This window comes from Herpailurus yagouaroundi, unplaced genomic scaffold, assembly GCF_014898765.1.
Source record: "Herpailurus yagouaroundi ecotype Mexico unplaced genomic scaffold, PumYag 187, whole genome shotgun sequence".
NCBI classification, from domain to species: Eukaryota; Metazoa; Chordata; class Mammalia; order Carnivora; family Felidae; genus Herpailurus; species Herpailurus yagouaroundi.
In genome coordinates this window covers 2,655,829-2,800,007 of record NW_024412418.1, presented here as the reverse complement: position 1 = coordinate 2,800,007, position 144,179 = coordinate 2,655,829, and the positions used below count along the sequence as shown (strand labels likewise).

General features: G+C 40.9%; 4 protein-coding genes and 1 pseudogene across 6 annotated transcripts; 3 read left to right on the top strand and 2 right to left on the bottom strand.

The window, feature by feature from the left end:
• Positions 1–20,813: 20,813 nt before the first annotated feature.
• Positions 20,814–21,767, bottom strand: OR5B21 (olfactory receptor family 5 subfamily B member 21). The gene has a single exon (XM_040495766.1). It carries the CDS (start codon positions 21,762–21,764, stop codon positions 20,814–20,816), a length of 951 nt encoding a protein of 316 aa, XP_040351700.1. The 5' UTR covers positions 21,765–21,767.
• Positions 21,768–25,029: 3,262 nt separating this feature from the next.
• On the top strand, positions 25,030–33,823 carry LOC121043915 (mitochondrial calcium uniporter regulator 1-like; annotated as a pseudogene).
• A 7,477-nt stretch (positions 33,824–41,300) lies between these two features.
• On the bottom strand, positions 41,301–82,314 carry LPXN (leupaxin). 2 transcript variants are annotated; one of them, XM_040495073.1, is made up of 9 exons: positions 81,514–82,314; positions 72,868–73,025; positions 67,287–67,333; positions 60,332–60,431; positions 56,727–56,894; positions 55,635–55,808; positions 55,471–55,552; positions 42,442–42,590; positions 41,301–42,130 (listed from the first exon to the last, which is right to left on the bottom strand). In XM_040495073.1, the coding sequence occupies exons 1-9, from the start codon at positions 81,527–81,529 to the stop codon at positions 41,861–41,863; spliced, it is 1,164 nt and encodes a 387-aa protein (XP_040351007.1). In that variant the 5' UTR covers positions 81,530–82,314; the 3' UTR covers positions 41,301–41,860. The 2 variants fall into 2 exon arrangements, with proteins under 2 accessions (XP_040351007.1, XP_040351006.1); XM_040495072.1 differs by lacking the exon at positions 81,514–82,314 and adding an exon at positions 78,831–79,588.
• Positions 82,315–82,406: 92 nt separating this feature from the next.
• Positions 82,407–129,311, top strand: ZFP91 (ZFP91 zinc finger protein, atypical E3 ubiquitin ligase). 2 transcript variants are annotated; one of them, XM_040495071.1, is made up of 11 exons: positions 82,407–82,858; positions 88,426–88,454; positions 116,797–117,009; positions 117,239–117,275; positions 117,901–118,002; positions 118,785–118,919; positions 119,688–119,738; positions 120,163–120,241; positions 121,839–121,953; positions 124,971–125,070; positions 125,421–129,311. In XM_040495071.1, the coding sequence occupies exons 1-11, from the start codon at positions 82,509–82,511 to the stop codon at positions 125,929–125,931; spliced, it is 1,722 nt and encodes a 573-aa protein (XP_040351005.1). In that variant the 5' UTR covers positions 82,407–82,508; the 3' UTR covers positions 125,932–129,311. The 2 variants fall into 2 exon arrangements, with proteins under 2 accessions (XP_040351005.1, XP_040351004.1); XM_040495070.1 differs by having other exon boundaries at positions 82,408–82,858; positions 117,898–118,002.
• Positions 129,312–129,499: 188 nt separating this feature from the next.
• CNTF (ciliary neurotrophic factor) lies at positions 129,500–133,325 on the top strand. Its single transcript, XM_040495074.1, has 2 exons — positions 129,500–131,170; positions 132,387–133,325. The coding sequence occupies exons 1-2, from the start codon at positions 131,057–131,059 to the stop codon at positions 132,873–132,875; spliced, it is 603 nt and encodes a 200-aa protein (XP_040351008.1). The 5' UTR covers positions 129,500–131,056; the 3' UTR covers positions 132,876–133,325.
• Positions 133,326–144,179: the final 10,854 nt, after the last annotated feature.

Below are 144,179 nucleotides of genomic sequence, written 5' to 3'. Positions count from 1 at the left end.
GCCCAACACCAGAGAAGTCTTTAGTGGCAGAATTAGAATTTGAGATTAAATCTATTTATGTCCATAATATGTCTTGCGTGATTTTACACATCTCCGTTTTGGTGGATTTTGTGGCTGGTTATTAACCCTGATTTTTCCTTCATTATTATCCTACATTCATTCTCTTTCTCTTCTTAGATATCATATGAGGTCCCAGAAGACAATAACATTTTATATTGATACCCATTTGATCCTCTTAACAACTCTGAAATTAGTCAAAGTAACTAATATTATATTTCCTGAAAGAGAAAACTAAGATTAAAATACTTTAAATAATGTGTTCAAAGTTGAACAAGCTTATGATTAGTCTTCTTGTCACATGATAAATATATGTGTTCAATAGGACCTCTGTAGTGTTTAGACATATAATCCCTGATTGTGCGAAGCAGATACAAGAAGTATTCGAAACATTCAAGCCCAAGCTCTGAATAAATCAAAGGAGAAATCACTTCCTTGATGCATTTTCCTGTTTACTTCTATGCATGCAAATTTGTGCAGACAGATTTGATCTAGTAGATTTATAGGTTCACCTTATTCCCTGAACATGCGAGTCCGGCGCCTTCGTATGTGAGTGGATCTCAAGTCAGAAACTCAGGCTGAGTGAACACCTTCTTACAATATTTTTCTTTAATGTTTGGCCAAAATGTTTAAATTTGTCTACGGGCAGGGAGAACCAGTGAAGACAAAAATGCTATTGGCCTTGGAATAAGCTGACAAGCATTCTAGTTCTGGATCTGATGCTCACACTTCTTAGATAAATAAATCACTTAACCTCTTTGAGCTTTGATATCTTCACTTATTACATGGTGGTAGCCCCAATGCCATTCTCCCTGAAGACTTCTGCTATGATAAGAAAATAAGACAATCTCCAAAATGCCTTATACTTTTAAGGGGTGATCATCACAATCACAGCGAACATCATTATTATCTGGGTTTGTTTTCCCTGGACGTTGCCACACGCTGTTAGTAAGACCAGTCCGGGGCAAGGTCATTGTTGCTGCTAGACAACTATCAAGAAATCAGATGAAGAAATGAAGGGCCAAAGTAAGTCTGGATCTGGGGCTGCTCCCTCTGAAACGAAGCCAGATGGAGTCATGTGGGAACTTGAAAGTTTAAATAATGAGAACCAGGAAGGAGTTATATAATCATGGAACTCTCAGGGAACAAATACCCTCTAAGGCTCCAAAACTCTTTATCTCACCTAACTAGGGAACAAGTGATTAAAGCGTCTACGGAGACCCAGCTCTGCTTGCTCAGGGAGATCATCAGTGTATTCACATTATTTTCAGTAATTCTCTTTGATAATGCAGAAATCAAGTCATACCATGACCTCCAAGGCTGCAATTTACATAAATGTTGGAGGATAGAGACAATGTCCTAAACAAGAAAAGTGGACCCCAGGAATCCATTCACCATAAATGTTTGTACCATTGAGAAGAAATATCAATGGATTCAACTGTTTATTGATCCCAAATGTGTTTCTGCCATAATGATGAGCCATGGGAATAGAGACCTATGCAAAATAAGCATCATTCCTACACTCATGGTGCTTAAGTCTAATGAAGAAGACAGACACTAAATGAGTGAACACTCTAAGAAGCATAGAACTGCATGTAGAATGAAATGCCACATATATGTAATTATGTATAGACTAGGCAGGTAATTATAAGTAGTATTTACTTCATGGTGAAGAAGCATGATGGAATCAGGGAAAGTTTTGATATTAATGCACTATTATCATTCTATTTCTGATGGTTCTCTACATACACACACACATAAATATATATATATATAGAGAGAGAGAGAGAGAGACTATATATATATATATATATATATATATACACACACATTTATAGAGACTATATATACACATATAGGCTATATACATACTTATGAATTTATAGACAAGGTTTTTCATACATACACAAATGTATACATATATACATACACAGAGATAGTATACATAACTTACAAATTAATATGTATATTGTTATATATATAACCTTATGTGTGTATATAGATAAAATTCATGGAACATATATGTTACATGAACATTTTATGTATCTCTGACTTGAATTTTTTAATAGATTTTCTTTTTTAGAGCAGTTTTAGGTTCATAGTAATATTAAGAGGAAGGTACAGAGTTTCCCTTACCCCCAGCCTCACACATGCATAGCTTCCCCCACCATCAAGTCCCTCGCCAGAGTAGTACATTGGTTACTAATGATCAGCTTACACTGACACATCATGATCACCCAAAGTGCATAGTTTACATTAGGATTCACATTGGGGTACCTGGGTGGCTCAGTTGGTTAAGCGTCTGACTCTGGTTTCAGCTCAGGTCATGATCTTGCAGTTTGGTGAATTCACGCCCCACATCAGTCTCTGAACTGGCAGCATGGAGCCTGCTTGGGATTCTCTCTCTCTCTCTCTCTCTCTCTCTCTCTCTCTCTCTCTGCTCTTCCCCTACTCGCACTGTCTCTGTCTCTTTCAAAAATAAATTTAAATAAAGAACTCACTCTTGATGTTATGCATTCTGTGGATTTGGATAAAAGTATGTTATACATCCATCATTATAATCCATCATTGTAATATCATATGGCCCATTTTTATTGCCCTAAAATTCTCTGTGCTCCATATACTCATCCTTCCCTCCAGCCAACTCCTGGAAAACATAGTAGTAGCCATAGCTGTGCCTTTTCCAGAAGATAGTACAGCCGGAATCAGACAGTATGTAGCTTTTTCCAAATGCATTCCTCCGTCTGTTTTCATGGCTTGCTGGATTTAAGGCTGGGAACCAGGAAGGAGTTCTACACTCATGGAAACCCCAGGGGACAACACCCCCAGAAGAGCAGATTGGGACTTCCAAAGCCAGATTGGGACTGAAGGATCTAGTGACTGATGTGTTGAAGGGGATTATACCGACGTGGAGCCCCTAGTGATCAAGTTCTCCCGTGAGTATACCCACGCGTCCATGCCTCAGGTACTGAACATTTTAATTAAAATCTTGCCTGTAGGGACCAAGATATGAGGGAACTTGCTAAGGAAATTCATGGGTGTGTGAGCTGTTATTTCTTCTCTAATATACCCATCTGTTCTTGGAAATAAAGAAAAAGGGGCCATCAACGTTCTTGGCAGAAGATGATGTGGACATCAGAGCAGGAAAAGACACAGAGGCTGGGGGCACTCAACCAGTCACGACTTCTGATAACCATGCTTCCATAAATCATGTGGAGATTTTTCTTCCGCTCTTTCCCTTTGGCAGTAATTATCCCTGTGTCTATTACGCTCCTCGACTTCTGAAGCCACATCACATACTGGGACAAAAATCTAGCAAATGGCTGGTATCCCAACTTTATTGTCCACGAATACTAATCTTTATTTCCTTTTATGCATGTTGCACAACTTCAAGTGAAATTTTATTTCTTGGCCTTCTTACAATTACATGTAGGCTGTGTGGCTTTCCAAGCTGTTCATTCCTAAGTAGTAAAGAGAGACCAGGACTTCTTACACCTGGTAATACTGGCCTCTTCCACAAGTGACTCTAAAGGTTTCTGTATGTTAGAAAAGAGATGTGGATATAAAAGCATGGGATGTGCATACCAGTTGCAACCAATCCATACATCCTAGCATATTTGCAAGGGAATTTCTCTGTGCCTGGAAAGAACAATTATATAGCAAGCATGCACTTGGTCTCTGCCACAATCCAAAAGTAAGCATCAGTTAGAACATTTATCAGTCTGATTGTAAGGGAGGCTGAAATATCATACGGGTTACCAAACAGGTGGAGAGAAGTACTCCAATCCAATCCCAATCAACTCCTCCTCCTCCTCCTTCTTCTTCTTCTTCTTCTTCTTCTTCTTCTTCTTCTTCTTCTTCTTCTTCTTCATACTATATTATAAACATCAAAGTTGCTAAGAGACAAAGTCTAAATTGTTTTAATCGCAAAAAAGGAAATAACTATGTGCTGTGATAGAGGTATTGGCTAACACTACAATTGTAATAATATTGCAATAAATACATATGTCAAATCAGCACTTTGTACACCTTGAACTTACACAATGTTGTATGCCAATGATATATCAATTTTTTTAACTATGAAAAAATGAGATCTCTAGCATACCCCTTTTGTATAGTTAAAGCGTACAGGTACAATAACATTACACCATTTTCAAGAAAAGGCGTATATCTAAATACATTAGTGTTAGTGCCTTGCTGTAAAGATAATGGGGGGAAAGAGTGGAAATTAAGGAGGAAGGAAGTAAAATAATAGGCTAGAGGGACTTGCAAAGACCAATTAAGACAGATTGCGATGAACTGGGGAGGAGGATTAACTCAAATTTATGAACCTACTTCCCCCATTCCCACAAAAAAAGGAGCCCATGTAGAAGACCACTTCAATTGCACCATCTCCTAGATTAGCTTCATCTCTGAATTGTCATTACACTGCTGAACGTGAAAAAGACAAGCAATCAATGGTGATATTTACCATCAAAAGTTGTTCAGTGCGTACTTTTGTACCACAATGTTTGACACTTAATACACGAGCACCCACACAATATAATTCTTTGAGTAAAAAGCATTTCTGCCTCTCTCAGAAAAAAAAAAAGATGGAATGATTTGCAGAGTGTAACTCAGATGACAGAAAAGGCAGAAGCAGCAACTTTTTTCCCCCTACAATGAACTAAGTCAGTCCAACATAAGTCAGAGAGTGGACCTGAAACGAAATATCTTAACACAAGATCCACTCAGCCGGGCAGTTATGATAGTCCCATGAAGTTTATCCATGACGTCCAGAGGAAGAAAAAGCCAACAGCTAACAAATACTGGTGGAGTTTTCTTCATCTCCCAGGTATTTTCTAAATTGAGGTTTATTTCTACTATAAAGATATGCCAGCAGACACAGTCACACATACATGTCTTGGAAGAAATTTACAGATCAGGACAACAGGCAAAGGGAACGCTCTGTAGCATTTCAACAGAAAATGGATACTTTCCAGACTGGCATGTGACTGCACTATTCATTACGGCACTTCCCGACCATCTCCTTCAACGGGGCTAGATGCTAGAGCTGCAGAGATAGATTGAACAGCTCCCCAATGCCAAGGAACATACACCTTCATCTGGCAGGGGCCATTCAGAAGAAACGAAGAATACGCTTTTCAAGGAACACAAGCTTTGGGGTCAGACAGCTAGTGTGAATGCTGGCTCTGCCTCTACCAGCTGCTTAGCAAGTCATTTAGTGCCTTTAAATCTTATTTTGCCCGTTCATATAATAGGAATTATAGCGTACGTTTGATAGAGATTTTCTGAAAATCAAATGAAACAAAAAATGTAAAGCACCAAGAGTGATGCCTAGTAGGAGGCAATACTTGACAAATGTGAGGTTCCTTCCCTGATCTTTTTTAAGATCAGATGGAATTGAGATACGAATGCTGTACGCATTGAATGTGTACCTCTTGAGGGGTTTGAACATTGCAAACACCCATGCTAACTTCACTACAGCTAAGGTACTAAATACATTCATCACTTACAAACATGTTCTTGTGTTCTTTTGTAGTTTGTTTTGTTTTGTTTCATTTGAAGAATACTGAAAATGAGATCTCTTCTCTTAGATTTTAAGGTGCACAATAGCATCCTGCTAACTACAGGTACTATGTTGTACAGCAGATCTTTAGAACTTATTCATCTTGCATAAAAGAAAATCTGTACCTATTGCAAAGCGATTTGTGGGGCTCCTGGGTGGCTCAGTCAGTTGAGCACATGACTCTTGATTTCAGCTCAGGTCAAGATCTCACCATTTGTGAGTGTGAACCTCACATAAGGCTCCGAGCTGACAGTGTGAAGCCTGCTTGGGATTCTCTCCCTCTCTCTGCCTCTCCCCTGATCACATACTCTCTCTCTCTCTCTCTCTCTCTCATCTCTCAAAATAAATAAACAAGAAAGAAAGAAAGAAAAAAAGAAAGAAAGAAAGAGCAATTTCCCATTAGCCACCTGCCCTTCTCCCAGTCACTGGTAATCACTATTCTATTCCCAGTTTCCAAATTCCTTGCAGAAAACATAAAGGGAAAACTTCTTGATATTAGTCTGGGAAATAATTTCTTGGATTTGTCACCAAAAGCATAGGCAACAAAACAAAAAAAAATAGAAACATGGGACTGTATCAAACTAAAAAGCTCCTGCACAGCAAAGGAGACAATAAAAAAAAATTGAAAAGGCATCCAATGGAATGGGAGAAAATATTTGCAAACATCTAAAAAGAGGTTAATAGCCAAAATATATAAAAACCTACAACACCATAGCGAAAACACACACAAATAACCAGATTTATAAATGGGCAAAGATATGAATAGACATTCCTCCAAAGAAAACATACAAGTGGCCACCAGCTTTATGCAACATCACCAATCAGCAAGGAAATGCAGATCAAAACCATATATGTTAGAATGATTAAAAAAGAAAACACACACACACACACACACACACACACACACACACACACAAGATACGAAGTATTGGTAAGGTTGTGGAGAAATTGGAATCCTAATACACTGTTGGTGGGAATATAGAATGGTGCAGCCACTATGGAAAACTATATGGAATTTATTTTTAAAAAATTAAAATTAAAACTACCATATGATCAAGCAATCCATTTTTCTGGGTATATAACTAGAGGAATTGAAACTAGGATCTCAAGATATCTGCACTCCCATGTTCATTGCCTCGTTGTTCACAGTAGCCAAGATACTGAAAAAACTTAAGTGCCCACCAACAGATGAATGATAAAGAAAATGCTGGTGGGAATGCAAACTGGTGCAGCTACTCTGGAAAAGAATATGGAGTTTCCCCAAAAAGTTAAAAACAGAACTGCCCTACAACCTAGTAATTGTGTTACTGGGTATTTATCCAAAGGATACAAAAGTACTGATTTGAGGGGGCACGTGTACCCTGATGTTTATAGCAACATTATCTATGATAGCCAAATTATGGAGACAGCCCAAATGTCTATCAGCTGATGAATGGACAAAGAAGAAAAAGTGGTGTGTGTATACATATATATACATATATATACATATATGTATATATACATATATATATACATATATACATATATATATACATATATACATATATATACATATATGTATATATATGTATACACACACACATATATATACATACATACATATATATACACATATATATATATAATGAAATATTACTCAGCCATCAAAAAAGAATGAAATCTTGCCACTTATAATGACTGGATGGAGCTAGAGTATATTATGCTAAGCAAAATAAGTCAGTCAGAGAAAGACAAACACCATATGATTTCACTTATATGTAGAATTTAAGAAACAAATCAATGAACACAGGGTAAGGGGGAAAAAGAGAGGGAAGCCAACCATAAGAGAGTCTTAGCTATAGAGAACAATCTGAGGGTTGATGGAGGGAGGTGGGTGAGGGATGGGTATTAAGGAGGGCACTTGTTTCGATGGGCACTGGATGTTATATTTAGGTGACGAATCATTCAATTCTACTCCTGAAACCAACATTACACTATACGTTAACTAACTAGAATTTAGTTTAAAAAAAAAGAAAATGTGGTATATACATACAAGGGGGTATTATTGAGCCTCAAAAAAGAATGAAATTCCTACCATGTGTAACAACATGAAAGAACTTGGAGGACATTATGTTAAGTGAAATAAGCCAGTCACAAGACAAATACTGCGTAATTCCACTTACATACAGTATCTAAAATAGTAAAACTCATAGAAATTGAGTAGAATGGTGGTTGCCAGGGGCTGGAGGGAAGGGTTGAAATGGGGAGTTGCCACTTAATGAGTATGAAATTTTAGTCATACAACATGAGTAAGTTCTAGAGATGTGCTGTACAACACAGTGCCTATAGGTAACAATACAGTATTGTGCACTAAAAAGTTAAGAGGATAGATCTCGTGTTAGTGTTCCTACCACCACAGAAAAAAAAAAGGAAGGAAGGAAGGAAGGAAGGAAGGAAGGAAGGAAGGAAGGAAGGAAAGAAGGAAGGAAGAGAGGGAAGAGAGAGAGGGAAGGAAGGAAGGAAGGAAGGGAGAGAGGGAAGAAGGAAGGAAGGAAGGAAGGAATGAAGGGAGGGAGGGAGGGAGGGAGGAAAGAAGGAAAGAAAGTAGGTAGATAAAGACATACTTCCAACTGGCTCCCTGCCCCTCTCTCTCCCTCCCTCCCTTGGTCTCTGTCTCTGTCTCTCTCTCTCTCTCTTCCATATAGCTGAACAGAGGAGAGACTGGAGGACATTGAAGCAGAATGATATCAGCATCAGATCCTAGACATATGAGAATGTTTCTTAAATCAGAAAAGAGTAACTTAGGGGCATCCGGGTGGCTGTGGTGGCTAAGTGTCTGACTCTTGACTTTGGTTCAGGTCATGATCTCACAGTTCGTGAGTTCGAGCTCTGGATCGGGCTCTATGCTTGGGGTTCTCTCTCTTCCTCTCTCTTTCTCTCTCTGCCCCTCCCCTGCTCGTTCACTCTCTCTCTCTGTCTCTCAAAATAAATAAACATTAAAAAAGAAAAAAGAAAAGAGTAACTTGAGTTTATATAATTCTTGTTAAGAACAATTCTGGGTGTCCCCAAAATGTAGAGACACCCTCAGGGAGCTTCTGACCCACAGAGAGAACCCACAGAAGTCTGGATAGGATTCATATAGATAAATATGTGATTCACAAAGATATAAATATGATTCACATAAGTAAGTGGTGATTAGGATAAATATAATTTAGAAAAGGTCCAAGTGCATTATTTTGTTTTATTTAAATATGTCTTCTGCAAAGATGAGGCACTGCTTAAAATATGCTTTAAAAATATGATATTGCTTTTCAGTTCCTCATCATCAATGAATGATGGTTATCTCGGAGGTGAATGTGGTTGATAGGGTTAATCTGTTACAGGCCACTCTTGTCCTCAGTTGCTTCCTCTGTGAAATAAAGATAATTAATATTATCCAACTAATAATATTGATAATAATACCTAGTGTTTCCTGAGCTTTACGACAAGTAGTCACAAGGCTGCAAAAATTATGTCATGTGACCTCCACCAAGCCTTACAAACAAGATACTGTTATGATCACCACTTTATCGATGGGAATTCTAGGCCTAAGAGAGATGTTAATAATTTCCCCAGGGTTGCATTGCCAGCAAACAGCAAAAACAATCTTCCGAACTGGGACTCTGATATCAGAAGCCACGGCATAAACTACCATGAGAAATTACCTCCTGATTAAAGTAATGCACATAATAGCCAGCACTTGATGTATCAACAGGATTAGTATTATTTTGTGCATGTACTGCTTTTGTGCATCCCCACGATTCTTTATGCTACTCTACAATTGAGAATTTCTTGGGTCAGAATTCATCTCAGACTTTGCAGGCTTTTTTTTCCCCCATCCCTGCTGATATGACAGCTCAGAATTCTCTTGGAGAACCAGATTTTTCAGTTCCTAAGGAGACACAGCATCTCTCCGGTATGTTCTTGCAAAGTTCAAGCCTCTGAATTGAGGCCTTTTATCCTCTGTGCATTATGTGTTCATCAAACTGGAGACTCGTGAACTAAAAAAAGGTTAAGAACCACAGCTCAGGCTGTCACAACTAAGCAGGACTGCACCATTTATGAGGAGCTGAGGTTTGCAGCCTTTCTCCTACCCTGAGATTTCTTTTTAAAAATTTGTTTAGGGGCGCCTGGGTGGCGCAGTCGGTTAAGCGTCCGACTTCAGCCAGGTCACGATCTCGCGGTCCGTGAGTTCGAGCCCCGCGTCGGGCTCTGGGCTGATGGCTCAGAGCCTGGAGCCTGCTTCCGATTCTGTGTCTCCCTCTCTCTCTGCCCCTCCCCCGTTCATGCTCTGTCTCTCTCTGTCCCAAAAATAAATAAAAAAACGTTGAAAAAAAAATTAAAAAAAAAATTTTGTTTAAATATTTATTTATTTTTGAGAGAGAGAAACAGACAGACAGAGCATGAGCAGGGCAGGGGCAGAGAGGCAGACACAGAATCTGAAGCAGGCTATAGGCTCCTAGCTGTCAGCACAGATTCCGACGCGGGGCTTGAACCCATGAACCGTGAGATCATGACCTGAGCTGAACACTTAACCCACTGAGCCACTCAGGTGCCCCTTTATTCTGAGATTTCTATATTCAATTCCAGACCTCATCTAGATTTTCTTTCTGTCAAGCTCTATGCAACACTGGTATCATTCCACAAGTCCCCCACAAAAATTCTGTGCTATCAAGCAATTTTAAAAGTTGGAAAGAAAACTTAAATACCCCCATCCTACAGAGTCCAACACCCATTAGCCTATTAAAGTCACTGCTGAGAAGTATTGTAGCTAAGAAAGCTGTTGAACTTAGTTCTTATAGAAATGCATTTTGCTAGGTAAACCTGTTAACTCCTCATAGTGTTAGTTAGCATTCAGGGGAAAAAATTCCCTCTTAGAAGCGTGTCACCCATGAAATCCCTACAAACTGTCCCCTGGGAACAAGGTAGTTCAGAGTTCTACTCCGAACATTTCATGCCAGCCTTCAGGACAGCCACATATAATATGCCTCTTTCATGACTCTGTCTCATTAGCTTGAGCATCCTGGGAGGATTCGTTTTGTCATGTTTACCTTTCAAACACCATCAACACATCTGGAATGTATTAGTTATCAATATATATTTGGGGAATTAATGAGTAGTTCAGAAACTTTTGTTTGCTTCCAGGACGGAGGGGTTCCCTGGCGCTTGGGACTTTCAGTGCTAAATCCAGAAAGTCCCAGGCAAACGGGGACAAACTGGTCATATGCCAGGTGGCGGTGACTTCTTGTTGTGTTGATTTTTATTTTTCGTTATCTTATTTGTGCACTCCCTGCGTGTGCTGGGAATTGAGTTAAACACTGGCCATGAATTCATTTGTTTAACCCTCAAAACAATCCTAGGAAATAGGTATTGTTTCGTCTTCATTTCACTGACGAGGAAATGAAGACAAAGGTTTCATGCTTTGCCCAAGAATAGACAGCCTTAGCCCCCATCTGGCTCTAGGGCCCGTGTCCTTAACCGTTTTTCTATTCTGCCTTCAAAAATGAATTGTGCAGGTACAGAAAAGAGAATAAGGCCGTGAAATTCATCTTTGAAAATAAACGCTTAGTAATTCATGTGGAAAATAATGTGGACAAGCCTAATCCACTCCCTGTTGGATGAGATAGAGACAGGGAGAGAAAAGAATCTGGAAAAGCCATAATCTTGACATTAATCCAGAAGGCGAGTGAATTTAAATATGAGCTTTTAATATCTTATAAACAGGCCAAGCAAGCCCAGAGCTATTTTTAGCTCTGAGTTATGAAACACAATCACATGGGCAGGCGGCCTACATTTTCCGTTTTACATTTGGTGAGGAGTTTTGCGATCTAAGTGAGAATGACATCCTACCGACCATGTTTCGAAAAGGCAGCCACAGCCCTACGGATTCCGAGCGCACGTAGCAAGACAACTAGTTGGTGTTGTGGAGGAAGAGACGGAAAATCTAGGTCTAGTCTTGCCATTGCCACTTTAGCAACACGACTTAGGTAGAGCCGCTTAAGGCTTCTGTGCTCTTTCCTTATCTGAGAAATGGGAGAGTGTGGGGGGGTCTAGGTACAGAGGAAGGCATGTACAGCCCCCCAAAAACAGAGTGGATTAGAATCCTGGTTCTAGCACTTAGCGCCTGTGTATCTGAGCCTCGGTTTTGCCATCTGTGAAATGGGAAATTTAATTCATCCCTCACCCATTTGTTGTGAAATTTAAGGAGATAACGTACATTGAAATACAGAAAAACAAATCTGGCAGGGTACAGGTGCTCAGTAAATTTATAATTCCTTTTCCTTGAAGATCCAATCATCCATCCATTCAGTAAGACGAATCCTTGAACGCCTGCTAGGTGCCAGGTAGTAAGCCAGGTGCTAAGGACCCAAAGGAGAAGATGACCAACCCCTTATCGTTTAGTAGGATACGTTTCTCCAGCTGGGTGACCTTCGGTGAGGTCACCTCACTTCTCTGGGCTTCTATAGAGCATCATATTAGGATAATGAATTCAATGCTAACAGAATAAGTGTGAGAAACAAAAGTGACAGTGCCCAGCCGAGCCTCCTGGCACACAGGAAACCCTCAGGAAATCCTTGGGGAAGGGAGGTGATGGCCCCTAAGGCTCTTTACCTCTCCAGGGAACGTGAAAGTCGTGTGCTTGAAACTCAGGGCTATTATTTTCTGTTTACTTCAGAAAACAAGTCTGGAGATGTAGGATTTTATCTCTGAGACCACAAAGCTCACCTTCCTGAAAAAGTAAAACAATATTATTTGACGGTGAGAAGCTCTCAGAATTGAGAGAGGGTGACGATATTTCTTAGATCATATTTTCTGGGAAACAGGCTCTGAGACTGAGATTTGCATGCAGGTGGCTCACTGGGGGATGCTCTTGGGAATGGCACCTGTCAGGGACAGATGGCGACAGGCCCCAGACACAGGGCCTCAGCCTATCCTTTGGCGCTCTCTGGAGCTAGGATGGCCCTCAGAAGCCATCTCAAAGGAACAAGACAAGGGGGGCAGGCCTTTGTGTCCTTCACTGCGCAGTCTTGGTTGCAGGTTACCTTGGGACAGGTAGCTCCCTGAAGGCAGTTCCTGGAGGGAGTGCGACTCTGAGCCCAGGCAGCTCCCCGTGGCATCACCACGGGAGACACTATTATTGGCATAAGAGTTGCCTGGGATTGAAGAGAGGAAACGTGAAGGGAAGGTAAATGGGGTCCTAAAGAGAATGTGCTGCTAGAAAGACAACATGTTGCCTCTTAGATGGCACATTCTTTCCAGCTGTAGCCAGGCCCAAGTGTCACTTAGGTATAAAGTGGCCATTATCAGAAGAGAGAACCAATTACGTGTTCATAAGGACAAAGAGTGATTCTATCAGAAATATCCAAGGAGAAGTAAAAGTGGGTGTTTGCAAGCATGGTATGGGACTGGCCACCGGCCAGCGCAGCTGTGACTTGCGTGAGGGTCTGCAGGGGTGGATCATGGCACGAGAGCGGGTTCGGCCGCTTCCTGGACACCAGACCACTTCCCCGGGCCTCAGCTTCCTCATCTGAAACATGATGGTGGGACAGAAGTAGCCCGAGGCCTCTTTCATCTCCATAGCAATAACTCTGGATCTTAATCAGCATTGTTAGCAAGAAAACGCGATGACAAAATGGATGGCTTGGTAATTACTTTGCTTTCTGCTGCTAAGATAAATTTTGTGGCAACGCTTTCTCTGCATTATTCATTTTCCCACTGACTCACTAGTTAGAATGCTGACAGATTCCTCTTGTATTATTGCGGCTTTTATTTCTCCCTCTTTTTAAAATGGTACATTTCCACTCTATTTCTCAATTTCTTGAGGCTGGGATCTGGTCTCTTGTTCGCTATATAATCCCTGGCAGAGTGTCTCTCACATGCTAGATGTATCAGTTATGTTTTATTACGGGCCGACTCAGGCTAACATGCAGAAAAAAAAAAGGAAGTAATTTTGAAAGGATATCATGAAGTTCACAGAACCTGTGGGCAACTGGGCAAAAGGCAGGAACCAAGGGCATTTTGGAAGACGAAGGGACAGAAGTCAGCAATAAAGAAACTATGTCCTGTCTGGAATGGCCCCACCTGAATCCCACCACTGGGGCAAATGAACCCCAAGCCTTCCTGCTGTGCATTATCTCTTGCCACAGGTTCAAATTTGGAAGAGTGAGAACTTCTAATTGGCTGAGCTTAGAACTCATACCTGCCCTCTGTACACCTCCATGCACTTCTCTGTAAGAATCTCTCTCTAGGGGCCAGGGAAGGAAAGGCCTCCTTGCTTTGCCTCCCCATAGACTCGGGCAGACACAGGGGATTCTCCCAACAACCCAGTGATGGTGAGATCATTCTCCAAGGAAGTCACAATGTTTTTAAGAAGGAAAATGGATTCCAGATACTTCAAAACATGACCAATGTCTGCTCCAACAAAAGCTGAAATAACTTTTTGGGTGGATATGTGTTCACACAAAAAATGCTGAACAATTTACCTGAAGTACATAAAATGCTTTGACTCAACACAGATGCATGTGCAAAACTGTTCTAAATGGTCTACAGGAGTTAGGATTCCACCTTTAGTCCTGATACGTGCATGATATCTAGACTTTCCATAGTTGAGTTTGAATCTGTAGTTTAAATTGGAACATCTTAACTTAAAAGAGAATATTCTTCACAGTTGGGCACCAGCTTACATCATTCCAAACTTATTTTCCATTACTTCTCTTCATGAATATTACGTTCCAGACAAACACAACACTTTGCTGAATACATCTGCATAGTTTCATTCTCATTTTGCTGTGTCTTTTCCAGAGCAAATGTTTTCATTTTTTAGTGCCCCCCCCCCCACATCCAGCCCTCCCCACCTGGGCCAGGGATCTTTTCTTTCTTCATTCTACCATAGCAATTTATGTGTACCTCTTGTTGTTTTTTATCATTTGCTACATAGAATTAAAGTTACCTATATGTAGGTGCTGTCTCCACTTTAGTTTATGCTATAAAGTTTCTAAATATAGGAACTCTGTCAGATGTATCTTTTTTAATGTTGTTTATTAGTATTATGAAATACATCTTATACAGAAAAGTACATAACATGACACATAACAGAAAAGTACATAAATTTCTGTTTTGAAATATAGGAATGAATATGAACTATGTTTCATTTTCCTTTTTTAACATTTTTACTCTGATTACATGCATATATGTGTATTCACACACACACCCCCCCACACACACACACACACATACACAAAAAAGTGCATAAAACATGTAGGTTGAGTTTAGTAATAGTTACAAACACCAATATAGACATCATCCAAGTCAGGAATAGAGCAGAAGCCTATATGTATCCATTCCATGCATTCTGTTTGTATCTGTTTGTAGTTTATTTTTACACAACAATTGAAAATGGCAGAAAGAATTGAAAAATATCCCACAAAAGTATGTTTAACATCATCAGCAATCAAAAAATACAAATTGAACAACAATAAAAACCATTAACCTCTCATCAAATTGGCATAATTTAAGAACCCAGTAATCCCAAGTGTTGGCAGTGGGAATTCTCACACTGTGGATGGGAGTAGAAATTGATACAACTACTTTAGAAAATAGTGTCCCCTTGTTTACCTCTGATTCAGCAATTCCACGTTCAGAAGTATATACCCTACAGAACTGAATGCACATGTGCACTGAGACACATGACAAAAAGTTCGTATCAGCGCTGTTCATCATTACCCCAGACTGGAGGTAAGACATGAACAATAGACTGAATAACTCAATCTTGTGTTTTTCTATTGGGCTATCTATCTTTTTCCCGCTGATTTGTAGGGAGCTTTAATATATGGGTATATGCATGCACACACTGACTTTGTATGTACGTGTAGATGCTAACTTTTTGCTGGTTAAGCATGCTACAAAAACGTATACCCCCACACACACCCCACCCCCCCACACACACCCGTTATGAAATAATCACAGACCAACAACTGAGAAATCTCATGTCATGAATAGGAGGTGAGGTTCTTGGGCTTGGATCTGGGTATCTGAGTGGTGGAATCCTACAGAAGTTTTGCTATGAAACTGATTTCTCTGTAAGGACACAATGGCTCTCACAGGTCCAGGCTCTTCAACCGGTCAGATGGGAGCAAATCCTAATTGCCTGCAGAAGTAATGGACTGAGGAGCTGGTGGCCCATCTACTTGAAATCTGAGTGGTTTACTTTTCCTACAAGCCTCTGCCAACAGAAGCTCCTGCCATGTGCCATCCCATCTCTATTCCTGGGTTCAGGTGGGTCCCTGGTGGTCAAAAACTCCCCATTCAGCTCTGCTAATGATTTTGTTATCAGCAGCAATACTATTAGCAAGAGGGTAGCAACTCTAAAAATGCTCTCCTGTCCATTATCTGCTTTGACCCTACGACATCTTTGAGGAAGATGTAGCCTGCTACTATCTCCACTTTGACGTGGAAGGAATTGGCTCAGAGATAAGTGACTTTGCCAGTTTCACAGCTAGTAAGTGGTAGGGTTTTGACCAGAAGCTAAGTCTCCTATGTTGGAATTCTGGGCTCCTTCTACATTACCGCTTCAGAGCTTGGCTCAAGTTCCCCTTCCTCCAAGGAGTTTTCCTTGCTCACAGGATTGTCTCGTCTCTGAAGAGTTCTAATTACTCTTTTCCATACTACCCACTCGACAATGACCGCAAATGCCTTGAATTGCCATCTACCTTGTAGTACGTGTCTTGTTTTACCTGCATGATTTGCAAGCTGCAACCATTTCCAAAGCAAGAATGGTGTTGTCTGTGGCCAGGTTCCTTCAGAGACCTCACACCATGCCTTTCGTGCAGCAGGGCCCAGTAAACATTGGCTGAGGCTGGCTCGCTCTGTGGGCTGTAGCGTTCAAAGTGTCAACTCCAACTCTCAAAGCTGAAAACAAATGTGCTCTGATCCATTCGTGTTCCGTGGAGTATAGGAAAAATTCCTGCCAACAAAGTTATTGAATCCTGAGTCATTAATCTCAAAGCACATTGCACCAGTGCCCATGTATGCAGGAAGATTTGCTTTGTTGGAGTAGGAATTATATCTTACCGTCTTACATTTGTTTGTATTCTCCACAGTGCCTTTCCACACGGCAGGGACTTATCACGAAAGACTGTCTGTAAATGATTTATACATGAAATAAGTCCTTTGTTGAAACTTACTAAAATATAAGGTCACTTGTTCTTTCTCAGAGAATCGGGCAGGGAAGGCAAGACTCATGTTCAAATCTTGGCTCCTCTTATGAACAGTAGGCAGGTAAGCTAACTTCTCAGAGTTCGGGTGTCCTCAGCTGCAACACTGAAGCACAAAAATCTACCTGGTGGTGAACAATGAAAGTTAAAGTGTAAAAATGTCTTCTGAAACTTCAAAAACTTTATAGAATATAAAGGATGAATAAGTCTGGTAAGACTTGGTTCCCTATGAGTTGAAGCATGTTAAACTGTGGGAATCGGGGTTGTCAACTGTAAAATGAGAGGGTTGGTCTAGGTTATTTTTAAAGACTCTTTGAAGGCTAAAGAGTTATGACTTTGTAATATTAGCTTCAATGGTCAAAGACTCCTAATATTTTAATTTTCCTTTCCCCACACCTAAAACTAAACAAACCATCTAATATACAAAGGGAGCCTCATAGTTAGAATAACGCAATCATGAATCCTTTTCCAAAGGGGTAATGTATCCTGATATAAATAATCGTCTTGATTGATGTGTTTTCACTTTCTGTTTTTGGCCACTTCGAGAAGGGAAGTCTTCCCGTGCCTTTACTCTCCTGAGCTACAAGCCTTACTCAGTGCTTCCGCATTCATCAGACCATCCCCGCAGGGAGAGGGTGGGTGTTGTTAATAACCAAATGGGCATTTAGTCTCCGTTTGACGGATTTCCCATGTGGAAGTGAAAAGCTCCCCACAGGAATGTGGATTCTGTAAATTAATGTCTTGCTGGCGACAAGCTGTCTCCTTCTGAGTACCTTCTGGAAATGAATACTCATGTGATATCAGCTTGAAATGTGTGTGATGTGGAATTGGGAGCTTGGAACAAAGGAAATTAGGCAATGGATGGAAATAAAAGCTTGGACTTGGATGGGGCAGAGAGGGAGGGAGCTCAGAAGCCAAAAGCCGAGACTGGGGTTGGGGGGGGGGGGCACCTGGACGGCTCAGTTGGTTAAGTGTCCAACTTCAGCTCAGGTCATGATCTCACAGTTTGTGGATTTGAGCCCCGTCGGGCTCTGTGCTGAAAGCCTGGAGCCTGCTTCAGATTCTGTATCTCTCTTTCTCTCTGCCCCTCCCCTGCTTGTGCTCTCTGTCTCAAAAAGAAACATTAAAAAAAAAAAAAAAGAAGAAGCCAGAAGCGGGGAGCACAGGATAGCCGGGTGACAGCTTGCACAGGAATCTGCTGCATCAAATATGCATTCATCATGCTTGGCACATCCACAGACTTTATCTCATGTCATCTGAACAATTGACCCTGCATGTTGGGTTCAAAGAGATTAAATGACTTTCTTGAGGTCATACACCTGATAAGAAGAGTAAGGATTTTTATCTAGCTCTTGTCCCTAGAACTGGTATTCCCTTATACCCATCTGCAGTCAACTGTAACTCTAGTTTGGGAAGGCTTCCACAGGCAAGAGAAATATATAGGCATTAGACCTTTCACTCATACTTTTCTGCCTAAATTGAGGTGTGGAAGGACAAGAAACACACCCAGAAATACATCTTACTGGGTACTGTAACAGCTATGATATACAAACCCTAGAATTTGATTTTTCATAGAAGCCTAATGGCCCCTATGGTGAGGAGAGTTATCGGTTGGGTTGAGGATAGAAAGGGGTTGAGAAGAAAATAAAGGAGAAGAGAAAAAGAAGAAGGGGAAAAGGGAGGTAGAAGAGGAACAGAAAGAAGAGAGAGGCACCTGGGTGGCTCAGTCAGTTAAGTGTCTGACTCTTGGTTTCAGCTCAGTTCATGATCTCACAATTCACGAGTTCAAGCCCTGTGTTGGGCTCCTCGCTGATGGTGCAAAGCCTGCCTGGGATTCTGTCTCTCCTTTTCTCTCTGCCGCACCTCTGCTCTCTCTCTGTCTCTTTTAAAAATAAATAAACTTAAAAAAAAAAAAAAGAAAGAAGAGGAAAAGAACCCAATTATATTGATCGAATAGGAAAAGAAGCTGAGCTCAGACCAAAAGGCACTCAGATAACTCCTCCCAGACTCACTTCCCAATCTGGGCACCCTTGAGCTCCGTGACTTCTGTAAGTCACCGAGAAGTGACCACTCCTATGTGAAGTGGATGTTGGCTTCTAAAGACTGTTCTCCTAGGTGTATTGCTCAGTAGGCCACTCTTCTGGGGGTGGGGGGGGGGGGGGGTGGGTGGAGGATAGAGGAGGCAGGTCCAGGGAGTCAAGGTCTTGGATCCAGGAGAAGCTCCTGGTCTCTTCAGGTGGCGGTGGCCGTGTGCCAGGGGAAGTTTCTCCTAAAGGTCAACCTCATTTCCAAAACTCCCTCTTTGTTCTTCTCTCCACCAGACCCACGATCGCCTCTCCTCAGTTAGAGGTTGCCCTGCGCAGAATGAGTTTGGTAATTTCAAAACGAATTTGGCTTTCTAAGCTCCCTGCTTTAGCCCACCAAGATTTCTGGTTTTCACATTTAAAACAGAAATTATTTTTTCATTGTTTTTGAGATGTTGATATCATGAAATATGTAGTGACTTAGACTAATTGTGGCTATAAACACCACGAAGCCGTTGATATGTGAGAAGTAAAATTAATCACCGCCTCCCACACACACATTTGCTGATACCATCCCGCACACAAAATAAGACCCAAAGGTGGACTTGGGCTGTCCGTCACTGTGCCATTCACATTTAGGAGGTAGGTAAATTTCTACAGGCTTCTTTATTCTTGTAGCAGCTAATTAAAGAACATCGGAATGCAACAGGGATCCAGAGGTGAACTGAATTATTGAAAAAACAGAAGTCAAGAGGGCACAGAAAGCTATTATGTGTATTCATCATAGATTCACCGAACTTAAAGGTGCTAAAAATGCAAGCGTTTAATCCAGAAGACAAATCTCCTCTTTCATAGCCCTTGGGGGAAAAAAATGCTTTTTCCTCCAAACCTTCCACAAGCTTTGGTAATTATGTTAGACAAAGGCCAAGAGCATAGAACAGAGTGCAAACTCTCTCAAGAAAGATATGTTTATTTGGGTTAAAGTTTAAACAGCTTATCTGAAACTGTTACATACAAAGGTGGCTCACTGGGGTTTTTTTGGTTTTTTTGTTTTTTTACCAAAGCTGTCCCAACACATTGGCAGAAGGAGACTGAGAATACAATGTGCTCCACCAATGAGTGAACAGGAATGTGTGTGTAGAGTGGGGGGGAAGGGGAGGCGCTGGGTGCGGCTGGAAGGACTGACAGCTGGGGCATCTGACTCTGGGTCCAGTGCCCTGTCCTTTGAGCGAAAACTTTTTCCGAGGCATTATTAAAATTAATAAAAACATCCTTTGTCTGCAGTAGAAGCTTTAACTTTCAAACCCATGGACCAAAGATGAAAAGCATAATGCAGTGCATTTCAAATGATAAATATTCCAAAACGAAGATGTGATCCTGACACCAAATTTTAATAGTGAATGGAAATTTCTAATTAAAAATAAGGAAGGGGAAATCCAGTGCATTGAGTTTAGGCTTTGATCTTCTGCTTTGAAACATATCAAGAAACTAGTGCAAGAAGGGTTTAAATGTCCCATGTTGTTATTCACTAAATAGATTATCTCCCCAAGTGAGACATTTTAAAGTGCTGCTTTTGTGGGGCGCTTGGGTGGCTCAGTCGGTTAAGCATCTGACTTCGGCTCAGGTCATCATCTCACGGTTGGTGGGTTCGAGCCCCGAATCGGGCTCTGTGCTGACAGCTCAGAGCCTGGAGCCTGCTTCAGATTCCATGTCTCCCTCTCTCTCTGTTCCTCCCCCACTCGTGCTCTGTCTCCCTCTATTTCAAAAGTAAATAAACATTAAAAAAATTTTTTTTAAGTGCTGCTTTTGTGATTTCCCCAAGCAGCAGGAGTAACCACTGTTCTTGGAGAAAAAAAGAGCTGAAATTTGCCAAACCTCAGAGTTCAATGGCATCTAGGTCTGAGGGAAGGTGTATCCCCCCCAGTTACCTGTCTACTTCCTACTCACACTTAACGACGGAGGATAAAGTTGGTTGCGTATTTTCCAGAGAGCATTTTTTACCTCTTTGTTCCTAAGGCTGTAGATCAAGGGGTTCAGCATGGGAATCACCACCGAGTAAAACACAGAAGCAATTTTGTCTGTGTCCATTGACTCGCTGGAGCTGGGCTGTAAGTACATGAAGATGATGGTTCCATAGAAGATGGTGACAGCAGTGAGGTGGGAGGCACAGGTAGAGAAGGCTTTCTTCCGTCCTTCCACAGAACGCATCCTTTGAATGGCGATGTATATGAAGAAGTAAGAGATGACGATGACCAGGAGGGTGAAGAAGACGTTGAAGCCCACGACACAGAAGACAGCCAAGCTGCTGATGCGAGTGTCAGAACACGAGAGAGTTAAGAGTGGCGGAATGTCGCAGAAGAAATGATTTACTTCGTGAGAGCCACAGAATGAGAGTCTAAAGGTGTTTGCCGTGTGAATGGAGGCATTGAGGAAGCCACAGACATAGGAGCCAGCAGTCAGGAGGGCACACACACCTGCCGTCATGGTGGTGGAGTAATGGAGTGGCCTACACACAGCTGCATGGCGGTCGTAGGCCATGGAGGCCAGGAGGTAGCACTCGACAGTGGCAAAACCCACAAAGAAGAAGAACTGAGCAGCACATCCATTGTGGGTGATGACTTTGCTCCCTGAATGCAGTGCGGCCACCATCTTAGGAGCTACCGCTGACGAGTAGCCCAGGTCTACGAAGGAGAGGTTACTGAGGAAAAAATACATTGGAGTGTGGAGGTGGGGGTCTGCGCGGATGATTGCCATCATCCCCCCATTCCCAACCAGAGTGATGAGGTAGATGAATAAAAATACCAGGAGGAGGGGGACCTGAAGATGAGGGTCGTCTGTTAATCCCAAGAGGATGAAATCTGTTGCTTCTGTGCCATTCTCCATAAGGGCCAACTTGAATTTCATCCGGTGATTAAGGAAGAGGCAATGAAAATGAGAAGAAAGGATAGGAGAGAGGATGGGATGGTATAAAACTAGTAAACTGGGGCGCCTGGGTGGCTCAGTCGGTTGAGCGTCCGACTTCGGCTCAGGTCAGGATCTCACGGTCCGTGAGTTCGAGCCCCACGTCGGGCTCTGTGCTGACAGCTCAGAGCCTGGAGCCCGCTTCGGATTCTGTGTCTCCCTCTCTCTCTGCCCCTCCCCCGATCATGCTCTGTCTCTCCCTGTCTCAAAAATAAATAAAAACATTTAAAAAAATTTTAAAAAAATTAAAATAGTAAACTAATATGTGTTGAGAATGGATGAGGTGTCAGGCACATGCAGGACCCTTCCAACGTATGATAGCATTTAATCCTATGAGGTAGGTGCTACTATACCCATTTTACAGAAAGTTAAGGCTAGAAGAGTTTAATATCAACCCAAATAACCCAATTTCAGAATCAAAGGTCACACCTTTATATTTCTGAACCTGAAGTCCCATACACTCAGAGCTTGAATTGTTCTACCTGTTTATATCGTATAAAACAAATTCTGTAACACAGTAACACAGTTTTAAGATCTTATTTAAAATCTCTTTTTAAAAATAAAAAAGAGTCGGGGCGCCTGGGTGGCTCAGTCGGTTAGGCGGCCGACTTGGGCTCAGGTCACGACTCGCGGTCCGTGAGTTTGAGCCCCGCGTCGGGCTCTGTGCTGACAGCTCGGAGCCTGGAGCCTGTTTCAGATTCTGTGTCTCCCTCTCTCTGACCCTCCCCTGTTCATGCTGTCTCTCCCTGTCTCAAAAATAAATAAAACGTTAAAAAAAATTTTTAAATTAAAAAGAGAACAGTATGAAGTAAAAAGTCTAAATCCCTCATATCTTGACTTCTTATTCCACTCCCAAGAATACAGACGCCATGGAGATTTCTTAACATTGTCTGTGCACATATGATGGAAGTATGGAAGTAATGGAAGTAATCGCAGAAATCAGAATAATGGCTTACTCTATGCTAGGCATTACTCATAGTTAACTCATTTAGTCCTCACACCAACTCTTTGGGTTTGACCCTGTTATTTTCCTCCTTTTACACAAGGAGAAACTGCCGAATGACAACCCCAGTCCCTCATTTCCCATTTTTCAGCTTTATGAACAAGGCTCCACGATAGAGCATTTCGCCCTCTTTCTTAGATTAGCTCCAGCTGGCAGTATATCTCATGCTTGGTCTCCCTTTTCTGGCTACTATCTGCTCCTAAAATCCAGTAGCTTTTAGATGGGATTGGACAGCAATAATAATAATGATAGTAACTACGGTCCAAAGTCACAAAACTAGTGAGTGTTGGAAACAGAATGAAAAACCTGGCCTGTCTGATGTTAAAAGTCCAGAGGCCTTAACTACAACCCTTAGTGTCTTTATGAGTTTATTCTTCCACAGTAATTCAATTGACATTTACGCATTTCCATGGAAATGCAGATGTCTTCACCTCCCTTCAGAAACCTCTGTTATTGATCCGGGTTACAATCAAGTCCTCCAGGTCTCGGCTCTCAGGCTTGATTAGCACACAATTACTTGGGCAGCCACCCAGCTCCACCTGATAGCCGTAAGCCTCTTGAAACCCTTGTCCTCATCGCCTCTGGCCCACCCAGCCTACCAAGGCCCCTTGGCATACATAAATAAATATTTGATGAGAGGAAATCATCAGCAAAGTCTTCAAAGATTTTGCACGCTAGCTAACTCCGCAACACACAGCTTGCTGTTCTGTCTAGCTGGACCCATGTTTCCCGCCAGAATATTAGCTCAGACCTGTGCTGTGAACGATGTGCAGAAACAACAGGCAAATGGAGCCGGCAGACCTGGCGAAGGGCTTGTGTCTTGATTCCGGTGCACGGTCTCTTTCTCCTGTTGTTCCCCCTCAGCCTGAAGTGTTTCCGGGCTTTCCCTACCCCTGGAAGCCGAGCAGAGGAAGAGCTCAGACAAGGGAGAGAAAACCAAGTGTGGAAGGAGAGGAAGGGCGAAACGAGGGATGAGGAGGGGAAAACGCCTCAGCTCTGCTTGACCTTGGCTTACCTTGGGAAGTGGCTGCAGTCTTCAGCTTGAGGAGCCTTTATTTTATTTTATTTATTTTCATTTACTTTTTAGTAGAGTTAATACACAATGTTACATTCGTGTCAGGTGTGCCACACAGTGAGTCAACAATCCTATGCATCGTGCTGTGCTCACCACCAGGAGCCTTTTTTCCACCAACAAACAAGGAGACAGCCCAGCCTGTCCTGTTTGGGCGAGTGTTACACACGCCAGTGCTGGGCAGCAGGTGAAATGCTGTTGCACAGGATCCACTCCTTGCTCTGCCGTGTGTCCCCTTTATAAACAACGTTCCAGTGAATACCCCTGCACACGGCTCCTCATGACTTTCTTGTTCTTTAGGATAAATCCTAGAGTTGTATATTTTTCATCTGCTTTTGCTTATTGATGGATTCCCATCCAGTAATGTACCAGCTAACTTTCCAACCAGTAGCACTTTCCACTATATTCATCCAAAAAAATCTGTGATTGTTTTTTTCCTTTTGACTTTTGCCATGTGCTTCCTCTCTAGAATTCAGCGATCATAATATCCTATAATCTGGGATAGGCAATTTCTCGATCTTGTATGTTAAAAACTGAGGTATGTGGTGCCCCCTCGAGATCACACAGTAACTTAATTGCAATATCTATGCAATGCTCCAGAGCAGGATTTCTCAGCCTCAGCGCTATTGACATTATGGGCTGAACAGTTCTTTGGTTGCAGGTGGGAGGAGGGGGCAAGGAGCAGGCTGTCCTGTGAAGTGTAGGATGTTGAGCAGTATCTCTGGCCTCTACCCACTAGATGCCAGTAACACACCCCCTTCCCCGGTTGTGACAACCAACAATGCCTCCAGACACTCCCAAATGTCCCACATGTTCCCTGGGGGGTGGGGGGGCAACACTGTCCCCAGTTGAGAACCAGTCTTCTAGAGTTTATAAAACTCTATTTGTGTTCATGTCTTCATTTAATTACAATTCCATCAGCCATGTATATTATACATTTTATAATATATGTTATATAATAAATATATAATATATATAACATACCTATATAATGTTTAATATAACCATATTCATGTACAGGTATATACATGAAGAAACTAAGACTTAGAGACATGAAGTAACTAGTTCAAGGTTGGGAGATCCAGCCAAATATTGCTCTCGTTGGTGGGGGCATGGGGGAGAGCAGGAAGAGAAAACTGCTTACCAAGTACTGTGATCCTTTGACTAACAAGGTATTCCTCTCTCATAAACCAACTTCTGCCCCCAACCCACGAGAGGACAAACAACCTGGAAAAACTCCAAGAATGAAAGGCAGCTGACTCAGTGTGGATGCTGAATTCTGTTCCAAAGCACCTTCTGAAAACGTTTGCTTGATCAATGTCCTTGGTTAGAACCGACCACTCAATTATATCCACCCAAGCTATAGGTATAATTTCTACCAGTTATCACATGCTCCTTATACTGAACTGCCCCAGAATGCCATCTTCATATGTTAGCAATTAATATTCAAGGCATTTTCTATGTTCTCATGATGGACAACTCTTTCCGTTCTGCATTGCAGTCACTGTTGACAAATGTGTCTGAATCCGCAGCAGTAAAGAGAAATCTGGAAGCGTCTTTTGCCCAGAGCACTCCCTGAAGGGTTGCAAGGCCTGAATCCAAAGCCCATCGCTGCTCCTGCCATTGTATTTCTCTTACCCAAGCCCTGAAAGGTCTAAAATAAATATCAGAAGGGTCCTTGCAAGAATAAAGACATTTTTAAATATTTGAAGGTAATATAGAATAGACCACTTCATTTAATAAATAATGAATAAGGAAGTGTGCTGAAAACTGAAAAACATTCAAACTTAAAGAATTTTAGGAGCTTAAACCACCAAGATAGATAGCCTGGAAATCAAAGTTTCATCACAATTGTTTCTAAAGGGGTTTGAAGACTCACCCCTGGCCATCACACCCCATTTGGGGAGTTTCAAAGAAGATTCCCAATGGAAAATTACTAGACTGGATTTCATAAAGAAAGAGATAAAGTCTGTCACGGTTTTCTGTATCATTATTCACCGCCTAGACGGGTGCCAGGCACATGGTACAATATTACTTATTTATATTTGTTGAATGAATGAGCAGACTAGAAGCACAACAACTGAGTTAGCATAATAGTTTTTAATGCTTACTAGCTGTGCAACTGGAGGCACGTCAATTTCCCTCTATCAGTAGAGGATTAAGTAAGATAAGATATGGAAAAATCCAGCCACTCTGTGGTCTGTGGTGGGTGCTCAATACAACCTAATTTATTTCTTTTTCTATTAAGCTATTGGTCGATCATCTGAACATGGCTGCTGGGTTTTATTAACACCAGTTGGTATCAGTATCCTATCTGGCAATGACTATGTCAGTTTCTATTTAAGAAAGGTGAGCCAAAATTACCTATGGGAGGCTCACTGTGTTTCCATTTTTTATGAGATGTGGCAGAGGAGAATGAAGAAAATAGACTTCAGAGTCATGTGTTATACCATTTCTGAGCCCCTTTCTCCTAGACAGACCCATTATTTTCACCCACAGTGTGAAGAACGGTGTTTTGGAAAAGGTCAGGGAAAATATACCTGGTTCCTGGGGAATTATGAGATCTCAATTCAGAACTGCCTTCAACTACCAGACTTTTTGAGTCTGAAAAAGAAAAGAAAAGCTGTTTAGTCCAGGAGAACCTCAGACTTCAAACAGTAAAAGATTTCCTCAGGCTGTGTAGCAAAAGTGTAAAGCCAGTTCGGCTACTTTTATAGTTTGTTTCAGAGCCCAAGTGAGTCATACCAAAGTGGGAGGGGGCTGGGGCCAGCCAGGAACCGGTAGTCATACAGATTTGGGATCCTCTGGAGGGACATACCCTAAGGTCTCAATCGCAACTCAGGGCTCAGTGTCAAGCAAACAGGCAATCAAAACACCACTTTTTCCCGAGGGAATGAAACATTGAGGGGATACTGAAGAGGTTTTAGGCCCAGGGGGAGCCCCAGTTCTACAAGCACAGGTTAAAATGATCTCAAGTTCCATCAAAAATGTCTTCAAAGGAGATGGAAGGTCCAACTGTCCCTCCTCAGCCCACAGATTTCTTACGAGTACTGAGATTTGGCTCTTTCTCTACTAAATGGGGAGAACTTTTTAAATGCCAAATACAGATGATAAACATCAGAATCTCCATTTTCCCTAAACTCAGCTCAGACTGAAGAACCCCAAGTTCCAGGGAGTTTTGGGGATCAAAACACTTTCAGGAAAATTTTTCCCCCAATCGATCTGGTTTCAAATGAGCTTTAACATGGAGCTTATAGAAAGGAGAGAATTCTATTTCAGCCTCTACTGAATTGTCAGATAGTGGGTGCTTCCTATGGTTCAGGCCCTTGTTTGAGTACGTGTATGTTATTTCACTTAAAGTTCACACAACTCTACAAGAAATGTATTACCTTTCCAATTTTATAGATGTGAAAACTTCACTGTATACCTGGCACCTAGATCTCGGCTTCAATAGAAGGAACCAGGGCTCCTTGGAGAAATGATTGGTTTTAGAATGAGAACAGGGGATATAGCAGACAAACACTGAGCATCTTATAGTTCCAGAAAGTGGGGACATGCTTGTCCATCGGAGTCAAAGTCCATGTACTTTTACACAACGCTGTACTGCTCCTTTGGGAGTCAATGTGGAAGAGTGAGGATGTTCTCAGAATCTAGAAAAGCGTCCTATTTCTCATAAGGTTTCACAAACGCGTGTTCCAGTAAAGTTGGCTACATGGGTGAAGGCTACTTACTGAATTTTTTTTTCATGCAAATGTTTTCATGGAAAAATTTCCAGTTAGAACAAATTTAGAAATTTTTGATAGAAAAAGAAGTAAGAAGGGGCCAAGTAGGTGGCAAGGTTAGGTCAAATGAGGCCAAGGAGTTTTTGCACCACTCTTGGAATTTCATAGCATCAAATCTCCTGACCCACACACTCAACTCTGAAGACCAGGCGTCCTCCGCATTATTTTGTTTGATCAATACAGCAGCCAAGGGGAAAATGGAGAGAACAAGAGGGAGAGAATAAGAGAGAGAGATGAAAAAAGAAAGAGAAGAGAGAAGAGCAAGAAGAAGAAAGAGAAGGAGAGGAAGAATAAGGAGGCGAATGAGGAGAAGGAGAAGCAGGAGGCAGAAGAGGTGAAGAAGGCAGAGAAGGAGAAGAAGGAGGAGGAGACAGAGAAGTAGGAGGAGGTGAAGGAGGAGGAGGAGGAGGAAGGGGGAAAAGAAGGGGAAGAAGATAAAATAATTTAGTAGTCTCCTTTACCAGTGCTTAATAGTCTAAAAAATTACACAGCTGAAAACAAAGACTATTTACATGGTAAAACGGAATGGTCCCGGGTTGTGATGAGCGAGAATGTGCTGCTTACTGAATGAATAACTCAGATAAATTATGAATCTCTGAGTCTCATCAGTTTCTCACAGCACTGAATGTGCCTTCCTCCTTTTCCCTCAAGAAGGCTCTTAATTCCCCGGGGAACACTTCTGCTTTAACTTCTCTGGCTCCTTCAACAGTTGGTCTCCCCATAAGATTAAATAGTGGCTTCCCATTCAAATAGTTATCCCTGGGGGTTTCAGAAAAATGAGGGGCAAGACAGGGGCCAATTCTGACTTGGGGGCTAGTTCAAGCCCAGTGGTGTCTCTATCCATCTTTGAGTTAATGCTGCCACCTTGAGGCCATTTCAAGCTTTTCATATGATGAGCCATTCCCAGCGGTGCTGACTGGGAAGGAGAGCCAGTCTTCATTAAGTTCATGGAGGAAACATGCTTGGGACTTACAGGCAGAATCCAGAAGCTACTCATCTGTCTAAAAAGTTAATTTCACGGACACATTATATGTCAGCACCTTGTACGATCTAAGAGATCACTGAGTGTTATGGTACCACAAGACACCATAGCACAGAGCACGTGCATGGGTTCAAAGCCCAGCTCTCCTCACCAGTGCCTAGAAGACTCATAAAGCCAGCCTGTCCATTCCTCACTTTCTCATTACAGGATTGGTGTAAGAATTAATTAAGTTAATGGGTGTAAAGTACTTAGAATACTAAGCACCGTATAAATGTGTGCCATTTTGTAAATATCTAATTTCCTCAAGGAATAAACAGACTCATAGAGGTGAAGCGATCTGCCGAAATCCACACCGCTGATTAGCAGCATAATTGAAACCCATGGCTCTGAGATTCCATGCTTGTTTCTATGCATTGATTTCCCCAGAATTTCCTGAGCTTCTGTTGACTCCTCAGCACCCCCACGCAGGTACTTGCATTCTCTGAGGATGACATCTTCCTCTCCTTTGCTAAGAGCGAGGCCATCTAATGTTAACTCCTCCTCAGCCCATCCAGTCTGCTTCCTCCTTCCTATCTCAGAACTTCCCTCCTCTTTTCTCAGCTTGCCTTCAGTTCTGTTACTGTGGATCCTATCTCGACTTTTGTGAGATCTTACTGTAGGAATTACTGCCCATCCCTTACACTCTCCCTTACTCACTCCTACCCCCATTTGTCCACAAACACGCCTAAGTTACCCATCCCTTCTCCCAAAACTCTCAAAAGGTTTTCTTTCACAACCACCCCCCCACCCCCTGCACCTGACTCTTGATTTCAGCTCAGGTCATGATCTCAGGGTGGTGAGTTCAAGCCCCTCCTGGGGATCTGCTCTGGCAGAGTGGAGCCTGTTTGGGATTGTCTCTCTGCCCCTCCCCCTGCTTGCACTCTCTCAAAATAAATAAATAAACTTTTTTTTTTAAGGCTTTATCCCACCCCAACACCCTTGTGCTATCCCAGTGCCTCTACCATCAAAATTATCAAGGGCGGTCTACCTCATCTTCCACCCTATCCTCATTCCACTGCGCTGGAGCCTCATCTCTTTCCATCCTACCCCCAACCCCCTTCCACTGAAACAATATTCTTTTTTTTTCAAGTTTATTTATTTATTTTGAGAGAGAGCGTGCACACACACCAGCAGGGGAGGGGCAGAGAGGGAGAGAGAATCCCAAGCAGGCTCTGCACACTCAACACCAAGCTGGACTTGGGGCTTGAACTCATCAACCACCGTGGGATCATGACCTCAGCCCAAGAGATTTAACCGACTGAGCTACCCAGGTGCCTCTGAAACACTGTTCTTCTTCTGCTTCTATTTTTAATGTTTACTTATATTTGAGAGACAGAGAGAGAGACAGAGCATAAGGGAGGGGACGGGGCAGAGAGAGGGAAACACAGAATCCAAAGCAGGCCCCAGGCTCTGAGCTGTCAGCACAGAGCCCGATGTGGGCCTCCAACTCATGAACCGCAAGATCATGACCTGAGCCAAAGTTGGACACTTAACCAACTGAGCCACCCAGGTGCCCCTGAAACACTATTCTTAAAGGTTACTCAAGAGCCGGCCTCACAGACACACATCCAGCATAGTCACAGGGGGCCCTCTACTAACAAGGGCCCCATTTGGGAGTTTAATGCTCTGCAGTTTGCATCTTCAGATTATTAATAATTTCCTCTTTGAATCTGTGCTTTGTAGGTAAAATCCAGTGGGACGATGGAGCATGCATGGGAAGCTTGGAATCTCAGCCCACGCATGGTCATGCCTTCCCCACTGCCTCCCATTCTTCAATCCACCCTGTTCAAAACCCTGATGGCCACTTCCTGCCCACAGGATAATGTGCCTCCTGACGTTCAAAGCAAACTAGACCCAACCAACCTTTCCGGTTTTATTTCCCTTCATCACCACCATGCACTCCCCCTTTTATGCTCATGTACCACAGTGTGTGGCCTCACTAGAGGAGATCCTCGATAGACGAGCTCCTCCCTCCACCTATTTCCCATGCACGCTTTCCCATTTGCCTTACTTCATGCTTTACCCTCCAGCTGGAAGGTCTGGTTTTCTCTCTCTCACTTGTGGATTCCAAGTAAAGCCGTCTCCACCATGACATTTTTCTTGGAGGTTATGGAAAACGTGTGTGTCCTTCCATTGGTGACACTTTTCCAAAGTGCCTTCTCATGTTCAGTTCTGCACATTTTCTGGCTCCTTTTGTTTCTTTTCCCAGAAATTAGCGCAGACGGTCCCCAACTTATGACGGTTCAACTTAATGATTTTTTGACTTTATTATGGTGCCGAAGCAACGTGCGTTCAGTAGAAAGCTTTCCCCGAATTTTAAGTGTTGGTCTTCTCCCAGGCTAGTGACCTGCGGTACAAGCCTCTCTCGTGATGCTGGGAGGGGGCAGTGAGCCACAGCTCCCAGTCAGCCCCACGATCACGAACGCCAATCACTCACTCACCCGCAACCATTCTCTACCCACACGACCATCCGCCTTTCACTGTTAATGCAGAATCCAATAAATTACATGAGATAGGCACCACTTTATTATAAAGTTGGCTTTGTTTGAAAAGATGGGGCCAACTGGGAGCTAATGTCAGTGTCTGAGCACATTTAAGGTAGGTTAGGCTAAGCTGCGATCTTCTGTAGGTTAGGTATATTACATATGATTACTATATTTTCAATTTGGGGTTTATCCAGATGTAACCCCATTGTAAGTCAAGGAAGATCTCTACTTTTGCTTCTCCCACCAGATGTCCCTATGTCTTTCATTACCTTGTCCTCTGCTGCCAAGGAAGAAATCATCCTGTGTAGGTAAGCTCATATTAGGATGGAATGTGTGACCCTTCCTAGACTATAAACTCCTTGAGGACAGTGCATGTGTCTTACTCCTCTTAGGCTGCCTCCCAGAAGCTAGAACAGTGCCTGTAGATGGCAAGGGCCTACTGAATTATGTAAATCCTATCTGATTCTCTATTTAGTAAATTGGACGAGGCACAGAGGTCTAAGCACAAAGATGTCACTTGAGGAGCTCACTTAAGAGAAACATCCTTAACTCAGCAGTTGTGGTAGTATTAAAAAAAAAAAAAGGACCGTATGCTTCTAATTAGGAATAAATGGAAAATTATTGATTTGTAAGTTTATAAACCCTAGAGGCTTATTTTTTAATGAAAAATAAAAAGAAAGAGTTTAAGTTGAAATGTATCTCCCACCTCTGAAAAGAAAACCAACATCCATCTCCTGTATCACAGCATATTTGCATATATAAACACATAGAAGAGGGGCAATCCTCATTCCTAAGGGTAACACTCTCATCTGGGCTCTTGCCCCCACCTCATCTGTCTCTTACAGAACCTGGTTTATTTAATCAAGTTTTCATCTTAAATCTTCATATTCCTCTTAATCTTCACCTTAAGCTCCAGCATCCCCATTGCTGTGGTCCTCTTCCTCTCAGCACACAAACATCTAGAAAATACTTCTCTACTCAGGTCACTCTTAGAGCTACCTTTCACGCACCTTTCCTTTCCACAAAACATCTCAGAAGATCTCTGTATTTAAAAATCTCTTATGTATTGCCTCTCTCTCTGTTTTTATCTTACTGTTCCTTCCCTTCCCCTACGTTCATCTGTTTTGTTTCTTAAATCCCACATATAAGCGAGATCATAAGATACTTGTCTTTCTCTGACCGACTTATTTTCCTTAGCATAAGACACCCTAGTTCCATCCACGTTGCTGCAAATGGCAAGATTTCATTCTTTTTGATCACCAAGTAATATTCCATATTCCGTATATGCCACATCTTCTTTATCCATTTATCAGTTGATGGAAATTTGGGTTCTTTCCCAAATTTGGCTATTGTTGATAGTGCTGCTATAATCATTGGGGTGCATGTGCCCCCTTCAAATCAGCATTTTTGTATCCTTTGGATAAATACCGGAGGGGAGGGGAGTAGAGGGGATGGGCTAAATTGGTAATGGGCATTAAGGAGGGCACTTGTGGGGATGAGCACTGTGTGTTACATGTAAGTGATGAATTAATCACTGGGTTCCACTCCTGAAGTCAAGACTACACAGTACGTTAACAGACTCGAATTTAAATAAATAAATTATTTACTCTAAAAAAGAATCTCTGGGTGCCTGGGTGGCTCGGTCGGTTAAGCATCCGACTTCAGCTCAGGTCATGATCTGGCGGTCCATGAGTTCGAGCCCCGTGTCGGGCTCTGTGCTGACAGCTCAGAGCCTGGATCCTGTTTCATATTCTGTGTCTCCCTCTTTCTCTCTCCTCCCTCACTCATGCTCTGTCTCTCTCTTCTCAAAAATAAACGTTAAAAAAATTTTTTTAATAAATAAATAAATAAATAAGAATCTCAAAAGAGATGTTCATGTTGATGGAATGAATGAACAAATGATAAAAAATCAAGTGATGCTGCACGAGGTAACAGAACGAGCGAGCAGCTCTGGGATGGAAACCCACACCCGAAGTCAAGACCCACATCACAAAGCCTTCCCCCGCTCTTGCCTATAACTCAAATACATCAGTCCCAAGTGAAGCATGACTTAGTGTGTTAACTCAAAGAAAATGGGATTACCACACAACAAGCAGAAATCACTATATTCTATAAATGAGTTGGTCAAGACCATGGAGGTCGACATGAATATCATTTCAAAGGTTGGTCACCAGGATGCAGCCAAGATCTCTCTCCAGCAAATAACATCTCCGATTGCTAATGTGGAAAAGTGAATGGTTGTTTTGGAGAAGAATGAATTTTCATCCCTCAGAGCAGAAAGTGAGAAAATAAAACTGGAATTGCATGTGTTAAAAGAACGATGGCTGAAGCAACCAGAATCTGAATAGGATAGCAAATTTGACGTCAGTCTAGAAAGAAGCAGAGTAAAAGAATTATATTCGTTGAATGAAAGGAAGCTTCTAGAGTGAGGACAGAAATGGTGGCATTTCACGCCAAGCGAGATCAGGCCCCTCATCCAGATAGACAGGACGATAGACCCTGAGGTCACTGGCCTCAAAACCATGCTTGAATCACACAAGCTTGATAGTATTAAAAATTTAGGTCTGTATTTACATGTGTACCCGTGGCTCTGGAATTTTATCACCTGGGGATGTAATCAAGTGCCTATTGAAAAAAAGAAAAAGAAAAGAAGACCAAAATTTGCCCATCGGTGAGTTTGCAATTAGCTAACAGAGTTTGGCCATCAGAAAGCATGTAGAATTATATCTTTGCCACTGTGTTCTTTTAAGTAATGTTTTGGGCTGAGTTACGTCCCCATAAAATTCTTTTGTTAAAGCTCTAATCCCCACTGTGTCTGTGTTTGGAGATTCAGTCTTTAAAGAGGTAATTAAGGTTAAATAAGGTCAGAGGGTGGGGAATCCAATCCAGTAGGACTTATAAGAAGAGGAAGAAATAGTAGGGAGGCACGAAGAAAAAAGGCGATGTGAGGACACAGTGAGAAAGTGGCCATCTGAAAGCCAAAGAGAGAGGAGGCCTCGGGAGAAACCAAACCTACTGACCCCTTGATCTTGGAGTTCTAGCCCCCAGAACTGTGAGAAAATACATTTCTATTGTTTAAGTCACCCGGTCTGGTGTTTTGTTATGGTAGCCCTAGCAGACCGATACAAGTAATAATGATGATAAGGATTTTCCTGGGAATTTCCCTTGACTGATGATTAGGCCATTGACAGGCAGTGAAAATCATAACATTGGAAGGTTCCTGAGCTTCCTCTCTGTGGCTCTGCTTCCTTAACCCAGGTTAGCTGTTTCCTATCTGTGGCAGGCAGCTAACTGGATGGATTTCCTGTGCCACGCTCACTCACTTGTGAGCATTGCTTTGCCAATATGTTGCTGCAAAGGAAGATTATGGGCTCCAATTCAAGCTCTTCTAATCTCCCAGCGTTTTCAGTTCCATCGATTTCATCCTGAGCCTTAAAAAAGATTTCTAAAATCATACAAAAACAACTAAGAGCCTGCTACAGTTTCACAGTCTCCATGGCAATGTTAGAGACGGAAGCCATGTTGACTTCTTCACATATCTCCCGGACTATTTTGTCAGTGCCTTTTATGTTCGGTTTTGGGAGCCTTACAAAGCCTTTCTCACTTATTATCTTGGTTAATCCTCATGGCAAACTCATGTGGGAGGTATTATTACCTAATTAGGCCTATTATGAAACAGGTTTGGAGACGATAAGTGGCTTAACCAAGGTTTACACACTTTGTAAGTGGAAGAATCAACATTTGAACTTTGATTTGTCTGGTGCGAAGGCTGTTCTTGATCCTCTAATCACAACAGTGGACAACTTTCCTGCCCCGGTGCCCTTACTTGTCACTTGAAAATTTACCACCTGGGCCACACTTCTGAGATAGGCTTTACATTGTTGGTGTCGAGCCTAAAAGACAGCGTCCCAGGCAGAGATGAGGCAAACTTTAGTCTGGTACTAGTGTTATCACTAAAATTGAGTGATCTTGGCCTATTCATGTAAATTGATCATTTTTCCCACAGGTAAAGTGGAAATAATAATCATCGTCCACTCTCTTCCTCAATCCCCTCAATCACCCAATAGGTGAAATGCATTAAGCTTCCCAGAGCAGGGAATATTTTAAAGCATTGCAAACAAATGTGTTGCTTCAGTGTATTATGATTAGCAGTGACTGGAAGAACTTTGTAATGACTTTTTGCTTATATACTAACCCCTCCATAACTTTCCCCAAGAGATGTTGTGAGTTCCCCAGCCCTACTGTTGGCACTGGCTGCTAGGCACACGCTGATGCTTCCTGAAAGCTTTCAAGCACCTGTGACTTAGACGAAGGGCTTTCTTTGGCCACAGAAGCATGTCCTGCTTGCAAACAGGGCAGGCTAAAGGAGGCAGAGGTGGGGCCGGGGTATTTATTGACTGACATCCCATATGTCCTCCCATAAATTCCAGACATCCTCAAGAACGCTGAGCTCCATCTTCCAACAGAGTAACCTATTCGTCAATGCACCCTGAACAGGCCTGCTTCCCTTTGCTCTCCCCTTTTTTCCATTCTCCTACCTGTACATCCAGAGGTCCCCTCCTAAATAGACTATTGCACACAAATCCTGGTCTCGGGGTCCACTTCTAGCAAAACCCAAGCTCAGAGACACTCCAAGATAAGCAATAGCTTCGCCTGGAGCTGAGTGGCAGACTCCCCACCCCAAGCCCCACTGCCTTTCTTGTCCTCACAGAGAGTGTTGTATATCACCTTCTTCTCACCCATCTTTCTTCCTTTGCTGGAGGCTCTGGAAATTTCACCTTGCCTAACTCAAGAGTTCTCTCACATATCTTACCATTTTCTCCCCTCCCACTTTCCCTGCCTTTCAAATTTTTTCAGATTATTTTAGGAAAACCTCTCTCCTTCCAAGCTCCTCACTTCATTTTGAGCCTCTAATATTTCTTAACTCATGTCTGAAAAATGCAAGAGCACCTGGAGCGGGCAAGTCCTATTTTCCAAGTTTCATTGCACATAATGAAACTCATCACCCTCAACCTCCAAAGCACTGAAAGGCGTCCCTAAGATCTTCTCTCAGAATCACTATAAGTGTTTTCTTTCTCTTCCTCGGGCTCTTGTAAACCCAATTTTTTTTCAAGGACCAACTTTCACGATGCAGGTAAATCCAATTGTCTTAAAATTTTCTAAATGTTTTTCTTTGTTTGCAAGTAAAACAGCAAGATTTTTTCTGAAACTATGTTTCCTTACAAATACACAGCATTACAATAACATTAAAGGTGTAATAGTTCTCTGTGGATGAGCATTAGATAAAGCAGCACATTTAACGTGATTTCCAACACATTTTTGCATCTTAAAGAGTGACAGCACCCTCCTCTCTCTCCTCTCCCTTAGAGATATTGACACATACACCTCAACTTTATTAACAAATTGTTACAGGAACAAAAAGTTTGTATTTTAAGTATATGAGCTATCTACAGGATGCCTCAGACTTAAAATGCAAAGTGTTTCATGGTGCTCTAATGTAAAAAGCATTGGGAATACCAGATTTTTGTCTAGTAGTTTTACTGCGGTAAATAATGGGCCACTGTTGAGTTTATTTGTTCATTCATTTATTATTTCACAATACTTTAAGTCTATAAAGGAGAGAATATGCCTGTTCTTCTTACACAATTCTTCAGTGACAGAATTCCAACTCAAATCAGTTGAAGCAAAAAAAGAGGTTTTATTTGCTCACATAACTTCTCAGTCTGGGGTGAAGGTGTTAATATTGTAGCATTGAGTGGCTCAAAAAAAGGAGACTCTATCTCTTCATGACTCAGCAATTCTTTCCTCTGTGTTGGCTTCTTCTCTCAGGCAGGCTCCTCATAAGTGACCATAAAGATATTTCCCAGCAGCAGTGGGTTTTTATTATCCTCACAGCTAGACTCTCAACAAAAGGAGAATACCTTTTTCCCCCACAAAAAATCCAGCAAAGGTCCTGGGGAGAAATCTAATTGGCTTTGCTCGGGTCACATGACTATTCCTGATCCAATCACCTTGGTCCAGGAGAACAAAGCACGTTTATTGGTCAGGCCTGAGATGTGTGTCCTCCCAGGGGCTAAGGGTAAAGTCAGCCCCACCTAACCACCTGGACCAAAGATGAGAACAGTGTGGTGCTCCCATTCTATTTCACATTCCCAATTATGTCTAGTCATAGGACATAACTTAGGCTTAATTAAGTTCATTTAAGTTGACATACTTTAGGTCAAGTTCAAAGGAAGTAAAGTCCTCTTTGATTTCTTGGTCTGCTCATGCTGAGCTATAGGAGTTTTTCCATCCACAAGTCCAACACTTGTGACCTGAGATATCTTCTCAGTGGAAGAAGGGTAGTTATCCCAGGCAAGAATGTTACTCCTAGAATACAGTGTTTGTTGAGATTTGGTGATATCCAAAATAGGAGGGAAGAAGGATCTCTCAGCAGGGTGCCAGGAAGTGTGTGCCATTGTCCAGAACCCATGATCTGTGAACCTAAATGCAGTTAAGACATAGCTTCCCACAGGAAATGAATTTAGGTACTGTGGGTTTACCATATCCAGGAAGGAGAAACCTCTTATATACACTGTCTCATTTCTTACAGAATAAATTTGAGACATTGCCGCCTCCCAGCAGTTATAAATTTGCAATAAGGACAACTCAAGCCCCAGCTCTTCTCTGAGATGTCTTTCTTTCTCATCCAGTGGGGCCCAGTGGATTTCCATTTCTCCTTCGACCTCTGGGTTCTCAGCGCTCACCTGATGCCCTGATGGCAGGTTCCATCTAGCAACACTGTTCCCAAGTGTGTAGGGGGTAGGTGGTCACTTTTTCAGCCCCATGTGTTAGTGGCTGCCACCACCGCCCTTAGTAAGGACCAGTTCATGTCCAAGACACTTGCCCCTAAAGAAAACTGTCACTCCTTCTCATCTTTATTTCAGCTGGAAGAGCTCCCTTGATGTTGTTTTTTTAAAAATTCTTTTTTACATTTATTTATTTTTGAGAAACAGAGTGAGACAAAGCATGAGCAGGGGAGGGGCAGAGAGAGAAAGAGACACAGCAGGCTCCAGGCTCTGAGCAAGCAGTCAACACAGAGCCCGATGAGGGGCTTGAACCCATGAACTGTGAGATCATAACCTGAGCCAAAGCCGGACGCTCAACCGACTGAGCCACCCAGGCGCCCCTGGAAGAGCTCCCCTTTAAGATCACCAGACTAAGGCTGCTTTTGATGCTTCTTAATGCTGTGTCTGTAGGGGCCCAGTGAAAACCAATGCCTCTGTCTCCTGTTCCTCATGATCCCATCATTCCTGACTCTCCTCTCCTTTGGAATTCTGTTAAGTTCTCAGACATGTTGCTTTGGGCACTAGAAATACCTGCTTGCCTCCCTTCTGTATCACTTGAAAGTCAGAAATGCTTTAATATTTTTGTTTTTGAATGTATAGTCCTACAAATTTGAGATTCATCACCCCCTTCTTACCGGTACCCAGACTTTTAAAGTATTCACATCTCTTCCACACTGCCCTTGTGTTTTTAGCCCTGCCCTTAGCTCTAGGAATGGTCTGGTTTGGCTTAAGCCAAGCTGCATCATCTATTCTTCCAGTAAAAATTACTGAGTAATGACCGAAACTTCTCCAAGTTAGGATGAATCTCAGGACTTTCACTCGCAAAGTCAGAGAAAAGTGCTCTCACTCCCTCTACTGGTCATGACAAAGGGAGCATGTGGCTGGAGGCCATCCTACACAGATTGAAGTAACTGCCGGAACTTGTATGGAAAAATCATTGTTGTTCTCCACTTTGGAGGACTTTATTACTTATTCCAAACAATAATTGGCCAAACAAATTGAGAAATTTATCTTTGAGAATAGAGTTCCCAGTCACTCATTCATATGTGTGTGTGTATGTATGTTTGTGTGTGTGTGTGTGTATATGTATATATATATGTGTGTGTGTGTGTGTGTGTGTGTGTGTGTGTGTGTGGAGAGAGAGAGAGCTTACTGATGGAAAAGCTCTATTCCTCAGATTCTATTTTTTCAAAGCTAGCAGTTACTCAGAACCAAGAGTAAACAGATAGGGAATCAGTTTGAGTAATAGTATTTCTCTTGTGTGTGTGCTTTTTTTTTAAGGGAAATTTCTTGTGAATGGTTTCCTTGCTGCTAAAACACTGGCCCTGAAGGCAGCATCTCTTCTTGGAGCAAATATGACCACTTATATTCACGATAAGGAGGAAAAAAAAGTGTCCATTTCTCTTTTTTAAATATTTATTTATTTTTGAGAGAGAGAGACAGAGTGTGAGCAGGGGAGGGGCAGAAAGAGAGGCAGAGAGAGAATCCAAAGCAGGCTCCAGGCTCTGAGCTGTGAGTGCAGAGCCCGACTTGGGGCTCGAACGCACAAACCACAAGACCATGACCTGAGCTGAAGTTGGACAGCCAACCAACTGAGCCACCCAGGAGCCCCAAAAATGTCCATTTCATAATTGCACCTGGCAAACACTGGATTTTCTCTGACGTTGTTAAATAGCAGATTCTACTGATATCTCAAAATAGCTAATCCTTAAAAAAAAAAAAAAGAGTGTTAGCACCTGAACATTCTTTCTTAAAGGATAAAACCTCAAGTGCATTTTGTCAAATTGCCAAGGCAACCATGAGCACTGTCATATTGACACCTGCATGTGACATCATAGGGTGCAGACATTATAAAGAAGATGTTTAAAAGGAGAACGAATACTTTGTTTAGTCTGGTACTCAACCAAACAGGGAAGGAGGCCCGATGGCTCCCTGCATGACCTCCCACATAGCATGGATGTGTTGAAGTTCCTATTTTATTAACCGTTACCACTTCCTTTTAATTCTCAAAAACCCCCTGATGATCCATTTCCTCAAAGGAGACAGATGTGATCAAGTTTAACAAGAATCATTCTCTAAGAAGTCGTTTCCCATATTGGTCTAAAGACCCTTAAATTGGTCCTATCTTTTTTTTTAATTTTAATGTTTATTTATTTTTTGAGAGACAGAGACAGAGCATGAGCAGGGGAGGGGCAGAGAGAGAGGGAGACACAGAATCTGAAGCAGGCTCCGGGCTCTGAGCTGTCAGCACAGAGCCTGACGTGGGGCTCGAACTCACAGACCATGAGATCATGACCTGAGGCGAAGTCAGACACTTAACCGACTGAGCCACCCAGGCGCCCCATAAATTGGTCCTATTTTTTAAAATACCTCTGATAAAGGAATTTTCCTCAGTAACTTAAACTCCGAGTTGTTGTTATTGTTGCTGTTTTTTCAAATAATTACACAATTATTTTAAGACCATGGTAAGAAAGACATAGTACAGATCTTATCAATATCTCCTTTGAGGAAGGACTCATTCTGAAGTTTACTTGAAATAGGACATGAGAAAGTCAGATTTCCTTAAGAGCTGACAAGCTTTTTCACAAATTTACTTATGATAGTTTGCAGAGGAACAAATAACTAAATGGAGATTGTCTTTGGGGCTTGGATTTCCTAATCCAAACTGGAAAATATCTAAGATCCTTCATAGCAACTTCCTTGAGAGAGAAAACAGCTATCTTGTCTTTTTGAGAGAACTGTGAAGTTGAGGAAGATGTTTCATTTAAAAAAAAAAAGCTTTATTGAGATATAATTGATATAAAAAATGGATGTATTTAATACATACAATTTTATGAGTTTGTAGCAATGCATACATAGGCAAATAAGAATTTTCAAGTGTCTAGTGGAGATCTGTTTTTTCACTTTAGGTAAACAAAGGGAGGGAGAAGCAGGCTTCAGGCTCTGAGCTGTGAGCACAGACACCAACTTGGGGCTTGAACCCACAAACCGCAAGAACAAAGTGACAAAAACAATTTTAAGGAGCTTTGCCATCTTTTAAGATGATTCAATCACCTCAATGCAAAAACTAAGATGAAATGAATGTTAAGGGCCCAGATTAAGAGAAAACTTAGTGAACAGGAATCCCTCCTTTCAATTTCTTTTGATTAAAACAAAGTGCCTATTGTGTGGAAGTAAACAAGAGATATGATGTGAATTTAATTGCACATAGTACCTAGTATATAACCCAGGAAGCGGAAGTTTATCTCTAAACATGACAGCAAGACATTAAAACTAAAAGCCGTTTTATTTATCAGTGATGCTGGTACTCAAAGTAGTCCAGTTAAAACCGACATCCTCTTGAAAAAGAGAAGTATACTGAAGAGAGATGAAGGGAACTTGGGAGGGACCTCGGGACTGCTGACAGCAAGGATAATGCAGCGGTCAAAGGAAAGTGAGTCCCAGAGGGAAACCAGGGAGGTGTGAAAGGGCCTAGTTACGAGGGCCACAGGAGAGAAGACATGGGCAGGGTCGTCCCCGGGGTGAAAATGGGAGAAAACCAGCGGTGAAATAAATGTGTTCATGTGGAAGACGCATCTGCAGAGGCACTAACAGCAGGACCTAGATCTAGATCCAAGTACCCGATTTAAAAAAAAAAAAAAAAAAAAAAGACTAGAAATCTAAAACCTAAGACTGCAAGCCTAGCCATGTAACATCTAGAAGGTTCTTTCTAGATCTATTTACTTTCTCTCTATGCCCACTGAGAAGAGCGGTAACAACAGAGCACTCTTTGCTCTCCTGGTTTAAACTTTACAGGGCATCTGCGGGGACCGTGGGGTCAGCTGAGATTACAGTGGGAAGAGTTTGTGGAAGCAGGGTTGACAGTAGGTCTTGTCATCCTTCTCCCTGAAGACGCCCTTTGACAACTGTGTCAGGCAGAAAGCACAGACAAAGTGCTCAGGATGGAACTTGTGGCCCATGGCACTGATGCAGCGGCCGGTGATGGGCTGCCCGCACCCGCGGCACAGTGTTCCTTGGCGCTGGTGGTAATGCAGCTCACAGTAGGGACGTCCGTCCAGTTCAAAGAAGGATCCAGCAGAAAAACTGCTGAAGCAGTCCTGGGGGCCCCCCCCCCCGAAGAGAAAGAAAAGGGATGGAGATGTCAAGAAACAGAACATCAGCAAAGTGAAACCGCAGCCTTAAAATTCCTGCCAGTTATCTATCTGGTGGATGGAGGCGAGGATATTACCCGCTTGCAAAGCACGCGAGCAAACACGCCCACGGGGGGCGCTGTGTTTTGTGCCTCCTTGAGCTTCACATCAAACCCTCACCCCGAGCTGTGAACCCTCTTACCAGCTGGCGTCCTGGCCTCTCAGAGAGGAGGACTCCCGACTTTCCCTAAATCCGACAGGTGAGTGAGTATACAGACCCCACAAACAAAGCATTCCGGGTGCCAGACGGTGTCCATGGCTGAAAGGTAGTTTTCCAACACTGGGCGGTTGCAGCCACCACACTTGGGTGAGAACATGGCTAAGAAATCCTTCCGGCAGTACGGCTTCTTGTCCTTCTCGTGAAAGCCTGGAGGGGCAAAATCAAGGTGCAGGGTGATACCTTCCGCCAAGTGGGAGGCTGAGAAGAAGCCAATGATTTCGGCTTTCCTGAACCCAGTGTCCTCATATTCAAAGCGGGGCCAATAATGGATACTGACCTCAATGGCTCATTATAAGAATACAGGAGATAATGGGGGACGAGTGCGTTAGTGCTGTGCCTGGCTTATCCCTAGTAGTTAGTATTAGAGTCTATTCCTCCTCCGTGCCTTTACTACCCAGGACTTGGCATGGCCCATCTCACCTTATGATTCAGCAATCAGCTCAGATACCACCTTATCACAGAGGCCTCTCATCAGCCCATATCCATCACTTCATTTTTTTAATTTTTAAAATTTTTATTTTAAATGTTTATTCATTTTTTGAGAAAGAGACAGAGCATGAGTGGGGGAGGGGCAGAGAGACAGGGAGACGTAGAATCTGAAGCAGGCTCCAGGCTCTGAGCTGTCAGCACAGAGCCCGACGTGGGGCTCGAACCCACGAACTGCGAGATCATGACCTGAGCTGAAGTCAGAAGCTTAACTGACTGAGCCACCCAGGCACCCTCACTTCATCTCTTTTAAAAATCATCTTTCTAGTATTTAGCACGATCTGAAACTATCTTTGTGGTCTGTCCTCCATTGTTGGAGCATTAGCTCTGAAATGAGATATCCCTGGTCTTGTCCCATTAAGTCCCTCTAGTACCTAAAACAGGCCCTGAAGAAAAGTGCCTAATATTTAAAAAGAAGGTAATACGAAATAATAACTTCCAAATGGATGCAAGGTTCTAGATGTAATAATATAAAGACAAGCAAAAATGAGTGGGTTCCTCTTTAAACCAGGAATGAGAAAACTGTGGTAAAAATGGCTCAAATATCAAAAGCAAGTTAAACATCAATAAATTTAGCTCCATTAAAAATACCATATCAATGACTTGTGCACGACCAAAAGTACCATAAGCAAAGCCAACACAGGATAAACTGAAGAAAATGTTTGCCAAATATATCTCAAAAGAATAGGGGGAGGGTGGACGAAAGCAAATAAGTTAAACAACATTGTGAGGAAGCAGCCAGTCAAATCAAGAACATTTAATAAGACATAGGTTCCTGTTTCTTAAGAAACCAGTGGTATTTAAAAAAGGGAAGAGGGGCGCCTGGGTGGCGCAGTCGGTTAAGCGTCTGACTTCAGCCAGGTCACGATCTCGCGGTCCGTGAGTTCGAGCCCCGCGTCAGGCTCTGGGCTAATGGCTCAGAGCCTGGAGCCTGTTTCCGATTCCGTGTCTCCCTCTCTCTCTGCCCCTTCCCTGTTCATGCTCTGTCTCTCTCTGTCCCAAAAATAAATAAATGTTGAAAAAAATTTAAAAATAAAATAAAATAAAAAAGGGAAGAGAAGATCATTACAGGATTTTTATTCTGAGAGATAAAACCATCAAGTGCAATGCATACACTTTCCTTGGACCCAACTGATTCAAATAAACAAAGTAAATGAAGTGTTTTAGAAATCTAACATAAAAGATCTGTACGCTGAAAACTATAGAAACCTTATGAAAGAAATTGAATAAGGCACAAAGAAATGGAAAAACATTCCACGCTCATGGATTGGAAGAATAAATATTGATAAAATGTCTATACTACCCAAGGCAATCTACATGTTCAATGCAATCCCTATCAAAATAACACCAGCATGCTTCACAGAGCTAGAACAAACTATTCTAAAATGTGTAGGTAACCAAAAAAGACCCCAAATAGCCAAAGTAATGTTGAAAAAGAAAACCAAAGCTAGAGGCATCACAATTCTGGACTTTAAGCTGTATTACAAAGCTGTAATCTTCAAGACAGTAAGATACTGGTACTTTTAAAAAAGACTCATAGATTAATGGAACAGAAGTGGACCCACAAATGTATGGCCAACTCATCTTTACGAAGTAGGAAAGGGTATCCAACAGAAAAAAGACAGTCTCTTCAGCCAATGGTGCTGGGAAATCTAGAACAGCAACATGCAGAAGAATGAAACTGGACCACTCTTACACCATACACAAAAATAAACTCAGAATGGATGAAAGACCTAAATGTGAGAAAGGAAACCATCAAAATCCTAGGGGAGAAAATGGGCAGCAACCTCTTAGACCTCAGTCACAGCAACTTCTTATGAGCAACTTCAAGTAACTAGAGGAAAGAGAAACAAAAGCAAAAATGAACTATTGGGATTTCAAGATAAAATCTTCTGCACAGCAAAGGAAACAATCAACAAAACTGAAAGGCAGTGGATGGAATGAGAGAAGATATCTGGAAATAACATGTTGGATAAAGGGTTAATATCCAGAATCTATAAAGAACTTACCAAACTCAACAGCTGAAAAACACATAATCCAGTGAAGAAATGGGCAGAAGACATGAATAGACACTTTTCCAAAGAAGACATCAGATGGCTAACAGACACGTGACAAGATGCTCAACATTGCTCACCATCAGGGAAATACAAATCAAAATCATAATGGGCTATTACCTCACACCTGTCAGAATGGCTAAAATTAAAAACACAAGAACAACAGATGTTGGCACGGATGTGGAGAAAGGGGAACCCTCTTGCATTATTGGTGGAAATGCAAACTGGTACAGCCACTCTGGAAAATAGTGTGGAGATTCCTCAAAATATTAAAAACAGAACTATCCTACGACCCAGCACTACTGGATATTTATCCAAAGGACACAAAAATGCTGATTCAAGGGGGCACATGCACCCCCATGTTTATAGCAGCGCTATCAACAATAGCTGGATTATGGAAAGAGCCCAAATGCCCATCAAACGATGAATGGATAAAGAAGATGTGTTATATATATGTATGTGTGTGTGTGTGTGTGTGTGTGTGTGTGTGTGTGTGTGTGTATCTCCACAATGGAATACTACTCAGCGATCAGAAAGAATGAAATCTTGCCATCTGCAACAACATGGACAGAACTAGAGCGTATTATGCTAAGTGAAATCCGTCAGTCAGAGAAAGACAAATATATGATTTCTCTCATATGTGAAATTTAAGGAGCAAAACAGATGATCATAGGGGAAGGGAAGGAAAAATAAGACAAAAACAGAGGGAGAGGCCAACCATAAGAAACTCTTAAATACAGAGAACAAACTGAGGGTTGCTGGAGGGGAGGTGGATGGCGGGGGAGGGGAATGGGCTGAATGGGTGATGGGCATTAAGGAGGGCACTTGTTAGGATGAGCACTGGGTGTTATATATAAGTGATGATTAATCACTAGGCTCTATTCCTGAAGCCAATTCTACACTGTATATTAACTAACTTGAATTTAAATAAATTAATTTAAAAAAAGAAACCTGAGAAATTTAGATATGGGTTTTAAATGATAATGAGGAATTAATAACTTCATCAAGTGTAAAAGTAGTTATGTTAAAAAAAAAAAAAGTCCTTCTGTCCTTCTCAGATGCATGCTGAAGTATTTAATGGTGAGGTGACAAGATTTCTACAATTTGCTTTTAAATATTCCAGCAAGAAAATGGGGTAGATAGGTGGGTAGAGGGTAGAGGATTTTAGTTCAGTGAAACACAGACACTTGGTGAAGCCAGGCAGCAAGCAATTTCCATAACAAAAAAATTTAATCAATTTGTTGAAATGTAAGAGCTTTCTCTTTAATACTGGACATTTTCACTGTTGGGCTCATGCTAGAAAACCCTGGGCTTGAGTCTTATACATCCTATGTCTGGATAAAGAAGGATGAGAAACCCAAAGTGATTAATTTTTTTAAACCCCTTAAAATAAGTCCTCCTTGGGGCGCCTGGGTGGCTCAGTCAGTTAAGCGTCCGACTTCAGCTCAGGTCACCATCTCGCGATCTCGCGGTCCGTGAGTCCCAGCCCCGCGTCGGGCTCTGGGCTGATGGCTCAGAGCCTGGAGCCTGCTTCCGATTCTGTGTCTCCCTCTCTCTCTGCTCCTCCCCCGTTCATGCTCTGTCTCTCTCTCTGTCTCAAAAATAAATAAGCGTTAAAAAAATTTTTTTTAAAATAAATAAATAAAAAATAAAATAAGTCCTCCTCACAAAGAGACAAATAGCACAAGAAGAAACACTTTTAGTAGTAATATATTCAACATTAGTAAGCCATGAAATTCAGAAGAAAAAAGTAAAGTTCTAATTTTTTCTAATTAGTAGTTTAGTTTCTAATTTTAGCTAAGTAGTAAAAACAGTGTTAAGTAAGTCTACCCAATACTGGAAAATACATGGAGTGAGTCACATATTTATATATTCCTGGTGAGAAAGTTAAATGTTAGTATTCTTTTGGGAAAATATTTGGTAATGCGTATCAAGAATTAAAAAAAAAAAGATATAGATATCTTTCTCCTGGGAATTAATCCATACAAATATTCAGAAGAAGAAAATGTTATGTTTAAAGAAATTCATAGCAGCCTTACTAATACACAAGAGGTAATCTACTATTACGAACATAGTTGTTTACAATATTTGGTACTACAAATAAAGCTTCAATAAACATCTTTAAGCACATAATCTTTTATAATTTGTTTACATAAAGCCTGAATGGAATAATTGATATTATTAAAATTTATTATTATAAAAGTATGAAACCATGTGAGGAAACGCTTAAGTGAAAAAGAAGGAATTTTAGGTACACTTAACTTATGTATGCATAAATATTAACAAATGAAGAAAAATATTAGTTTTTATGTTGCATGAGGTTAACAAGGTAATCGGTTATAAGTGAAGATTTCTGCACTGTCTTTTTACTGTCTTTACATTAAAAAAAGAAAAATATAACAAACTAATTCATCTTCAAGCACCTATTTAAGTAATATGTTCCCTCTGCTTGGAAAATCACCTCCCCAAGATTCCCAGAGGGCTTGGGCCTTCACTTAACTGAGGGGGGGGGGGGGGCACCTGCTTAAAAGAGCAACTGACCCAAGTACCCTATCTCAAACAGCACCCTATCACTGTCTGTCCTAACGTGTAAAGTTATAAGTGACTTATAAGTAGAGTTAGTTAGTTAATTAGTTGGCTAGTTTGATTATTGTCTGTCTCTCTCGCTAGAGCACCTGCACCGTGAGGGCAGGAACCGTGTTTTTTGTCACTGTATCCCTAGGACCTAGAACAGTGCCTGACACACACAGGGCAGTGGCTTAATAAATGTTTATTGAATGAGCAGACATGTGAACGATATTACCCTATTGACACCATCAGCTCCAGAATATGTGTCATTTAGAGCCTCTCCAGGACTAACTAGATTATGTATAAATAGGTGGACTTTTCTGAAAGGAGCTCTCCTTACCATTTATCAGGAGAGTCTGCCTAAAACGAAGGTGACTGTTGGCAACCCTGTTTATGCAGCACCTGCTTTGTCCTGGTTCCAACCGAAGGCTCTGCCTACGTTACTAATTGAAATTAAAGTCTTTGCAGCAACCCTCCCATCTTACAAGTGAGAAAAGGGAAGCTCAGAGAAATCACATATAACGAACTAGCCAGTAGAGGACCTAAGGTCCAAATCTAGGCCTAACTTCAAAGCCTAACTTCAGTGTCGCACCCCTAGCTGCACCCTAGTCTTGACCTCTGTGTGGGGACTGATAGTATCAGCTGAGCCCAAATATCATAACCCAATAGCTTTGTAAATATGAGGGCTCTACCTGTACTCCTGCCAAAAGAACAGGTAAGCAAAGTACGCAAGGGCATTGAAAAGCAGCCCACCCATGAAACACGGTTGCTAGGAACCCATTTTGATTACTAGCAGCCAGATCCAAAAAGGCAGTAGGAGGAGCCAGGGGTTGGGACCCAAATCATGCAACTTCAGTCTTCCTATTATCTCTGGTCACTTTTTGACATCCCTTGCTTTGTTCAGCTATGCTATCTTTGAAGTACAGACAATTGAATGGACTTCTGAGGCCTACAGATCTAAAAATCTAAACTAATAATTTTATAAGCTGTTCTGTGTTCTTCTAAGGCCCTGAGACAAAGAAGAGCTTACTCCCCCCCCCACCCCCCACTTTGTCAAAGAATGTCTAGGTCTGATCAAGGACAATAGCATGCAGGAAGGCCTACCATTTAAGGAAAACAAACCAGCACCCGCAATTCTTGCTTTTGTGTGGCATGGTATTTGTCAAACTTCAGCATGCATCCAACACCTGGAGAGCTTGTCAATATGCAGATTTGCTTGGCCCTACCCCCCCCACCCCCCCCCACCCCCCGCCAAAGTTTCTGGTTCAGCAGATCTGGGGTGGGGGCCCAAGAATTTGCAGTGATGCTCCATAAAGCAAGCGACATAAAACTGAACTTGCCTGTAAATGGGTGTTACTTGAGAAAATCGTTAAGACATGCCAACTGACCTAGGAATGACCCTCATCTAGGCATTTGCAGGGTAGCTGGTCTCCAGAATGACACAGCAGGGAAGGAACCGCCTCTGGTGAGTCTCAGGAGAGGAATCAAAAGCAATCAGCCAAAGTTGCTGTGATGCCCCCGCATTTAGTGATCCAATAAACTGAGAAAGTTTCAGCAGTCACTTTCCTGGAGGCTCTCTCTGGGGCCAATTACCTCTGGAGGACGGATGAGAAACACTAACAATTAAAAGTGTCACAGAGAGAGAGAGAGGTGTCTATACTCTGGTGAGGCTCTTAACCACAGGGGAAATTAGGGAGCACCTGCATGGCCTGGATAATGAACAATTAAAAAAGAAAGACACAGGCACTGAGGACCTGGTCCCCACGGGAGGATGCTAAGGCCTGATAGCTTAGAAAGTTGAGCCTTAAAGAGGAACTTTCTGAACTGAAACAAAAATGCAGATGAATTTAATTTCCCGGAAGGCTCAGTGGTTAAGCTGTCATTATAGAAACTCTGTATGACTATGTGACTCGAGGTGAGGCGGATGCCACCTAATTAACGGACCAACCATATGGCAGGAGACCCATTTGCAGAAAGCAAAAGATAAAAACAAAAATATAAGCTAGGAGGAGCATCTGATTAATAAATGGCCTTCTTTTGTCAGGTGTATCAATAAATGTTGTAAGTGTGATCTGGTGAGTATATAAGGTCATAAATGGCCCAATCTACCTCGTCTGTTAAGAGGGGGCGGGAGTCAAGAACAGTGATTATTAGCTACCCTCATGGTGCTTTCTGGTCATCCTATGGATAGGATAATTTTCTCTTGGATCTAACTTCTGTCTCTTCTTGAAATATGCCTGTGTTCTATCGTTCTGCTCTCAGGCAACCTCCATATCATAATCTTAAGTTTTTTTAATATTTATTTTTGAGACAGAGCGAGATAGACCATGAACAGGGGAGGGGCAGAGAGAGAGAGAGAGGGAGACACAGAATCCAAAGCAGGCTCCAGGCTCCAAGCTGTCAGCACGGAACCCAATGTGGGGTTCAAATCCACAAACTGTGGGATCATGACCTGAGCCAAAGTCAGATGCTCAACCGACTGAGCCACCCAGGTGTCCCTTCCATATCATAATCATCCGTGGGCAGCACTCACTTGCTAACTGTTCTACTCAACTAACTCTAATACCTCTATGGCTACCAGTACAATACAAATTTACCACGACACACTTTCACATGATTCAGATTAAATCTCAATAAAAAAAAAAAATCCTGCTTAACTAAAGTGCAATCTGGAAACGAAATACCTAATGATTTGTGAAGAGCATTTGAACAAGCTTCAGTGAACAAGCAAATTACTACAAAGCACTTTGCTAGTGCATTATGTCAGTGCTACTGTATCTGGGTCTATTGTCAAACAAAGTGAACCTTGTGGGTGCCAAGAAAGTGAAGATATCCAACAGCAGAAGAAGAATCGAGTCTATGTCACGCGGCAGTTGTGATGATGTAGAAAAAGCATGGAACCTGCAGAAATGGGACCTGAGTTTCAATTCCATCTCTTTGGCTCTAGCTGTATAACTTTAAGAAAATTACTTTCCCTCCCGGGGCTCAGTGTTTCCATTTATAATTAGATTACGTGTAGGATAAAAATATTCTTACAAGACTGCAGTGGGGGTTAAATGATTCACAGTTAGGAATATACATAATAACATGCCTGACATTTACGTGAGTCTCTATGTCAGTGAAGGGCAGGATACATGGGACTATTTTCAGTCTCTCTTGGAACACCACCAACATGATAAAGAATGATTTACATTAGAAACACCCATAAGGAATAAGAGAAAAGGAGAGGAGATGCCACAGAGGAGATATCAATACAATTTTGCAAAACTTTAAGTAGGTATAAGAGTGGCAACTAGCTTGGCAGGAAACAAGAAAATGAAGCCTGCGTTTCTGCAAAGGGGAGGTACCAAGGCAATGCAAGCTGGGGTTCCACAGCATCAGAGGGGCTCAGAAAGCGAATGTACAAGATAGTTTTCAAGTCTGGAAACAAGATTGGCTGGAAGTCTGAAGAGCTGTTAGATCAGATTCCCCCACCCTGCCACAAAATGTAGTGATTAATTCTGGAAATATCAAACCAGAGAGTGTCAAGCCCTAAAAGACCTAAAATAATAATATACAGGGGTTTCCCAGCAAAATGCCTACAGCATGCTACCTGAGTATCACACAGCTGAGTCCACCAGTCAACAAGTTCTGCTTGTACCACAGAGCTCCCAGTTAACCTTTTAGTGTCTCATTCTTAAACAGGAAATGGACAACCAAAGATCAGCAGCATTTGACAAAGACCAGTGTAACAAGATGTAAGGCACAAGCGATGTAATAGATGTCAAATTTCTTTTTCTTTTTAACAGACAGAGCACAAGTGGGGGAGGGGCAGAGAGAGAGAGACAGACACACAGACAGACAGAATCTGAAGCAGGCTCCAGGCTCTGAGCCTTCAGTACAGAGCCCGACCCTGGCTCGAACCCACAAACTGTGAGATTACGACCTGAGCCAAAGTCGGATGCTTAACCGACTGAGCCACCCCCACCCAGGCGCCCCAGTAATAGATGTCAGATTTCAAAGTGACATTTAGGACATCCCTCAAAATAGAGAGCCATGGGCTGTTTACACAATTCTTGAACTCCTCACTCACACTGAGGACTAAAACAGGTCAAAAGAAAGGAAAACTGAGAGAGGGACTTCTTTGGAAAAAAACTGCTATGGGTGCTTCATCGCCACCACCACCAAGAGGGATGAGGTATGCTTCCAGGTAACCTCAAGTCAAGAGAGAGACTTCGATAGGGCCAGTCAGAGAGCCGGATATGTGTCCCCAGCCATCAATGCGATACAGTTGATAGTATTTAACTCACCCCTAGGAAATGTCCACGAGTGAATCTGGCTGAATACAGAGACACAGCTGATAACTAATTGCAAACCCACTGACTGTAAGAAAAACATGCCTGTCCCCCATGGTCTGTGTACAAAAGTGTGAGTGACAGAGACACGTGCAACCACTGTAATCACTTCTAAGAGATCACCAGGAGGGAACAATGAAAACCCTACAGAAATAATCTGTGCGGAATGAGTCCTTCAAGAAATGTACCAAGCAGAAAACAGCTAGCTAAGATAAGCGAAGGGTAATCAAGAGTTTGAAATTGAACCTGTACTGAATCCACAAGAGCATCCAAAGGAAAAAAAAAAAAAAAAAAGAAAGTTACTTAAACATATGCCAGATCCAGAGAGCATGATGCAAATTTATGGCAGTACTAGGAAAGTTAGTACTTTCCTCCAGGCTTATCTTCCTCCTCCACTGTTTAAACCGTGGAGGGGTCAGATATCAGCAACAGGGGTGAGGGGGTGGATGCTAAAGGTAGGAAAGGACAGAGGAAGGGCTAGAACCCCCTTCCCTGGTCTCCCACAGCTTAAAGAGCCAACCAGGGGACAGTAGTCATCACTTAAAGTTGGATGCTTTAGCTATTACACAGATGGAATTACCCGAGGACTTAGTTGTATGTTTTATGGGTTTTTTTTTCTAATTTTTTAAAAGTTTGTTTATTTTTGAGAAAGAGAGAGAGAGAGAGAGCATGCAAGTGGGGGAGGAGCAGAGAGGGGGACAGAGGATCCCAAAGCAGGCTCTGTGCTAACAGCAGAGAGCCCGACATGGGGCTCAAACCTAAGAACCATGAAATTATGACCTGAGCCAAAGTCCCACACTTGACTGACCGAGCCACCCAGGCACCCCATGTGTTTTGTGTTTTAAACTGATTTTCTATTTATAACTGTTTATTAAGGGAGTGCCTGGGTGGCTTAGTAGGTTAAGCCTCCAATTCTTGATTTGAGCTCACAGTTCAGGAGTTTGAGCCCCACATTAGGCTCCACTCTGACAGTGCAGAGCCTGCTTAGGATTCTCTCCCTCCCCTGCTTATGCACACATGTGCTCTCTAAATAAATAAATATAAATAAATAAATAAATAAATAAATAAATAAATGTTATTTTTCTAATGTTTACCTATTTTTGAAAGAGAGAGAGAATGACTGGGGAAGGGGCAGAGAGAGAGGGAGACAGAGGATCCAAAGCAAGCTTTGCGCTGACAACAGAGAACTTGATGTGGGGCTCAAACTCACGAACTGTGAGACCATGACCTGAGCCGAAGTTGGATGCTTAACCGACTGAGCCACCAAGGTGCCCCAATAAATAAACTTAAAAAAAAAAATAACTGTTCATTAAGAGTCATTGGAAATGACATGGGACTGCCCAAATTTTTATTTAGGAGACAGTTGCATTGTTTTCCCACTGAGGTAATTCTAAAAAGACAGGAAAAAAAACACAAACAAAAGAAAGAAACCTTCTGATTCCATGTGTGAGTCATACTAGTTCAAAACAAACATAAAAAGAAGAAGTCAGGGAAAAAAAATCAAGATAATTCAGAAGAAAGGAGAAAAAGAAAACTTGCAAAGAGAGAAAAACAGATCACACAGTAAGTATCAGGAATAAGAACAGAAGCTTAATAAAGACATCTCAACCATGGAAGCTGGAAGACAGGGAAGCAGTGTGTTGAGAATTCGAGGGGGAAATCCTTTCACCTAGAATTCTATGTCCAGGCAACTCAAGGTAGACCACAGAATAACAGTATTTTCAGATATTCAAGATCTCAAGAGTTTTACCTCTTACTCCTCCTTTCCTAGGAGCTGTTCCACCAACGTAAAGGCAGTAAAAGACCGGGGATCCAGGAAACAGAGGATCCCACAAAAAAGGTAGTAAAGGAGTAAAAGAAATTCCCAGGATAATGACCCAGAATAAGTGCTTCACAGCAGGCCTGAAGAGGAAGCATTTCAGGCTGCAGTGGGAGGGCAGACGTCCCCAAAGCAAAATGAGTGGAACTGACTGACTACCAGATGTGGCTGACCATTTTGAGAATGATTCCACGACTCTGTCAGATAAATTAGAGCTAGGTACAATGAAAATTGAGCCAGTGAAAAAGAACTCTAAATATTAACTTCAGGGAGAAAACTAATTTATATGAAAAGGATACCGTGATAGTAAAACTAATTTTTACTGTGTCTCCAAGTGGTGGGCACTGTTCTAAACACAAAACTGCCACTGCATCTCAAAGTCCTCATAATTACCCTGTGAGGTAATTAGTACTGGGCCCATGATGAAGAAAACGAGATACAGAGTGTTAAATGACTTGAATGATATCATATAGCTAATAAATACCGCAGCCCAGATTCGAACTTGGGCAGTCTGACACTAAAATCTGTGCTCTGCTCCGTGGCACCTGGGTGGCTCAGTGGGTTAAGCAGCTGACTTCAGCTCAGGTCATGATCTCAGTTTGTGAGTTCGAGCCGCACATCTAGCTCACACCGACAGCTCAGAGGCTGGAGCCTTTTTTGGATTCTGTCTCCTCTCTCCGCCCCTCCCCCGCCTGCGCGCGTGCTCGCTCTCTCTCAAAAATAAACACTAAAATATAAAAACAGCAGTTTTAAAATCTGTGCTCTGCTCTGACCATAGTTTGCTACAAGGCTTAACAATGAACAATATTTCCATGGTTGTCAATATGTGCACACTGAATACTGGTCTGACCTGTAATTATGACCTGATTTTACATTGAGAGAATGGGGGAGGGGAAGTGTGTTGAGGGTAAGGTGGGATAGTAAATTCTCATCTTCCCCGGTAGAAACTTAATACGTAATGGTTAAAATTAAGGAAAAAAAAAAATCAATGTATGGTAATAGAAGTATATTCCTTAAAATACACAAGTACAAAACAGAAGAAAAAAAGCTGAAAACATTTGGAGACGATAGCTGGATCTGGGGGTGGAGAAAGGAAAAGCAAGGGATTGATCTTTTTCAGTATTATCCTTAATGTAATATTTGAGCCTTTTTTTTTTTTTCGAGGGGGGTGTGGGGCGCAGGTGAGCAAGGGGCAGAGAAAATCCCAGGATGGGCAGAGTCAGGGGGTGGAGAGAGAGCTAGAGAGAAAGAGAGAGAGAGAAGCGGGGCTCACCCAAAGGGGCGCTCGAGCTCACCTGATGTGTGGGACTGGAACTCACCAACCATGAGATCATGACCTAAGCTGAAGTCAGATACTTAACTAAGCCACGCAGGCGCTCCGATATTTGAGGTTTTGCATTAGTATTTCTTTGATTTAAAAAACCAATTTAGTGGCGCCTGGGTGGCTCAGTCTGTTAAGCGCCCCACTTCAGCTCATGTCAGGATCTCAGGCTGAGTTCGAGCCCCGCCTGGGGCTCTGTGCTGACAGCTCGGAACCTGGAGCCTGCTTCCGATTCAGTGTCTCTCTCTCTCTGCCCCTCCCCCGCTCACACTCTGTGTCTCTCTCCAAAATAAACAAACATTAAAAAAAATTTTTTAAACCAATTCAAACAGAATTTATAAATGCTGGGGAAAGGCGGGGAAGGACGGCATAGAGTACTGAAACAGGCGCTTGCTGCCAGCGGCCGGAACCACGACGACCACAACCGACCAAGGAAGAGCAATACCTTCCGCCCCGAACACCTCTCCGCAGTGCGAGCAGAAGAAGTGCTCCGGATGCCAGGTCTGGTTCATTGCCGTCAGCACTTTCTGGAAAAGGAGCACACACAGACGTCAGAGGGCTGCAACTCTATCACCCACGAGCCCCGGCAGGAGAAGGAGGATGACTCACGTCCAGGATGGGAGCAGCGCAGTAAGCACAGCGCGGGGAGAAAAGGTGGTGGTAGTCCTTGGGGCAGTAGGCCAAGCCACTGCGCTCGAAGAAGGGACTGCAGCCAATCTCCTCTTTGCAGTGAGCGCAGACGAAGTGCTCCGGGTGCCACGCTTGCCCCAGAGCATGGATCGCCTGGGGAGGAAATGAAGTTGGGCCACCGTGAGACTGCAGCCAGGTGCCCTAGGGTGCCCTAGGTTGCACAGCTCTGAACAGCACTTGGCGCACGGTATTTCCTGTAAACGGTGCCCCCCTGGGGTTACGCAACACAGAGGCCTAGACCCAGGTCCCACCTACGGGGTCTGTTGCCCCTGCATTATGGAGAGCCAGAGGGTGCCCAGTTTCCTGACCAATCTTGCTGATAAAAGTCTGTTAGCTGTTGGTTGCCGCTACACAGCTCCGGAGGGTGGGGGAACCAAAATCGAGCACAGCAGTGACAGACAGGGATGACTACCGTGGCCTGGAAGGGATCCCTGGAAGAGGAAAAGGCCAGATGAGGGTTTTTGTTCCTCTGGTCTGAACACCTCATCTCACGCCCCACACCAAAGCCCTTTGCTGTGGGTTTTGGTGAAGGATGACACAGCAGGAGGCTGCGGCCACGATTTGGAGCTGAGTCAGCGGAAATCATAATCAATCAACTTGAGCAGGAAGTTGGCACAGAGGGAGCAGGGGGAGACTCCCTCCCAGGACAGGCAGGACAGAAAAGTGGTTCCGAGTCACACGCGGCAGGGAGGCTCTCCTGGGCTTCAAATCTTACCTCCTCCTCTTTCTAGACCTTGGACATACATGCCAGTTAACATCCCAGAGCCCTTGTTTCCCTCATCTTTCCAAAGGAACAATAATAGAGTGTCCCTTGAAGGGCTGATGTGACCGGTAAATGAGGAAATACTTGCAAAGTGCTTAACTCAGTGCCCGGAGCACTGTAAGGGATGGGTAGTTATTAACTGTTACTAAAATGTCGTAGAATAGAAGGCCATAGAGCAATCTTTGGTGAGGCAGACACAGACACACACAGACAGATGGCTGTAGGACCAACTTCTTGGCCCATCCCACCTTGCCAGCAATCGGCTTCTGACAGGAAGCACAGTGGCCCTTGGGCACTGTGGCAATTCCAAGGTCCTGCAGGTCCTGCTCCAAACCCCCCAGCATTGAGTCCAGGGAGGCTTTCTGATCCTGCTTGTTTGCTAAGTGCTTCTTGCTGGCATCTGCTTTCGCTGCAACCTGGCACCCAGGAGAGAACCACGAAAAGAATCAGTGTCATGTACATTTCCCTTCCTTGGCATCTTCTGCATGACCTGTAAGCTCACCTCTGCTGACGGATCCTTTCTTCCGTACCTAACCTCCCTCCAAGGCACTGGAAGAGTCAACATTGTAACAGCAATAAAAATGCTTTCATCTCCCTTTTATCCTAAACTCCTCAGGCCAGATGAAATAGGAGTAATCATCCTTCATTTGTAAATCTTTTCTGACCGTGGGAAATCGAGTGTACGAAGATGACACTTTTCCTCACTCCTACAATGACCATAGGTCAACAATTAATCATATCTTCTTTTTACCCATTTATTCTGCAATGTTTTTTGAGCACCTAGTTTGTGCTGGTCACAGCCCCAGGCTCTTGGCATAGAGCAATGCCCAAGGCGACCTAGACTCTGCCCACATGGAGTTTATATGCTCTAGGTGATAGACGATAAACAACGAAATAAGTATATGATGTAACATCAGGTAGGGATAAGACCTAAGTTCTACACCCACACAGAAGTAACAGAGGGTGGGACGGTGAGAGAGAATTGATGTAGATGAAGGTGATCAGAGAAGACTGTCTAAGGAAGGTAACATTTGCACAGGTATTTCATGATGTACGGAAGGGCCCAGAAATATTGCTATTCATGGGAAAAGCATTCCAGAAGGAAGGAAGGCCCAGAGGAGGAAAAAAGTTAGGGGAAAAGTCAGAAGGTCAGGGGAGCTGGAGTAGAGGGAGTAAGAGTAAGTGTGGCAGCAGAAGACAATGGACAGAGAGGCGAAGATCACGTTGGGCCCTCATGGTAAACTCAGGTTTTATCCCAAGGGTGATGGAGCCTCTGGAGGAGTTCAAGCATGAGAGTGAAAGAATCTGATCTACAGGATCCCCATGGTAGCTGAGGGAGGGATTAAGTGTAGACAAGCAAGAGTGGAGAGGCACCAGCTAGGAAGGAGATTATCGTTAACAGTTCAAACCAGAAAGAATGACTTGGTCCCGTGTTAGGGGAGAAGGTGGTGAGAAGCTGTCATATGAGACTTGCTGATGGATTGGATTTATTTAAGCAAAACCCCAAGGTAGTTATTATAATCCATTCAAAGGAAAAGCCTCAAATTACAAAAAAAGATGCCCAGCTCGTCCTTCATCACTCCATGTCCTGATTCTGTCTCTCTCTACTCCTTTCCGACCGAGCTACTACCACCATCACCTAATACTTCCTGATCAGGAAACAGGTGCTCTTCCTACGGCCTCCATGGCATCAGATTTGCATGCACTAGACAGACCTTCAAAGCCTCCCATCCGCTGCCCTCACTTTACCTTTCCAATCTCATCTTTCATTAGTCACTAAAAGCCTCCATTGTCTAAGGCCAGCCAGGCTCCCTGCAGTCTCCTGAATATATACGATCTGTTACTGTCTGCCTTCGTATCCTATTTTTACTGCCAGGAATAACTTCACATTATCTCACTAATCCAAAATGCTCATTTCCCTTCAAGAAACTTATCATCTGACAGATTTCCTCCCTCCTCTATTATAGAATGTTACTTAATGTTGAAGAGATTAGTGTTCAAAAGGTTAATGTCTAGAAGGCCCAAAGGGCCATCCCTATTAAGTAGGTAAAAAAACCACAATTGTATATGTATATACATATCCATGCATATATGTCTATCCACACCCACGTCTACTTGCTTATATATTCCAGAACACTTCCGAATGAGGATGTAAGAAACGGGCAGAACTGGATGGCTGGGGACATGGCTGAGAGGGAAATAGCTCACTGCAAACTTTTCCACCTTTGACTTTTGTACAACGTGAATGTATGGCCCATTCAAGAAATGAGCAGATCTCTTTTATTTTTTAATTTTTTTAATATTAAATTTATTGTCAAATTGGTTTCCATACAACACCCAGTTGAGCAGATATTTTTTAAATGTAAATAAACCATGACACATGCTAAATCAATTAGAAAACACAACATAATTAAAACTCCTAGTGTAGATTTTTTTTTTTTTTGTCCTAGTACTTACAGTGGTACAATGAACTGAGGAATGTACCCAGTTTTGAATGTACCCAGGCATGGAAGAAAATTTGTTTCTGATGTTCATTCATCTGTTCCTGTAATGTGTCAGGAACTGTGCAGGCATTGGGAGTCCAAAGGTGAGCCACAAAGATAAGGTTCCTGACCTCCCCAGTCACACACCTTTTTATATACTGCCTTGTCTTAGTCACTTCATGTGGGCATATCGAAGCTTCCAACCAATTTAGAGTGGCTGGATTCTCTACCTTAAGAATTCTAGATGAGGGGTGTCTGGATGGCTCAGTTGGTTAAGCGTCCAACTCCTTGATTTTGGCTCAGGTCATGATCTCTCGGTTCAGGAGTTCGAGCTCCACGTTGGGCTCTATGCTGACAGCATGGAGCCTTCTTGGGATTCTGTCTCCTCTCTCTCTGCCCCTCCCTCCCGCTCATGCTCGCTCACTCTCTCTCTCTTTCAAAAATAAATAAGAATAAAAAGAAAGAAAGAAAGAATTCTAGATATTTCCTTAAATAAATTCTTAATTTTTTTTTAATGTTCATTTACTTTTGAGAAAGAGAGACAGAGTATGAACAGGGGAGGGGCAGAGAGAGAGAGGGAGACAGAATCCGAAGCAGGCTCTGGGCTCTGAGCTGTCAGCACAGAGCCCGACTGCAGGCCTCAGAGTCACAAACTGCAAGATCATGACCTGAGCTGAAGTCTGACACTTAACCAAATGAGCCACCCGGGTGCCCCTTCCCTTAGTAAATTCTTAAAGTCCACTTCTCTGATTCCCATCCCCTGCCAGGCCACATGAGCTCACCACTCACTCTCTACAGGCCAGAAGGAGGTGGCAGATTTTATCAGAATATGGGGCTCAGGACTCCTCCTCCTCTCTACTTTCAAAGCCACACTCTGATCTCCCTGGCTCTGCTGCAGCTTGCCCTCCGTGGTCCCACTCAGGCGGGTCTCTGAAGGTCCTGTCACATTCCATCCAGCCTCAGATGCCTGCACCCTCATAGGCTCATGCCCAACTGGAAGGGCCTCCTCTCTCATCTGTGTCCAAACTGTTTCCATTCTTCAGAGTCCATGCCACACCCCATCCCCACCTCTGATAAAATCTCCTTGACCTCTCTACCTTCCTAACGTTTGCTGTGTATATTTTGATAACCCATCTGTGTTTTATTCTATAAATGTTGCACAGGCTTATGCTTCCCTTTACCAAGCACATTCCACACTCCTTGAGATCAGAGCCCGTATCATATTATCTTTTGTGCCCAGATAATACATCCCACAAAGTTAAATTCACGGTTGAATTAAATTTAGTCTGGGAAAATGAATGACAACTGAGAGTTCCGAAGGGGGATGCGGAGCTGAGGGCCACAGAGATGCACCCAGGAACTATGCTCACCTGGGTTTGCATGTCACACAGATGGGCCATAAGCTCATCCAGCTGGGCAGCTGCTGAGGTTTTAGGAGGCAGCCGTGCTTTGTTTGGCTCTTGGGCCTCACTGTAGAGAGAGAGAAAAAAAAAAACAAATCCTAACACATCAACACTCAGATAAATGTTAAGCCACACATAAAATACCAGAAAATGCAATTTTAATTACTAAACCCTTCAGTGTGAGTAAAACTAGAGAGAGTATTTAAAAAGTAGGTAGTGGGCTAAAAATCTCAACACGGTCTCCCTGCATTTTTGTCTCCGTGTCCTCCTCTGGTCATCTCAAAAGCTGACCATTGTTCTCAAGTCCATGAAGAAATGCTCTGGACATGTAGCTGGCAGGACGTTCTCCCCCAACAGTCAGGTGCAAAGCAGCTTCTAAAAACGGCTTGAAGATACTGGCCCAATATATATTTTTTATTACCATAGCATTCTTTTTTAAATTATAAATTATTACACCTTCTCTCACTTACTGTCAGGCGAAAGACAAACACTAAATAAGAATAAAGAGCAAGCAACAGCAAACTAAGGTCCAAGGGCCAAATTTGGCCATGACTGTTCATTTGCACACTGTTGACTACTGCTTTCTTACACAGTTGGATAGTTCCAACAGAGACCTTGTGGTCTACAAAGCCTAAAATGTTTACTGTCCGCCTTTTACAGAAAAAAGATCACTGATCGAGTTTAGACAATGTACATAATACTGGTTTCACATCCATATAATTGGGAGTAAATTATTGATGAATACAATTTGGACCCAAGAAACTGAATACAGTCTATTCAAATACTTGCCGAGTTGTTAGTAAAATTAACTGTGTACAAGAACACAGAATAAGGCTCAATAAATTCTAAGAAGTAAGTAATACAGACCATATTCTTCTATTGCTTTAATAAAAGTACAGATTAATCATAAGAAATCTACCCACCTAAGAAAAAAATAAAACACCTCCAACAATTCTTGTGATGAAGAAAGAAAATAAACTGAATTTTCAACCTATCTAGAAATCGCAACGGAAGCACGTACACACACACACAAACACCCTTCAGAGTCAAAAGCAGTATGTTATCAAAAGGAAAAAATATAGGGGCACCTGGGTGCCTCGGTTGGCTGAGCTTCCAACTTTTGATTTCCGTTCAGGTCACGATCCCAGGGTTGTGGGATTGCACCCCATGTGTGCTCTGTGCTGAGTGTGAAGCCTGCTTGGGATTCTATCTCCCTCTCTCTGCCCCTCTCCCTCAATCGTGCACTCTCTCTCTCTCTCTCTCTCTCTAAAATAAAATTTAAAATAATTAAAAATAAAAAATAAAAGGAGGGGTGCCTGGGTGGCTCAGTCGGTTGGGCGTCTGACTTCAGCTCAGGTCATGATCTCACGGTTCGTGGGTTCGAGCCCGGTTGTCGGGCTCTGTGCTGACAGCTTGGAGCCTGGAGCCCGCTTCAGATTCTGCGTCTCTCTCTCTCTCTCTCTCTCTCTTTTGTGCTCTGTCTCTATCTGTCTCTCAAAAATAAATAAATGTAAAAAAAAATTTTTAAAGAAATAAAAAGAAAAAGATATAATGGACTGAAGTGCGATATTGAAAAATAAGAAAGACCAGAAACCAATAAACAGAACACCCAACTCAAGAATCTCAAAAAAAAAAAAAAAAAAAAGAAACCCACCAAAACTAAAATAACTAAACAGAAGGAGTAAAAGCATGAATTACTGAAAAAAGAAAACAAACAAAAACTGGGTTTTTTGGAGCACTGTGTAAATTTCCAAGTTCATAGAAAAATATGGAAAATCACCAAATAAGGTCTATAAATATCACAGAAATGCAATACTAGAACCAGACAAAGAGAGAACAGTGTGTGTGTGTAATGTGTGTATGTGGGATGGGGTGGTGGGGGCAGCTTAATAAAGACAGCAGAAATATGTTTTAAAAACATCCTGGCTAGATAGTGTTATGCCAGTCTTTTAAGCATGCTTCAACATTAGAAAAAGGATTAATGTAATTCATTATACTAAAAAATAGAAAAAGCTTTATAAACATATTGATAGGTGCTGAACCACACAATCCACCACCATTCCTGTTGTTGAAGATGGAGGAAAAGAAGTTTTATAACCTGATAAAATACAAGAAATCTATAGTGAACCTTATATTTAATGGTCAAATACTAAACACATTTCTAATTAAGAGAAGAGGAGGACAAGGATCCTACTATCACTGCTGGTCTGCAATATTATTCCAGATTGCATTACCAAATGCATTCAAAAGTAAAAATAAGAGGGGCGCCTGGGTGGCGCAGTCGGTTAAGCGTCCGACTTCAGCCAGGTCACGATCTCGCGGTCCGTGAGTTCGAGCCCCGTGTCGGGCTCTGGGCTGATGGCTCAGAGCCTGGAGCCTGTTTCCGATTCTGTGTCTCCCTCTCTCTCTGCCCCTCCCCCGTTCATGCTCTGTCTCTCTCTGTCCCAAAAATAAATAAACGTTGAAAAAAAAAAATTTTTTTTTTTAAAAAATTCAAAAGTAAAAATAAGAGACATATATTGGAAAGAAAAAGGCAAAGCCTTCTCATTCCTATTTTATTTTTTATTTAAATTTTTTTTAATGTTTATTTATTTTTGAGAGAGAAAGAGAAAGAACACGAGCAGGGGAGGGACAGAGAGAGAGAGACTCAGAATCCGAAGCAGGCTCCAGGCTCTAAGCTGTCAGCACAGAGCCTTACGTGGGGCTCAAACCCATGAATAGTGAGATCATGACCTGAGCTGAAGTTGGATGCTTAACCAACTGAGCCACCCAGGCACCCATTTATTTTCTTTTTTAAATAGGTGATATAATCACTTACCTGGAAAATGTAAGATAAATGATTGGACAACTATTAGTATTGAAAATATCAGGATGGTTACTGGGTACAGGAATACGGTGAAATAATTAGTCTCTTTCCTATAGACAGCAGTAGCCAATTTGAGAGTCCGTTGGGGAAAAAGCACATGTTCACAACACCACCAAAAAAACATATAAAATATTAAAGAATAACTCTAACAAGAACTGTGCAAGGCTTCTGTGAAGAAAAAACACTGGCAGACATACAAGACATGCATAAGTAATGATGCATAATATGATGTCAGTTTCTCCCATTAAACTACAAATTCAATGTAATTCATAAAGAAATCTTAAGAGAATTATTCAAGTTCATTAATAAGCTGATGCTGAGATTCATGGGCCAGAACACTCAAGATAATTTTGTAAAAAGAGGTGAGGAGGGAAGATGTCTCAATAGATGTGCTGTCCGATAAAGTGACAATAAAATGTGTGTGATGTTGGAAAAGAAACAGATCAGCCAACAAATCAGAGGACTGGAGCAGACACAGCCCAGAAACAGACTCCTGAACCATGAGAACTTTGCATATGGTAATTGTGGCCTTTCAAATCCTCAAAAACAAAGTAGTAGACACAAAATGCACGACAGCCTATTGGAACAATAAATTTAGATCTTTAACAAACTTTGCACGTGAGTAAGTTTTAAATGAGTTAAAGACATAAAAACATTTAAACATAAAAGGAGTAAAGGAAAATGGAAGATTTTTTTTATAATTTGGGGTAATGAAGGCTTTCCTAAGAAAGGCATGAAACTGTAAAGTGAAAGCAAAAAAGAAAACAAAACATCAACAGAGCTAATTTCAAAAAAAAATTCAACATACATAAATACTTAAAACATAAATAATATTCAAATATTAAAGTCTGCAAATCAGTAAGACAAGCTAATAGAAAAATGAGCTAAGGATTTTTTAAAAAAGCAAGTTTCAGAAAAGGAAATTTGAATGCTTATTACTGTATAAAGATATGCTGATCTAGATCTTTACCATGCAAATTCAACAGTGAGATTCCAGTTTTTATCCCTTAGCCAAAAATTTGAAAGATTAATAATGTGATTGATAACATTCCTCTCTTAAGGAAAAAAGACTGTCTTTTGGGTACAACATGTCCCACTACTGACCTACTTCCGTTTGAGTATTTAACAATAAGAAAAATGGAGGAGGAAGTGGATGTCTCCCCCTCTGAAGAGAAAAGATTTTGTCTTTTAGGTACAACAGGGCCTCCTGCCAGGCATAATTTTGTTTTTTGTTTTTTGTTTTTTTAACTGAGGAACAAAAATGGTCAAGTAGACAAGTGCTTGATTCAATCCTTAGAGGCTTCCACGGAAGCACAGAGAGGCTCAGCCTCAGGTCACTTTGGGGTCATGACCCCTTCGTCATTGCTGCCACAGGCGTGTGTCTTGTGGGCAAAGGCAGCCAGGCTGTCCGCACATTCTCGGCCCTGTTTCCCAGTGTAGAAGAAATGTAGTTTCTTATGTGGGTCTGTATAATCCTAAAAACCTGTCCACCTCACAGTCGGCGCACACTGGTGCTTATCCAAAACACTTCTTACTGATTTTTACCAAGACTTCTGGTGCCGTATGGAAAGAGAAACCCTTGTTGTGATACCTTAAGAGTAACTGGATCAACAACATAATGTTCTAAATAAGAATGGAAAGGTCAAAAGAGTTGGTGATTCCATCAGTACAGGAAGTGTGCCTAAAAAGAGAGGAAGCTCAAAATGAGAGCTCCTTTGATGGGTCCCCTCACTTCCTGAAGGTGGTAAAAGGGCTTTGCTGTGTCATGGGCAACAGTTTAATTCGTGAGTTAGAGGTTTTAATAATATACAAATACAAGAGGTGTGGTGTTTGTTTTAAAATGTTTGTTTGTTTGTTTGTTTGTTTGTTTGAAGAGAGAGAGAGAGCAGGGGAGGGGCAGAAAGAGAGAGGGGATCCCAAGCAGGCTCTGTGCTGTCAAAAGAATACAGATTCCTCACGTGAGGGGCTTCGTTCGCTGGAATCTTCCCCTACTCATTCCTCTGCGATGTTTTTATGATTGGTGTTTCTCCTTCTTCTTACCAAAATTATTTTTGTTCGTGTATATGTTTCTAAATTATCCTTCATATTGCTTTGATATATAACTACAGTAGAAATACTACTACATGGCTACACATGCCACTAGTATTGAATACAGTCTCAAGGTTGAAAGCAGCGTTTGGTTCATTTAAGCAAGCCAGAGGAAATGGTGGAAGCAGAATGCAGGCATCTAGTTTCTGAGTCTCACGCTCTGTTCACACCTGCGAGCCTTATCAGCTCCGAGTTATACCAGCCTTAGGGATGTGTACCAGGCTATTGCTTATTTACTAGGCCACCTGGATTTCATATCAGTCTCCCATACCGATCGACACAGCAAGTGTCATTCGGTACTGGGGAAAATGTATCAGTCAAGGCCCACTCGGGAAAATACAAGCACTCTGGGAGTAAGCCAAAGGAATTTAATCCAGAAATTTGATTACACAGGTGATGGGATAACTAAAGAGGCAAACAGAAGATACTGAGGTAACACAAAAGATTAGCCACAGCAGAAAGCCATTAAGCAAGGGGGTGGGGAGTTACTAAGAGCCAGAGGCCAAGGTACAAGCTGGAATGGAACCACCGTAGACCTGTCTTGCTCCAGCTGAAGCCAGAAAGGACATGTAACTGCTGACCCCAACACTGTGGAGAGAGATTAGGGGAGGAAATACCCTGAATTTCCCTGCCTTTCACCCTCCAGCGAAAGCCAACTGATCCTGGAGCCTGGAAAACCCAGCCTACAGGGGTCAGCGCCCCCGGAATACAGAGCAGAGCAAGAGAAGAGAAATAGGTCTGAGGGGAAAATGATGTGAGTCTTCTCCATTGGCATGCCATCAATAATTGATCGAAATGCCAGGTACACAGGAAACTGGCTGTTGGTTGTGCTGGTTTTTCTGTTCTATGTTCCTGTTTTCATTAATATTTCTATCAAAGTCTTGGTTTCCTAGATTTTTAAAAAGCAAACATTTACTGAAAGCCTATGTGTGCCAGGCATGGTTTCATTGTTGTTTTGCTTCTTTTTTTTTTTTTTTTTTTTTTTTTTTTTTTATATACAAGAAGGAGGGATAGGGTGGTCTAGGGGGCAACCCACCAGGCAGTCTCCTGGAACTGGAACCAATTGGCAATTACATTAATATAAATTGGCCTTACTCCCATCCAAGTAGAAAGTGTTCTCAGGTGGGAAGTTACAAAAAGACTTCATAGTAACACAGGTCCTTCCCTTATTTGGCATCATGGGTGTGCACTATTGACCGGCTGCGATTCTAGAACCAAATAAGGTATGGTGTGGTACTCTACCAAGCATGAGCCTTTGCTATCTCGTTTCCCTTTTAATTTGTGAAGTCCTTCAATTTGTTTCCCGGAAAGCTGTCTGATTTTTCAAACTGTGAAGCACTACCTGAAGAGAGAATGAGAAAAACAGCCTTTTTCATTTTCTCAGACTGTTGATTCTGCTTTGGTCAGTCGAAATGGTTTAGTAAGTGGATCTGTTTGAATATGTAATGTTTTTAAAAGGAAATCCACCCCCCCTCCACCCCCCGCCCGCCAGCTAAATAAATCTTGAACAACTATAGAAAGAAGAAGTACAGATTCATTAGAAGTATATATTCGTCAGTCTGCTGCGGAGACCCTCTTGTCTCACGTCGACCCTGATCTTAGCTCTGGTTTTGTTGGCGTCTTGCTGAAATTTCTTTAGGTGTTTCCTCTTCCGCGAACTGGAGCGTGATATTTGGAGTAGCCCAGCCGAAACGTGTGGTGACTCGAACGATTTACACCTTTCCAGGTGGTGAAGGAAATAGTGGCTCCCCCTAGCCTGGACGGCCCGTCTAGAAGGCAGGCACCCTAAGAAACTGCCAAGTGAGCTTGGCAGAACTCCACCTCTGCTGAAACACTATGGAAAGGGGAGGAGGGAAGTCGCCGGAGTTCTAATAATGAACGCATGCAAAGCAACTTGTTGTCCAGACCCAGATTGATAACAATCATCTAATATCTTTAATATTTTAAAGTACTGAATAAAAAACATACCTGTAGATATTGGGCTCCTGGATATGGGTCGTATACACGAGCTGTACCTAAGACATATAAGTGACAGAGAAGAAAGCAAACAATGAGTTTCTGCTGGGAGAATGTTGTCACTCATCTGTGCCCAGAATTAGAGGATGTTGTTAGTTTCTAAATAGGACTGATAACTAGCGTATCTCTGAGATTTTCTTTCCCAAGGCAGAGCAAAACCAGCCATCCCACAACAGAAGGCCAAATTCGAAGCAGCCAGCATGTGAACAAGTAACAGCGTCCCCCGCCCTGCCCTAAAAAGCACTGAAATAGAGAAGTTGATCGTACTCAGATAGGAACGATAAAACCGACGAAAAGAATCAGAGCAATTCCTTTACCTAGACAGGATGTTGTCTAGGGGAAGACTATATCATGGCTAATTCTGACATACAAAAAAATAAAATATGTGTGTCTCTAAAGGGTAGTTGACCAGCAACTCGTTTATTTATTGAACAAATACTTATTGGGTGCCTGTCATGTGCCGGGGCCAGGGATGCAGCAATGAAAACAGAAAATGAAATGAACGAACAAAAATTGTCTCCTCTGCCTCTGACATTATGGTGGTGAGAGCAGATAATGAACAAATTAATAAGAAAATAGAATAAATTCAGTAACGTGTGAAACTAATTAGGGGGGAGGGCATGAGAAATGGGAGAAAGATGGCAATGGAAAATATATCTGTCGATCAGGGAAGGACTCACTGAGGAGGCGCCACTTGAGTGAGGACTCACAGAAGGTGAGAGAAGTAAGGAGATTGGGGGGAACCCTGGAGCAGCCATGTAACAGAAAGGCGTCCAGGGCAGCACAGTGAACTGGCAAGACAGGGACAGGGAGTAAAAGGGGCCAGATCAAGCAAGTAGGGTGACCATATAGTGGTTCAAACTGGGATGTTCTTAAAAGCGAAAGAGGGGTAGGTACCAAAAATAACTAATACTATATAACTTTAAAAATATGTATTTCTTGACTAAAAATTGGGTTTTATTATATTGATGGACCTACAAAATAATTCTTTTTTATTAATGTTTATTCTCGAGAGAGAGAGACAGAGATGGAGTGTGAGTGGGGGAGGGGCAGAGAGAGAGGGAGACATAGAATCTGAAGCAGGCTCTGGGCTCCGAGCTGTCATCTCAGAGCCCAACGCGGGGCTTGAACTCACGAACTGTGAGGTCATGACCCGAGCCAAAGTCCGACGCTTAACCAACTGAGCCACCCAGGCGCCCCTACAAAATAATTCTCTTGAAAACTTATTTTCGAAATAAAATTGTCTAGGGGTGCCTGGGTGGCTCAGTCAGTTAAGTGTCCAACTTTTGATTTTGGCTCAGCTCCTGATCTCATGGTTCGTGAGGCTCTGCGTCACAGCAAGGAACCTGCTCGGTATTCTCTCTCTCCTTTTTCTCTGCCTCTCTCTCAAAATAGATAAACTTAAAAAAATAAAATTCTCTAGAATGTTTTTAGATGACATAGCTATAAACATTATTTTTTTTATGTTTATTTATTTTGAGAGAGAGCACAAATGGGGGAGGGGCAGAGAGAGAGGGAGAGAGAGAATCCCAAGCAGGCTCAGCCCTGTCAGCACAGAGACTGATGTGGGGCTCAACCTCACACACCGTGAGATCATGACTTGAGCTCAAATCAAGAGTCAGTCACTCACCTGACTGAGCCACCCAGGCATCTCTAAACATTAAGTTAAAAAAAAAAAAAAAAAAAGCTTGTATATTGATTATTTGAACATTTTTAAACAGCACAGCAAATAATTTTTCTTGATATAGATTCATATACCTTAATTGGTTACCTAGCCATTGTTATCTCTAACACTGTGATGTGGAAATTTTTCTGAAAGATGTCTTTTTTTAAAATATGATCTTATTAGGGCACCCAGGTGACTCAATTAAGTGTCCAACTTTTGATTTTGGTTCAGGAGGTCATGATCTCAAGGTTTGTGAGTTCAAGCCCTGCATTGGGCTCTGTGCTGACAGCATGGAGCCTGCTTCAGATTCTCCCTTCCTCTCTCTCTGCTCCTCCTCTGCTCTCTCTCTCTCTCTCAAAATAAACTAATACATTTTTTTAATAAAATATGATCTTATTATTTTCATATCTTTTAGTATTGCAAACTAGTTAAGGAGCTGCATTTTATATATATGCATTTTATATATAATATATAAATATATTTTGAAGTTATTGATACTTTTAACTGATGCTTCTCTGTAGACCATAATATTGAGAATTAATTGAGAAAATATTCCCACTCTGGATGTTGATGAGCCTATAAGTTCAGGGCAAATTCTGCTAAATGGAGGATATTCTCAAATGTTTCTCATATTAAAATGTATAAATATTTCTGCCCCAGTATTTTCACAGGTGCTGTATTTCTACCTCCATCCAGAGCACCTTTCTTCAATAATATTTTTACAAGACAGAGCTCCTAAGTCGTCTCTTTGTGATTCTTTTCAACATTTTGCCAAATGTAGATACTGCAAAATCATAGGCCTTCACAATTTCATCCCATTCTGGTGGAGAATATAAATTTATCCAATTAAAATTAGAAACTCCATCAAAGACAAGATTTTTTCCAAAGCACAATTTTCAAATTAGGTAATTAAACCATTTGAGCTCTCATCTGTTAAGTTGTTCAATTCCTCCCCGGCTTTTGTAGAGAGAAATTTGAGCTCCTTCCTTTTTGCAAGCTTTGTTTTACATAATTGCAACTTGCTGAAAGCTTCAAAAGCTGAATTTTCATGCTACATTCACTGAATAATTCGATTAAATATTTCTGACTGATTTTCCACATAATGCAACCTATATTTAAGTTGCTTTACAAAATGTTATTTTCAGAGGCTCAGGCATTTCTAAAATCCGATTGATGACAGGCAATACAGAGAGAAAATGCATGCAGCCATGCTGAAATGTTGCTTCCGTATTCAACATCAGCTTCTGTCACAGAAGTTTTGTAGATGAGTTAGATACATATATACTCTGATGGTGGAAATATATATCTGTAAATTTTGACATTTGCAGTTTCTATTTTGATTGGTAGAATCCTGGAGCTTGGATGCAGTCGGGAATTTTGTGCACATCACAACCAATTCAAGCACATTTCTGCTGCATAGGTTTTTTAATATGGAACTTTTTTTTTTTAGCGGCAATTCTGTTCTCCATCAAAATTTGTATTCATATGATCACACACTCACAATAACCCACTTTGTCTTCAATGTTGAACTTCCCAACTAAATTTACAATGGCATTAACAATGTCAGATGTTCTGCTTTTGAGGGAAGAATGAATTTCCAAATACTGAATTTTGATCCTTTCAATTAGAGGGGAAAAAAATCAAAGCATTTTGGAATTAACAAATTTTCTAACTGAGGTCTCTGGTGGCACAGATATAAAATTGACATTATTTGACGGTTTGCAAAGGGAGTCAACTCAATCGTCACATTTACTTCAGTTAGAAGCACAAGAAAACTTGAAGCTGATACCAAACAAAACCAGTTTAGAAGCGACACTTGATGCAGATGTAAAGGTGTGCTTCACTGTGACATGTTAGACACGCCTCCTGCAGCTGCACATGCTAAACCATCAGGCACGTTCTTTTTACATGAGCAACTTATGAAGTAGATGCTGATGTTTCTTCCCTATGGCTGTGTCTTCCTGTCTTCTAAGGGGCACTAACATCTCTACTTGCCACCGGGGGTGGACAGGAAATGTTGGCAAATATTTTGCGCAGATTACACAGTCGTCATCAATTCCTTGAGAAAATTAAACATGTAATTCTGGGTTTGGTTTTGTTGTGAGCCAAATGCTGCTAAAAGCATCTGCTGCAAAAATAAAAGCATTGCCAAATAATAAAACAAATAGCTATGGCTGTACATACACAATTAAGGACAAAGCTGCTTTAATGAGAACATTTAGAATACACTACACTCAGCGGTGAGAATGCTTGGCCTCTATTTCCTGCACGTAATTTGTATGATATTAAGCCACAGTTTCCCATATTTTTTCTGACCCTGAGGAGGTCCATGCTTCTCATGAGCATGAGTGGTGCTATACAGGGTGACCGGCTGGGGAAAAAGCTTCCAAAGTTCCCCTGCCATCACCTGCAACCAGAGGTGTTAGCTGTCCCTGACGGTGCCTAAGCGTTTAGCTTTAAGGGCCCGCACCCTGCATGTTATCCCTGAAAAGGAGCTTGCCAGTTAGGATGTGTCTGAACAGGATCAGGGAAAGAGAGATGAGTTGTCATTAGCCGTCTTTAGGATTCAGCCATAATACAGTTCGAATTCTGTTCACTGAACGTATTTCACATGCTACTAGATGAGGCGTTAGAAGAAGCCAGAAAACACTAATAAGAAAACTTCCTAAAATATGTAAGACTTAGGGTAAATGCCACAGCCAATAACAGGATGTCAAGAAAACAAGCATAAACTCGGGGCTCGTCCGAATGAACCGAGCATATAGTCACCCCACTAAGGTCGGCGTAAAGATGGTGGCTTTTGCTTCAAATGGAGATAGAAATTCACTGTGGGGTTCTGAGTAAAGGAATGACATCATCTGATTGAAGTTTTACGGAATCACTCTGGCTGCTACTCTGAAAGTAAAATGCTGGGGGCAAGGGTAGCAGACCAGTTAGGAGCCTATGGCTATGATTTCGCATTGAGGAAAAGAGACAGTAGCTCCCTAGGAGAGAAATAAACGTTCATCCTTAAAACTGTATGTATATAGCTGCAGGGAGGAACAATGAAAGGGGGAAGGAACCACAGGCTCAGATTTCATGTCTGTGCAACCTGTGATTTCATACCAAGTGTACAAGGACGAATCAGAATATCATAGTTCAAAACACCACATGTGAAAACTACTTAATTCCTCTTCTACACTAATTCTATTCTCATCAAGCAACCTCCTAAGTACAACATAGATTCGTGTAGACTTACATATAGGAAGGAAATATATATATACATATATATGTATATAGCAAATACTAGTATCTATTATTCTATTTGATGATTAGACTGTCTCTAACCAGACAATGATAAATTGGATTTCTGGATTTTTTTTTTAAATATCATCTGAGTTTAATTTGTTTCTGTTGGTCCCCTAGAGTGTCATCATCTCTAGGTATACTAATAATTGAATTTCCTAATACATTTAACAGAAAATAAGACATGGAAAGTTGTGGCCTTAGAGGTCACCCTGAAAAGACTTGTCTGAGCTCCCACCTGGCCTTGCCCAGGTAATCCCTGGTCTTCTGGAGTGTTAATTCCAGACATACTGCAACATGCATCTCTGATGCCCAGACAGCAATATCAGAATTCTCCAAGTAAATTAGGGAAGACTCTGTTACCATGCCCTCACTAGAAAAAAATTTAATTCTCAAAGATTTATTCTTCCATGATGATTTTCTCAATTCTCCTCCTTTCCAAAAACAACCACCTTTAAGTTATCATTGAGGGATTTTTCTTGGATATATGATTCTCTCACATCACTCTACATAAGATACAATTAATTTTCAGAAATGCACTCAAACACTTATATTCAAGGTACTCCAATAAATGAAAGTTACCAGCAAGGGACTTGTATCATTCTGAACAGAAGGGACACCTGAAGTCTCAGCAAGGTCAGTCTCCTTTCTGGAATGCTGATCCAGGGAAAGAGGAGCTGAGCTGGAGGATTCATCACTGTCCTGGAGAGTGGAGCGTTCCAGTTCCTCCAATAAGGCATCTATATTATAAGATACAAGAGAAGCATAATACAGAATATGGAAGTCTTCTGGGATAATTTTCCTCCTTAATTATCCCCACTGTGCCTCCATTCATCTTCTTCTTTTGGGTTAGGGTTATTTTCAAATATCTTCTCTTATTCCATATTTTACTTCAAGACTGTGGTCTATTCTACCAGAAGATGTTTAATGCCTCCACATACTGTGACCTATTTCCTATGGTTGCATTCAATTTCACAGCATCACTCAAGAATTTGACTTCCAAGGGGCGCCTGGGTGGCGCAGTCGGTTAAGCGTCCGACTTCAGCCAGGTCACGATCACGATCTCGCGGTCGTGAGTTCGAGCCCCTTGTCAGGCTCTGGGCTGATGGCTCAGAGCCTGGAGCCTGTTTCCGATTCTGTGTCTCCCTCTCTCTCTGCCCCTCCCCCGTTCATGCTCTGTCTCTCTCTGTCCCAAAAATAAATAAAAACGTTGAAAAAAAATTAAAAAAAAAAAAAGAATTTGACTTCTTATAATGCAGCGTATTAATACTTATCATTCATTTTGGGTGGATTGACTACAAAGATCCCCAATAAGAAAAAAGTAAATCCCTGTATATTTTTCCTATCAGAAAAACAGAAGTAATTATATTACATTTTTTCTAAATATACCAAGACAGTGGGGCACCTGGGTGATGCAGTTGGTTAAGCGTCCAACTCTTAGTCTTGGCTCAGGTCATGATCTCACAGTTGGTGAGTTCGAGCCCCACATAGGGCTCTGTGCTGATGGCGAGGAGCCTGCTTGGAATTCTGTCTCTCCTTCTCTCTGCTCCTCCCCCATTTATGCTCTCTCTCTCTCTCTCTCTCTCTCTCTCTCTCTCTCTCAAAAAATAAATAAACTTAAAAAAAATAAATATACCAAGACAGTAACACTTATTCTTAACTCTGATTATTTTTTTCTCTTACATACCAAGCACATGATAAAACTGTCAAAACCAAGTAGAAGTATTCTTTTAGACTATAGGGGGAAAAAAGGGATCATGGAGAAAACAGCTATTGCAAAATCAAGCAAGATGTTGCAATCCAAATACTTGAGACTTGTTTCCCTTGTAGTTTTTTTCAGAAAAACCAATGCACTTTACAAGTAGCACACTACCACGTTTCTGTTATGATGAAATTAATAATAATTAATAAAAATCAACACATTACAGGCACTATGCTCAGGAACTTATATATTTCATTTAGTCATCCTAATGCTTTAAGGCAGGTGATATTATCATCCTTACTTTGTAAATCAGCTACTCCTGATGCAGCCTTGTCTGACTGATCCTGGACTATCTGATCCCAGACCCTGCACTAACTTCAAGTCAAAAATTCCAGTCCCCATCCTCACGCAGATTCTCCGGGCCATCTTGGCATGACTTCTCCGAAGTCACTTCCTCATCCCCATAATGAAATCATTTTATTACAAGTTTTCTCAAATTGTGGGTTGAGATCCATTAGTGGATCTGTGGTGGATTTCTTACCACAGGTCATGTTTTCTTTAAGTTAGCAAAACAGTGGATTATATTATTTCTAAGGATCTGCCTAGGTCTGAAGTCCTCAGATGAGGAAAATGAACTTTACACAGGTCATTAAAAAAACAGATTTTCATTTATTTTAGATATCAGGGGGGATGGGTATTTATTAACGGCATAAGAAAAGACTTAGTCATTTCTGCCCAAAAGTCCATCCACTGATGAACAGATAAAGAAGATGTGGTGTATGTATATACAATGCAATATTATTCAGCCATAAAAAAAGAATGAAATCTTGCCATTTTCAAAGATGTGGATGGAGCTAGAGAGTATCACGCTAAGTGAAATAAGTCAGAGAAAGACAAATACCATATGATTTCACTCATATGTGGAATTTAAGAAACAAAATAGATGATCGTGGCGGGGGTGGGGGAGGGGAGGGAAAGAGAGAGGAAAACCAAGAACCAGACTCTTAACTATACAGAACAAACTGATGGTTATCAGAGAGGAGGTGGGTGGGGGTATGAGTGAAATAGGTGAAGGGGAGTAAGGAGCACACTTGTTGTGATGAGCCCCAGGTGATATATGTAAGTGTCAAATCACTATATGGGACACCTGAAACTAGTATTACACTGCATATTAACTGGCTGGAATTTTTTTTAAAATCTAGTAATGTCTTGCAAGTGAAATTTTCTACAGATCTTTCTTAGTCACCCATCTCATAAAAATATTGAAGTTTATGCATCATTTTAGAGATGAGCAAACTGAGCTAAACTCTTCAAGGCAAACTACCCTTCAAAAACTAACGGCAGTGGAAAAAAAGAGATGAAGGGGAAACTGAGGTTAAAAGAGATTTAAGAAACACAACTAATTTCGATGTGTAAACTTCAATAAAAAGAAAACAAGGAGGAATATTGAACACTGAATATTCAATACTTTAAATAAGCACTGTTAACTTATATTAGATGTAAAAAGACATTTGATAATATTAAGTAATGTCTGTTAACATTTTCCGTGTTTCATGATATTAAAGAACGATTATGAATTTTGTTCGTGATAATGCTATTATGGTTATTTGTATATGTACATATTTATTTTAGAGATTAATACTGAATTATTTACCAATGACATGAATGTAATATCCGATTATCACTTTAACATAATCCAAGAGTGGGGCGCCTGGGTGGCTCAGTCGGACAAGTGTTGGACTTTGGCTCAGGTCATGATCTCACCATTCACGTCGGGCACATGGGGCTTTGAGCTCACAGCTGCCAGCAAGGATCCTGCTTCAGATTCTCTGCCTCCCTTTCCCTCTGCCCCTCCCCACCACGTGCATGCTTTCTCTCTCTCTCTCTCTCTCTCTCAAAAATAAATAAACATTAGGGGCACCTGGGTAGCTCAGTTGGTTGGGCGTCTGACTTCAGCTCAGGTCATGATCTCATAGCTTGTGAGTTCAAGCCCCGCATCGGGCTCTGTGCTGACAGCCCAGAGCCTGGAGCCTACTTCAGATTCTGTGTCTCCCTCTCTCTCTCTGCCCCTCCCCCACTCACACTCTGTCTCTCTCTCTCCTTCAAAAATAAACATTAAAAAAAAAAAAAAATAATCCAGGAGTGAAAGGAATGGATGGGTGTATTAATGAAATAAGATTGGCCAAGAGCTGATGATTGTTTACGCTGGTTGATAGGTATACTAGATTTCATTAAACTATTTTCTTTACTTCGTATATTTTAAAATTGCTGATAATAAAAGATTTTTTTAAATGAACAAAAAAGAAAAGGAAAACTAAAGTAGAAAGAGAAAGCAAAACTTTTTTCTAATAACCTTACTAGCCAGAATGAATGCCAAACTGAGTTCCAAAGTTTTATTCGGTGCCCCTCCATTAAGACGTAGCCCCCCCCCCTTTTGTTTTCTATTTTCTAAGCTTCACTCCAACCAGAAGTCATACATCTCCTTGGATTCAAAATAAAAGAGCATTTACAATAAAGATTAGGGGAGAGAGGAGACCCTCCATGAGGCACACACAACATCTCTAGGAGTAGGTTACACACCAAAGTTAGTGAAACTCTCCCCGCTGGGTCATGAGTTAACAGGCCTCCCTCTTCCCGTTTCCTATGAATGCACATACACCAACACCCGAGATTATCTTGCTTTCTGCCAGATTCCGTAATTTGAAGATGACTAACTTCAGTATGACAAATGCAGGGTTACAAGGGGTGGGGGGTGGTAGTACGCTGAAAACTCCACAGTCCTTCTCTGTGGTGCTTCATCTGTGGAAATCCAATCATGTCAACATTAACATGAAAGGAGTAAGGTGAGGTCTCTTGGGGGATCTCACTGGATTGTAAAGCTTTCATTCAGAGCCAGAGGCTGCTCCTGGTTCCCCATTAGCTGGCCTCCCTGAGTAATGAAGCTTCAGGTAAAAGCTGGTGGCTGCAAACTACCGACCTTGGAGGAGATACTGCAAAAAGAAAATATCTGCCTGCCTTTGCTGACCTGTCACCTGTTAGGAGGTTTGGTACTTTCCCCCTTTCTCCATTTCTGGACCAGGTTTCTCTACCATTTCATCCTGCTCAACTAGGGCAAAACTGTACAAATCTAATTTGTAATTTTTTTAAGTATCTGGGTTGTTCTACTGGCTGGAACACACTTCTAAAACAGGAGAGGGATGCCTGGGTGGCTCAGTTGTTTGAGTCTCTGATTCTTGATTTTGGCTCAGGTCATGATCTCACAGTTGGTTGAGTTTGAGCCCTGCATCAGGCTCTGTGCCGACAGCGTGGAGTCTGCTTGGGATTCTCTCTCCCTCACTCTCTGCCCTTCCCTGGCTCATTCTCTCTCTCTCTCTCTCCATCTCAATAAATAAACAAATAAACATTAAAAAAAAAAACAATAGGAGAACACCTTGTAGATTAATCAGTTTTGGTGTTAGGGGTTCCTGAGAGCGATACTGAACAAGTTTATTATTTTTCTTAGTTTTCTCATTGGAAATAAAAAGTGGATAATACCTATTTCAGAGAGTTGCTTCAGACACTAACATGATTAATATCTGTAAAAACGTTAGGTTTTAGCTTAACTCGCTGAATACTTATTAGTTCCCTTTTGAATTACCTGCGTGAAAGCCATTAGGTGTTGCTAAAATACGAAAGAAGGGCTAGATTCTAGTGAGCTGGACTTTGAACTTAGAAACGTGAACTTCCCCAATTCTCACACAGAATAAGAATGTGGATTCTAATCCAAGTCCAAAACATGTTCTACCCCAAGCAGCAAAAGAGAGACTTCACCTTCAAAACAGTTTTGTGTCTATTAAATACCACCTTTCCCTCTTCATTAACATCTCTTTCCTCCTATAATTTGCCTTTCTTCCTTTCTCTGCTCCTCGCGCTCTCAAATTACACTCCCAATAACTAACACTCCCAATAATTAACAACAGCAACAAAAGACAATATGCGAGATACGTTTTGTTGTTGTTGTTGTTGTTGTTGTTCACACTTTTGACATACCCCAGACATACAAAAACCCGTAACACTATGGAATTAATACAGCTTGGAAAGCGAGTAAAGGTTAGTGACTCAGTGTTAGGAAGGATGCCAGCAACAAAGGTCAGCCGAGGATAAAGAATGAATCCCAAGAATGACAAAGCTTCCATTACTCCAAAGATTTGAAGTCAGCGATCTCTCTGAGCCATGTGGCCAATTGTTTCACTGCTGGTTTTAATTGTTTGAAGTGGAAAGAGTATCATATTTGCAGTCCGTAGTAATCTGTTCCTTGAGAATTCCTCCAAATAAAGAGCTTAGCAACAGAATTGCTGGAGTTATTGTGCTAATTCTCCTTGGTTTAATACTAAACCATGGAACAAATGAAACCACCCTGGCCTTTCTCCAACCTTTACAGATGTCTCATTCTTGCTCTTCCATTTCTTCTCCTCACCAACACCATCTATCCCTCCCCCCTTTTTTTTCTTCCTAAATCATATCTCTGCAGGTGCCAACTGTGTGACCACCCTGTGACCTCCAATAGTCGCCAAGGGGCAAATACTCATAATAAACAATTCAGTCCAAAAGTATTTGTGCATGGTTTACTCCGCTAAGCACCAAACTCTGCCTGTTTGTGCCACTAAAAGAGTGCACCCGGAGTTCCCCAAGAACAATCCTAGTTCCTCACGCTTCACTCTTGGTTGGGCTGAGGTCAAGAGAGAAGTGGAAACAAAATCTTCCAGCAGCACCCTCCCCCTGGCTAGAAGTACATCCCACCACACAGAGATGGTAGCCAAGTCTTCATTCCTTCAGTTTCCCCTCCAGGAAGGTCCTCACTCACCTAACTCTTCCATTGTCACGCACCCCAAGATGCGCTGGTCCCACAGGTTGTGAGGAACTGTTTTAGCATGTGCTGAAGAGGACTGCAAAGGAACTGAACGAAACAGCATGAAGCAGCCTCTATAACCCTTTTTGGTTCCTGTATTTGCGTAGCACTTCCTCTCTTTTGATTTGGTGAGTTTTTTTTTTTTCTTTTCTTTTTGAAAAGTTAGGGTTCTAAAAATGGGACATAGAAAGATGGGTAGTAGGATTTGAGTTCTGTTAGTGCATTGGACAGGGTGATAAAGATTCAAAATTAACTTTGAAAAAATTGAACTCCTACTATGTGCCAGGATTCATCTTGAATTCATGGGAGTGGCAGATTTGTACTTGTTTCCTCCAGTGTGGCTGGAGCATCAGAAAACCTGCTGTGTGTGAGTGTATGTGAGTATGTGTATGCGTGTGTGTGCACATAAAGCTGGGGACCACAAAAGCAGTTTCCTTCATAAAATTTCCATCAGTTAACCAGCACCCAATTCGTTTTGCTGTCTTCATTCACTTAATTATCCTGAAACTATGCTTCCCTGCTTTCCTGAATAGACTGTAAATCCATTAAAAGCAGGGCAGAGTAGTAGTCACATTTAGATTTTCAGGGCCTGGCTACGTCTGTGGTCCAAAACACAACCAACTACAGCAGTCATGAAGAATGAAATGGGAAGACAAGACACAAGGCGTTAAGCTGCAGATGTCTCAGTGAAGCACAATTTCTGCTTAGCTATGTTGCTTTCTAGCAATTTCTCTGAAAAAGGACACTGAGATTAACTTTCATCTTTTACCACTCTGATTTTACTCACCTTGAATGAAATAAAACATTTACAAAAGGCCTCCTATGAGAAGGCAGTGTGTGAAGAACTATAATTATGGCCCTGTGAAACAGATATTATCTCCATCTCTACCAGTAGTGAAATAAATTCAAGGAATGGTAACTTGAGGAAATTAACAGAATTATAGGTAGCTTTACTATTTACTATAATCCAGAGAGAGAGAATCTAAAGCAGGCTTCTCACTGTCAGTGCAAAACCCGAGGTAGGGCTCAAACCCACCAACCCACGAACTGTGAGATTGCAACCCATGAATTGTGAGATCGTGACCTGAGCTGAAGTCAGATGCTCAACCAACCGAGTCACCCAGGTGCCCCAATCCAGATTTAGTTTCAATGCCTGTGATCTTTCCTCTGCAATCCAGTGGTCTTTTTTTTTTTTTTTTTTTTTTGGTTGATCTAAAGGAATTATTGATTCTTTCATTCCCTCCTGACACAAAGATTTTTTTTTTTTAATCAAAAGATTCCCACTCTGCATTACTTTGAGCAGCCATTGGATGTCAGTGCTGTTCCAAAAGTCCAGATGGGTTTGAAAAAATTCCCATCCACACTAATCTGTAGTTTTTACAACTGAAATGTCACTAGTCCTATGAAAGTGCAGAACACTCGACAGCAAATATGCCATTTGCCTCATCTGAACTGGTAACTAAGCCAAGACACCAAGGAAAAATGCACTTCAGCACTTGGCTTGCAAATATTAGACTCCATCTGCAGTTTAACTTAATGATTTATGTGAAATTTAGAATTGGATCCCCAGATCTTGTTTCCAACTGCTTTCTCTGGGGGGTTTTAACCCTGGATGTTTTATTTTCTAGGGGTAAGAACCATTCTCTCACATCGCTTCCTGGGTATAGTTCATGAAAAGCAGTAAGGAAGGAATGCAGGAGTCACTGACTGCAACTTGGAAAACAAATGGAAACTCCCATTTGACGCATTAGGATAATATAGTTGCATACGCTAGTGAACAGACAGGTAATTTCTGACAAAGCTGCTATTCTGACCGTGCTTCCTGTGCAGCAGAAACATTCAAAACCACAGAAGCCAAGTGGCTTTGAGGGAGGGAGCATGAAAGAGGCCTTGGGTTTCTCTGAGTAGGTCACAGAATCATGATAACAACCCTTCACCCTACCCCCTTCCCTGCAGCCCAGGGACCACAGCCAAGTTAGGCAGCTGACACCAGCTCCTTGGCACCAACATCTGGTAAAACGGCAACTCTAGAATCCTTTCTGCAAACTTTTATTTAAAAAAAAAAATTTTTTTTTTACCGTTTATTTTTAATAGACACAGAGAGACAGAGTGCGAGTGGGGTAGAGACAGAGAGAGACGAAGACACAGAATCCAAAGCAGGGTCCAGGTTCTGAGCTGTCAGCACAGAGCCCCACGTGGGGCTGGAACCCACCAGCTGTGAGATCATAACCCGAGCTGAAGTCCCAGGCTTAATGGACTGAGCCACCCAGGCGCCCCTCCACAGACTTTCATTAAGAACCAAATGAGTGGTGGGTTTGTGCTATGCGCCAAGCACCCGACGGATCCAGATTCAGTGCCTGACCTCTAGGAGCTCACGGGTCACACGTAAGATGACGAGGCGTATACTGCAAATATGAACGCTAGGAGGTGCAAAGTAACCAACCCAGGCCACTGTGAACGTGGCCACCCAAGAAATGTGTCGCCAACACCGATTCCAAAGTCGGGAAAACAGTCCTAAGCTATCCCAACCAGCAACTGCCCCGACAACCCAGCTGGGATCTGTGCAAGTTTCGCGGCCTAACCCGGAAATACTACCTCCTTGAAAGAACAGACGCCCACTGCAGAACGAGTAAACTACCTTTCCCATCGTGCATCACTCAAAACCTCCCAGCATCCTCTACGCCTCCGGTTGCCTGTCATCTTTTCCTAAAGCTCAGGATATTCAGGACTTCATCTCCCAGGATGCCTTTTGACAAGTTGACCCTGCGCATGCGCCAAGAGGCGGGCCCTCCTTGCCCTCACGACCCCGCCTCTGTTCTACCGCCGCCATTTTTTCAGAGACTTTCATCCGGCAGCCGACGGCGTTTTTTTTCTTAAAGGAGAAGCGACAACTCAAAAAATTTTCCCCTTCTTTCCGCAAGACCTGGCGGCGCTGGGGACAGAAAGGCCACAGACAGGAAAGTGGGGTCGGGGTGGAGGCAGAAGAACGCCAAGGCTACTTCCACGGCTTAAGGAAGAAGGATAGAAAGAGCCCTGTGGCATTAGCGGCTCCTTAGGGAGGCAGGTGCGCGCGCAGCCAGTCCAGGGTGCGCGCGAGGCGGGGAAAAAGGTGCGTTTTCCTCCCACCAATCTCCTCGCGGGACCTGCTCCTCCCACTGCCCCTAGCGCGCGTTGAGCTCGTGGGGCGGGGGAGGGGGGGAGGAAGGTCACTTTAGGATTGTCGCGAGACGCAGCCGTTTAACGGTGAGAACGGGTGCGCGGGGAAGGAAACCTCGCGCGCTCCCTTAGAGCCGTTTCCTGATTGGTTGAAGGAAGGGGTGGGGGAGGGAACCTGGTACGTCGCTGCGTGAGAGGCCGCGAGGGGCAGGGCGAAGAAGCCGTCCCTCCTCTCCGATTGGTCCGCTGCACGTCTGTGGCGGGCGCGCGCGCCGCCAGCGGTAGCGGGCCTTGAGTGGCAGGGGGTGGGGGGGGCGCCCTCGGAGCCGGGCGGAGGGGAGGGGGGAAAGAGGAGCGCTGAGTGAGATTGAGCCGGACGCTCCGGGAGGCGAAGGGGGCGGGGGGAGCAGCGCCGCGGCCGCCGCCGCCTCCGCCTCCGCCGCCTGGGACGAGGGGGTGGGGGACGGACGAGCCCCGATGCCGGGGGAGACGGAAGAGCCGAGACCCCCGGAGCAGCAGGACCAGGAAGGGGGAGAGGCGGCGGCGGCCAAGGCGGCTCCGGAGGAGCCCCAACAACAGCCCCCTGAGGCGGCGGCGGCGGCGGCGCCTGCAGGGACCACTAGCAGCCGCGTGCTGAGGGGAGGTCGGGACCGGGGCCGGGCCGCTGCGGCCGCCGCCGCCGCCGCTGTGTCTCGCCGGAGGAAGGCCGAGTATCCCCGCCGGCGGAGGAGCAGCCCCAGCGCCAGGCCTCCCGACGCCCCAGGGCAGCAGTCCCAGGCCGCGAAGCCCCCGTCTCCAGCTCAGGGCAAGAAGAGTCCGCGACTCCTGTGAGTAACGCAGTCTTTCAGGCGGTGGGAAAGACCCCCCTCTGTCCGCACGCAACCTTCTCGGCTCCCGTAGCGCCCACTCCACGTGACATCCTGCCTGCTCTGCCCCCTGCCGGCTCGCGCGCCAGATGTCACGCCGCCTCCCTGCTAGCTGTCCCGTCGCTCCTCTCTGGCCCTCCCCCGTGCCCTCCGTCCGCGGGGCCACTTCCCCTCTCCCCGAGGTCGTCCTTTGTGGGATACACCTTTCCTGCGCCTTTAGCGGCTCTCCTCTTCCCCGCCGCCGCAGGCTTCGCCCGCGCTCTGGCATCTGCACTCCCTTTGTCAGCCTGTCCCTTCCCCTCGTAAGGCGGCCCTCCAGTATTACATCACATCCCCATTAGGAAATCAACAGCACGGTCTTGGCTTCTAAAGTGTGTGGCCCCCACCCCCCCTTCCCATTAATTAGCTCGAGAGCCAGTTGTATGAGCAGCTTTATGTAGTTTGTTCCACTCTGCTGAATTTTCACATCACGTTTCACTTGTTTGAGGAATCTGGTGCTTAGGAGGGTGAAACGTGGCTCTGCCAATTTTAAGTGTAGTCTTTCACATAGCAGAATCAGATGGGTATCTTTTAGTGGTTTTCCTTTTATTTTATTTTATTTATTTATTTATTTAGTTTTAGTTTTTGCTTCTCTGCTTGTGCTTATGCTCCAACGTAGGAACTTCATCCTTAAAAGACAATTCTTCAAGGAATTCTGTTATCACCTAGGGATAATGGAGGGACCAGGAACAAATAGTTAAAGATGTTTCTATGTCGGAAATACTGAGTACGTGTGTTTGTAAATTGTAGAAATTAATCATATTAGCCATTGAATTCGTCGCTGAAAACATTTTTATCTTTCGACTTTCAAGTGAAAAAAATGGGTAAAAGGGAAAATTGGAGTGGGGGAATTACAGTTTTAAGTGCCCCCTCCCAAAGATAGTGTGGCAAGATTTGGCTTATCCCAAATTTAAAACTTGAAAACACCTCTTCCAAAATTAAAACTTAAGTCTCTGACTTGCATTCTTGTCTTAGAAGCCCCTCAGAAAGAGATAAAATTCAGAGGTGTTAGATGTACTTCAAATTTTTGAATGTTATTTAACATAATCCGTAATCCATAATCCAATCTGTACATACAAATCATTTGGCTGCGATTGGGATTCTAATTCCTGTAGATTAATTACAGTCACAAAAACTTTTAAGATTGTGTATTTAATCTCACCAGTTTGAAAAGAGCTATCATTACCCTTACTTGGATTAAGTTCCTTGGACAAATTTCTTCAACTGCGTGTGCTTTAGTTTCATTGTTTATAGGAGCTAATGTTAATCCTTATGAGATGAATTAGAATTAAGTACAGCACGTGAAGCACTTAACACAAAGCCTAGTACGTACTACATGCAGTCTTTGCTAAAAGTTAGTTTTGAGTGGTGGTAGCATACCAGAGACGTAAGCGGTGCGTGGTGGTTTTATGTGAGCTCTGCAAAGTTGGGATTTTTTTTTCCATTTCCTTCTTTTGCCACACCTGGGAAAGTTAATAACCTCATAATACATTTTTAAATGCCCTTCCATTCTCACCTACCCATCTGAGTAAAATATACCTAAACTTCCTTGCTCATTTCCCTCCCACTTTCCTACCAGTTTTACTTACAGAAATGATGTCTCAACCTGATGACACCTAGTGCAATAGTTTTTTTTCCATTTCTTTGGTTTTTTTCCCCTAACTCTTGGCAAAAAAAGTACTTACGAGTCTTTTTACTTTAAAACAGTTGAACTTGGATGAAGATGACTTAATTAAATCCCTTCAGTTTTTTTCCTCCATATTATTCCCTGGGGGGAGAAAGATAGAGCCTTAATTCTTAGTGTCCTTCCCTTTTATCCAGTATTGCAAAAGATAGTAGTGTTCTCTTACCTTCTCTTAGCCTCAGAACTGTCTCTTAAAGTTACGCAATTTTGATCAGATTGTTAAAATAAATTTTCCTAGTAATAATTTACTGCATGCCCTAGAAATCAAAGGAGTTCTAAAGCATTTCAGTTAACTAAACCATGATTGAGCAGTAACTGGGCCCGGTACCCTGTTGGGCGAGGCTTTATAAAGGTAAATGAGACATTGTCCTGGTCTTGAAGGACTTTGCAGTCTGAAGGAAAGATGCAGTGATTAGTGCAGGTTTGTGAAACATGTATGCATGGTTTATGGATTTTCAGAGTGATAAAGTAAACTTTAAAACTAATCAGTTAAAATTATTTAACCGTTCAAGATATTTCAGAAGGTTTTTTTCTTTTTTTTTTCATGTTTGTTTATTTTGAGAGAGAGGTGGGGTCAGGAGGGAGGGACAGAGAGAGAGGGGGAGAGATAATCTCGTGCAGGCTCAATGGTGTCAGTGCAGAGCCTGACACAGGGCTCAGTCTTGGGGCTCAGTCTCGCAAAGCATGGGATCATGACCTGAGCTTAAATCAAGAGTTGGATGCTTAACCACATTACCCACTGAGCCACCCAGGCACCTCTCGTGAGGTTTTGAGTATCAGTTTACTGAACCCTGGTCAAGTATTCTCTGACCTTCTTCTCTATTTTCCTAACAACATATGGCAATTTTTTAAAAAGAAGGAAGAGATTTAATCTCTGTCTTAATTACTTGTTCTTTTCAGGTTCTTTTACATATTCCAACGTTTCCTCCTATAAATTCTCAGTAATAGCTGTTTCACCTACATTTGTTTCTCTTGATTGAAGAGACAGCAAAGTGTACAGTAGTTTAAAAGGTTAATAGCTACAGGGATTTGGATTGTTTGAAACCTCTTTTTTTGTTAGAAGGCAAAGTAATGAAGTAGAAAAAGATTGGACTAGATAGTTTCTGCTCCCAGCTTTCTACTACTCACTAAGTGACCTTGGACAAGTTACTTAAGCTCTTTAAATTAGTGTCTTCATCAATAACTGACAATTTATGATTTGTGAAGTTAGCTTTATAATTAAGTGATAACTAGGTTACAGTTTTTAATATACATTTATGCTTGTAACAATGTTTTCGTTTACATTGAAACATTCAAAAGTTAATGAACAGGAAATCCTTATGGAAGGAAATGATTTTTCAGTGAATTTGCTCAAAAGAAAGGCATAAAGTTAAATGCTAGAAACATTTTAAAATAAAACTTTAAGGCTAATTATAAGAAAAGATAAACCAAATATGAAGAAAGGTTTTTATATCAGTACTATTGAAGAATTTGGTTCATCATTTGCTGTATTTTGGCCAATAAGCTTAAGAGTTCAGATTCTTATATTTTAATTGCAGATGTTTATATACATGTCTAATTTTTATTTTATTAATAACATTTTTTAAATGTTTATTTTTGAGAGAGATAGACACAGTGTGAGCAAGGGATGGGGCAGAGAGAGAGAGAGAGGGAGACCCAGAATCTGAAGCAGGCTCCAGGCTCTAAGCTGTCAGCACAGAGCCTGATGTGGGGCTCAGACCCACAAACCGTGAGATCATGACCTGAGCCAAAGTTGGACGCTTAATGGACCGAGTCACCCAGGCACTCCTAATCCACGTCTCATTTTAAAGTATATGTACATTTCTCGGGGTGCCTGGGTGGTTCAGTTGGTTAAGTGTCTGACTTCTGCTCAGGTTATGATCTCATGGTTTGTGAGTTCTAGCCATGCATGGGGCTCACTGCTGTCAGTGCAGATCCCACTTCAGATCCTCTGTTCCCTTCTCTCTCTGCCTCTCCCCGCCACTCTCCCATGCTCTCGCTCGCTCTCTCTCTCTCTCTCTCTCAAAAATATTTTTTAAAAAAACTATATGTACATTTCTACCATTTTTTTTTCTGAATTCATCAAGTTAAAACATCTGCTTTTTACTAATACGGAAACTAATTCTTAAACTAAAAGTAGGTTAGATTGCAAAAAAGGCTTCTTTTTGTTCTACCATGATCATAAGGCCTGTGTTTAGCCAATGCACTTCGTGTAAAACTTCAGTAAATACTTTTTTAAACTTATAGCTATTGAGTAACCCTATTGGCTAAAATGGAGTATTCTTAGAGGGACTACTACAGGTTTCGGGGGAGGTTATAAATGAAGGAAACAAATATTGCTCTATTTTCTGGTACATGGCATTCCATTTTTGGTGTATTTTCTTGCTTAAAGTAAAATGGTAGTAAACCTTTGGGTGACACTTTCTTGCTATTTCCTTTTGTAAGGTGTCATGATAATGGGAATGAAAAGGCAGTAATATTCTGAATTGAAACAGCTTTTGAGACTCTTTGGAGAAAGCTCCAGTTGTAGAAGTTTAAAATTCTGAGCCTTCCTCTTATGGTGATCAATATGGTAATAGAAACATGTTAGCATTCCAAACGGTTTTTGGAAAGTTTATTGCATAGTTTCAAAATTTAGCAATTAAATCTGTACTTCTCCTTTAGAGTTCGGATGATTAGCAGTTATCTTATGTTAATTATTAACTGGGATGTTGATAATATAATTTAAAGTAAAGTTATAATACCAAGCTTTAAAAAAAAAAGTGGGATGAGAAAATGATAGCTGTTCTTTCTAAGGAGAACAGATTTTTGTATTATGCTATGGCTTCTGTATTTGGACATTCTTTTATTACATAAGATTTTCATTTATATCAGGGTTACTTTCAAAAAATAAAAAAAAAACCAAACCAACTTTGTACTGCTTCAGAAATACTGTGTGACATCTTTACAATACAGACCCAAGACCTGAGGACTTTTGAATTTGGGTAATGACTCCAGGGGCAGGGGTTCATTTTACCACACTCAACAGTTATGAATGATAGAAATGTTAACAAATTTAAGACAAGATAGTAACATTTTTAAAAATCCATTTATAACACATAAAACTCTTTGCTGTTGCTATCTAATTTGTAAAGTACAAATTATATTTATTTCTAAGGTCCAGTCTTTTGCTTTGTAGAAATAGATTTTGACTTGGGTATAACAAATGAATAATTTGGGGTTTTCTGTTAGGTTCATTAAATTTTTCTTATGAAAATTGTCAAGTATACACAAAGTAGAGAAAACAGTACAGTGAAATCTCCATAGTTGTCAAGATTTTGCTCGTTACCTCTATCTCCCTTCTCCTCCCCGCTTTTTTTGACAGACATACCTTAGAGAAAATCTCAAACGTTTTATTTCACCCCTAGTTACTGCATTTAGTAAAATAAGGACATTTTCTTACATAACCACTTAATATAATCAGCAATATTTCCTTTGTATTAATCTTTTTATAGTTAGAAACTGTCTTGAAGAATACTGTAGCTGTGTGCTGTCAGATATGATAGCTATTTAAATTTACATTAATCAAAATTAAAAATTCACTTCCTCAATTACATAAGCTATTCCAAGCACTCAGCCACATGTGACTATCATATTGGAAAGTGCAGATATATAGTATTTTCATCATTGCAGAAAGTTCTATTGACCACACTACTCTAGGTGCTTTCTGCATCACTCTGGAGATGAACCTGAAAGAGATAAATATCTGTGTTTTAAGAAAGTGTGCAAGATTGTTCTTTTAATAGTTGATTCTCATTTCTTTCAGATGCGTGGACAAAGTAACAACTGACAAAGGTAAGACTTGATCATTCTTATCTGTCGTGTACATTACACTGGTTGTTTTATAATCTGATAGAAAATAGAATAAACTGCAGCCTAATGATTCAGATTGTTCTCATTTAAAAGTGACTTTTATTTAGTAAAAAATTATTGGTGTGATTAGAACCTATTTAGATACTAGGTTTGGGCAAGTGGAACATTTTGGCATTATTTGGAAACCTAATCAGTGTGAAATCAGATTATCTCATTTCAGTTTATTGCAATTTGTTTTTAGCTATATGGTTTTTTAGTAAAGTAACAGAAATGATACACAATATACAGAGTATAGACAAAATCTTGGTGCCTGTAGAGACTCAAATTATAAATGCAGTTTGAAGAATGTGAGAAGAAAAGTGTTCTAAGATTTCATTCAGCCTGATGAATCATTAAATGGGATCATTAGACTGTTTCTCTTTAAAAGAGTTTTACCAAACCAAATATAGGTATTAAATGTAGTCTTCTGCTTATCTGGATTATGAAAGAAAGCTAATGTCCACCTTTTTAAAAACAAAAAACAACTTTTTTTTTTAAAAGACTTTATTCTGGCTTTGCAGATTGGATTATTAAAATAGCCCCTAACATGCTGGGCCAGTTGCTCAGTCATTATATGTATATATTTTTTCTAGTTATTGCCTGCATTTCTTGATGCTAAATCAAATATGCAGCATCCGTTTTAAGACTGGAACAAGTATACTTTTAAGTGCATTTCATTTATTGTGTCTGACAAATCTAACTGAGGCTTGGCCAATTATGTATGTACATGTGTTTATGTATGTATGTGTGTGTTTATATACATACATATGTTCGTATGTATTAAGATTTTTCTCATCATAAAGAATGCTTTGAGAAAATGTAACATGTATAAGGCAAGTTTAAACCCTGGATTTTAATGCCATGTAGAAGAATGACAGTGTGATTAGGAACCAGTGACTTAAATTGGTGGCTGCTTTGTAAATAATTAGATACCAGTTACCAGGTTTTTTTTTTCCTCTGAATTTTAGAACCTGAGGCTAGTATTTCATATCAGGCAGAAATATTTATTCTAGGCAAATTTTTTTGTGTAGAAAACTTTGCATGACCAGTTTGCTGCTCTTACTTGGAAAATAGAGTCTGCCAAGAATGGAAGGTCTAACGTTCCTTATTCAGAGATCATTTTGAAATGTTATATTGTGAAGAAAACATAGACAGGTGGCAATCAAGTACCAGAGCAGTTTTTATTAAAACAAAAGACAAAATCCTCAGTTTGCCTTTATTAGAGCTAAAGTTGTTTGATGTGTCTAAAGAGTATGTATAAAGAAATTATTTTGGGTTGCCTTGAGGAGAACTTGGAGGATGTGGTGGTAATTTTGAATCTCTGTTGGAGATAAATTAATTGCTCTTTGCATAGATGTCTTAAACCAGAAATTGGCTTGTTACATAGCCGTGCAGCTGTGGAGAGATTAAACTGCATTCTGGGTAGCTCAGTCTCCATCAGTTCACTCAATTCATTAGTTAAATGCTCCGAATCTCTAGTTAGAGCTCAGCACTTGAATTCAAGTTCTGCCTTTTATTGCAAATAATATCAATACCTGAAAATCCAGTGAACACTCAGTAAAAGGTAACTGTAAAATTTTGAAGAAATAGATACTCTCCAGCCCTCATTTTCATCTCTTCATCGTGGCTGTTCAACTCTGAACAGTATATAGGAACATAAGAAAACTGTATCTTACGTACGTTTAAACAATAGACCAGGGAATACAGAAGTGGAGGCTATGGTGGTCACTTTTCCCTATGCTTTTAAATTCACCTCGATTCTTACCCTTTTTCTTGTCATTTAACTTCTCAGAAAGTTGTTCTGTTACTCTGGAGTGGTTTTCATGTTCAGTTGGCTGCATTTTAACTGAAGTAACTCAACTCATTCCAAAGTTCTTCAAAATTTTGAGCAGGTTTTTGATATTTTCTAGAGGTACTACTAATTCTGTTTCCTTAATATTGACAAGATGTTTTCAGGATTGTGTTTAACTCTTATTTACTCCAAACAGCGTGAAACTATATCCTTTCCTTCAGTCAAAGATAAGAACCTTGGACATGTTTGAACAAATAATGTTGCATACACACAAAAAACAACTTGTTTTAAAATTATGAAGTTGCAAAGTGCCATGTTGATTGTTTTACGCTTGAAATAGTAAAGAAACATATTTGTATTGGTTCCTGTTCTTGTATTTATTTAACCCAGATAGGTATATGTAAAACAAATGGAAAATGAAAATATATAAAAACAAATGGAGATTTGCAAAGATAGTGTTTATTAATTCATTGAACAAGTAGTTGTTGAGCATCGCATTATGTGTCCAGCAGCATTCTAGGTACTAGGTTGTGCTGGTAATCAAATCAGTGCAATGAAACATTTGATTAAAATAATGTGGTTCAGAGTTTGATGAAGTTACGATGTCATGGGAAGACCCCTTTTGAGGTGACTTTGTAACTGAGACCTGAGTGTGCATGTAGATAGCTGAAGAGCGTTCCACACAGAAGAAGCAAAAAGGGAAAAACTTGAAACATGAAAGTTAGTTTACCATTGCCAGCTTCCAAGAGTGTTAGCAGAAATTTTGTGGGATGGAGCCTAGCAGGTTCCTTTTTAACTTTGCTCTCTGTTTTCATTCTGTTCTCTGTTTTCAACTAATGTTATTCTTATGGTAATAAGTATAGTGATAGTTTGCCGCAATGCAATGTAGTTTATTAGTAATTCCAGTGTTACTTTATCCACTAATTTTAATTTCTTTACTTTCAAACCTCCAACTAAAACTGCCCAAGATGAAACCTTATAAAAAAAAAAAAAGGAGACTATAATATCTTAATGTTTACTAAAGTGAGTTTCAAGTGTTTCGTGGAATAATAAGTATTTACAGAGTCAAATGTGCTAGGTGTTTGAGTCATCAGTGTGTTAGTTTTTTGTTTTTTTTTTTTTTATTGCAGGGCCTCTCAGATTTTGTTTGTTGAGTAGTGAGCAATAAAAATACCAAAATGTGCAGTAACTCCCTAACTTAATTGACTATAATACACCCCCCCCCCCCGGTGTTTTTAAGGGGTAGCTCATAAAATTAGAATTTGTGGAAAACACTTCGGAGCACTGAGTGCTTAAAATTTTGATTGTATTAAACTCTGGGTCTCACCTTTTATTCAGAATTCTTTTACTGTTTTCAGTTACTCTTCTTGTTACAGGGTAGTAACGTTTAGAAAACATTACCTAGACAGAGTCATCGAATAAGTTCATTACAGATCTGGGAATTTACTTAAATTGTTAAGAGCTTTGATTATTTGTCTTATCTAATTTATAATCAACATAATATCTGGAATTATTACTAAAATATTAGCTTGTTTTGTTATTTCTTTCCTGGATCACATCCTCCATTTTTGTGTTCATTGATCTAATTTATATGTTATAGCTCTGTATTCCTTTCTTTTAAAAATTGGAATTTATTTTTAGCAATTTTTATAGTTTTAATTTCATCAGACTATTTCATTTTTCCTATGTTGGAATACCTTGGATTATTTCTTATCCTGTCATTTCCAGTACCCTTAAACAATGTTTGTGTTATTCTTAACTATATAGAACAGGCTTCCCACCTGTTTTACCTACTCCCATTGAGAAAAATCTAACTTTAATTTTTCCATTTGAGTTTTTGTACAAAGGATGATGTGAGAAGTTACTTAGGACATTGTCTTCACAATTCTTTGAAATATTTTGAGTCTCCTGGCTGATAACCTGGTGTCCCTAGTTAAAATCTTACTGGTTTTGAATAGGAAAGAGCTCTGAAAGGAGAATCACTAGGCAAAAAAAAAACGGGGGGGGGGCATATAGTTTCAGTCTTAACTCTCAAATATATGATCACTTTTAACGGAAGCATTCTTCACAAATTCAATAATACTCTTCTAAAGTTGGCTTAAATATAAGTTTAAAAAAGAGCCTTGCTTTCCTTGATTTCTCTAAATACTGCTGACGCTGGAATATTTCAAAATGGACTTTACTAATTATTTATGAGAAACAAAGAGCTAATTATAGAAATATACAGAGTAGTCTGATCAGGTTTCAGAAACTCAAGTTTCTGACTGTTACGATAATGTTCATGTCTCAAATGGCTGACAGTACATAGCATTTTATCTGTCCTATTTTGTTCCTGGCTCTTTATCTTAAGGTAACAGGAGCTATATTATTTCTCTCAGTAGGAGAATGATCTACTCAGACATCCAGTTCCTCATTGGGAATGCCCCATATCCTTTAAACTATTTTTCTTGTTCAAATACCTAGACCTCCTGTGGTTCTTGCTCTCTGTTTTAGTTTTCTAGAAGTGCAGACATACCTCGTGTGGGGATTGTGACATGGGCTCAGAAAGCCCATGGGCTTATCAACTCATTTCAGTTGTGGGATGTTTTATCAGATAAATGAGTCTTTCCCTTACATACAAAGAAATAACTTTGTAACAGTTTGCCCATTATGATTCAACTTACATAGAAACCATCTCTGACAACACTTATAAGTTAATTTTGTAATGTAGAGTAGTTATTTTGTGTTGAGATCCAATTCGTGCCACAACCACTTGAGAGATGCAGCAGAATGCCCTGGTGGAAGCAAACTGAAGCATGAGTGGACAAGAACCTCTGACAAAAAGGAGTTAGCTATGATTTCATGCCCCCTGACCTTTTAAGTCCAAGAAGGATCAAGCTCCTCTGAATTAAAACTAGCCAGATTGATCTAACTACATCAAGGCAAAGCCCCCTTTAGCTTCAGTGCAAGTAATTCTTAGAGGTAACTGTGGTTCTGTCCTCTGCCTGCCTACCTCATTGCTGTTTTGATCCCAGTTAATCTCCCAACTTGTATCCTAGCTTCTTTGTAATTTTGCCTCTTTTGAGAATTTCTAAACCCTATTTTCTTTACTGTGACTCTCCCTAAACTCTTGTATCACTTATCTATTGCCATGTAACCTTCCAAAAGTTCAATAGTTTAAAATACAGAAACTTGTTGTTTCTCAGTTGGGCTGTTCCCTCTTTGGTCTTTCAGTCTAGACATTTTCGGGTCGTGGTGGCCTCAGAGCAGTTTGCAAAAACATTGAAGGCAAAATCTGCAAGGCATCTTGATGCTGCCTCACATAATACAAGATCAACATACAAAAATCAGTTGTATTCCTGTATGTTAGTAACAAAAATGTTGAAATTATAAAATTATACCATTTACAGGAGCATCAAAAAATAGGTGTTAGGGATAAATCTTACAAGACATGAAAGACTTAAACATTGGAAAGTGCAAAACACTTGAATGAAATTAATGACTTAAATAAATGGAATGAATGATGTTCATGGGTTTGAAAGCTCAATATTGTTAAGATGTCATTTCTCTCCATACTGATCTACAAATGAAATGTAATCCAAATTCCAATACAGGTTGTTTTGGAGAGTTTCAACCCTGTAAACCTCTTGAGAAGGTCTTGGTAACCTTTAGGAATTCACAGACTATACTTTGAAAGCCTTTAGCTTACACTGATCAGGAATCCCACCATGTGTCTAAGAGTGGGATCGAGTCTTTCAGGAAAGAGGAGGCAAATAGATGCTTGGTGGGCATCCAACCATGGCTACTACACATGTATATTCTGTAATTTATTCACAGAATAAATAAATTACCTGATTATAAATATACAGATATGTATAAATATACAGAATGTATATTCTGTAATTTATTTACAGAATAAATAAATTACCTGATTGAAGAACACTTGATATTTCTGTTCTTTTTTCCTAGGATTACAGGTGATCTTTTTGAAAGTCGGTTAAGATATGCCATACATATGCACAGGCTCACTTACCATAAATGTATGGCTTTGTGAATATTCACAAGGCAAGCCCAGTCATGTAGTCATTACCCAGGTCAAGTAATAGAATCTGATCCCTACCCCCAAGTGTAACCACCATTCTGACTTTGAACAGCGCAAATTTGTTTTGCCATTTTTTGGATTCTGTATAAGTGGAGTAATACAGCATGTACTCTTGTGTAGGGCTTCTTTGCTTTCCATTATGTAAGGTTTCTCTAGGTTGTGTGTGTTATATAGATTGTTCATTTTCATTGTCGTACAGTGTTCCCCTGTGAGATTGTATCATGGTTTATTCATTTTACTGTTGATTGGCATTTGGGTAGCTTTTAGTTATTGGCCTTTATGTCTAGTGCTGTGATGCATATTATTAATAAGATTTTACTGAGACACAACTTATATATCATAAAATACACCTATTTCAAGTGTATAATTCTGTCTACATAGGTTTTCCTTTTCTGGGCACTTTATAAACAGACTTGTGTATAGAATATGTGTTTTTGCGTTTGGCTTCTTTCATTTTGCATAATTTTGAGGTTAATCCATATTATAGCATGTATCGATATTTTCATTCCTTTGTGTAGTACTTCTTTGTATGGAAATATTGTATTTGATTTATCCATTTATCAGTTGATCCACTTTTTTGCTACCATGGGTAATGATACTCTGAATATTGATGGGCAAGTTTTTGAATGGATGAATGTTTTTATTTTAGGTCGATATCTAGGAGTAGAATTTTTACATTGTAACTGATAAATGTTATGTTTAAGAGCCTGGCAAAGAGTTTTCCATAGTGGCTATGACATTTATGTCCTCTAGTGATAGATGAGGATTTCTTTTGCTCCACAACCTCACCGGTGTTTGTTACTTTCATTCCACTCTTCTGTTAAGTCAGCTGCTTTAGGATTGTGGGGCACGTGGTAAGGGCAGTGAATTCCATGAGCCATAGGTCCATTGCTGCATTTCATTTGCTGAAAAGTGAGTTCCTTGTTCAGAAGAAATGCTGTGTGGAAAACCATGACTGGGATAAGACATTATGTAAGTCCACAAATGGTATTTTTCACAGAAGCACTATATGCAGGGAAGGCAAATCCTTAACCAGATGTCGATTCCACAAAGAACAAAACATTGCCACTTCCATGGTGTGGGTGGTCCATTATAATGAACCTGCCATTAAGTAGCTGGATGATAACCCTAGGGAATGGTGCCATATCAGGGACTCAGTGTTGGTCTCTACTGCTAGCAGTGGTACTCAGAAGTATCTATACCCATTTGGCCTTGGTGAGACTCTGGGTTTGGTTTCCAGCAATCTCAGCTCTGTAGCTGTAGGAGATCGGGATTTCTTTCAGCACAGGCATAGAAACTTTCAGGTCATTTATATGGTACTTGAGCTAGGAATTTAAATCCCTAAGCACATCCCTATCTTTCCCAACTTCGTCTAGTGTCATTAGAAACAACTAGCCAATTTTCTGCTCATTTAACTTGAAATATTCTAAAGTATTGACTACATAAATGGCCAGAACTTTGTTATTAAAGAAATATTTGATCAGGAGTATCCATTGGTGATTTTTTGCCATAGACTTTCAGTGTTCTCTTTACTACCAAAAATAGAGTCATTAGGGCCTTTAAATCAATTAAAGAAACGATTCCAGAAACCACAGAACTAATTCAGAAAGCTCATCCTTAAGATTCTGTTCTTCTAGGAAGTTTATAGCAATATAGGCCTTCCTCAAGAAGCAAGAAAAATCTCAAACAACCTAACGTTACACCTAAAGGAGATAGAAAAATAAGAACAAACAAAACCCAAACCCAGTAGTAGGAAGGAAATAATAAAGATTAGAACAGAAATAAGCAAAATAGAAACTTAAAAAAAAAAAAGATCAATAAAACCAGGAGCTATTTCTTTGAGAAATCAACAAAATTGATAAACCTTTAGCCAGACTCATTAAAGAGAGAGAACTCAAGCAAAATCAGAAATGAAAGAGGAGAAATAAAAACCAACACCACAAAATACAAAGGATTATAAGAGAATATTATGATAAGTTATATGTCAAAAAATTGGACAACCTATAAGAAATAGATAAATTCCTAGAAACATATAACCTCCTAAAACTGAATCAGAAGAAATAGAAAATGTTTATGGACTGATGATGAGTAATGAAATTGAATCAGTAATCAAAAAACTCCCAACAAACAGAAGTCTAGGACCAAATGGCCTCACAAGTGAATTCTACCAAACATTTAAAGAAGAGTTAATACCTATTCTTAAACTATTCCAAAAACTAAAAAAGGAGGGAAAGCTTCTAAATTCATTCTGTGAAGCCAGCATTACCTTGATACCAACACCAGATAAAGACATCACAAAAAAAGAACTACAGGCTGGTTTATCTGGTGAACATGGATGCAAAAATCCTCAACAAAATGTTAGCAAACTAAATCCAGCAATACATTTGAAAAATCGTTCGTGATCAAGTGGAATTTTTTTCCTGGGACAGAAGGGTGGTTCAGGATTCACAAATCAATCAGCATGATAGGTCATATCAATAAGAGAAAGGATAAAAACCATATGATCATTTCAGTAGATGCAGGAAAAGCATGTGACTAAGTACAGCATCTATTCATGAGGAAAACCCTCAACAAAGTAAGTTTAGAGGGAACACACTTCAACAGAATAAAGGCCATACGTGAAAAATGCACAGCTAACATCATACTCAATTGTGAAAAACCAAGCACTTTTCCCCCCTAAGATCAGGAAAAAGATAAGGGTGCCTACTCTCACCACTTTTATTCAACATAGTCCTGGAAATCCTAGCCACAACACTCAGACATGGAAAAGAAAAGGCATCTAAACTGGTAAGGAAGAATTGAAACTTGGACTGTTTGCCAGTGACGTAATACTATGTGCAGAAAACCCTAGGGGCACCTGGGTGGCTCAGTCAGTTAAGTGGCCGGCTTTGGCTCAGGTCATGATCTCCTGGTTCATGAGTTTGAGCCCTGCATTCAAGTTCAGGCTCCATGCTGACAGCCTGGAGCCTGCTTCAGATTCTGTGCCTCCCTCCTTCTCTCTGCCCCTTCCCCATTTGCACACTGTATCTCTCTCTCAAAAATAAAAAAATAAAAAAAGTAAATAATAAAATGAATCTTTAAAAAATACATAAGAAAGAAAAACCTGATGGTTAACAGAGGGGAGGTGGGTGCAGGGATGAGTAAAATAGGTGAAAAGATTGAGAGTATACTTACTGTGGTGAGCACTGAATAATGTATAGAATTGTTGAATCACTATATTAAAAAAACATTCTCTTCCTCTAGAACCCCTTTCCGTACCAGAGTCTGTATTATGGCTCCTCAAGTGAAGCAGAACCAATAGAATATATATATATATATAGAGAGAGAGATTTATTTTAAGGAATTAGCTTAAATTCCTTAAGCTTAAGTGATTGTGGCTATCAAGTTAAAAATCCACAGGGCAAACCAGCAGACTAGAAATTCAGATAAGAGGTGGTGTTGTAATCTTGAAGCCAAACTCCATGAAATCAGTCTTTGCTCTGAGGCCTTCAACTGATTGGATGAGGCCCACCCACATTATGGAGGGTAGTTTACTCAGAATCTACTGATTTACATGTTAATCATATCGCAGAAGGACCTTCACAGTGACATTTAGGCTGTTTGACCAAACAACTAGGCACTATAGTGGGGGTGGGGAGAAGAGGGTTTCCCACACAGCAACCAAGCAATTCTCAGATACCAGCAGGATATTCCAAGGATTCAACTCAATTCTGTTACTGTCTATAAGGAAATAGCATCAAATTCGGTAGGTTAAGGGCTCAGTCCTACAAGACTATTCCCTCACACTTCCATTCACATGCCAGTAGTAGGTCCAGGTTGTTACCTGTTCTGAACTATAAATCACAAGTTCCCATGACCCCCTCCTTGTATTCAGTTAATTTGTTAGAGCAGCTCACAGAACTCAGAAACATTTTACTTACTAGATCACTGGTGTATTATAACTCAGAAACAGCTAGGTGAAAGTGATCTATAGGGCAAGATGTGAAGGAAGGGGTGAGAAGCTTCTGCAACCAAATCAACATGAGTTTATTCCTTGGTGAGTCACAGATAGAAACTACACCACATAAGTTGTTGTGCAAAGGAAACTTTATTTGCAACAAATAAGGTGATCACAGGGAATAACTTCCAAAGCCGTGACTCTCCAAGATGCGTTCCTTTTATTTAGGGTTAGGATGAATATTTAGATAGAGAAGCCTTGTCATATATAGAGACGGGTATAAGGTCACATATATGCCTTAAGGGAACATGTCTGTACATACATTGTATGTTATGTAAATGAGGCTTGGCTTCTCCTTGGGTGGAGATTTTAGTTTTATAATTAGGTAACAATAGTTGTTGGTCATTCTTGAGGTTACTCCATGGTCCATGTGCACAGGTGCTAGTCTGTTACAAGAGGGAGTTACACTCAAATGGCTTGGGTGGTCTGGGCTGGCTGGAGGTCTGTCAGGGCACTTACTATTGCTTGAGGGGTGGTTTCAGTTTCCATTTGAGTTAGGAGATAAGCTAGAAAGGAGAGCTTAAGGAAAAAATGCTAGACAGAGGTCAAGGAGTAGGAGCCAGTGGGCAGGTCTTAGGGTCTATCTGGTGACACTTCCCTTCCCTCCCCTCTCAGAGCATGCCATTCTCCCCAGATCCCCACGTGTTCACCAACCCAGAAGCTCTTTGGACCCTGCCTTGGGTTTTTATAGAGCCTTCATAATTCCTGCGATTGATTAAATCATTGTCCATTGGTGTTCCATTCGGCTTCCAGAAGTGGGGAGGGAGACTAAAAGTTCAACCTTCTGGCAGCCAGCCCCCTTCCTTAGGTAGTATCCAAAAGTAACGTTATTAACATAACCAGAAACACTTTTAACACTTAGGAATTTTGAAGGGTTTGGGCAACTCTGAGTTAGGAGCTTGTGGATGAAGACCATACATACTTTTCTTATAGATCACAGCATCACACTAGCCTAGTTGATAAATGAAATTAACACATAAATGATGTTAAATTAAGTTACAATGCATGTCTTCAATTTATAGCAGATTTTATGTTCTTATTTCTTTAACTGTTGCTTTTGCTTTCTCTGTTTAATTTGTTCTTTTTTCCCTCTTCTTAACCCTTTCTACTTTTATTTTCTCAGCTTAATACCTTTTCTTAAAGGTTTTAATTCTTGCTATCATAGTTTTAATTTTCCAAGAGCTTTTTTCTTCATGTATTACTATTCTTTAATGACATACTCGCTTCCTGTCAATATACAAGTATGTTTCTGTGTATATGTATTTTTTTTCTGTTCCCTGAATTGCCATTTCTTTCAAGTTGTTTTTCCCATTTGTTTATTTAGCCTCTCAAGAGATTTTTGTCAAGTTTTTGGTGTTCCCTAACTTTCTTTTGATTTTTAGAGTAAAGTCTGTGATCGGGAAGTCTGTGCACGGATTAGACTTCCTGTCCCCTGTAAAGAGATGATGTGGGCATAGTCTTTCTATGGGCCATTTCATTTTCATCAGAGAGAAGTTCTGTATCTCTGGTTATAGTGTTGGGTGGGAGGTCAGTGAGGAGGGTCCTCAACATTTATTATTTTTGGTTCCATTTAATTACCACTGTTCTCTAATAATACTTCAACTCTGCCCTTACCTGAAACTGTTGATGCCAGGGCCAGTCTAGTTCACCTTTTCCTAAATAGTAAACCTATGCTCAGAGGGGTGGTTGATGGCAGCAAAGGATAAAAGGGACCGCGTGTTGAAACTAACTTTTAAAACCTTCCAACTGCTCTCTTTTCAGTCTTACTCAGCATCCCCTCTTTCAGAGGCACCTTGTGACTCTGATTCCTATTTCTTTCTGAAGTGGCTAAGTGTGTGTGTGTTAACTTATGATTTGTTTCCCAGCCTCCTAGTGTAAGTTTAAACTCTATTTGATGTGAAAGTCTTTATCACTATCCTGGTTCAGGTCTTCTAAAATTTTGTTGAAATGAAATCATAGGGCTGTTGTCTCCTTTTGTGTTCCTTTAACTTTGTGATTCTTAGTCATTTTTAGTTCTTCTCTGTCATTTTAGTGACATTTTAGAAGGAAGCAGACCAAAAAAATGTATTCAATCTGCTGTTTAACTAGAAGTCCCCTGCACACTATTTAAAACTTAAAACCGTAGTTAATTCTAATATTCCTTTTATTCCCTCTCTATGTTAATTACATTCATCCCACTAAATTTGTTTCTGTTGTTTTGTTTCTTGCATCCTCGAATGTGAAGAGTGAAAGAGTGAACTCTTACGTTTATGTTGGAGACGATCTTAGGGATCATCTCTAATCCTTCATTTTATAGATGAGAAAATGGAGACTCATAGTTACGTCTTTTGCTTTAGAACACATTGCCCCGAATTGGTGTCTTAAAGAATAGTTTATTACCCCATGTTGTTTTCCAGTTGGCTGGATGCTTCTGCTGTTCTCCTGGGCTAGTCGGGCAGCTGCGGTCAGAGAACAGCTGAAAGGGCCTGACGAGGCAAGATGGCCACACTGGCGTGTGAAGCAGTCGGTGCTGGCTGTGGGCCAGCAGCATGGTTTTCCTCCTCATGGTCTCTCATCCTCCACTGGGCAAGTTCTTAATAATATGGCAGCCTCTGGGCAGCTTTACAGAAGGGCAGACCTCACTTGCAAAAGTGCCTGTCAGACCTCTGCTTGTGTCAAATTTGCATCTTCTATATCATCACCAAAACTCTCTTTATATTCAGTTGTTTTGGACCTTTCTGTGTCACTAAAAATCTTGCACTGTGCCATAAGACCAAGTGATTACAGAGTTGCTTGGTGGACATAGTATTAAAAAAGAGATTCTGTGAGAAGGAGAATTATATGATGCCAGCATTTCCTAGCATCAGGTTACTTGATAGCTCATGCATCCTTTCCTATAGGTGTAGGCAGAACCATGGTGTTTGACCACTGTATTTGTTTTCAAACACATTATGACAAGTTGAGAGCAACACCCATTTATCATCTCTTAGTTTCCCTCTGTCAGGAGTCTGGACACAGCTTAGCTATGTCCTCTACTGAGGGTCTCACAAGTCTTGAAATTAAAGAGGAGGTGACCAATAGGTAGTTGGTTATAAAAGTCTTAACTTTTAGATACTAATTGAACTCTGGGAATGGATGAGATTGTGTAGGTGTTTTCAGTGAGAAGAGAAGCAGGCCAGTAAACACCATTTCAAGTAAGGTATGGAGAGCCCAGATGAGACTGAGAAGGATGAAAAGTCCAAGAAGGAAAAAAAGTGGTGAAAGTGAAGGAAAGGCAAAGAGTTTTAACTTTTAGAAGGGGGTAGGGGCGCCTGGGTAGCTCAGGCAGTTAAGGGTCTGACTCTTTGACTTCGATCTCAGGGTCTTGAGATCGAGCCCTTCTTTCGGCTCTGCACTGAGCATGGAGCCTACTTGAGATTCTCTCGCTCTCCCTCTCTCTCTGCCCCTCCCCAACTTGTGTGGTCTCCTTCTCTCTCTCTCTCTCTCTCTCTCTCTCTCTCTTCCTCTCTCTCTCTCTCTCTCTCAAAATAAAAAGCATTAAAAAACTCATTTAGAAGAAGGTAGCTGGAAGGGTAGTGGCAAGTGCTACTGAAAGGTTGCCCATGATTAAAAACAAAGTATCCATTAGCTTTAGCTCGAGGGGTCCGTGGATTAGCTATATTCCATTACAGTTTTCTTTGTAAGCCGTCTTTTAAAATCCTATTTTATTTTATACACTTAAAACCAGTAATCCTGAGGCATATATGTTTTACCACATCCCCAGAGGAGTCCATGGCACACAAAGGTAAGAGCCCCTCTCAGCATTGTTGACCTTGGCAAAAGCAATTTTAAAGGAACGGTAACATCACAACCAAAGTGATATTATATAGAGGTGTATATTACTTATTATACAAAGACGATGATGCATAGTGTGATGATTAAGTGCGTGCAAAGGACAGAAGTGAGTTCAGGGTTTCTTTAGTGTAAGAGCATCATGGCTGAAGAGCACAGTCTTCAAAATCAGACAACCTGAACTTGAACTCTGCTTTGTTGGGAATTTACCATGTGACTTTGGGGAGTTTTCTTAACTTTTCCATGTCTCCGTTTCCTTGTCTGTAAAATTAAGAAAGTATGTAAGAAGTACTTAATGGAGTATTTTGAGAATTCATTGTGAGATGATATACATGAACTACTTAGAACAGTGGCAGCCACATGATAATATTCCTTATTATTGGTCATTAATTAGATTGGCCCAAGTGCTAGATCCATTTTTAGGAGACTTTGTGTAGTGCTGCATTTTCATTGTGTATTGATTTGTAGTTTAATTATTAAAAGGCAACCCTTTTATTGTGCGTGGACAGTGCCTCCCTGTTAAAGCACCACCATCAGCTCTCATTCACTATACTGAGTACATATTAAAACCCCGAGGAGGGTGCCTGGGTGGCTCAGTCCGTTGAGCGCCTGACTTTGGCTCAGGTCATGATCTCGTGGTCTGTGAGTTTGCACTCCATATCGGGCTCGGTGCTGACAGCTCGGAGCCTGGAGCCTGCTTCTGATTCTGTCTTCCTCTCTCTCTGCCCCTCCCCCACTCATGCCCTGTCTCTCTCTCTCTCACTCTCAAAAATGAATAAATGTTTAAAAAAAAATTTTTTTTTAAACCCAGGGAAGGTGACTACTTATGATGGATACAGGCAAGAGTAGATTACAGAGAATGAATGTAGAATAAGGTGAGATGCTAGGATTAAGCTGTGGCATTTAAATCTAGAGGACAGTTGGAGGAGGAGGAGAAGCTACCAGGAAAGACTGGGGACAAGAAACTAGGAAAGTAGGAAAAAGACCAAGAAAGTGTGATACCGTGAAAACCAACTGTCAGAAGATAAGATGGGAACTGAAAAATGTCAATTAGACTTAACTACATGGAAGACATTGGAAACCTTAACAATAGCAGTTTCAGTAGAATAACAGGGGCAGATGCCAAGTAATCCATGATGCCTTTCTTCCTTACCTCTACATCTTACCCTGCTCAAGGTCTGCTCATTTTGTGCCTCCCCCTACCCCATTCCCACTTCAACCTATCAACCTTTTTCCATTAGCATTTTTAATTAAAGTCCTTATTAAAATTAAATATACAATTGCATCCCAGCTGATCTCCTTAAATTGCGACTCTCAAACCACGTCTCTTTATGAATCCATTGTGTGCCAGATTGGTCTCCATTCAGGTCATGTAGCTCTTAACTCTGTAACCTTCAGAGATTCTCTATTACCTGTCTAACTACAGATTTCTTAGGCTTGGATCCAGAGCCTCTACAATGTAGATGAATTATACTTTCTCAGCTTTATTGCTCACAGTGTTCCTTAGGTGGACCAAATTTCTCCCTGTAATATTTCTGTGCCCCCATAACTCTGAGCTTTTCTGTTTCTGCAGCACTGTTGTGCTTTTTTCCTTTTCTTATCCTCAGTGTCCATGTTACACCCATACTTTAGTATAACTTTCTTTACATGCCCAGATACTCTGCTGCACTACATTTTACCGTCAAAATATGAAAGAGTACTTAGGAGAGAATGGATTGAAAGACTGAACAAAGCAAAATCATTCTATGGTTAATTTTTTTTAAATAGATTTTACCATATGAAACTACTTCTGGAACAGAGAAACCAGTGAATAAGCCAAATGTTGGGAATAGCTAAAAATAACATTTTCTAAAAGTTGAAAATGATCATTTTATGTGGACCTTGCTAAATCTGGATCATAGCACTGTAATCAACCATGGTAATGGCAATTCCCAGTTGTAGGTAAGTAGCCCAGACTCCTTCCTCTGAACTTTGGGCTCACTGATTTTTTTCACTCTGCGGACATTTCAAATTTAATTTATCCAAAATGGAACATATATTCTCCCTACTGTCTCCTCAAAACAGTAAAAGACACCTGATCTTTTTCTGTGAATACTTTCACCATCTATTCAGTTGTCCAGGTCATAAATCTAGAAACTTAAATCCATGATACCTCTCTCTATCCCCGTCTGTCCTTAGAGGCCTGTCTCCTCTAAGTGTTTTTGCAGATCTCCAATTCTTTCCATCTCCAGTGCTATTACTCTTTTTCAAGCTATTATTTGTTGCCTAGTGTATTGCAGTAGACTTTTAGCTAGGTCTCCTGGAATTCACTCTTAGCCCAACATAAGTCGTTCTCTAGCTTGCAACCAGAATGAACACAAAAACTACAAATCTCATCATGCCACATTCCAACTTAAAATCTTCCACTGCCTTTCTGTGGCTATTAGGATAAAATCCAAAATCCTCCAAGGACCTTTTTTTTTATTACTATTATTTTTTATTTTACAGAGAGAGCATGTGAATAGGGGAGAGGGGCAGAGGGAGAGAGAGAGAATCCCAAGCAGCCTCCACACTGAGCATGGACATCTCATGACATATCACTGAGCATCTCATGACATTTGCACGTGCTCCTCCTTCCCACTTCCCCTCTATCACGTAGCTAGCACTTACTCATCCTTTAGAGTCCAGGCAGATCTATTCAGACTTAAATGTTAAATTTTGAGCTGTGGAGACTGTCCAGTTAATGAACACTAGTTTTCAGAGCTACAGTTTCAAGGAGAATGTATCCTTTCACTTTCTCAAACCTCTGTCTAAGCAAAGCTTCTTAATATTTTTAAGAGACAGAACTAACTCACCTGATGACTGTACTTTGAAAATTAATAGCTTAGTTTGGGATTCTAGCATTTTTGACCCAATTTTTGTTTGTTTGTTTGTTTGTTTTTTTAAGAGATAGCACAAGCTAGGGAGAGGGCCAGGGGAAGAGAGAGGAGAATCTTAAGCAGGTTCCACTCTCAGCACAAAGCCTGACATGGGGCTCCATCCCACGACCTGGGGATCATCACCTAAGCAGAAATAAAGAGTCGGATGCTCAAGTGACTGAGCCATCCAGGCGCCCCCTAAAATTTTAATATCTGTATAAATTTTATGAATGCTCATTAGTATTTTTTATCCTTTATTTTCTTTCTCTCAGTGCTCCATGGGCTGATAACTGCCCTGGAATAGGTAAAAAAATAAAACCATAGATGTAATAAGCAGTGAAGAACATGACTAGAACAAGAAAGGAAAATCTAATTCAAGGGGCACCTGGGTGGCTCAGTTGGTTGAGCATCCAACTCTTGATTTCAGCTCAGGTCATGATCTCGTGGTTTGTGGGATCGAGCCCTGCATGGGGCTATGCGCTGACAGCACAGAGCCTGCTTGGGATTTTCTCTTTTTCTCTCTGCCCTTCCCCCACTCAAAATAAATAAACGTTTGCGTTTTTTGTTTGGTTGGTTGGTTGTTTGTTTTAAAGAAAAATCTAACTATTAACACATATATACACACAAACATTTGCATTGATTTAAATGAGTGAACCAGGGGTGCCTGGGTGACTCAGTCGGTTAAGTGTCTGACTTCAGCTCAGGTCATGATCTCATAGTTCATGAATTCAAGCCCCACATTAGGCTCTGTGCTGACAGCTCAGAACCTGGTAGCCTGCTTCGGATTCTGAGTCTCCCTCTCTCTCTGTCCCTCCCCCATTTGCGCTCGCTCGCTCGCTCTCAAAAATAAGTAAACATTAAAAGAAATATACTAATCATTTAATTTCTTAATTGAAGCTTGAAAATCTTTCAGCTTTGTTCTGGTATATAATCAAACAATTCCCTCTATTCCTCTATTTTGAAACAAATGCCATGTACAGTTTTAGATTAAAAATTCACTTTCATGGAATAATTCAGTAGAAAGAGTATAGACTTTGGACTTAGATGTACCTGAGTCCAAATTCCAGCTCCACAGCTTAATTTTTGAGTCTGGGAAAGTTAGTTACTTGCTTTCCCCATCTATAAAAACAAGAATAAAAATTACTTGGCAGAGTATAAGGTTAAATTTGAAAAAATTATACTGTCAGGTACTTAATGCTTGTCAAATATTTAACTTTGTTAGTTTTCCAGAAAACAAAAAAAGTAAATATTTAAAAAGAAATGAGAAGACCTTGACTGTGCTTTCTTCCCAGCTTACCAACTAACCATTCCCTGTTTCACCCCCCAATCAATATTAGCTTTGTAATCTTGAACAAGTCAAGATTTAATTCTCTAAGCTTCAGTTCGAAAAATAGGGCAACCTGAAGGAGAACCAGATCATATTGGGATAGCCTTTCTGACTAGAAGTGTTTTATCATGATGAAGTGGCTATCATCTTTTGGAATTTGATGAGTTAGTTTACTTGAAAGAATTATCTGTTGCTATAGGACTGAGATAAATCACTGTTACATTTCATCTTTTGCTACCTAGAAGAATTAGAAGAAACATTCCTGCCAGTAGTATGATTTCGTCTCAGTTCATAGTATCAACCATTTTTCTTTTGTCCTTTCTTCCTCTTTCAAGAATGTGGTTGTGTCTTAGGCTACTGTGGGTTTTTTTTCCTTCTTTCTTATTATATGTCAAGAAGCCTCTTCAAAGTCAACTGCTACTATAAGAAACAGCTAGAAATTATCTTTGAAGTACTACACAAGAGAAACCTGGTTCTTTTCTATCTGGTCATGATTGTTCATCCATATGTGTGGGTTATCCTTTGGTTGTCAGTTTCTACTCTGGAAACCTGACAATGCCTTTTGTTTAGGGGTTTTTTGAGGTTAAATTCACCCAACAAAATTAACCATTTTAAAGCACACAGTTTAGTGACATTTAGTACATTATAATGTTGTGCAACGTCATCTCTATCAAATTCCAGGTATTTTCATCCCTACCAAACAAGACCCCGTACCCATTAAAAATAGTCATTCCCCAGGGAGCCTGGGCGGCTCAGTGGGTTAATCATCGACTTCAGCTCAGGTCATGATTTCAGAGTTAGTGAGTTTGAGCCCCACGTTGGGCTCTGTGCTGACAGCTCAGAGTCTGGAGCCTGCTTCGGATTCTTTGTTTCCCTCTCTCTCTGCCCCTCCTATGCTCACACTCTGTCTCTCCCTTTCTCTCAAAAATAAATAAACGTTAAAAAATTTTTAAAAATAATAGTCATTCCCCAACACCCCTCTCCCTAGCCTCTTACAAAGATTAATCTGCTTTTACCTCACTACCTTAAAACATTAATCTGAATTTACCTACTCTGAATATTTCGTGTAAGTGGAATCATACAATATTCGACTTTCATGTCTCCTGTTGTACAGCATAATATTTTCATTGTTCATCCGTGTTGTAGCAGGTGTTAGTATGTATTAGTATTTCAAGAGTAATATGCTGTTGTATGGATATACTTCCTTTTCTTTATCCATTCAGTCAGTGTTTGATGGTCATTTCAATTGCTTCCGCATTTTGGCTGTTTTGAATTGTACGGCAATGAACATTCATGTACAAGTATTTGTTTGGTTTTCAATTTGGGGGGACTGTACCTAGGAGTGGCATTGCTGAGTCATATGGTAGTTTTGTTTGTTTTTGAGGAACTGCCACCTGCTTTCCACAGTGGCTGCACCATTTTGCATTCCCCCCAACAATGTACAAGAGTTGCAGTCTCTCCACATCCCTCCAACATCTGTTTTTTCTGGGAGCTTTTTGTTGTTGTTTTGTTTTTAATTTTTTTTAATGTTTGTTTTTTGAGAGGGAGAGAGTGCGAGCAGGGGAAGGGCAGAGAGAGAGGGAGACACAGAATCCAAAGCAGGCTTCAGGCTCTGAGCTGTCAGTACAGAGCCCAGCTTGGGGCTCGGACCCACAAACCGTGAGATCATGACTTGAGCTGAAGTCGGACGCTTAACTGACTGAGCCACCCAGGTGCCCCTGGCTTGTTTTCTTTTTAAGTTATTATTAAAGCTATCCTAGTGGTATGTGAAGTGGTAATATAATATCACTGTGGTTTTTATTTGCATCTCATAAATGACTTATATTGAACGTGTGTGTGTGTGTGTGTGTGGCCATTTGTATATTTTCTTTGGAGAAATGTCTATTAAAGTCCTTTGCCCATTTTTTTAGTTGGTGGTTTGTCTTTTTGATCAAGTGAGAGATCTTTCTATATTCTGAATACTAGGCTCTTATCAGAATTAATACCTGTACATACTTTTCTCCCATTCTGTAGGTTTTCTTCTAAGATTTTTTAGTGTTAGCTCTTATATTTAGGTCTTTGATCCATTTTGAGTTCATTTTTATATATGGTATAAGGTAAGGGTTCAACTTCATTCTTTGCATGTGGATATCTAGTTGTCTCAGCTCTCTTTGTTGATGAGACTGCTCTTTCCCCATTACTGGTCTCAGCAAACTTGAAAATCAGTTGACTATAGATGTATGGGTTTATATTGAGACTCTCAAGTTAGTTTCATTGGTCATTCCGCCTGTCCTTTTGCCAGTGCCACACAGTGACACTGATGGATTACTGCAGCTTTGTAATAAGTTATAAGACTGGGAAGAACAAAGTGAGTCCTGTAACTGTGTTCTTTTTCAAGATTGTTTTGGATAATCTAGATCCCCTACATTTTCATATGAATTTTAGGATCAAGTTGTCAATTTCTACAAAAAAGGAAGCTGGGATTTTGATAGGGATTATATTTAATCCATAGATCAATTTGGGGACTATTAACATCTTAGCTATATTTATGTTCAAGTATTTTATTGTTTTTAATTGGATTGTAAGTGGAATTGTTTCCTTATTCCCCTTTTTGGATTACTCATTGCTGGTATATTTAAAACAACTAATTGTTGTGTGTTGATGTGTATTCTACAACTTGGCTAAGTTTGTTACCTGTAGTAGTTGTTTTGCAGAATCTATAGAATTTTCTTCAGAAATAAGGTCATTTCATCCACAAATAGAGATAGTTTTGCTTCTTTCTTTGCAGTTTGGTGCCTTTTTCCCCCACCTTGGCTAACCTCTCTGGCTAGAACTGTCCGTACAACTTTGAAAATAAATGGAGAAAGAGGGCATCCTTATCTTGTTGTGATCTTAGGGAGAGTTTTTAGTCTTTTGCATTGAGTATGTTAGCTCTGGGGTTTTGATAAATGCCCTCTATCAGGTTGAAGTTTCATTCTGTTTCTAGTTTTCTGTGTGTTCTTACCATGAAAGTGCTGAATTTTGTCAAATGCTTTTCTACATCATTTGAGATGATTGTGTGGGTTTTTTTTCCCCTTCATTCTCTTTAATGTGGTATAGTACACTAATTGATTTTCATATATTGAACCACCCTCATAATCCTGGGATACGTACCATTTGATCTCAGTGTTAACATGCTTCATAGTCTTAATGTGCTGCTGCTGCTGACTTTGGTTTGCAAGGGATATTGGTCTATAATTTTCCTATGGTGTCTTTGTCTTTGGTGTCAGTAATGATGGCCTTACAGAATGAATTGAGAAGTGTTCCCTCCTCTTTTACTTTTTTGGAATAGTTTGAGAAGGATAGTGTTAATTCTTTAAATGATTAGTAGAAGAATCCATCAGTGAAACCATCTGCTCCTGGCCTTTTTTTTTTTTTTTCCATTGTGAGTTTTTGATTACTTTTTGTCTTCACTTGTGCGTTAAGATTTTCTGTTTCTTCTTGAGTTAGTTTTAGTATATGTGTATCTAGATGTTTGTTTATTTCATGTAGTTTATCTAATTTGTTTATATGTAGTTGTTAATTGTGTTCTCATAATCCTTTTTATTTCTGTAAGGTCAGAAATAATGTCCACTTTAATTTCCAATTTTAGTAATATGAGTCTTTTTTTCTTAGTCTAACTAAAGGTTGTCAATTTCTTTGATCTTTTCAAAGAGCCAACTTCTAGTTCCATTGGTTCCATTCTCTATCGGTTTCTATTTTCTTATTTATCTCTGCTCTAATCTTTATTTCCTTCCTTCTGCTAGCTTTGGCTTCTTTTTTCCCCTTTTCCTTTAAGGTGTAGTTAGATTATTGATTAGACATGTGGGGTTTTTTTTTCTATTTTAATGTAGACATTTATATCTAAATTTCCCTCCATGCACTGCTTTTGCTACAGCCCATAAGTTACACTATGTTGTGTTTTCATTTTCACTCATCTTTAAGTATTTTCTAATTTCCTTTGTGGTTTCTTCTTTAACCTTTTTGTTGTTTGAAGAGTGTGTTGTTTCCACATATGTCTGAGTTTTCTAGGTTTTTTTTCTGATACTGATTTCTAGTTTCATTCCATTGTGATCAGAAAACATTCTTTCTATGATGTCAGTCTTTTAAAATTTCTTGAGGCGGGGCGCCTGGGTGGCGCAGCCGGTTAAGCGTCCGACTTCAGCCAGGTCACGATCTCGCGGTCCGTGAGTTCGAGCCCCGCGTCGGGCTCTGGGCTGATGGCTCGGAGCCTGGAGCCTGTTTCCGATTCTGTGTCTCCCTCTCTCTCTGCCCCTCCCCCGTTCATGCTCTGTCTCTCTATGTCCCAAAAATAAATAAATGAAAAAAAATAAAATAAAATAAAATAAAATTTCTTGAGGCTTGTTTTTGGACTAACATATGGTCTACCCTGGAGAATCTTCTGTGTGTACTTGAGAAGACTGTATATTCTGTTTTTGTGTGAAGGATTTTTTATATGTCTGTTAGGTCTAATTATTTTTTTTATAGTGTTGCTTAAGTCCTCTGTTTCCTAATTGAACTTCGGACTACTCTATCTGTTACTGAAAGTAAGGTATTGAAGTCTCTATCTTATTTTAGTACTGGCTAGTTCTCCCTTTAATTCTGTCATTTTTTACTTCATATATTGGGTGTGTATAGGTTTATAATCATTATATCTTCTTGTTTGACCCTTTTATTAATACACAGTGGGTATTCTTTGTCTCGTAACGGTTTTTGACTTGAAGTCTAGTTTGTCTCCTATTAGTGGAGCCACTTGCTATGGGTTGAATTGTTTCCTCCCAAAAGATGTTGAATACCTGTGAATGTAATATATTTGGAAATAGGATCTTTGCAGATAAATAGGTCTTTTGTGGTAATTTGTTATGGAAGCCCTAGAAAACAAATAACAGAGTTTGATACTGGAAGTGTGGGGTGTTGCTGTAGCAAAATATCTTAAAATGTACATGTGGTTTTGGTTAATGGGTAGTAGCTGGGGAAATTCTGAGGCAGTTAATCAAAAAAGCAGCCTGTATTGCCTTAAAGAAGTTGGGAGAAATAGAGAAGTTAAAGGCAATCTGAGGAAGCCTTAGAAAAAAATGATGAACATATTAATGGGCAGTGGGAGAGAAGTGATCCTTGTTATAAAGTGGCAGATAATTTAGCTGAATTATGTTCTGTTGGGTAGAATGTAGAACTTCTAAGTGAGGAACTTGTATATTTAGCTGAGAAGATTTCCAAGCAAAGCGTGGAAAGTGCAGTCTGGTTTCTTCTTACTGCTCCATACTAAAAAGTGAGAGAAAAGAGATAAATTAAGGAATGAACTATTAAGCAAAAAGAAATCAGTACTTGGAATCTTTCTATATTGTGTGCCTATTAACACAGGTTTTTAATTATTGTTTTATACACTTTTAAGTAGGGGGAAAATGAGGAGTTATAAACCAAAAATATAATAATACTGTTTTATATTTATTTATGTAATTACGGTGTTTTTATTTCCTCATATGGCTGTGAATTATTTCCTGGTGTCCTTTCGTTTCAGCCTGGAAGACACCCTATGTAGCATTTCTTGCAGGGCACGTCTATTAGCTACAAACTTCGCTTTTGTTTATTTGAGAACATCTCCATTTTGAAAGGATAGTTTGCCACATATAGAATTCTTGCTTGACATTATCACTTTAAATATGATATCTCTGCCTTCTGGTCTCCATGGTTTCTGGTGAGAAATAGGCTATTAATGTTATTGAGCATTTCTTATACCTGATGAGTCACTCCTCTTAACACTGTTTTGTTTTCGGGAGTCTCTCTTTGTCTTTTGGCTTTTGACAGTTTGATTGTAATGTGTCTTGGCTTGGATCTCTTGAGTTGTTGACCTTAAAAGTAAAACAGCCAAGGGGTGCCTGGGTGGCCCAGTTAGTTAAGGGTCTGACTCTTGGTGTTTGGCTCAGGTCATGATCTCACAGTTCATGAGTTCAAGCCCCGCATCAGGCTCCATGCTGATAGTGCAGAGCCTGTCAGAGAGATTCTCTCTCTCCCCCTCTAAATAAATAAATAAACTTAAAACAAAACAAAACAAAACAAAACAAAAAACTATAACACCCAACTGTTTTACCAGGAAAATGGGTTTACTCAGGAATAGCAGAGGATTTACAATTCTGGACAAGCAAGCAATAACAAGTGATAGGCAAGTCCTTCAAACAAAGGAGAGGAACTTCTGGGCAGGGGTGGAGGTGGGGGCTGGGGGGCCAGAGTCCAATGGAGTAAACTGGGAGTTTGAAATATAATAGCTTTTCATTGGCTGAGTTGTGACTGTGTCTCCTTGCCTGGCAAGGAAAAATCTTCCTCCTGCTAGGTAGTAGACTAGGCTTCTTTCTGTTGGGAATGCTTGGTACATCTCTTTCTCTTGGGTCTGCAAAGGGTTGCAACAGAGTGGTATGGCTTGGGTCAGCCAGCTCCCCTGTAAATGTTTCCTTTATTCAGTTCCACAGAATTTGTCCTACTTGGAGTTCATGGAATGTCTGTTTTGTGTACATTCATGTTTTACTAATTTTGAGAAACTGATGGCTTTTATTTCCTCAAATATTCTTTCTGCTCCACTCTCTCCTCTCTTTCTAGGACTCTCGTGTGTATGCTTAAGTCAGTATGCTTAATGGTCCCATGGGTATCTTAGGAGGCTCTGTTTACTTTTCTTTCTGTTCTTTGAATTGGATACTCTTATTTGACCTTACAGTTTGCTGATTCATCTTTCCTCAGATCCGTTTAATGAAATCCCCTAGTGAGTTTTTCATTTCAGTTGTTACACTTTCAGCTACAGAATTTGATTTTTTTTTTTAGAATTACTACTTCTTTACCGGCATTCTTTATTTGTTGACATATTATTCTCCTGATTGTTGTTAGTTATTTGTCAGTGGTTTAAACCCTTTAGCTTTTTGACCATATTTTTAAACACTGTATTCTTTGTCTTGTCATCTTTAAAGGCTGTTTCCTTTAGCTTATGTTCAATAAGTAATTTGATCAAGATTTCCCTAAATGGCTTGTATAACTCATCTGTTTCTGTTTTTGTTTTTTTTTTTAATTTAGTGTTCACGTGTTTGCTGTAACATGTTTGAGTATTTTCCAGAGTTTGTACAAAATTGATTCTGGCAGTGTGTGTGTGTGTGTGTTTCTGATGAGGTACATTTTTGCTAACAGTACTCTGATAATGTTTCTTTTCTTTCTTATAGAGTTTAGGGGGAATGGGGTGGTATTCCACAAACCAGGCTATTATGCTTTATTTATAAGAATAAGCAATTCTCTCGTGCATAAGAGGAATAGCATGAGAAGATGTGGCCATACAATCCTTCATACTGAAGGAAAAAAGCTTTACAGGAAGTGGAATGGGTTTAAAGTCCAAGTTAGTGTCATTGGGTTGAGTAAATACATATATATTTATTTACTTTTTTTTTTTTTTTTTTGAGAACGGGTGCATGAGCAAGTAGGGGAGGGTCAGAGAGAAAGGGAAAGAGAGAATCCCAAGCAGGCTTTACACTCAGCACAGAGCCCAACACAGCACTCAAACTGTGAGATCATGACCTGAGCCAACATCGAGAGTCAGACATTTAACCAAATGAGCCACCCAGGCACCCCTCCATTATTCTTATAATACTTTATGGAGGATGTTGAATTGCTTTCTTTGAAGAAATTGATGTATCTTATCTTTTTTTTTTTTTTTAATTTTTTTTTCAACGTTTATTTATTTTTGGGACAGAGAGAGACAGAGCATGAATGGGGGAGGGGCAGAGAGAGAGGGAGACACAGAATCGGAAACAGGCTCCAGGCTCTGAGCCATCAGCCCAGAGCCTGACGCGGGGCTCGAACTCACGGACCACGAGATCGTGACCTGGCTGAAGTCGGACGCTTAACCGACTGTGCCACCCAGGCGCCCCTGTATCTTATCTTAAAAGCACTCATGACCTAGATGGAGAAGTCTCAAGACATGATTTTTATATCTGGGTCTGCTTATCTAGCTTTGTGATTTTAAACAAGTTGTCTTTGACCTTCCAGTTACTTATGGATAAAACCCATTGGATTGTAGATAGTTGAAGATATTTTAAAATGTAACCTTTTTTATTATTATTTCATATTTTGATACTTAAAATAGTTCAGATATGAGAAGAGTGAGAAAGGCAATAATGAGTGGGAAAGAAAACTGAAAGGAAATGCATTTCTGATATAAAAATTATGTCAGGTTTTTAGGAGTTCCCACTGCTATTCTCTATAATTCAAACTAATTTTACTCCATTTCCTTAATATATTCTCATAAAATTTTCAGAGTATGCTAAAGCTGAAATAGCCTCCAGTCACCACCTTGTTCCACAGTAGAGGAAACTATATTTTTCATATCTTAAAAAACATGTTAGATATAGTTTTGTGTCTTACATTTTGCTTAATTTCTATTTAACAGTATTTTTACCAATAATTCCATGTCATTCTTTACAGATACCTCTATATAATATCCCATCTTAGTAATAAACCATAGTTTATTTGAATATTCTCTTACTCAGTATGGGTCATCATCTTGAAGGGATGGGTCGTTTCCATTCTTTAGCTGTTATAAATATGCTACAGTGAATGTCCGCTGCCAGTTTATTTTCCCAGGTAGATACTTAGAATTACTGGACATATTTTTGTACCTTCTCTGGAAGTGACCAGTATTTATCAATTTCTTGTATGTCCTTCCAGAAGTGTTATTATCATATATAAGATACATATCTTGCATGTATATTTATTTCTATATAAAAAAAAAATGTATACCTATATAATACTTGGATATTACATGGATGTGGGGTTTTTTTGCATAATGAAGTGTCATGGAAGTATTTCCATGCAGTTGCCTACCGACTAGATGTATCATAATTCATATAACCAAGCCCCTCCTGCTGTTTTCTACTCTTTTACTACTAAAAACAGTGCTTTGATGACTATACACAAGTCATTTCATAAATGTGATTGCAATTCTGTAGGATAAATTCCTAGTTGAAGTTAATGTGAAAGGATGTGCATTTATAATTTCAGTAGATCCTGCCAAAGTGTCCTTCATAGAGATTTGCCAGTGCACATGCTGTCATCTGTGTTACTGTCTCCAGCCTTGCCAATACTCTGTTGTCAAACATTTGGATCGTTGCCAGTATGACGGGAACAATGGTACCACACTAATTGTTTTCATTTGAGTTTCTCCTGAGAGGATTGACCTGTTTGTGTGAAAGCCACATGTTTTTGTTGGCTTTTTTCTGTTGGGCTGTTAGACTTTGCTTTTAGTGGAATTTGCCATGCAGAAAATTTTTATGTTTACATAGTCCTAGGTACAACTGTTACTAAAATTTTGTGTTGTTCTTAGAAAGGGCTTTTCTATTATAAAGCATAGTCAAAATGTGCTCACTTTTAATATGCTAACATAGTAATAAGCTACTCTAGGGATGAAAGCCAGTTTCTAATACTAAGCTTTTTATTTGTTTTTTTTTTATTGCTCAGGAGGGAATGGTCCTACATCACCTCATTCACCTTTAAAACATGAAGAAAATCTAGGGTAACAGTAACATTGTGTGTATACCTGTACACAGCATCTCAGGAAAACCGAAGGAGAGCAACACTGGAGCTGGACTTTGTCATGATAGGCCCTGTAGATTTTTTTTTTTTTTATATTTGTTTATTTTTGTGAGAGAGAGCGAGTGCACATGGAGGACAGGGGCAGAGAGAGGGGGAGACAGAGAATCCCAAGCAGGCTCTGCACTGTCAATGCAGATCCCGATGGAGGGCTCGAACTCATGAACTATGAGATCATGACCTGAGCTGAAATCAAGAGTCAGACACTTAACCGACTGAGCCACACAGGTGCCCCATTGATGCTATAGATTAATTGAAATTCATGGTTTGGTTCTAAGTTATTGAAAAGAGTCAAGGGACGGCATTTTTCTTATGGAATTTCTCTTCAGCAATTTCTTCCAGCGTTGTTTGGTTGTTAGCACATCTAGACCTGTGATTCTTTCTTGTGCTTCTGTAAGAAGTTCCAGCCATCTTTCTGGGACCACTCACTTAATTTAGTTTCTTTTATCTTGGATGTAAAGGCTAGAATTCTAGTTGAATTACTTTGGTATATTTTGCATACTTGTCTTAGTGTTCCATTTTTTTCTAGATATGATATAAGACTACTACTTTATGACATGAATTTTTTTTTCTTTTTAGAGTGATGACAGTAAGGAGAAGTTTCATCTAATTTTCCTCTCATGTTTCTCTTATTTCAGCAAAAATCTGAGGGGCTTTTCTCCTGAAAAAAAAATTTACTTTCTTTTTTATTAACTGTATTTACAATAGTAGATATACTGAGATGGTTATTAGTTAACCATAAGTAATGGTATATATTCTCATCTAGATCCTAAGGAAGAGAAAGAGGAAGAAGGAAATTCTGCTCTCCCTCAAGAAGTTTCCGTTGCTGCAACTAGGCCTAGCCGGGGCTGGCGCAGTAGTAGCAGGACATCAGTTTCTCGGCATCATGACACAGAGAACACCCGAAGCTCTAGGTCGAAGACTGGTTCATTGCAGCTCATCTGCAAGTCAGAACCAAATACAGATCAACTTGACTATGGTACAGTACAAGTAGAGTGTGCTGATCTAATAACCAGTTGCCTATTGATTTTAAATGTAATGTTGAACAACTGTCAAGGGTAGGTCTGATGATATAGGGCTCCTTTTAGACAATTTGCAGATACTCTTCTTGTGTATAGTTCTTCCAGGCAGTAATTTGGTTTGAGTCTCTTGGCTGCAGAGACAAAATATCAATATCCATAAAGTTTTGTTTTGCTTGCTTTCTCCAGATGGTGCAGAAGAACACCAGTCTCCAGGTGGCATTAGGTAAGAAATTTCATCTGTCATATTTAAACCCTTGGGGACATATAGCACATACAGAAGTTGTTTTCTTCTTGAAAGAATGTGGAACTGTTACAAAAAATTAACTTCAGTTTTGGTATTTAGATGCCACTTTGTTCTTAATTAAAGCTTTAACCATGTAACCTTTACTTATCCAGTTTGGAAAGCATGTCTTGAGTACCTTCTGTATTCTGGCTTATTTTGTGCTAGCTACTAATGGGAAATGTAGATGTTTTGACTAACTAGGGTTTTTGAAATTTATATTCCATGATAAAGTCATGTGAATTATTTTTTTTTTGGTTGATCTCCTTTGATAGAGCAGATCGTCAGATGACTACACACAGTATGATAAAGTCAGTTGTTCTTTAACTCTTAGTGCCGTTGAGCAGTCATCACTTTACCTTGATTTAATGAAGTAATGTATTTTTAGTTCTAATTATTATTGTGAGGATAAAGTAGCTAGATTGCATCCAGTTAGACCGTAAGGATGAAAATTCTAAATAACTTACTGTGACTTTCTGGTACCTCTAAATAAATTAGCAAATAAAATCCAGTCAGATATAATCCTTACAACTAGAATTTCTAATCTCTTTTTGCTTCTTTTTAGTAGTGATGAGGAAGAGGAGGAAGAAGAAGAGATGCTAATCAGTGAAGAGGAAATACCATTCAAAGACGACCCAAGAGACGAGACCTACAAACCCCACTTAGAAAGGCACGTCTCAGATTTTACTCCAGACATGTCAATGAAAAATAAGTTAGGAAAGCACTATTGTGTGCTTTTATTTTGCCTTGTTACTAAACTAATGGGTATGGACTTCATTTTAAATGAGCAATTATGTACTTGTTTTGCAAATTGAACATGATCTTCTAACTCCTTCACACAGCCCTCTCTTCTATTTATATAGAACTTTATATTGATCATATCCAAATTATTGGATGTCTGCATGTTTATCTTTTTTTTTTTTTTTTTTTAATTTTTTTTTTTTTTCAACGTTTATTTATTTTTGGGACAGAGAGAGACAGAGTATGAACGGGGGAGGGGCAGAGAGAGAGGGAGACACAGAATCAGAAACAGGCTCCAGGCTCTGAGCCATCAGCCCAGAGCCCGACGCGGGGCTCGAACTCACGGACCGCGAGATCGTGACCTGGCTGAAGTCGGACGCTTAACCGACTGCGCCACCCAGGCGCCCCTGTCTGCATGTTTATCTTAACAAGATACAATAATTGTCTGAATACTTAAAATTTTTTACTTTTGTCTTTCTGTGTATAACTATAGTGAATTTTGATTCTAGGGTATTGTTAGCCTAAGCGACTTTAAGTATGTATCATTACCATGCATGTGAGGAACAATTGACTGTAAATCATATTTCATGAGCTGAGGATCATAATTTTATAGTAAACCAATGATAATCACAGATTTTACCCCGTTGTCACAGGTCCCCTTGAAAAGATCATTTGCTGGATACCAGTGTTGAAATGCATTTGTGTTTTCAGGGAAACCCCAAAACCACGGAGAAAATCGGGGAAGGTGAAAGAAGAAAAAGAGAAGAAAGAAATTAAAGTGGAAGTGGAGGTAGAGGTGAAAGAAGAAGAGAATGAAATTAGAGAGGATGAGGAACCTCCTAGGAAGTGAGTAGGCAATTACTACTAAAAATGGAAACCTAACAGATTTTGAAGCCACTAGTGGGAAAAAAAGGGTGGGAGTGTGAGGAGGGTTATTGACAGGTACATATTGCTGCCTCAAGCAGCTGTCAGTTTCATTCGAGAGACTCAAAAGCTTGCAAAGTTTAAATTTAATTCAAATCAGTACTTAAAGAGATCTAAATGAGTGGGTAAGACGGGAGCTATTGGGAGGCAGGGTAAGAGCAAAACAAGTATGGCAAATGTGGAGCCTCAAAAGAAGGGCAAATTAAGTAACGCAAGTGATTTAAGAATCTTGACTTCCTGTCCAGCCATCATTGCCTGTTGCAGAAATAAGATTTTGTTTTTTTAAGTGTTTAGGCTTTTGGTTCTGTATAAGGAGAGTAGAGTTTATATTCTCAGGGTTTTAGATAATGGACTCTTTCGATTCTACTTTTTAAATTGATTAAATTTAGGTGATAGACTTTTTATTGAAACAACTCTTCAAGTAGTAACCTTGAGGTTTATCCAAATCTTCCATGGTAATGTATAGTTAATGAAAAGTATGTATTGAACTTGTGCAGATTTATTTAAGTGAAATTATTTTAGAATGAGCTATTTGTTTGGCTTGTCAGATATGTCTTTGGTTCTGTCTATTATGGGGTATCCTTTGTTTCTGCCACCTTCTCTGTGGTCTTGAGTACATGTCTTCAGCCATCCTTCACTCCAAGCTTCAATCTGGAATATGTGGGTAGTTACTCTGTTCTTTAATTACAGGAGAGGAAGAAGGCGAAAAGATGACAAAAGTCCACGATTACCCAAACGGAGGTAAGTAATTTATACCCTTACTGTGTTCCTTATTCCTGATGGTAAGCACTTTACTCAACATAATTACTCACAATTACCTTGCAGGAATGGCTATTTAAAAATTTCTCAAATGCAACTTTATTAATGTCCTTGATGCAAAGTTACTGTGTTTTTATTTCCATTGCAGGGTCTTAAAAAATCTTAATGCTTCTTTACCTTTTGGGGAGTTCTAATTTATTTTGTCCAATTTTTTTTAAACTCTTTACAAAACATTTGGCCGTTTCTGGTTGTTTCTAACATAAATTCTGTGCAAGCTGTATACTAGTAAAGAGATTTTAATTCTTTGTGCTGTAAAATTGCTGTCCCCTATAGTGCACTGAATTAAGTCACTGTGCAGAGTGCCTCTTTTCTGTTTGCTAACATATCTCCTACATACTGATCATAGAAAAAAGCCTCCAATCCAGTATGTCCGTTGTGAGATGGAAGGATGTGGAACCGTTCTTGCTCACCCTCGCTATTTGCAGGTCAGTAAGTTGTTACATAAGGCAGCCTTTCAGGTTAGGTTCCATTACTAGTTCTCATATTTCATGAGATATTATAATTTGTGAACTTGTGCAGGCTTTATCATTGACGTACAATGTCAAGAAAAGTGTCTAGGGGCGCCTGGGTGACTCAGTTGGTTAAACGTCTGGCTTTAGCTCAGGTCGTGATCTCCCGGTTCGTGGGCTCAGGCCCCATCGGGCCCTCTGCTGTCAGCACAGAGTGCACTTCGGGTCCTCCGTGCCCCCTCTCTCTGCCCCTCCCCCACTCATGCATGCTCTTGTTCTCTCAAAAATAAATAAACACTAAAAAAAAACCAAAAATGTCTAAAAACATAGCACAAAAAAAGGATTTCCTTGAAATAGTCCGGTGTTTCCTATTGTGGTGTAAATACTTCTGATAGATGATTTTACCAACATACCAGAGACACAGATGAACAGACTTTATTTTAATGTGTATTTTTAAAAATAAAATTAGCAACTCAAATCAGTGATTTCTTAAAATAAAATCTATTAATTAAAATAAATTTTTAGGGTTTTGTTTTTTTTTTTTAGTAGAGTTTTAAAAATGAATTAAAGATTCAGCTTATATTTAGGTCTAGCAGAGGACATGAAAGTGAAATGTTTATTACTAAACCTTAAGAAATGCCTCTTTGGGGGCACCTGGGTAGTTCAGTCGGTTGAGTGTTCATCTCTTGATTTCGGCTCAGGTCATCACGGTTTGTGGGATCCAGTCCCATGTCGGGCTCTGCGCTGACAGTGCCAGCACGGAACCTGCTTGAGATTTCTCTCTCCTGCTCTCTCTGCCCCCTCCTGCTTGTTCACTTGCGCTCACACTCTCTCTCACTCTGTCTCTCAAATAAATAAACATTGTAAAAAAAGGACAAATGGCCTGTTTGATTTTTAGTTTAGCAGCAAATATAATGCAAGAGAGACTAAGCCCTCACTTTCTGATTCTGGTTCTGTTGTAGTAATGTTTGGTACTATTCTTTTGCTATAGGCCATTTACTGCATTCAGCGTTATATAATACATGATCTCTATATTCTCATGATAATGCAATTGGTATTGTTAGGGCAGTAACTGTCTCCATTTTGCCAGTGAGAACTGTAGCTTACAGTATTTAAGTACACTTCCTAAGGTCACACTGCTCATGAATGATGGACCCAGATTGGAATCCAGATCTGTTTCCATAGCCTATGTTCTTAACTATTTTTTTTTTTTAATTTTTTTTTTCAATGTTTGTTTATTTTTGGGACAGAGAGAGACAGAGCATGAACGGGGGAGGGGCAGAGAGAGAGGAAGACACAGAATCGGAAACAGGCTCCAGGCTCTGAGCCATCAGCCCAGAGCCCGACGCGGGGCTCGAACTCACGGACCGCGAGATCGTGACCTGGCTGAAGTCAGATGCTTAACTGACTGCGCCACCCAGGCGCCCCATCTTAACTATTTTATTATACTGCTCCCTCCCCCCATCCATATGCAGAGTATTTGGTTTTTCTTTAGCACTTTTGACTTAGCAAAGGAACAAGCTTTCAAGAAGCCTTAATTTTTATCCCTCTTTCTATTCTCTTACTGTTTTAGCACCACATTAAGTATCAGCATTTGCTGAAGAAGAAATATGTATGTCCTCATCCCTCCTGTGGGCGACTCTTCAGGCTCCAGAAGCAACTTCTACGACATGCCAAACATCATACAGGTACTTTTTAAATAAAATGTTTTATCAAGTGTTAAGTGCATTCTACTTTTAAGTATGTAGATTGGTAATGATACTTTTTTCTAATGTAAATCTTAAAAAGTCTACAGTCAAGTGTGAGAGAAAGGTATGAAAATAAAATGTAATAAAACATAAATTTTATAAAAGATGAACAAACTAGGGCTTTTTCGCTTTTATCCTTTGACTTTTTTAAGAACTTTTATGACCAGGACAGTTTTTTTATTGAGCACATATTCTATATCACCTGTGGACTAGAAACTTTACATGTTATCATCATCATTCAACATCACCAAGTTTGCTTATATTATGCTTGTTTTACAGCTGAGAAACCAGAGGCTTTGCACATTAACTTGGCCTTGGTGACATCACTAGTTTTTAACAGAACCAAGATTTTCTAACTCCCTTTCTGGTAGATACTTTGTAGTAGCTCTTATGGACTAGAAATGAGGAGTATGAAGAGAAAGCCTGGATGGTAAAGAGGCTTGCCTCTGGTTTATGCTAACTACTCACTAGCTCCTGGCAATTCTGGTGCTGTTGAAATTGTGAAGGCTAGCTATTACATTCCCATGAAATCTCCTGTAGGAGCTTTTCTTTTAAAAAGAGAAACCAAATGCCTTCGTAATACATAATACAGAATGGATTCAAATTTCACTCATTTTTAGCCACTGACAATCTCAAAGCCATTCAGTTAATAGGAACAAATTAGGCTGGGTATTAGAGTTAATTGAGCAGGTGCCAGGCACTGGATTATTACCTACTATCTTTTCAGTAGTTGTGGAGGGTACAACTAGGAATTCTAGTTGTCTCCTACCCAGGGTTATACTGATGTATGTACCCTTTCCATCTTTTACTGTATGTGTGACTTAGACAAGTTGCTTAACTTCTCGCCTTTCCTCATCTGAAAAATAGTGATAATAATGTCACAGATATCATGGAATTATTATAAGGATGAAATAAGATCACATCCATAGTGCTGTTTACTGCACAGGGCCTGGCACACGGACTTCTCAGAGCCCCAGGGTTTGAGCTCAGGTCTGACTCACTGCAAAGTCTGCAGTCTTCCCATGATACCATGCTGCTTCAGGGAGAATGTTGTCTCCACTCTATTCCTTGCTAGATGCTGCCATATCTCTGCTCCTTCTCCCTGTTAATACAGTTTTATTCTCTACAAAAGTAGTTTCTGACAACCAGTTTAGGGTATTAGCTATAAGTATCAAGTAACTACTATGACAAACTGACTCCTTTAGAAATTCACTCCATTTCAATTATTTGTATTTGGTTAATACAATTTTATGATGTCATTGCAGTTTTTCTTTTTCCAAATTTGTATGTACAGACTCCCTTTGAAAATGTAATTTATTTGGGGCACCTGGATGGCTCAGTCGGTTAAGTGTTTGACTCTTGATTTTGGCTCAGGTCATGATCTTATGGTTTGTGGGATTGAGCTGTATGTGGGGCTTGTGCTGATGGTGTGGAGCCTGCTTGGAACTCTCTTACCATCTCTCTCGGCCCCTCCCCGACTCGTACATTTTCTCAATCTCTCCCTCTCTCTCTCTGTCTCTCTGTCTCTCTCTCTCTCTCTTAAAATAAACATTGTTTAAAAATGTAATTTATTTGAGCAAGTGGATGCCCCACCCAGGTTTGCATGTTACAATGAAACTAGAAAGGTAGGCAAGACCTGGGAGACAAACTGAAGAGTTGTCTCTGGGTTAAAAGTGCATTTTTAGACCTTGCCTATTCATCATGTAGAAAATAGCCCAACAGGAATCGATGTCACTTGAGCGAGTTACTTACAGAATCTCAGACCCGCTCAACTAGCATCTGCATTTACTAATATCCCTAGATGATTCCCAAATATATTCAAGCTTGAGAAGAACCTGGCTCTTCTCCCACACTTGGCTTTAGAACTGTTTGGGATGGGGCATAGAATTAAATTGGATATTGTTTGCCTTTTAACTTATCCTCGTGTTTTCACTGTGACTATGTGTAGCAATTTTAAGAGAAAGGCCCAGAAAACATAGTGGTCATTTATTCAAGAGATACAGAGCATCTCCTTGTCCACTTCTCTCCAAAACCAAGTGATAAAGAAATAATTAAGTGCAGTGCTCCTTTGACCCATAGATTTTACACCATGTTACCAAGTTCATCAAAAATCCTGTGAAATTTGGGGGGATTGTGAAATGACAGGCGGGGGTTGAATGGTGCAGAAGATGTGGGGTAGGAGAATAAGGTAAAGAATACAGGTACTGTTTGCACATATATGGTGACAGCAACTTGAACCTTTTTGAGAGAAATTTAAATTGTTTATCTTGGGTAACATTTTTTAAACCTGAAACAGAAGACATGATTACCACTTTAATTGTGGATCACTTTTCTTCTAGGAGATGCCAAATTCTGTTGTTATTGTTGATTTTGGTGTTTGAGTGCCAAATTCTTCATATGTAAGCATTCAGCTTCCACAGTCTGGAAAAACTGTTCTAAAGAATAAAATCCAGGGAAAATGTAGTTGTTTACTTACTAAGCAATTTATCCAAGATCTGGATTATTGGTAAGATTGAGATTAGGGTTCCAATTCTCCTATTTCCATTAGGTTGTTTTTGTTTGGCTTTGTTTAGTTTTCTAAAACAAGTCCTGGGTGCCTGGGTGGCTGAGTCGGTTAAGCCTCTGACTTGCTCAGGTCATGATCTCATGGTCCGTGAGTTCGAGCCCCGTGTCCAGCCTGCAGCCTGCTTTGGATTCTGTGTCTCCCTCTCTCTCTGCCCCTCCCATGCTCACAGTCTTGTCTGTCTCTCTGTCTCTCTCTCTTCCTCTCAAAAACAAACATGAAAAAAGAAAATGGTGTATATCTTTTTAAAATTTTGTTTATCCAAAGTGTATTTTATACATTGAAAACAATATTGCTCTTACTAACTGATCATCTGCTTACTTACTATAAACTGGGAAAAAATACTTAAGAGGGATTCGAAATGGAACACTGACCACATTATTTTTCTTCTTAGATCAAAGGGATTATATCTGTGAATATTGTGCCAGGGCCTTCAAGAGCTCTCACAATCTGGCAGTGCACCGGATGATTCACACTGGCGAGAAGCCGTTACAGTGAGTGTTTATTTACTGGTGAACATCTGGGGGAGAAGCGCATACATGCCCTGCTCGCGGGTTAGCCCCTGTACAGACATTTCAGTTGCCACTGCTGTTTACTTTTACCAAATCAGAGGATTGATTGGGGATGCAAGTTACTTAGTGAACTTTTCCTTGTTTCCTCTGGTTTTTAAACAAAAGAAAAAAACAGATTAGTTTTCCATCTAGTTAACTTTTCCTAATTTTTCACAAGTATATGTTAGTGTCTATTGCTTGTATATGTGACCTCTAAGTTCTTGCCCTGACCCTGAGTAAGAGCCCTTTTCATTTCTCTGTTTGATCAGCCATTTCCTCTTCCACTCTCTTAGATGCGAGATCTGTGGATTTACTTGTCGGCAAAAGGCATCCCTTAATTGGCACATGAAGAAGCATGATGCAGATTCCTTCTACCAGTTCTCTTGCAATATCTGTGGCAAAAAATTTGAGAAGAAGGACAGCGTAGTGGCACACAAAGCAAAAAGCCACCCCGAGGTGCTGATTGCCGAAGCTCTGGCTGCCAATGCAGGCGCCCTCATCACCAGCACAGATATCTTGGGCACTAACCCAGAGTCCCTGACACAACCTGCAGATGGGCAGGGTCTTCCTCTTCTTCCTGAGCCATTGGGAAACTCCACCTCTGGAGAGTGCCTCCTGCTAGAAGCCGAAGGGATGTCAAAGTCATACTGTAGTGGGACAGAGCGGGTGAGCCTGATGGCTGATGGGAAGATCTTTGTGGGAAGTGGCAGCAGTGGGGGCACTGAAGGGCTGGTCATGAACTCGGATATACTCGGTGCTACCACAGAGGTTCTGATTGAAGATTCAGACTCTACTGGACCTTAGTGGAAGGGAAGACTTTGGGCACTGGGACAGCTCAGACTTTGTATTTAAAAGATAAAAAGGACAAAAAAAAAAAAATTTAAAGCATTTAAAATCTAGTAAAATAACTGAAGGGCCTGCTCTTTCCATTGTGGATCACAGCACACACATCTACACCCACCTTCTTCTCCCTCTATTGTCCCCTTTATAAAATTGATGTTGCCTTTACCAAAAAGGTAGGCAAAAAAGAAGAAGCTCTTAAAGTGAGGGTTATCCTCCTACTCCGTTCCAGCCAGGCAGACTTCGTGCTCACCGGCAGATCCCTTCTTAAACCTGTAACTCTGATGTGCTCTGGATCAGCTTTTAACTCTTGATAGTATATTACTGTCCTCTAAGCCCCTTCTCCTTCACTGCTGCCCTATGGTTCTGGCTTCTACCCACCGCGGCACACTTACCCCCAAAGCATCATACAGTTCTAATCTCTGGAGGCTGGCAGCTTGACTTGGCACTTTAGGCCCCCTGGCAGGGTGAGCTGTTAAAACAGCCCACCTCTCTCACTCACCCCCTTCTCCTCCATTCCCTGCTGGGTTTAGGAAAGGAAGGATTCATGGGGACCACCTCCCTCCTCTGTGACCCCAGCACTTCAGTCCCCTCCCAACACCTCCATCTGGTTCTCAGTGGTGCTCATTAGCTTGGAAGCAGGCTCCCATCAGGGAGGGGGGCTGCCCTCTACATGGTTTCTCTGACCATAAGACAGGGCTCTGTATCAGTGAGAAAAGTCCCAGACTAATGGCAGAAATTTGCACTTTGAACATGTGTGTTTTTGTGTTGTGGAACCTGAGATTCCTTATTTATTAATGGAAAGTCTGATTTTCTTTTGTTTTTTTTTTTTTTTTTTTTTTTTTTTTTTTTTTTTTTTTTTTTTTTTGGATCTTTGTTGCTATATTTTGTGGGGCTGGGAGAGATTAGATTGTTCTGACATGGGGTCCTTTCCATAAGAAGTACTTTTGAAGGCAAGATATAGGGTTGAAGAAGCACAGCCAGCCTCTAAATCATAGCTCTCCAGTGGCCTTTAAAGAAAGCTGGTCCTCAGCACTAACAAAATCACTACAGTAGCATACAGTAGCCTAATGCTTTTTCAGAAGCCTATTTAGGGAAGGTTGTTAGGTTTTCAGTATTTAGTGCTCTTTGAGTTTTTAGAGCATTGAAATTTAGGAATTTTGAGAGGATGAGAAGGATTGTTCAGGGTCTGAATTACAGATACAAGATTTTCTCTTATGCATTTATTTTCTTTTTTTGTCCCCTTCATGTCTTCCTGCACACCTTCCTGTTGGCCCAACTGTGGCCCCTTGCTTTGTTTTGGTTTTTGCTTTATCATTGGTTCATTCCAGCTCCCAATTAGTGAAGGACACTGCCATCAGTGAAGAGGTCTATGACTCGTACAGTTTTAAGTCCAGGAAAATTGCTCTGTTTTGTTTTCCTTCTAAGAACACTTCAGAAGAGGAAAGACTTCCATAGACGAAGTTAATAATCTGTATAATAATCACCTTGGCTTTCACCTAAAATTCTGGGAATTACCACTTCCATTGAGATAGAATGGGGTAGACTGCTTATTCCTGTCCATGGGAGAGGCAGGTGGTGTTTTTTTTTTTACAAGTTTATAACTCCCAGAAGACTAAAAACCTGTTAGGGGATTTTTAGAGAATTAGAAGGGCAGTTTCTATCCTTCTGTGTACCTCACAAGCCGGAGTTAAAGGCTTGTCCTATTCATTGTCAGAAATGTGTGATGGCTATTGGAAAGAATGAAGTTTTGCTGGGAGCAAAATAAGGAACGGCTTGTTTTTCACAAACACTAAAACGACAAAGTTTATTAATTTTCTCTTTGATTTATTTTTTTCCAAAAAGAGGGGTAACAAAATGTCATCTCTGAAAGAGGCTTACTTTACACCCACTAGTGTCAGTGGTTGGGATGCCAGGGATAGGGAGTCAGACACCTACAGTGAACAGACTTAAATGCACCATTGTTTCTTTTCAGAGTGTTGCAGATTTGCCGTCCCTCCAGTGTGGGGGTAGAAAATGGAATAAGGATAGAAGGGATGTAGAATATGCTTTCCTGCCCACAGTAAGGATTTGGAATGGACTCTGGTATGTTGAGTACATTTGAAAATATTATCAGATCGATTGGGTGCGTTTACAACAAAGTCATTCCACTTCCCTTATAAGTCCTTTTTATATTGTTTCACTGGCTCGCATCTGGACTCCACACTTAACTTCTGTCGTCGTCACATTTATCTTCTTTGTCCCTGTAAGTTGTGCTTGCAGTGGTTAGTCATCAGATATTTTAACCACCTACACAAAAGCAAACTGCATAAAAAACTTGATGAGAGAAAGGGAAAATATGTTTTTCTCTATATAAAACTCCTCCCCATCAAAAGCAACAAGTTGGTTCTAATAATTAGGAACTTTCTGTTTCTCCTTTTGTTTCTTGACCTCTTTATAGGTACCATTTGCCAACAGTTTGCTTCAATAAGTTATTATTATCAGTATGCAATCAATTTTAAAATATTCTCCAGGGACTTTATCTTTTTTCCTTTTGAGAAAGGGATGCTAGCACAATAAAAAGTGGTGCAAGTAAGCTGGCTTCTACTAGGCCCTCTTCCCTTTCCCTGTCTGCTTATCACGCTGTTTACTTCTATGTCCTTCCAAGGAGCTCTCCTAACCTTAAAATTCCACGTTGCCTACTCATAGTCAAATTGTGTTACCTTTTTAATAACTCTTCCCATTGCATATTCTCCATCTTGAATTGGCGATTCTAAATTCTGAAAATGTAACTCAGATACAAGTATTCTTTCTGGGAGATGCGCTTCCCCCTAATCTCTGGTTGCCTGTGGTTATTCTGCATAATTGAGACTTACTGTGCTTCAGAGAGTTTGGATACACACTGGCCAGGATTACTGGGAGTTAAAAAAAAAAAAAGAAATCAGGTATGGAAAAGCATCTACATAGAGCACTTGAACCTCCTTTGTACCTATTGGAAAAAAATCTAAAAAGTGTACTAAAGCCAGCTAAGGTTATCACGGTCTGGTTGTTTGAAGTACCATTTTTCCCTCCTTCTTTTTCCCACTTTCCAATGTACTCAAGAAATTTGAAAAATTGTAATGGATCAATTTAAAATATTTTATTTCCTGAAAGCCTTTTTTGCCTGTTGTAATGTGCAGGACCCTTCTCCTTTGATGGGAGAGACAGGTAGTTACCTGAATCTAGGTTGAAAAGGTTATGTAAAAAGAAATTATAATAAAAGGGATACTCTGCTTTTCAAATCCTTGTTTTCTCTTAATCTAGTTAAGGCATATCCAAAATAAACATGTAAAGAAGAACAATAAAAGTTGTCTTCTTGGAAGCAACTTGTCTTCCTTGATTGTAATGATTACAGTTCTCCAAAGGATGAAGACCATTGATGCCGTTCAGTGAGAAACAAGTGCCCTCAGAGCAGGTTTTATGTGGCAGATGCTGTTTGCTCTCATTGAGAATCAGACAGCATCTGACTCATTTTAGTTCTTGATTTCTAATGCTGAGTTGCCATAGGATTCTGTGATCATCTGGCAAACTTGGAAATCCCTCCCATGTTTTGGCAGACTTGTAGAAAAGGTGGCCTTATTAGTCTAGTAGAGAGAACGTTAAGGATGCTGTGAAGTTTATGTTAGTCTGATAAGTGACAAAACCTTGGTGGCATTCAGTATCGGTGCTTTTTCAGAAAACTCCGTGTCCACGCAAGTACTAACTTAAAGAACTAGAATCCTCCTACATTCTTAAAAGGCCTACTGTGACAGCACCCACTTCTCACTTTTCTCCCTTCTTACTCTCGCTTATTGTTTACTTATGGAAGTTTGCACCTGAGGTGTGGGTTTCAGTGTAGAGGCAACGTCTATGCTATGAAACAGTGGGAGCTAATTGATTGATTCAGGGATGACACTTGCAGCTCTTGGGTCAGTAAGTATCATCCTCTAACCTACGGAGTTAAATGCAATAGAAGAACAACTCTGCACATGCTGTTAAACTCTTTTGCCCTCATTTCAAAGCCCAGCTCATTCTCTTATCTTGTTGAGAAGCAGTGTGGTGTGACTGGGCTAAGGAAGAAAAAGAAAAGCATGTTGTCACTTGAGACTGCCTTAGAAATGTTACCCGGTCAGGGTTGGGTGTTTCCTGTCCTTTGGAAGAAAACAGGCCTAAACAGTACCTTCCTCATCCTGTAGCTATGAGGAAGGCACCATGATCGAGGTTAGAGATGCTTACTTTGCTGATTTTTTAGTGTAAATTAAACTAACTTTAGATACATAATGAAGTGATACAAATGAAAAGATGCTGCATTTTTAAGGGACCTGTTTCACATAAACTTTGTTTCTTAACAAATGTGAAAAACCTAAAGAATGAAATTGGAAAGTCAATGAGAGAAACAGCTCTAAAATCAGAGACCTATATTGAAATTTTGTGCCTGCTTCCTGGGTTTTGTGTACATTATTTACTTTCTTTAAGCCTCAATTTCGTATGTAAAATGGGGAAATTAATATTTATCTCATAGAATTATTCCATAGGTCGAATAAAGGCTTTAAAGCCTTTAGCACAGTGTCTGGTCCAGAGTAGCTGCTTAATCAGTGGCGGTTGTATTTATAGTAATAACTTAATATTCTTGAACACTTTACCAGGCCAAAAAAAGGAAAGAAAGAGGAGGACATGGGGAATACAAAGGAGGGTAATAATAAAATTAAATGATTATATGTATATAATACAGATCACATTAGGCAGGGGTGTCATGAGGATTAGTGTGATAGTGACCTTGTTGCTAAGTGCAAAAGCAAAACAATGACATAAAAACAAGTAGGCTAGGCACTGAGTGGAGGAGAGAGATGGAGGCAGACACTGCAGGAAAAAAAGCTGATTAAAAAGGGGCCTTTGATTCCACAGGCACAAAAATCCACAGCCAGGAATTTGCTGCCACCTCTGAGTCAGGCAGGGGGTGGGGGTGGGGTGCACAATCCCATTAGTACAGAATGCCCAGTGGATTTAGTCTGAGAGTCACATTTCTTATTTGGACCAGTGTAGACAGAAGCAAACCCAGCTCACTTGTTTCCTGGGACATTTGAGTTAGGGGATGGCTTTCGCAGAGCACTCATCGCTGACCCCTCACCGCCGGGACCTCTGTAGCCGCTCTATCTGGCTAGCAAGGAAGATTCGTTCAGATCTGACTGCTCTTATGGAATCTTATGTAAGTTGCCTATTTTGCTGTTGTCTGTTTTCACTTCATCTCCTCTGATGGAGCCCGTTACCACCATGTCTGTCCCAGCCCCCATTGCCAATCGTGAAGGCCCTCCTCATATAGTCATTCATAGATTGGGCCCGTCATTTGACATGGTTCTTCATGGTTCCTTCCCTTAAGGAAACTCCTGTGACCTTATTTTCTTCTCTAGGCTATTTAGGAGACATGGTCTTTGAATAAGAAAATATACATGGGGTTCTGGGTAGGATTGGCTGTATGTCTTGGAGGCTGTTCCTAATTTGATCGCCTACAGTCTGAATTCTACCAGAATAGATTAGCCGTGGGCCCTCTAAGTATGGGTTCTTCGTATACATCGTTCTGAATTTTTGCACTGTGTAAAGAGTGAGGTGTATAGGATTGAGAGAAGAGCAGCACAGATCCAAAGAATTTCTCCTAGCCACCCACTTTTTCATAATTTATACCAAGTCTCCCTGTGTCTAAATAGAATAGTCACCTACACTGTCAAAAGGATCCCCTAGAAAATTCACTGGGAGTTCCAGACTGGTTTTCTGATAGAAGGAGATACCCATCGGTGTCCATCTAAGGCCTATAGGAACACTGAAGGCCCTGTGAGAGTTCTGAATATAGATTCGTACAGCCTCACCAGTTAGAAATCAGACTCTTTGAGATACGAAAGAGTCTGATTTTTTTTTTTTTTTTAAACGAATTCCCACTGAATTCTCTTAAAGGATTGTCCTCACCATTGAGAGTGGACAATGGAAGAGACGGGGTTAGAAGAATTCTGCAGTGGGTTAATTCTAGGGCTTCATAGATGTACCCAGTGTTTTTAAGTATGTTTAAATTACTTAAATCTCCAATATGATTTAAAATACTTCAGTTTCCAGGAGGCAGTTTGAAGCGGGAAGGAAGCATTCTAGACCAGTGGTTTTCAACCTTTAGAACCCAATGAAAACTGCAGATTCTCCCACAAAAACTGAACAGGTAGTCAAAACAGTATGTATAATTTCAGAGACAATAAGGTCTTCCTAAAGTCCCATCATTGGATCTCAAATAAAGAGTTCCTTTTGTAGATTTGTTATTTTCTTTACAATCTGGATCCTTTTTGACCAGGAAGATGAAAAAGATTTTACATGAGATTTAGGGATGAAATAAAAATGTTGGGATAATTACAGAAGATATGATGTTTTTATGTATCCTTGGCCAGATGAAGCATCAGGGCCTGAACGAGAACATAAACCTGGACTCTGTGGATGGTGTGCCAGTGGCAAGCACTGATCGATGGAGTGAGCTGACTGAGGCAGAACGACTCCAAGACAACCTCCAAGCTTATCGTGCCTTCCATGTTATGTTGGCCAGGCTTTTAGAAGACCAACAGGTACATTTTACTCCAGCTGAAGGGGACTTCCATCAAGCAATACATACCCTTCTACTCCAAGTTGCTGCCTTTGCTTACCAACTGGAGGAATTAATGATGCTCCTGGAACACAAGATCCCCCCCAATGAGGCTGATGGGATGCCTACCGTTGTTGGAGATGGTGGTCTCTTTGAGAAGAAGCTGTGGGGCCTGAAGGTGTTGCGAGAGCTTTCACAGTGGACGGTTAGATCCATTCGTGACCTTCGAGTCATTTCTTCTCATCAGACTGGGATTCCAGCACACGGGAGCCATTATATTACTAATGACAAGAAAATATAGCAGTTTTCCCTCTTCTCTCCCCCTTCCTTTTCTAGTGGAATATACACAGTTCCCTGAGGCCTCACTTTCCCATTCTTAAGTTTTGAAAGTTTTCTAACCTTTTAAGACCACAGGCATTTTCATCAAGTATGGTTGGAGACATGGACAAATGGGCATAAGGTTTATTGTGGAGAGAGAGAGAGAGAGAGAGAGAGAGTGTGTGTGTGTGTGTGTGTGTGTTTTGGACCATAAGGGAGTGGGGACAAGGGCAACATCCTTCCACTTTAGTGCTCTAACCTTTTCTACCCACTAAGTTAACCTTACAAGTATTTAACAGTCTCACAGGATAAATGTATGTTTAACTTTAGTCCTAGATGACTTTTCTGAGAAGACTGAAACAGTGAATGAAAAATCATGGACTGTACTAGCCAATTCAAACTCACAGATAATAAAAATAGTAACTAACGTTTATGGAGTATGTACTGTATTGTAGCAGTACACCAGGGGCTCTGTGTGTAATTTCCACAACTCTGTTGAGGGAAGTAGTGTTCTCCCCTCTTGGCAGATGGACTCTACTAGCCAATTCAAACTCACAGATAATAAAAATAGTAACTAACGTTTATGGAGTATGTACTGTATTGTAGCAGTACGCCAGGGGCTCTGTGTGTAATTTCCACAACTCTGTTGAGGGAAGTAGTGTTCTCCCCTCTTGGCAGATGAGAAAACAGGGTCACAGAAATTACAACTTGTTCAAGGTTACCCACCTAGCAAATGGCACGCTTCAGTTTGAACTCAGATCTTTCTCACTCTAAAGCCTATGTGCCCTTCACTGTAGAGGCCTAATTATGAACTTCTTTCACTGCCTCTGTGTCACAGAGGGTTGGAAAATTGACCCATGTAGTCTATCCCTAGCACTGGAAAAACAATCCCCATTATGTGTCCTGATATGTTACTAGAACAAAATTTGCATGAAGGGCAGTATTTGTTGCCCATGCCTAGCTAAGAAGAGAGCACTGGAGATGTTAAGATTCGGTTTGGGGAAAAGATTAGGCCCACCAGACTTGTGAAATTAGGAAGCTCCAGGCTGCTTTAGAGTGCCCACAAATGTTTTTGAGTTTTGGATTGGGCACAACTCGTACTAGGTTACCTCACATTTATTGTAATCAGCAATGTGGCGACATAGGCACTGTAAGCCAAGCATTCATGCACAATGGTTGGAATACTACTCAGGTTAAAATGTCACAAAACTCCTTTTACCACACATTCTCTGGACTTAGTCATGAGGAGAGGGTGAGGCCCACTCTGTTCCAAGTGGGAATGCCAGCGATACTGAAGCAATATACAGCAAAGCCTCCATGCTTCACAAGAAAGGGGCAGGGCATTGTGTTCAATGTTCTTGAGAGAAACACTGTATGAAAGACCCTAACTAGTAATTGTGGGCATTAATGGAAAAGGTCATTTGCGGTCAGGCGTACGAACCAGTGCTGCAGTGTAAACCCAGAAGTTCTCAGGTGTGACGTTATTTTATGCTACCAGTTAAAGTCACCATTGTGGATAGGGGACCCAAATCAATTTAGTTTACTTACTGTGCTCTTAAGTGAACCATGAGTCAGAGAGGGCTAACCGCATAAGTTGCATGAGATTGGGATGGGGTGACTTAGCTTTCAACTTTTTCCCACAAGGGTTTGTGTCCACAACTCCACAAGGTCAGTGTTATGAGGACTCTGGGAGAGGCACTGTGGCAATACAGGGCAAGGAAGGCCCTGCTCTGCAATATACATCTGTGGAAATGGCCTTGTATGTGTAGAAGACATCAGTTCTGGTTGGAATTGTGAGGCATGAGGTTAGGGTTAGGGAGTTCTAGGGAGGAGCTCGACGAGGGCCAGAAATCATTTTCTGGAGGAGGGAGGAGTTCGGTTGTATCTCAGAGGGTGGCTGGGTACCAAGTAAAGAGAAATCATGAGAAGAGGAAGAGTTGGCTGGTTAGAAGAAAGTGAGGCAGTAATAAACATTTGGGTCCAGCTGCCACTCGAGGTTAATGTTTGGTTTTATTTCATTTGTAATTTTGGTGTATAGGTAGATACTGTCTCAGTAAAAGCATAGAGGCTTACTTCATTTAAGCTTTCTCTGATTTGAACTTTTTCTTCTGCTTAAGAGCAGTATTTCTAATGGATAAAGTACCTGTTTATTAATGTGAAGCTCGTAGATTTACCTATGAAGTATTTTAGGCTCTTTCTGTTTAATGGATAAAGATGGGAATACAGTTTCTTACTGGGGAGTAACTGAACACAAACCTGAATCTGAAAGAAGTGGCTCCCAAGTGTTTTGTTTTTATATTCAGCAGATGAGGCAGAGCAGAAGTTGGCAGAAGTTTTGGAAATCAAGGAAGCATGACTTAAGCTTTGTTGAGTTACATGTGTAGAAATATTTATCTGTAAGAGGCACATTTGAAGTGGCAGAGGGTCCAGGAAAGGTACAAGTACTAACTACTGAATAGGAGAAAAATAGGAAGCCGTGTGAGTCTTGATTAGTAAGCAGCCAAGTCCCCCTGAGTGTACGCCCAACATTGTGATAAGAGTTCTGTATCAGTTTCTTCAAAAAAAAACTTGCAGCATGCCTCAAAAGAATTATGGGGAGGGGCGCCTGGGTGGCTCAGTTGGTTGAGCGATCGACTTCGGCTCAGGTCACGATCTCACAGTTTGTGAGTTCGAGCCTTGCGTCGGGCTCTGTGCTGACAGCTTGGAGCCTGGAGCCGGCTTCGGATTCTCTGTCTCCCCTCTCTCTGCCCCTTCCCTGCTCATGCTCTGTCTCCTCTCTCTCTGTCTCTCTCTCTCTCAATAATAAATAAATGTTAAAAAAAAATTTTTGTTTTTTAAAAAGAAAGAAGTATGCGGAAAATCCCTAGAAAAATGTAGACAGAATAAGGGAGAAATGAGCACTCAGCTCTAATAACAAAGTCGCAAAAGTGTGGATCTGAACGTGTCAACTGTGCATCTTGCTTCTCTGAAATGGACGCAACATTGAAGAAGGGACTGACAACAGGCCCGTGTTCCAGGGGTGTGTCTCAAAATACAGATAGGAATGATGGCAACACTGTGGAAGTATGGTTTTTTTTAAGAGTCCAGAACCCAAAAGAGATTTTTGGCCTTTAGGTTTTAGTTCCCTTGTTTCTTAGATCTATATATGGATAGGATCTCTAGGGAATCATATTTTTATAGACATATAAACTATCTATAGTTATATAATATGCAACTATAAGATTTATATAAAATGTATAATGTGATTATATATATATATATATATGTAAAGGCATTTGTGTGTGTGTGTGTGTGTGTGTATATATATATATATGTATATATATATATATATATATTTTTTTTTTTTAAAGCATGAGTTTAGTTCCTAACCCCTAACTCATATTTTGTAAAGAGGAGTCCTTCTATCCCACAGCCTCTAGAAAAGTCCTTTGTTAGGAGAGAGATTCTGTTTTTCTGAATCGGTAAGGAATTACATGTATGAGAACTGGTAAACTTTGCATTGGTTTAAGAAGGTGATTTGGAAAACACTTGCAAATTGGCACAAACTCACAGGCCAACCATCAAATAAAATTAGCTTTGAAATGATCAGGTTTGAGGGAAGTGAAGGTTTTAATAAAGTCATCGCCTTGGTATTGCTGTTTTTTCAGGCTCATGTGGATTAAAGCCCAGTGGATGACTCATTCTTGTGACCACTGGTCAAACAGGCAGAGGACAAGTAAATATTTCAGGGAGACCTACATAGTTCCAAAGTGGTTTAGAATGACTATGAATCCTCAGCTCTTTATAAAGTGGCTGAACACCTACTCTTTTAATACTAAGGAGTAACACAGAAATGCAGGAAGCAAAGGGGCTTCCACCAGGGCGATAAAGTGATTGGTGAAGAGGAAAAATAAGTCCAATTTGGGTATCAACTTCGGTCGATTTATGGTATGTGCACGAGTGTTAGTTACTAGGCAGTGTTTAGGCCAGGGCATTTAAGAAGAATGGTGTGGCCTCCTGCCTCAGCCCACCCAAGAACAAACCTCCCGGATGTCGGGGACACTGAAAAAGTGAAAGGGGTAAAACTGTCCTCTTTCCACTCAGAAGCTTCTGTAGAGCCCTGAAGTCTACAGATAAACACAGTGAAAAATACAATTTGATCTTTTGATGAAATGTGCGGGGTGTGCGGTAACATCCATGTGCATGTGATTCTCCTGTTACTTGGATCCATCTATTTTTGGCAGATAGTAAAAGATGCAAGAGCGGCTAACAATAAAGATCTCGCCTCAGCAGGACCACGAGTCGCTTCTTTTATTTCTGTATCTTTGGATGAGCAAGAGGAATTTCAAGTGGTTTCAACATTGGATGAAATTTAATCCTCCCAGCAAGGGCCAGGCTCCGTCGAGCGTGCCGGGTAAATCTCCGTGATGCCAGGCCACCGGGAAAAACTCCCGAGGCCAGTCAGCCTAGAAAAGGCAGATTGCCCCACACCTATCAGCTAGCCTGCAGACGGGGAAGAGTTCCTTTCGAATGGTTTAATTTCAACTCTGAACCCCAGTCAAAACCTTTGAAGGACAGAGAAGAACCCTGATTGGCCCGTTTCTAGTCCAGTTTGAAGGTAGACACTTAAGCTGGGAAAAATCGCATAGGGCAGAATATGAGACTTAACTAAAAGATGCTGCGTTTTTATCTACATGTTCAAGGCAGTGTGAATACTGCCTCATTTACTCGTGCCAGGCAGTTAATCCTCTGAGATCTCACAAATGAAGGAAATGAGAATGAGCATTAACTTGCCCAGGTCCCTCCCCTAGTACCTGACCGGTGTGGAGTTTTAGTTCTGGCTCCAAGACTCACTCCTCTATCACTGCCATGGCCACCTAAAAATCGAGGCCATTTTATGTGGAAATCCTCCTCCATCTCTGGATTTCAGATAAAGCCAGCACAAACCTGTGCCAAACCCTGGTAAGTTTCCAAACTTTGAGACAAGTCACTTTTTCTGAGTTTTCTCATTTAAGAAATGGAAGTGGCCACTAACTTCACAGCTTGGTAAATGGTTTAGACAAATGAGTGTCTGAAAGTACTTGTGAATGACATACACACATCAAGTATATTTCATGTCTCACATAGCTTGGGTTCATGTGAGACCTTCAGCTGAGGAGAGAGGTCTGTTAAGCATCTCAGAGAGACACCAGTTGCTCCCCAGGATCCCATCTGGTCACAGCCTACATGTCCCCCTGTTGTGCCTGTGAGCCTTTGGCCAGTAGAGGCTGACCCGGCAGCCAGGAATCCCGCACCTACCTCCCTGAATGCCCAGACTGGCTGTTCTCCACACCCAGAAGGTGGCTTTCAGAGGAGACGGGGTCAGGCAAGCTCCGGAGCAGCCTGGCAGACACTGCCCAGGATGCGTTAAAGCATGCATTTAGACAGTCACCTGCTACATGCCAGCACCTCCTCTTAACACGGAAAGGAACTCAAAACTTCTCCACCGGACAGCACCACGGGGCCAGAGGTTCAGTAACGTGCCCCGGTGTCGCAGGAGGAAAGCCGAAGAATTAGAGCTACGGCCGAGGGGGGAATTTCCCACCGCCCCGTCATGCTTCTGCACCAGACCAACCTCATCTTGGGAGGCATCTGGTGCCTCTGCGTCCTTCTCTTGCATCCAGCACTCTGGCAACCCTTCCTCTCACAAGCCTTCGGAAACTCTGGGAACAGTAACTCCTAGCCCGGACTTCTCTTGTGACCCTATATGCCATCCCTCCCCTGACAAGGAAAGTGGGACCCAGTCTGAGGTAGTGGTTAAATATGTTATTCCTTCCAGGATGAGCGTCGTCTGAACAAGGGACCCAGGGAGGCTTTTTCAAAATAAATTCCCAGGGCACCTGGGTGGCTCCGTCAGTTAAGCATCTGACTCTTGGTTTCGTCTCATGTTGTGATCTCACGGTTTGTGAGTCTGAGCCCTGCATCAGGCTCTATGCTGACAGCTCGGAGTCTGGAGCCTGCTTCGGACCGGCCCCTCCCCTGCTTGCTCTCTTTCTCTCTCTCAAAATAAATAAAAATAAACTTTTTTTAAGAGTGTTTTTTAAATAAATACATTTCTGAGGCAGATGTCTTTAGGTCAGACCAACCTGATGCCACACCACTAGGTAAAAGGTTTAAGATGACTTCCTCTTCTCTTGCTTAATTATCCCTGGCTCCTTATCCCCAAAGCTTGGGGTGGGGAGAGAGTTGGAAGTTACACAGACAACTCAGTAGGTCGCTAAAAAAATTACCAACCTGGTTCTAAGCTCCAAAGCTCAGTCTTCCAGCAGTTTCCTGTCCCACTCCCACGAAATGCTTATTGATGCCTACTTTGGACCAGTAATAAGGATACAGAAAGAAATGTTAGTGGTAGTAGCAGACATTTATTCAGTATTTATTTACTCTGCCAGTCATCATTCTAACTGCTTTACATGCATTAACTCATTTATCCCTCACAAAAAGTCTTTGAGCCGGCCACCCCAAAATGTGCCGCTTTGGCATACTGGTTATTTTAAAGTCACTTAAACAGCCTGTGCAAGGACATTCTGACCCTCTTTTGTCTCCAGAAAGCAGAAAATAAATCTGGGAAAGGAAGGACTCTCCCTGTACCAGGAGAGAGATATATGCTCATCGCCAGAGAGAAGGAATTGAGGGCTGAGAAGTCTGTATACACAAACCATGTTACTTCTTCACTAATTTACTACCCCAAGCCCAAACCCCTTGATCTTGTCAATTCTTCACAAGTTTGTCTAAAAGGTATAAAAGCTGCCTGCTCTGGTCACTTCTTTGAGTCTCATATTTTTATATGCGTATGTACGAAATTAAGTTTGTCTTTCTCCCGTGAATCCGTCTTTTGTCAATTATTAGACCAGCCAACGAATCTAGAGGGAAGACGTTTTCTTCCCCTACAGTACAAAGATTTTTATTTTACAACCACAGGAACAGGCACAGACAGCAGATGGTTCCCTGCCTTGCAGACACTCATGATGTCCTAAGAAAGCAGGCAGACAGCCAATGGGCACAGAAGTCAAGGTGTGGTTAGTAGCACCCTGAGTAGAAAAGAAGAGCTGTAGGAGCCCCAAGGAAGGAAGGAATGTAGAGAACTGCTCCAAAAATGGTGTTTTGGGAGCTAGGCTTTGAAAAATGACTAGGCTTTTGGCCTCAGGAAAAAGTAAGGAGAAGTAGGTAAGAACATTCTGGAGAGAAGGGAGAAGCACTAGTCAAGGCTTGGCTGCTGGAAGGTATGTAGCATGCTTGGAAATGTTTACCAGGACTGAGCTCAGGGTTCTCCAAGAACCACAGTAGGAGATGAGACCGGATGAATGAGGTGCTGGCACCTTCAGGAGAGATTCTCTGGAAGGTTCTTCAAGAGGGATGGTGCTAGCATCTACCCTTTGTTTTAGAAAAACAATTCAGAGGGCTCTGTGAGAGCTGTCCTGGGTGTGGAAGTGGCCTGGGGCAGAGGGATCCATTAAGAAGACGCTGTTGTTCTCAAGGTAAGATATGTTTTTGGTTATTCGTGGAAATGTTAAAGGCACCAGGGTACAGAGGTGAACACAACACAACCCCTGATCTTTTAAAATTTGCACTCTGGTTGAGGAAGAAAGGCAACGGCTAATATAATTTAGAGAGGGATGAGAATTATATAGGAAATCAAAAAGTGGTATAAAATTAGAGAGGAGGCCATGACAGAACTTCCCAAGGAGTTATTTTCCTGGAAATCTGAATGATGACAGCCAACCACCAAGCGACCTGAGAGGAAGTACCAGGGTCACAGGGAACTACTGAGTGCAAAGCCCTTAGGCAGGAATGAGCTTCCCATTTTCTTGGGACTGAAAGGAGGCCAATGTGGCTGAAACCAGGAGGGCAAGGGAGCAATGCCAGTGTGCAGGCCCTCAGCCAAAGACCAGGAGAAACAAACCTGTGGTTACACGGGTGGCTTTATTACCTGTAACAGCGAGGAAGAATGGACACCATGGGAAGCTATGGGGTATCTTGGTAAGACGATGTTAGCTCTTATGGTAGGATTTAGGCTTTGGTTGTGTGATTGAAAGAAGGGCCTGAGAAAGCAGAGAAGTTGGCTCTAGCTTGGATGCTATCAGAAAGTGAGGGAAATTCTATGATTGGATATTTTGTGGGTGGCAGCTTGATTTTGTCTGTGATTAGACAAAAGTATAAAGTGGCTTTGTTTCCCTTATCACGGTCTCCGGGAGCTTTGTGCGAAGTTATTCTTCTATGAGTTTGTTTCAATCAGTTAGGCTCACTGGCTGTGAGCCTCAGACCAGCCTGTGATACACTGAGATCCAGCTGTGAATGTCAGATCAATGCTGTGCATCAGGGGCTACGAGTTTTCTCTCTCACTAGCAGTGAGAGTAAGTGTGGAAAGGGATTTGGAACACAGCAGGTGTGTAACCAACTCTGACAGAAGTCAGTGTGTGGTTAGTATTTCCACATAGACAACAGACAGCATCTCCTCCTAGATAAAAATGACCCCAATCATAGAATTACCCTTGCTTTCTGACAGCATCCAATTCAGAGCAAAACTACATTTTACCCTTTCCCAAACTAACTAACCTGAGTCTGAAGCCTATCACAAATCCTTGCTAACATTCCCTTATTGAGGTGTCCCAAAGTCCCCCATGATGTGTTGTCTCCCTCATTGCAACAAGCCAATAAACCCAACTTTGACTACAGGTGTTGTCCTAGGGGTCTTTGGCTAAAGGGTATTGACACTACAGAGAGAAACCATTGGAAATTTTCAAGCAGAAAAGTGACGTGATAGGATTTACATTTTTTAAATGAGTACTCAAGAGTCCCTGTGAGCAGGTGAGTTTATAGGGGCAAGAGTGCAAGCAAAAAATAAATAAATAAATAAATAAATAAATAAATAAATAAATAAATAAATCCACAAATGATGGAGAACCTGAATTAAAAGTGACAGTTGATGGACACCAGAGTGGCTAAAATTAACAACTCAGGCAAACACAGATGTTCATGAGGATGTGGAAAAAGAGGATCTTCTTTGCACAGCTGGTGGGAATGCAAACTGGTGCAGCCACTCTGGAAAACAGTATGGAAGTGCCTCAAAAAATTAAAAATAGAGCTACCCTATGACCCAGCAATTGCCCTACTAGATATTTACTGAAAGGATACAGGTGTGCTATATCAAAGGGGCACATGCACCCCAATGTTTATAGCAGCACTATTGACAATAGCCAAAGTATGGGAAAAGCCCAAATGTCCATCGATGGATGAATGGATAAAGATTATGTGTGTGTATGTATATATGTGTGTGTGTGTGTGTGTGTGTGTGTGTGTATACACATATATATATATACACACACATATATATACACATACAGTGGAGTATTACTCAGCAATCAAAAAGAATGACATCTTGCCATTTGCAACTACGTGGATGGAACTAGAGGGTATTATGCTAAGGAAAATTAGTCGGAGAAAGACAAATACATGACTTCACTCATATGAAGAATTTAAAATACTAAACAGATGAACATAAGGGAAGGGAAGCAAAATAATATAAAAACAAGGAGAGGGACAAAACATAAGAGACCCTTAAATACAGAGAATAAACTGAGGGTTGCTGGAGACGTTAGGGGTCAGGGGAGGGGCTAAATGGGTAAGGGGCATTAAGGAAGACACTTATGGGATAAGCACTGGGTGTTATATATAGGGGATGAATCACTGGAATCTACTCTTGGAATCATTATTGCATTATATGCTAACTAACTTGGATATAAATTTAAGATAAATAAATGTAAAAAAATGTGACAGTGGATGGAGAAAAGGGGACAACTCTGATGATCATGGCAGAGAAGTTAGCATGGGAAGCTGGAGAGAAGGACTCTGAGCTTTAGGAAGAGGAAAGAAGCAAAGAATACCCCCTGCAACCAAGAGGAGAGTGAATAGGCAAGAAACATGGACGGGGGACAGGTATTGGAGGTAGCATAGGAGAACACAGTCTGGTTTTTAAATATGTTGAGTTGAATGTGGAGCATAGCAATCATGGAAGAAGGAGTGGGGAGGTGAGCACCTGGGAATGAAGTGGATAGGAAGGGTAGGGCTCAACCATAAGGCCCTTGAACATCATGCTAAGGTATTTAGATTTATCCCATAGGCAATGAGGAACCATTCAAGGTTTTATATCAGTGATCCTCAAAGTCAGCATAACAGAAGACCCAAGACCCAAAGGAAGGAAAGATAAGGAAAACCCACCAGGAGATAGGTCAGTTCTTCTGCCTTAGTTCTATAGGGAACTGACAGGGTCCCCTTGTCCAAATCCAAATGCAGAGCAACCCCCCCCCCCCCCCCCGCCAACCCTCCTGTGATTCTGACAGTCCCCAGAGCTTTTGTCATTCTAAGACATATAAAGAAATCGCTCTGCTCTCCACCTCCCAACTTGGGCAAATTCGCATCTCCCAAGAAGGTTTTCATTATAGCCAGGTTGGAACTAAGATTGAATTTAGCAAAAAAAAATGTATAGAAAAGGCCAAAATTTGGTTTTAAGCTATCTAAAAGTCAAAATAAGGACAGAGACCTCTTTGTTTTACATGACCTGAAGTGTCCTTAAGATGGCAACAACCCAGGGGTGCCTGGGTGGCTCAGTCAGGTGGGCGTCCGACTTCAGCTCAGGCCATGATCTCACAGTTCGTGGGTTCAAGCGCCGCATCGGGCTCTGTGCTGACAGCTCAGAGCCTGGAGCCTGCTTCAGAGTCTGTGTCTCCCTCTCTCTCTGCCCTGCCCCCTCTGGCTCTGTCTCTGTCTCTCAAAAATGAATAAACGTTAAAAAAAAAAAAAAAAAAAAGGTAGCAACAACCCAGTCGTCCAAGAGGAGCCTGCTCCAGGAGAAAACATTGTACAGTGTCCAAGGAACAACTTCCTAACAGTCGCCTAGCCGTCTCCATTCTGTCATGGGCTGGGATGGGACTGTGGCAGCCTCTCCACTGTTACCCAGAGTCCCAAAAGGGCCTCGGACGCCAAATGGTTGCACCAGGTTGCCACCTCCCCTGCACCCATTCCTTTTAGTTTTATTTTTTGCCTATATGCCTAGGATATTTTGAGACAGTGAAATGTGAGCTTTATTCATGTTTGATCCCATGCCCATTGTTATTCAAACACTTATAATGGTCAAAAAGGGGCTTAAAACTGCTTTGTTAATGAAATAATACATTTAAGAATCTAAGAGGGGCAGGCAACTTAAAAGGATTTGATGGGTGGCTCTTATCATTCGGGGCCTCACAGGACCACTTCTTGTTTTCTTTCATTCAGT

Bases quoted from the DNA above. Each gene is read 5' to 3' on its own strand.
- OR5B21 (XM_040495766.1), bottom strand. From the start codon at position 21,764: ATGGAGAATGGCACAGAAGCAACAGATTTCATCCTCTTGGGATTAACA.
- CNTF (XM_040495074.1), top strand. From the start codon at position 131,057: ATGGCTTTCGCAGAGCACTCATCGCTGACCCCTCACCGCCGGGACCTC. The intron at 131,171-132,386 runs GTAAGTTGCCTA...ATCCTTGGCCAG, and splicing joins CTGCTCTTATGGAATCTTAT to ATGAAGCATCAGGGCCTGAA.
- ZFP91 (XM_040495070.1), top strand. From the start codon at position 82,509: ATGCCGGGGGAGACGGAAGAGCCGAGACCCCCGGAGCAGCAGGACCAG. The intron at 117,010-117,238 runs GTACAGTACAAG...TGCTTTCTCCAG, and splicing joins TACAGATCAACTTGACTATG to ATGGTGCAGAAGAACACCAG. The intron at 125,071-125,420 runs GTGAGTGTTTAT...CCACTCTCTTAG, and splicing joins ACTGGCGAGAAGCCGTTACA to ATGCGAGATCTGTGGATTTA.
- LPXN (XM_040495072.1), bottom strand. From the start codon at position 78,939: ATGCTGTTTCGTTCAGTTCCTTTGCAGTCCTCTTCAGCACATGCTAAA. The intron at 73,026-78,830 runs GTGAGTGAGGAC...CTTATAATATAG, and splicing joins CGTGACAATGGAAGAGTTAG to ATGCCTTATTGGAGGAACTG. The intron at 56,895-60,331 runs GTGAGCATAGTT...CCTGGGTGCCAG, and splicing joins TGTGTGACATGCAAACCCAG to GTTGCAGCGAAAGCAGATGC.